General features: G+C 50.8%; 1 protein-coding gene and 2 long non-coding RNA genes across 12 annotated transcripts; all 3 read left to right on the top strand.

Annotated features, from left to right (window-relative positions):
• Nucleotides 1-34262: 34262 nt before the first annotated feature.
• Nucleotides 34263-45243, top strand: LOC125336806. The gene is made up of 2 exons (XR_007207854.1): nucleotides 34263-34530; nucleotides 41745-45243. It is a non-coding gene; the product is annotated as an uncharacterized LOC125336806 (long non-coding RNA).
• Nucleotides 45244-59956: 14713 nt separating this feature from the next.
• LOC125336889 lies at nucleotides 59957-63497 on the top strand. Its single transcript, XR_007207874.1, has 2 exons — nucleotides 59957-60902; nucleotides 63283-63497. It is a non-coding gene; the product is annotated as an uncharacterized LOC125336889 (long non-coding RNA).
• A 17639-nt stretch (nucleotides 63498-81136) lies between these two features.
• On the top strand, nucleotides 81137-141089 carry MVB12B (multivesicular body subunit 12B). 10 transcript variants are annotated; one of them, XM_048325204.1, is made up of 11 exons: nucleotides 81137-81176; nucleotides 86023-86108; nucleotides 87148-87270; nucleotides 92614-92721; nucleotides 95737-95833; nucleotides 98656-98785; nucleotides 99080-99202; nucleotides 111197-111294; nucleotides 130608-130663; nucleotides 131994-132053; nucleotides 136340-141089. In XM_048325204.1, the coding sequence occupies exons 3-11, from the start codon at nucleotides 87157-87159 to the stop codon at nucleotides 136529-136531; spliced, it is 978 nt and encodes a 325-aa protein (XP_048181161.1). In that variant the 5' UTR covers nucleotides 81137-81176; nucleotides 86023-86108; nucleotides 87148-87156; the 3' UTR covers nucleotides 136532-141089. The 10 variants fall into 10 exon arrangements, with proteins under 10 accessions (XP_048181161.1, XP_048181164.1, XP_048181159.1 ...); XM_048325202.1 differs by having other exon boundaries at nucleotides 81159-81176; nucleotides 85991-86108; XM_048325203.1 differs by lacking the exon at nucleotides 81137-81176 and adding an exon at nucleotides 81467-81549.
• Nucleotides 141090-141921: the final 832 nt, after the last annotated feature.

Below are 141921 nucleotides of genomic sequence, written 5' to 3'. Positions count from 1 at the left end.
CCGAAAGGCTCCGCTATCATGTGAGGTGGTCACAGGTCCTCCACCATTAATTATAACATCATCTCTGGGGGAAAGCCTTCCTGGGTCTGGGCTCCCTGTTTTGAATCCCAGTGTCCAGGATTAAGATGATGGATGAGAGGATTTGCTAAGTTCACAGCAACCAGGGCAAGATTCTCTTGAGGAGAGCAGATGAATTGGGATCTTCTGGAGCTCTGACACACCAGGCTTGGCCTTTTCAGGGCTCTGTGGGGCTCCCCACCACGGTGTGCCCTGGCCAGTCCCATGGAGCTCCCCATCAGCCCCAGTGGCTGTGTCCACTGCTCCCCCACAGCTGCACTGAGAGGCATCAGTGGGACACCAGGGCAGATCTCATCCTCAGAAGAGAGGTTAAAACATGTGAATTAATGTAAAACCTTTGAGGATTCAATGCTCAGATGCCTGGAGGAGGGATTCAGTCCTTCACAAACGGAATTCTTTTATATATTTATAACAAAAATTAAGAGTTTGCATTTTTTTCTGGTACTGGCACCATCTGTGCCCCAAAAGCCTTTGATTTTGCTCTTTCCCCTCTGCACTAGAGCCTTCTGTGAGGTTTCCTCTTGGAGAAGAGCTCTTGGGATATAGCTGGGAGAGACTGGGGTTGGATTCAGCTGCAACTGTAGAGGATGACATTCAGGAATGGCTATTTCTATTTCTATTTCTATTTCTATTTCTATTTCTATTGACAGGATTTATTGGAATTAATATTAATTATTGGTCTGCAGTGGTGCCTGTCAGCAGTCAATCACACATTTCTTCACAAACGTTCTACAACTTGCTGCAGCAAGAAAAGGCACGAGGTGATCACAGGCAAAGCTGCCTCCAGGGTTTGGGGACTCTTCTTTCCTCGGGCTGGTCCTGTCCCACATCTCCTAACCCCAAACACACTCATGCTGATGTCCAGGCAAGAGGAGCCACGAGGGCACAGCAGGCAGCTGGGCTTTGCATCGGGCGTTTCAGAGGAGCCCTGGAGAAATGAGCTTGAGCTGAGAAACACACAGTGTACGCATACGGCTGATCCGCCCCGTGGAGCTGGCATGCAGTCTTTTCCTGCTGTCTCATTGACTTCTTGCCAAAAAAGGTTAAAATGCTGGAGTTTTCTCTGGAATTCTGAAGTTGGAACTTAAAAATACTTCAAACGCTTGGTTTAATAGACCTTCACATCAGCGTATTCCCAGTTCCACACAGCTCCCTAGTGACACGGGACCTTTTGTCAAGCACATATGAAATTAAGTGAAATAAAAATCATATTAAAAATTATTACCATCTAACAGCCATTAGTCTGCACATTGCTGTCACGTCTTGATGGATTTCTCACTTAGTTCAATGAATGTTCTAACGACAGTGATAAAATCACTCAGAAAAAAATATAATAAACTGTTAACCCTTCACGTGGCTGCTTGTTTTTCAAATCCCTTTAAGAACTGCTCAGCAGTGAGTTGTTCCCCAGGGTACTCGCCTGTAGATGAAAACCTGCCTCTGCCTGACTTGAGCACAATGAAGAGGGTGGAAATCCTGTCCCAACGCTCCCCAGTGAGGGACATGGCATGGCTGGGGACCGTCCTGGCAGCACAGGTAACTGCCTGGGCCACTGCTGGAGTGACACAGCCCTTTGTCCTTTCAGAGTGAGCCCAGGAATCCCTGGGCTCCAGTTCCCTTTAGGAACACTAAACAGTCTCTACGACAATGATTCTACGGTGCCCAGCACCTCATAGTGCAGGAAACAAATCGCTCTGTTCCCCGACAGACCCAAGGGTGCCAGAGGCTCAGCCCTTGGCTTAGGGAGCACCACAGGGCTCCTAAGGCATGTGTGAGAGAGGAGAGGTGGTGACTTGGGTCCCAAGGCACATGTGAAAACAGGGAGATGGTGACTTCGGGTGCTCGAGCTTGACGGAGCAGCTGTGGAAGTACAGCATGGCTCCCCGAGACTGGCATCTGCAGTGGGCTATTAACATAGAGCTACTTAACGGGCAATCAGCACGGCCTCGTTAATAAAATACATCCATTTGAATGCCATGAATTACTCTGTGTGCTGCTGGAGTTCTCTGGCTAATAGCAGCCTCGGCAGCCTGGCATCGCTGGGTTTGTTGTGTCCTGCAAATTTAATGCATGCTTACTGCTACGGAGAATAGCGGGTAAGATGTAAATGACAGACTGCAGGAGCAGACGTGGCAATATAATAAACTCGGTTGGCACTTCTCCTGAGTTGTATTTAGCCTACCACGTTCCGTGGAAGCCTGGCAGTGGGCCAGCATGTGCAAGTGCTCGTGCATGGGACATGCCCAGCATGCGCACGAGTGGCAGCAGGACCCTCACGCTCTTGCAGGTGACGTTGGCTATTGTCACATCTTCTCTCCGCCAGTGCTGCCTGTCAGGATCCATTCGACACAGAACAGAGGCCAGTGTTTAACTCCCCCAGTGTTAAACCTTTGCTCTGGGAGCAGGAGGGTCCCGAGCCCTGAGGGCATTTCTGGCTGCTGGAGCCGGAGGGAAGTGAACACCTTTTTGTGACTGTTGTCACTCAGCAAATTGTTCTGCAAGACACCTGATTGTGGTATTAGAAAGACAGATTGATGTTCTCAGGAAGATCAATGAACTTGCCAGGCTCTGTGATGACACACAGCTCGCCTCCCTCTCGGTGTAGTGACAGCCCAGCATTCTACCGAGGGGACACCGAGGCCGGTACCTCCTGACACTCACACCCCTGGGACCAGCTTCCCCGGCACCGAGGCACTGCAGGACCTTGCTGATGGTGGGAGGAAGCTCGCAAAGACCAGCAAAAATTAGCAGTATTTGGAGGGAACCAGAGACAGAGACAGATGAGGTTTTGGGCACACTGCATTAGGAAGAAAGCAAGCTCTGGGACAGGGGAGCCACCAGCCTGGTAACGGCTGTAAGCACGGCAAGGGGTGGCGAGCGTGGAGCCCCTCCTGAAGCTATCGAGAGAGAAAATGCCTGGCACACTGGAGAAGAGGGATGGTGATTTCTTCTTGGTGCCTCAGGGGAGGTGGTGAAGAGGCCATGCAGAGGCTGGGCTGGCAGAGCCCACACAGCCGGCCCAGCCCCGGTGTGGCCCCGCAGCCCCTCGCCCTCCCCGCGGAGCCGCCGGGGCTGCGGTAGCGCAGAGACTGCGGCAGCACGGCCAGGCCAGAGCTGTGCGCTCGGGAGGAGCTCGGCAATGGGAGAGCCAGGTGCTAAATGGGAAATCTGATTGTTCATCCTTTGTTTTCCTCCTTCCATGCCGAGAGTGAATTAAGTCAGAGCCAATTCTGAGGAAAAGCAGATCTCTTCTACCATCCATCATGGACGAGAGCACGGCTGGGCAGATCTACAGGCCTCTGAAGGCCTGTATGGATATGTTGTCCCAAATCTCATCTCCATGGCTCATGGTGATTGATCTTGGCTATTCAGACCTGTGGAGCTCAATGATTTCTCTCTCCTAACCTCTACCTGGTTCCTGCTGTATTTTATATGGAGAAGATTCTTGTAGAAGTGTTATGTTTTGAAAATAAACGTAATCAGGTCTGAAACAATGGGCCTGAATCCTTCTGCTGCTCTAGCTCCAGTGTGGATGTCAGAGTTGCCCATGGTTATCCTGTGCTCCCTGGCTGAGCTGCTGGGCTGAACGGCCTCTGCTTCCTGCATCCTCCCATTTGTAGGACGCGAAGGAGCTGTCTTCCTGAGCTGGGGCATTCATTAGTTCATTAGCATTTTTATGCAAAGAATTACGGACATGGAGGCATGGAACAGACCTCACCTAATCTGTCTCTCTGCAGTGAGGCAAGATCACAGACTCCTTGCAGATGTTTCTCTACCCAGTGAATAAAACCCTCCAGTGGCCTTCCCCAGCCTGTATTTCCTCTAGAGTATAACCTGCTTATGGTTTGGGAGTTGCTGCCTTATCCCACCTAGGTTTTCCTTCCTCCAAGGTCAGCACAATATTTCTGTACTTTACATTATTCAAGAAAAAAGGACAACCATCCTTTTTGTCTCAAACTTTTGTGTCCTCAAGAACTTTAATGGCCAGAGCTCCTCTGCTCCACACTAATTCCAGCCCCACCAGCTTCCATGATCATGCACTGCATTTTCTGAACCTGCTGAGTTTCTGTTGCCTCTGGATTCTTTTGCATTTTCTGTTTTCCTTAAAAGGGAAAGCTGAGCATGTCCCTGGAATGACCAAAGTTGAATTTTCTCTCAGGCTACAAATGTGGGATATGTTTTCCCTGCATCCTATCAGAGCATCACATTCCTGACAGATGCCGTGGTTATTGCAGACCCTGGATCCTCCCCAGCTTCTGCTGACTCAAGCAGTAATCTCTACTCTGCATTTCTGTGTGTTTTTTTCTCTCCCACGTAGAACTGTTCTGTGCTTGTCTTTACTGAATTGCACCTCATTGATTTCAGACTGTGGCCAGTGACATGAGAATGAATTTAAACTCTGAAATGCTCACAAATCTCTTTGCTTGGTCACCTGCAGGATGTGGCTCAGACGAAAGGCTGGAGGCCTGGGCAGCCACATGGGCTTCTCCTGAGGGCTCCTCAGGCTGATGCCAGGCAGGTGACACCTATTCCTTGAGCATGGGCCTGTGGATTGTAGACACTGCCCGCACAGTGGGTGCCTGCTGTGCTGTGGGAGTGGCAGGGGTGCAAGGGATGCTGCATCTCCTGCCATAGGAAGGAGTTCATGGGGACAGCCTGGGCAGGAAAAGCCAGAGGAAAGGGAAAGAACGGTTTCCAAGTGTATTGCCAGTGTAAATTATCTCAGCCTGTTACTGCTGCCTATAAAGAGGTCTGTGTAACTGCAAGTGCACCACTCCAGAGACAACTGCAGGGAGCTTTATCACTGCAAACCAAAGAGGATGCCCTGCTTAGTGTAAGAGGTTCCAGAGGACAGGTTACAGCAACAAACAGGTTACAGGGCAATGAAAGCCAAAGGACACAGGAACAAGGCACTTTAAGGCCTTGCTCCCTGTGTGGGTCTGTGAAGAGCAGAATCTGGCATCATTAGCTATGCCCAAATTCGGCTGAATGACCTGCAAGCAGTGCCTTCCCCTTCCTCTTCATGCCTGAACACATCTTATTTGTCAGTGGAAAAGTTTCCTCCTAATGAATTTGCCACAAAAAGGAGAAAAATGGCCATGGCCTCAACATGGAGAAAATGGCAAATCTGATGGTGGCAATTAAGCAGAAAATGAGACAGGGATCTGCAGGCGGCCTGGAGAGAAGGGGTTAAATTGCCATGGAAACAACCATGCATTATTTACATGGCCTAATGAATAAAACATTTAAGTAGTAGGCTAATAAATTTCAGAACACAAAGCAAAGTAAGCTATGATTTAAATATATGCCTCTGATGAATATAACTTGAGTTATAGAGCTGAAGCAGTGGGAGACCCAGCTCAGTTTTACACCCTCATCTCACTAACATGAAGGTATATCTTCTTTTTAATAAATGATTTTTCCAACGAGCACACAAATTGGCATGAAATTCTCTCCTGTCAGGCATCCTGAAGCCTTTTCTAATAGCTTTTCTTGTGAATTTCTGTTGAGGTAGGAATGCTTTTGTTTTGGTTTTTTCCCCTCCTGCACATTCTGCCAGATTTCCGAGCAGGATAACATTAGCAATCAATTTGTTAAACTGTTAGCAGAACATATGTCGGAAGGTTTCAAACAGACCCAGACTGAAAGATGTGTTGTTTATTGTGTATCAGATATACATGTGATCCATATGGCTCCAAGTGCAGGATCCCTTTGTTTTCCACCCACTGCAGATTTCCACCCGTGCTCTCCACGTGGAGCAGGAGTCGGGGTGGGGAAAGCCGATCAGTCAGGGAGACCATAACAGTCGGGGAGACCACGGCCCCTGACAGCAGCCTGTCCCAGGAGCACTGGTGCTTCCAGGGGCACAGGGGGTGGCTCAGGTGGGAAGGGTGTCTGGCAGCCTGGGAGGGCTCCCTGTGTGCTGCTGGGACATTGTGCTGAGCATCAGGAACGCAGCAACATGGCCTGTTCAGAGCAGGCCTGGGTTTCTCTGACGTGGGCTGTGCCAGCTGCTGAACAGCCCATCCACTCTGGGAGAGGAGTGGGTAACGTGCCACAGGCCAGGGACAGCAGGTCCCCAGACCACTCTTGGGAGCATCCCTCTCACATTTCCCTCTGCTTAAATGGTTGTGAGAAGCCAGGCTGGTGCACGTGCCAGGGAACAATGCACAAGCCCAACACTGACAGCTTTCCAACCTCTGGAGCCATTTCCACCTCTGCTTTCTGCTGCAGAACATCCCTGATATGTGCGGCCACACACGGTGATGGCAGGGCTGGGCAGCTCCAGGCGGCTGCAGGGCAGAGGGCAGGAGCTGGGCAGTTCTGCATCAGCCAAGTGTTCCAATGAACTGCAGCAAATCAGGGGGCCCTGAGGCTCCTCTCCCAGTGGGGTGACGGGGTGGTTGTGCTCAGGGTGCTGAGGCTTGGCCGCCTGCCTGGCAGCCAGGTGGGACACTTCTATTTCCTGCACCATTTTCCTTCCATGGGCAGGCTGAAATCTGCTGCTGCTATTTTTAGAAGGATGGTATCTATCAATCCATGGAGCAGATTGCTGGCCACAAAGATAGATGAAACAACAGCTGGTGCTTCGGAGAGGGAGCAGGACAGTGGAAAAGCTGCTGCATGCTGAGCCCACATACTCAGCTGTCAGCGGCCAATTTGAATGGGGGAGCTCAGCGAGCCCAGAGGCCTCGGGGTGTTGGCTCTTCTGGGGACCCCCGGTCACACCAGCTGCCATGGGAGCAGGCTGGGGTGTCCTCTCCCTCCCTCCCTCCCTTCCTTCCTTCCTCCCTTCCTTCCTTCCTCCCTCCCTCCCTCCCTCTCTCCCTTCCTTCCTTCCTTCCTTCCTTCCTTCCTTCCTTCCTTCCTTCCTTCCTTCCTTCCGAATTCCTTCCGAATTCCTTCCGAATTCCTTCCGAATTCCTTCCTTCCGAATTCCTTCCTTCCTTCCGAATTCCTTCCGAATTCCTTCCGAATTCCTTCCTTCCTTCCTTCCGAATTCCTTCCTTCCGAATTCCTTCCCACTTCTTTTCCCTCAAAAATAATATTTTAAGCTTAAATAACAATGTATTTATGGAAATTAAATTTTGAATGGTGTATGTCATTGCAAAAATGTCATTTTTAGTCCTAAAAATTGAAGCCTGAAGGGAGAGGTCTAAAGGACCAAGCAGTGTTGCTGACAAAGCTTCAGAGGCACAGGCTGCTCATTGGGTCAGGATGTGCCCAAAAGGAAGTTCACCTTTAACAACTAGTCAGCTAGTAAATAAAAGAGAGTTTAGCCTTTGTCTTGATCATCAGGACCATGACAGTTTTGGTTCAGAGAGAATGATTTTCTGGAGAAATACTGGAGTTAAAAAAAAAAGAATGAAGGATCACATTGCTGACTGGTAGACAGGAGATGTGGTGGGGGAAGAAACCAGATGAATTGTGTTGTCTAAACAATTTGTTATGAATTATCCAGTCAACTGTAATGAAAACATATGGACAAAAATCACAAGAAACTCCTCCAATGTTTGAAAATGTGAGTGATGCTGATATTGACTGGGGGCCTGTTACACAGCTCTGTGTATTGGGGTTGCAAAAGAGGACACTGAAAAGAACTGGGGAAGCCCAATTTCCAAAAGAAAAGTGGAAGAGTTTCAGCATTCCAGCAAAAGCAAAGCACTGCTCTCATTATATGGGGAGGTTTAGAAATGTTTTGTTTTGTTCTGACTTTGAGAAAAAAATGGGAGCCATCACAATTTCCCTCCAAAAGGAGGAATCCGAGCCCTGCCAACAGGCAGCATCTCTTCAGTGGGCTTTGCCCTGACTGGTCAGGGATGGGTGGGGCCCTGCAGCCCCCCCGCTGCACCGAGGGCCCCAGTGCTGAGCCCCCTCCTCTCCCTGGTCCCTCCTCGGTGCTGAGACGCCTTTCTGCTGCCATGGAGGAGCGGGGACAGAGCAGCTATGCCAGCACTTCTCCCAGCCTGCTCTCCTGTCTCCCCATTAATACCACCACAAATGAAATGACAGCCATGCAGATGCGGACGGTGTGGGGAATGCTGCTGCCTGCATAATGGCCGTCACCGCCGCCTGCATCCCGTCACTCTCCTCCAGGTAATTAATTGCCCTGTAAAGTGCTGTGAGATACACTGTATGAAAAATGCTGTATAAAAGGGACTGATACAATAGAGCTGTTGGTACTTAAACTGGTAAAAGCCGAGATAGGATGACTGAGGCAAATACATTTTTAGTGAAATTACAAAGGTCCATCAATGGAAACTTGGGCAATTCATTGCCCTCACTGCTGCCATGCTGGGTTTAAGGTACACACATATACAGGACAGATCACAATCTCCATATGAAACAGTTATTTATAACTACTGACAGGAGGAATTATGTGAAATAAACATAATTTATAGATATTCCAGGAAAAGCCATCAAAATGAAAACTAATAAGGATTTCTTTCAGCTAAAAAGGTGTCAATTTGTTAGAAACCAATGGCCAATGTTAGTGCAGATGACAGAATTATCAATATATTTCCAAACAATGTACATGTTTTTTACACAGTCCACTTCTCTGGGCTGGGGATGCAGTGGAGAACCCAAGGGCTGGATTCATTCAGCCACTTTTTTCTTCTCTAAATTTGCAACTCCCATTTTTTACAGCACCCACTAAAAGCAACCCCAAAGTCATGACCGACATGAATCGCCAGACAGGGGCTGGAACAAAGGCGGCAAGAGGGGCGGCACCAGGAAGCTGAGAGCTGTCAGACCCTCCTCAGCAGCAGGAACGTGGGAGCTCAGGGTGACTCATTCCCTTTTCTCCTCAGTGGCTCCCCAGAATGCTGCAGGCATGCAGTGACATCCTCTGCATTGCTGCTCAGAACATGCCTGCAAAGGCTCCCTAGAGCATTTCACTCGCTGCTTTTGCAGTTTGAGGGCTCCCACCCGTGTTTCATATTATTTTGTGTTGACACAAAATTGGAGAGACCAATTGCAAATTCAGAAGACAAATGAGCAAAGAGAGATTCCTGATCAGCACCATATTTCTATCTGTAACCCAGGAATGGCCAAGCTATGGAGAAGCAGAGGCACCCGTGGCGGAGGGAAGTTCCTGCTGGCAGTAATGGGCTGGCCGCACTCCGGGGCTCTTCTGGACATGCTCCCTCTGCGACTCCCGAAGCTGGAAGTTCAGCAGTGCTCCCTGGTCATGGTGCCCCCTGGGAGCAGCAGGGGAGATCCCCATGCCCACAGCAGTTGGGCCACCTGGGCAGAGGGGCTCTGGCTTCTGGTGCTGGGACTGCTGCTGGTGCAACCCACACCAGGCTCCCTTTCTGCAGCCTGGCAATGCTGGCTGAGTGGGAAGCAGCCAAGCCCAGCTGGGACAGCCTGGTCCAACAAGATAGACCCCAAGAGACTCATATTTTAGCCCTGATTTAGGATCTGTTCTCACACTGTTCGGTCTTTGTCACTTGATGCTGCTGCTCAAGGTATCCCGTTGGATCCTCACATGAGCAGCTTGCTTGGCTTATCTGATGCTGCTCTCAGTCGGTTCAAATCTTATTTATCAAATAGACAGCATTTTGTTTCGATGGGTGATTTTTCATCTTCCATTAGTGAAGTTGTTTCCAAGGTTCCCCAGGGCTCTATATTGGGCCCGTTGTTATTTTGTGTTTATATGCTGCCACTGGGTTATATTATTCATCAGCATGGAGTAGCTTTCCATTTCTATGCAGATGATTCTCAAATTTATTTGTCTGCTAACCCTCGTGCTGTCTCAGCTGTCTCTGCACTATCAGCCTGTCTCTCTGACATCACAAGATAGATGTGGCAAAACTTTTTGCTGTTAAATTCAGACAGAAGAGGTGAGGCCTGCCTCGATGCCAGCATTTTATTTCCTGGATGACATTTCCAATACGATCACTTCCAAGATCTCATCACCGTGTTGCCCCTCGTGCGCTCCTGCTTTACCTCTCTGCTCCCTCCGTGATTTGTTACCCTGGCTCAGCACTCACCTCTGTCTGCAGCAGGATTTGTGGCTGCTCTTGGCATTGCTGTTGTGATGCAGATCAAGGCAGTGGGCTGGGGACCAACCTCCCCACCTCTCACTTGCTGGCAGCCCCACAAAGACCTTTGTTTGTTCATGAGTGCTGGCAGAAGGGACATGCCATCCCATGGAGCCATGTGGGCACTCGGCACACTGATGTCAGCAAAGTGGAGTGGTTTACAAATGTTTCTCAGAATGTTTCTAAGTTTTTTGCTTATGATTCTGTGGGATTTAAAAAACATACCTGCAGATACAAGCCCCCCATAGCACCATGCATGTTCTTCCTGCTTGGAGTGTTTCTTTGGTAAAAGACAACGGATGCTCCTGAAGTGCTGCTGAGGAGTGGGGCCAGACCCCTCCGTGGTGACCCAGCGTCTCCTCTGGGGCCCTGTCTGGGTTTTTTCCTCTCCGTGGCAGCGTGGTGGTACTGCATGGCAGAGCTCTGCCAGCATCCAGGGCCCCTGAGCTCATCCTTCTCCGAGTGATCCTCCCAAGCAGCCCAGGCTGCCCTCCCCAGTGTGCTGCCCGCAACTTTAAAATCCTTCAAAAATAGTCAATTTGTTCCTATAAGGATGAACCAACTAGTACTCAAAGGGACATCAAATAAATCTACTTCATACATTATTTGTTAACTTCATCAAATAAAGTACAATTTTATGGCTTAAATGTCAATCTCCACAGCTCATTGAGTTCTTTAAAACAGCAGAGACTTGTCTGTTTACAGAAGCAAAAATTAGGCAGGCGGCTTTCAGCTGGTGCAGGGATCCTGTTGGCTCATGTACAAGGAAGAATCATAAAATACATTTGATGTGGAGAACGTGCAATTTGACAAAGACAATTTGATTTGTCCATGACTTCTAAAATATTCATCCCACTTTGATGGACTATAGTTTTATAAATATGGATTACCATTAACTGGCACAGGAGGTCACTGCCTACAGAGTGTTCCATGAAGTTTGTTGGGAATGAAGGCCTCCAATAAAAAAAATCATTATCTCTGCCTAAAAACGCTAATCAGTAACATTTGGTTCATTTGCAGCTCAGAGGTCAGTAACTCACTTTAACTGCTTCTGTGTTTGAAATGTTTGGGAGGAAAAAGAGTTCCCAGTTTTACTGCTCAGATGTAGAAAGGGCTGCTGGAGCTGGGGCAGTGCTGCCAAAGGGGAACTGCCGAGGCAGGTCAAGAGGACATGCTGCAAAATTTAACTGCTGCTTCTGCCAGACAACTAAATTGCTTTTTTTTTCTTTAGACAAGGAAAAAATAAGAAGTTCATAATAAAAGAAATAAAAAATAAAGTTGAAATCCAGGGAAAACAATTATAAGATTTGATAAGGCTTTTGCTGGCTTCAGTTCCAAACCGAAGTCTGAGAGTACAAGGAGCACATTATGTGCTACTTCAGACCAATAACAAGCTTGTTCTTGGAGCAGAGTACTTTGTCTGTAGTATGTCCACATAGCCAAGCACCCATAGCAGAGGTGGTGAGTCTGCTGTGCAGCCCGGGACCTGAGCCAGCAAAAAGCTTTGAGTTTCTAACAGTAATTCAACAGTAATTCAACTTGTGAAGTAGATTCAGCTTCCAGCCCAAAAGTTTATTCAAGTTAAGAAAACACATCCTCAGATTAAAAAGAGTATTGCACCACTGTCAATTTTCAGACGTTGCCATCAGGAAAAAAAAATTACATTTCAGGCTGACGAGCGACTAATCAAGGCAAGTGAAACGGTGCTGCAATAAATTACTCCGCAGCGAAATAAACCACACAAACAGACCGATGATAATAAATGTAAATTATTTCTCTGAAGAAATTTTCTTGGTATATGAGTAATACGAACCATCAGGAAGGAGTCTTCCTTAACATTAATTACAGAAAATGACAAGTGAGCTGATGACTGCGAAGGCTCATTATCTGAGAACATATTCACAACTTTGCAATTTGCGCGAGATGTACTCGGGCTAAATTAATCTCCCTTCTTTGCATGAGCCTCTTCTAATTTTCATGTTATTAACAGGTTTGCAGTATCACTCAGTGCTTGTCACTCTAATCAGGTTTCGGCATGTTCGCAAAAGCGAAGTGTCATTTATAAGGATAAGCCCTCATAATGGCGCTCTCTTTCATGTGGAGAATTCTACAAGGTTGCTTTTAATAAGGTCCTTTAATCATCTCCCTTTGCTCAACTTTTGGCCCCTCTGTTTTTTCATGAAGAGTCATTAAAAGACTTTGAAGTTCATCAAGGATGAAAAATTCATGACATTGTGGCAGGAAAAAGGCCAAGGGATGGAGGGACATGCTGGGCAGGGGATGGTACAGGTGGGGATGGGGATGGGCGTTCCCAGGCTCTGCTGGCTATCCCTCCGGTGGAGCTGGTGCTGAGCCTGCCCAGTCTCTCTCGGGTTCTGTCCTCTTCCAAAACTGCTGAGTTCAGAGCTGGAAGGGGGTGAGGGGTGGCCTTCACCGGCAGTCGCAGCTGCTCCTCCCTGCAGTTGCCAGCAGCTCAGGCAGCAGCATCCTCCCTCCATTCCTCGGCCAAGGCACGGCACAGGATCCCTGCCAGCGGTGCCACCGAGGTGGCTGATGGCTGTTGGTGACCGTCCCCTTCCGCCTGCCTCAGCCCTTGGTATCAGCTCGGCACTCGTGGCACTGTGGCTGTGACGCTTCGGCTCCACCGTGGTGGCACCCCGGGATGCCACTACAGGGACAGGGCAGGAGGGCTGGTCCCAGAGCAGATCGATTTCCCTGCCAGCAGCACCACTGGCAGCAGCCGAGGAGACACGTGGAGTTTTAGAGAAGAGTGTTAATCAGAGGTGACATTTCTCGAGGTCTGCGGTGTGGCTGGGCTGTTTGAGGTTAACCTTATTCTTCTTCTGTGATTTGATAACACTGGACTGGTGTTTATGCTGGAGCTTTTGAACACAATGGAAGGAGGGGGAGAACTTTATTAAATTTTTGAAATTCATTTAAGCGGGGCCAGCATAATGAATTGCCAGATCTGGTGTGCACATTGTCCCCGGAAGCAACAATAATTTAGGTGGACATAAACCAATATGTAGATTAAAAATGTTTAAGCCAAGTGTCGTAAAATATATAAAAACATAAGGCAGAATTAACATATCAAAGTTTAGCATTATAAGTAATGACGGGTCAGATATAAGGTTATGTCTGTAAAATTGCATTTCAATATAATAAATCCATTCAAACTCTGTCCAGAGACACAAATTGAATCTATAGACAAAGCAAGTGCAATCCATTGAATGCTATGAAGTATTCAAGTGAAAACAATGCATTTAGGAAAGGAAATTGAGTGTATTTTAAATATACAGGTGCTTGGAACTTCCATATCGCTTTATGCTCCTGCAGATTTGTATACACTGCATACACAGCCTACTTTTGACAAAGTCCTCAAAATGATGAATTTCTGATGGAAGACTTGATATTGCAGCAGATCTGTTATGCACCGCTTATCCTGTAACACAAACCATTAATAACAATCACGCTCCCGCCGCACTGAGCTCTCTTGTTAAGGTTTCAAAGCTTCTGCAACTCTGCATGCCCCGGAAGGATGTGGCTGCGGCCGGGCGAGGGCTGGCCCAGCCCAGGACACCCCCGCTCTGTCCCTGGCAGCTGCTTGGCTCTGCAGGCAGCCAGGGGCTCCCAGCCCTGCACCCCAGGGACTCCATCCTCCGCCTCTGCCCCAGTCCTGCTGAGTGGCATTTTCCCCCCACACCTTTCTGCAGCCAAACTTTCCCACGTGCCGGAGGCTCGGTGCCCCCATCCTGCCACCCGCGGTGCCAGGGCTGGGGTGAAAGTGCTGATGAGGGCAGCAATCGCTGGTGCTTTATCAATATTTGATAGGGCACAGCCCTTCCTGGGCAGCACTGACCTGCACTGGCACTAATGCCGTGCCGCGAGAGGTGAGCGTGGGCAGCAGGACAGAGATGGAACGTTCCTGCCCCAGCTCCTGCTCGCTCTGCGCCTGTGGGCAGGGGAAAGGCTGCCCACAGCCTCCACACCAGCCCTGCCTGGACACCTGCCCATGACTGGGGTAAACACAGGCGACGGGTTTGCCTGAATCCTGGTCCCTGTGGAAGTGTGGTGAGGGAGAGGCCTGCTGGTCTCTCTTCACGCTTGCGGGGATGCTGCCAGAGCCAAGAGGGGACCTATGGCTTTGTGTCCCAGGATGCCCGTGCTTGCAGGTGGCAGACAGGGAGCCCTCCACGTGGCTCAGGGGCTGGAGCAGCAGTGACTGGTACCCCCTGCCCGGGCATGGGCAGGCTCTGGCAGCAGGCCTTGGGAGCAGAGATAAAAGGTGCTTTTGGGACCTGGTGTGATGGGGAACACAGGCTTTAATAGACATGTTCATCTTTCAGCAGTGTGTTTTGCATGTAATAATGTCAGCACACTTCTCACTCTGGCAGAAATTCCACAGATAATTGGAAAGAAGTAAAAATGAAAACATTAGAATTTGCCATGTCATATGTTAACTTTTTATTATTGTATGATGCCAATGGTCCACTGACAGATGCTGTGTTATTAACATTTGATTAAAAATCACTTCAGGTCTAAAGCAGCCTGTTCAGAAGAGAACATCTTGACAAGCCTGGTGGTTTGTGATTGACAATTAATAACATTCTGTGTGTCACAACACAGATAGTGTGACTTATTGGTGCTGGTGTAATGCAACACTTTTCATCTGAGCTCTTCAAATTGGTACATAGAAATAGGAGAGAAAGAGTCTAATTCAGCTGACTTTGATTACAAACACACCAGCCAGAGCAGAGCTCTCCATCCCAGAGCAAACCAACAGTGCTTGACAAGACAGACCCTCATCCCAGACCTCCACTGCGTGGGAAAGGACTTCACATCCCATTTCACCACCAAACTTCTGTGCAGGAGCTCAGTGTTCAGTATTCAGCTACATGGTTACAACAGTTACTTGCAGAAGAAAACTACAAATCTGCTTATTTCACCAAAAATTAGAAGGAAAACGTTCATTTACTTAGATATTAAAATAATTTGTTACTGGAAAGATGAATGGTCAGTCCTTCAAACTTTGGTCAGGAACTCTTAATTGCACATTACTGCCAGTGAGGTCTGAAGTCCATGTGTTAATAGGAAAATTCATTAAAAACATGCAAATTATGTTCTTTGGATGAGAGTTGGAGTGTACCATTTCAATTGTCTTTGCTCTAGCAAAGGGGAAGTTCTGGCAAACTTTCCTCATGCTCTTCCTGCTTTGAAATAAAGGCTTCAGGAGCCCTGGGCACATTTCTACCCAGAAAAAATGCTAAAAATGCTGCTGTGGATTCACACACTGCACCATGGCCACCAGAAATCTGGGCAGCCCTACATGTGAGCAGGCTGAACCTCTGCAAATCCAGCCAACCCCAGCCAAATGGGTCCTTGCCATCTTCAATTTAGGATTTATTGGAAACCCTTTTCCTGGCTCTCCTGGTCGCGAAGTGCCGCGATGTCTGCCCGCTCCTGCCGACCCTCCCGCCGCAGGCTCCGCTCCTGCCCGGTCCCGCACGTGGCTGCCACCCGCATCGTGTCCCCTCGGCCACCGCTCGCCCCGCTCGAGGACCCCGCTGCCAGCGCCGCCTCTCCAGGCCGGGGCTGGCGCTGCCGCACCCGTGCGCAAACAGTTCCACGCTGCAGCAGTGCAAACACTTCCCAGCCCTAATGCAGTAAGCAGGGGAAATAATTACAGATTTCCAAGGTTCAACAGGGAATACTTCTGAGAAATGCGTCCTCCACTGGGAGTTTCATAACCATTTAATCTAATTTTTCTTGATGTTTTGATCTTCCTTTTAAACAAGGCATTTGTCATTAGCTTTCAAGGAGACAAGTTGCTAATACATTACACTCTTAAAAGGCCCACAGTTAGTGTCAATGTCTTCTGATGGCTGTTCACTAACAGTACATGAAAGAATTGCCAGTGTCAGTTCCTTTCCACTTGGCTTCAACAGTGATGGCAGGACGGTCCTGTCCCAGCAGTGCTGGCAAGCACTAGGCTGGGGGGCACAGGGTCTGAACTCAGCCTTCTCCCCTCCACCTTCCTGTCCAGGGCACTTATTGTGGTGTTTTTGGTGATTTTGCCACTTTTTTACGCTCAGATGATTCTGAGTTTCTCCTGATATTTCTAGGTGGACATAAAGCAAAGATGCGCTAGGAAAAGGAAACACATGAACCTCACCACAGCCATTCCTGTCCCCAGCATGTTCTCTTGCTGCCAGTACAGGAGCACTTGGAAAACCCATGGCACATGCTGTGCCCTCCCACCAGAGAGCTGGAGAAAGCCCAGACTGCCTGGACCCGCCTGGAGTCTCTGCTCCTTCTGCTCTTCCAAGAGTGTGAACAAAGCAGGTGGAAAAAACTTTTTTTAACTTCTTGGATGACATAACTTGTATATTAAATAATAATGAACCAATAAATTACAAGAATCTAAACAACCAGAAGAATATGTATGTGGAGTTTGGAGTATTTATAAACGAATAAATCATTCATGATGTATAAACACTGTATAGCTAAATGCATCATTTACTGAATTTCATCACCTTTCACAACATCCCCACCTCTAACTGGCTGGTTTTGGAGCAGCTGTGAATCTCTGCAGAGAGTTTGGTGATCAGTGGATTACAGAGGTTGGCAGGACTCAGACATGGAAGCATCACTAGCAGGAGGAGCGCATCCAAACAGGGCATTTTGGGTTTTAACGTCTCTGTAAAACCCCGTGGGGCAGCACGTCCTGGTTTTCCAGGCAGTTGCTGAGAGGGTCAGGTCCAGGGAGCTGTAACTGGTGCCTGCAGAGCTGCAGGAGCAGTGCTCTGGGAACTCAGACAGCTCCCAACCTCCTTGCTCGTTCCTCTTCTCGCAGCTCAGGCTCCCTGTTAACACCCCAACACATTTCTGCGGAATCTGGGGAATGGGAAGCATCTCTGAACACCAGATTCTTATGGAAGTCATCAAGATGAGTTTAAAAGTCTGATTTTAGGCTTCTCTGCCAAAGTCCCTGAGCTGTGCTGCCCCCAAAGAGGCTGGGCAGAGGCTGCTGGCAGGCAGGTGCCCCCGCGGCGAGGCTGCCCTTCATCGTGTGCCACGCACTCCTGACACCGTGTCACTGCTCCTTGCCTGGATGACTTCTCTTCTAAACAAGGTAATGGTGAATAATGCATAGCAGGTACAAGTTTTTTGACAAAGAGTCATTCCATGGAAATGTTTTTTACTTGGGAGGCGCTGCAAACTCTTCCAGCAGCTGCTGGAATTCCTAATGGTGGGGCTGGCGGTAGCAGAAAAAGCTACTTCGTTAACACACCTGGCTTCTCTTTCCATACCTCGTGTTGACTTCTCAGTGCAGAAGTGTGAGAGATTCCTGCCATCCCCTCCGGCTCCGCACACGGACAGTCCGTGCCGCTCCGGCTGCGCTCGGATGCGCCGTCCGGGAGCAGCGGGAGGGTTTGTTCTGCAGGGGAGCTGCATCGCTGCTGCTCTGCGCACAGCCACTCCTTGGACACAGACGGAAGCCTCCTCACCCTGGGGTCCCGTCTCCCGACGGCCCCGGTCCCGCCAGGCTCCCAGGTCGGGGCCCCGGGACGCCGAGCTGCGTTCGCCCAGCCCGGTGGCATTAATCCCGGAGGAGCCCGGTGGCCGGAGCGATGTGCTGGGCGCCTGCACCTGTCACACGGTAATTAATGGGTGGGGGATTGCTTTTGACAGGAATTCAATGGCCTGGAACAGACTTTGTGCCAGTCTTTTGTGCCTCAGGCAAAGTGCTTACTAAGTAATTTTATGGATACCAAGCTCAAACATTTCTCAATTAGCACTTTGTTTGCATTAGTTGGTGAGAAGGAGGGCTTTACTGCGGCCCTGCCCTCATGGCTGACAAGCTGCAGCCCCAGAAAAGTTGTCTTTCCCCAAAAACGGTGCTCCGGGGTATTAACCTGAGCAGCAGAAATTGCTGCAGATACTGCAGGGTGGCAAACAGCCCCGAAGCAGGGAGGAGCCCGAGGATGCCGTGGAGCCGTGCGCTCCTAAACCACCCGCAGAGGCCCCAGGGCAGCCGAGGGGGCAACAGGCAGCTTCCCACTTTGGGTCTGCAGATGTTTTCCATGAGCCCAGGTGGAATTACGCCCCATCCTGCCAGCAGCCAGACACGGTGCCCACCCCACTGCGGAGGTGGCATCGTATGGAGACAGTCCCCAGCCCCCAGGAGCAGAACTGTCCACCCTGCTGACCCTGCTGCAGGCCACCCCCACAGCGGGTGCTGCTGACCCCTGGGAATGACTGGCAAGCGCAGGGTGTGTTCAGCTGAGAGATATCTTACTGTAAACAGAATACTGTTTTATATGAAACCATTAAAAAGGTCCCTGAGGGCAGCCCTAAGTATATATTTTATTTTACTCTGAATCCCTGTTTTGACTTGACTTTACAACAAAAACGTGTTTTCCGTATTTAAGCAGATGCAGTAAAGGAAAGGTCGTGACTGGTGCTGACATGGAAATCTCATTTGGCTCATGGGTCCCCTTAGGGCCTTTATGCTCTGTGGTACTTCAAACATATTTCAAAGTACAACACTAAATGTCACTCTTTAATAGACAGAGGCATTCCAAGTGTTTCTTGAATTTCCTTGGAAAGTGCTTCCCCGAAGCCAAAGGCTCAGAACCAGTTTGGTTCACGCCCAGCACAGCAGGGACAGCTCCATCGCAGCCGAGGAGTGGCACCGATGGTGGCACTGGGAGGGCCTGGGGGGGATGGATCCTGGCAGCTGCTCATTGCAATAGCCAAGAATCAGGAAGAACTGCAGAAAAGAAAAAAAGAAAATAACCCAAATCCCCTTTTTAATATACACATATACCTTTTTGAATTAATTTCCATTTTTCCCTTTCCTCATCCAATTCTTCACACTCACTCAGCAGCTCTTTTTGGATCTGAAAGTTATTTTGACTTTTTTTTAAGTGTTTCACATCTTATGCAATCTTCACAAGTCACTACAGCCCAATCTCCACTTCTGAAGATTCTTGAAAGCAGTTGGATCTTTTCCTGCTGCCAGGATCAGGCTGTAGCGAGGATGAGTAGCCAGCCAGATGGCCTGAAAATTTATTTAGCTAATTCCTTCAACAAATAAGGAATTTACCGATGAGTCAGAGGGATTGACATTGGTCAGGAAGACCTGAACTTACTGAATAATTTCTGCTTTAAAATGTAGCTAAAGCACTGAAAAAGTTTAATTTCCTTTTTAACGGTTAAATTGGACTTAGTTTGGAAATGGACATTTTCATTTGCAGTTTATTCTACGCAAGGGAGAGACAAACACTCTACAGATCCTCAGAGACCCAATGGCTCCTGCTTAGCCAGGCTGATCCCAAAGCAAGGGTCTGTTTCCCATTTTTCCTTATTTCCAGTTTGGGCAAGGAAAACCAGGAGAAACCCGGTGGCTCCAGCTTTGGCTCAAGTCAAGAGCCATCAGCTCCAGCACCTCTGCCAACAGTCTGAAGGGGGAAATCAGCAGCTTCTTGCTGGGGCTCTCCGCAGGGCCAGGATTTACAGTCAGTTTATGCCATGTGTACTGTATGCAAGCTTATTTTTCTCTTAGCTGCTATAAAAATTAAAGATTCAGCTATATACTGCACAAGGTACTTCCAATTTTACGTAGTAGCATTTCTCTCCTATGATCAGGGCATAAATACAGCTTTTTCATCGCGTCTATAAATTACTCCATATCAACAGGGCAGCTGCAGGTCACCTCAGCGAGGTCAGATAAACCTGTGGAACTTCTGGCTGGGATGCTAACATTGAATTTCTCACACACTTTGGGACAACTTTGTGTCTGTTCTCACTATCAAATGCAGCTGTTGGAAAGGGCTCTTCTAACAGCAATTTCTTACTGCTGAATATTTACCAAAGGCTGCTCAGGGCAGTGGTGGAGTCACTGTCCCAGGAGTGATTTAAAAAACATGCAGATGTGGCACTTGGGGACATGGGTCAGTGGTGGCCTTGGCAGCGCTGGGTTAGTGGTTGGACTTGATCCTCTCAGAGGGCTTTTCCAACCTAAACAATTCTGTGATTCTACGCTTATCCTGTCTGTTCTCACAAATCTCATTTACTGTCATCATTGTGAAAAATAAAATTTTGTAGTGTAAATGGAAGCAAATATTTGATGTCACATGGAGCTTTCTTTGCATTAATTAGCAATTTACTGAATAAATATCGCTGTGCAAACCAACAATCAGTATCTTATAATTAAAAGCTTGTTCATGTTTATCTGCAATCTTTCCCCAAAGATAAAACCCTGTGAAAACCACAGGCTACAGATGTTTCCAAAATGAGAGAAGTGTCAGTGTAAAGAAACTCACTCAAATCAAAGTGCTGTCATCTGTGTGGAGCACCAGAGCCGGCCGGCTGAGCTGACGCTCGTGGTTTGCAGGCTGCTGTCTGCCCCGGGATGCAGCCGGGCACTGCTGCGGGCACGGTGGGGCCTCCGCGGGTTCATCCCTCCCCTGCCCCGAGCAGGGCCAGCCTGCCGGGGAGGACTCGGCTCTGGGCTTGGTCCCTGTTGAAAGGGAAGGTTGCTCCAGCTTAGTGCTTGTGCAGTTAGAGACATACCTGCCCCGAAACCATTCCACGTCATTTCCAACACAGGAGCTCCGTCCCTGCACTGTTATCCACAGCACGCTGTTCCCCCACCACTTTCCTTCTTGGGTACTCACGTTCTACCAGTCAGTGTTCTGCAGAGTCAAATCACTAAATCCTCACATTCTGCAGAAGTCATACATCAATAAAAATAAACACTTGAGTCCAGACCCGTTTGTGTCTGACCCAGTGCCTGTTGCCAACATCCACAAAGATCTTTAGCCTCTAGATTTCCCATGGTCAAACAAAATAAGGTCTGAGTGGCATTAAATATCACTTTTGCATTACACACATTTTTCTCTCACATGGAGTGTCATAAGTGGATAAAGAACCTGATATTGTGGGTACCTAAAGCCCAACACAGCTTCTGCTGAGGGACCTTCAGGGATAAGGGGCCAGCGCGCTGTTAAAGATTAAAACCCAGCCGTCTGCTTTTATGCTTGAGAGTCCTTCGCGACTCCCCGGTGACATCACATTCATCTCACTGTATTTGAGAAATGCATTTAAATGTCAAAACTAAAGTACCCAAACAAGGGCTCCTTAGCACACTAACTGTTAACACATTGCTGAGCCAAATGCCTTCCCCAAGACATATGGGGCCGGCTCTATCCATAAAATATACCACAAGAAACACACAAAGTCCCAGAGGAAATAAATACTCTCCGCTTTAGTCTGACCTGGTTTTTCCTCCCAAAACACACTTGAAGACATGTTTCACTGCAGGAGAGGACATCAATTTCAAATACTTTCCTACAGCACTGCACCTCCTCATGGCTGAGGAGATGCTCCAGGCCACGGCCGTGGGGCTGCGTCCAGAGGGAGGGTCCATGGGGATGGGGCTCCTGCCAAGGCCTCTCACTGGGTATGCTTCACCTCAATTGAAATAAAACTGTTCAGACCAATGAGCTCAGTAATTTACTTCAGACAGACCTAATCAGTGCAAGGTAAAAGAGAGGCAACTTTGCAAAATGTAAATGAACCCGACGCCAGAGACACAAGTAATGGGAATTCAATGGCAGCTGGTGCCAGAGTAGCAGAACCATGAGCTGTCCCTGATTCCAGCTGCTTGGAATACAGAAAAGATGGAAGAGGAATAAGCTCCTTCCTCTTGCCCTGCAAAACTGTGCAGGGGCAGCAGGATGCTCAGCCTGGGAGTGAGAAGCAGCTCTGCCCTGCCCTGGGGGGCTCAGTGATGCTCCAAACACCCCAGAACACCGGGGTAACCAACCTGCTGGGATTTCCCTCCTCCCTGTACAAGTCCCAGTGCCTTTGAAAGTGCAGAAGGAAACTGGCCAAGGCCATCCGAGCCCCAGGCAGGAAAGAGAAACTGCCCACAGCCAGTGGCTATGAGAGAGCCAGGATCAGTGGGAAGGGCAGAGGCAGGAGGACCCCATGGGCCCAGACGATCAAGCTCGGCCCCATGTGCTGTGAGCCCCATTTTCCTGCTGGAGCAGAGCCAGCTCCTGGCCAGCCCCAGGGTTGGGGGGCTGCAGGGAGCAGCCGTGGGAAGGAACAAAATGCCCGTCTGCTCAGGGAAGCCCAGTTTTCCTTGGGCAATGTGGGAATGAAGCCAGGGCACGCAGTGCTCATATCACAGTGCTGGCACCACTGAGGGAGCAGCAGCTTTTTCAGAGAAGAGCAGTTAGGTCTTCATAATGGACTGCAACTTTCTAGAATAATTTAATTTTTTCCTACTGTTACGATGCCAGAATTTCAATCAGACAAAACTGTATAATGGATTTCTTTTGCTGGGCATGTTACATAAATTGCATATTCAAGTACTATAAAATATTTGTAACAGACAGGTACTTTTCTAAATTGGGTCTGACAGTAAGCGATGGTGACTGGAATATTTATGTGATGGCACCCTTGCAACGAGGCAAAATGCAGGGTGTGGGACTGGGAACACGGCAGCAGGGATCCCACACAGGGTTTCCAGCTTTTCTGCTCTGCTGCACCGAGCTCCCCAGCCAGCGGAGTCTGTGCTCGGTGCCATCGGGGAGCAGTGGCAGATCCATCATGCAGAGCACCCTACAGCAGAGATTTGGACAGATTCTCCCTTCCTCCCTCGTCCCAAGTTCTTTGCTGCTCAGGAAGCACAGAAGGCTGGACCCTGCGAGGGAGAGGGACCAGGCTGCCCTGCCCAAGGGTGCAAGAGGGGGTCTGGAAGGATGCTCCTTGTCCAGGGCAGCTGCCCCCAGCTCTTGCCCAAGTGTTGCTCTGTTGCCAGAGCCTCCCCAAGACTGACCACTCATTTTGGTAACTGAGCACTCATTTTGGCAACATTTCCTTGACAATCGCAGTTGGCAGGACCATACTTTGCTATTTACAATTAAAATATTGTATTGATACAAATAGGCTTTGGCAGGCACTTCAAGAGGTTTTTAATTGAATGATTATTGTATTAAATAACTGTTTTTAATGGAGCATGAACTTGCTTAAATGATGACTGTAGAGCTACTGAAGGTCCAGCAAATTTCCCAGGTATTTCCAGCTTTTCACAAATAAATATGTCTGGCCAGCAAAATAATTTCCTGGCTGATCATGGAGGGTGGCAAGGTAGAAACTGCCAGTCCTGGGCTAAGCTCTGGAGCTGTGGCTGGCAGTTTCTCAGGCTGTGCCAGGCAGCCCACCACAGCAATGCCCACAGTACACGTGCTGCTCTTGGCTGGGCAGGAGGATGAAGGGGAAGGAAGGCTGGGCTTCGTTCACCCTGATCACAGGTCAGCTGCAGCACCAGCACCTCGAACCATGCACCCTGAACACACCCCGACCCCCTGCCTTGTGGGGGTTTGGCTCCTGCCAGGGCATTTCTAGTAATTCCAGGCTCTCGTTAGAAACCTCTGTGGCACAGACACTTCGTCTGCCTCCCCTCAACAATAGCTCACGTCAGTTTGCATTACTCACGAATAGCAGAAGCAAACATGAAGATGAGCCCTCTGAAAAAGGCTTGCACAGCTCTTCAGCACGGGCAGGATTAATCACAAATAATAATTACCATACCAAGAGATAATACTGCAGCCTCGCCTCTCAGCTCCTGGGCAAGTGGGACCAACCCAGACGGGGGGAAGCAGCAGTCATGGTGCATCCTAGCATGAACCCCCCCTCCCCCCGCCCCATTTATTAAATCATCACTCACAATAGTTCTGGATTTCATGATTTATCAGATCAGAAAAACAGCACCAAGCCAGCAAACTCCAGCCTTGAGCAGTGCTCAGCACCCCTTTAACCTTCTGCTCCTACTCACAGCACCATCTTTGCTGCCTCAAGGCAAAATGCTCCATGACCCTGGGGTCACCACGGAGATGGCCACCACCAGCCTTCTTTTTCGTGCCAGGGAGGCTTCCACCTGATGCAGCCACATGACAGCAATGGGCACTATTAGTTTATTGCCTCCATTAAGGCTCCGATAACTTAACGACAGATCAATAAAGCATTATTACCCTCCAGCCTTGAAAACTCAGTCACCCCAAACCCACCCAGCTCTGACAAGCTCACAGTTTCTCATCATGAGGAGCCAAGACAGCTTGTTTACAGAGTCTGGCTGCCCAAACACTCCTTCTGCAGGAAGGGGCTCCCCCCCACTTCTCCCAAAAAGAGATCAGGTATCCCAGAGGGCAGGGGCTGGTGGCAGGTAAAGGTGTTCCCGACATGCCCTCCATGGGGGATGAGTGCCAAGGACGCACTGGGGGCTTCCCTCTGCAAAACCCCGTGCCCACAGGACGCCCCTTCCATCGGGGCACCAGGGCTCCCCCACCACTGACGCGCAGCTGGGTCCTGACCGGGTCATGGCAGTGTCCCCCCAGATCACACACCCCACTTCGGCCACAGGAGCCCAACAGCCTCCCCGATCACTGTAACGTAAAAATCAATATTGCTACTTCAGCTCTGAAACACCTGTATGGCTCTCACTGTAAGAGAGGATTTGCAATTTGAAGTGCTAATGATTTACTTTGTTAAAAAATTAATTCAGCAATTTTCTATGAATTATATGCAGCTCAATAATAAAAAATATTTCTACATTTGGAAGCTTTCCATTACTGGTCCTGCTCCTCTGCACAATGAAATCACTTTTCAGAGACAGAACTATCTGAAAGTATTTTCTGAGAAGTGATATTGAATTGATACATTAGAGGAGAAAGTTGGGCTCCTTTTGTAAGAATCATACATTTCACAATAGTCTGAACAAAGGAAGTTGTCTCTGAATGCCGTAATTTAGTCCTGAAAAAGTGACAAACAAATAATTCCAACTAAACTAGAGAAAGAAAAGTGGTGACTTTTAATTATATAATCTTTTTTGATGAATTTGTTTCTGACAGTTTTATAGGCTGACAAGAGAAAGTGTTTTATATGCAAAAAACATTATTCACTCTCAGCTGTTAAAGCATAAAAATTGTCAAATGATTTTAATACAGTTTTAAGTTTAATGTTTATTGTCAGAAAAAAAGTCCACAGCAATTACTGAGTCACATGGCCCTTAATTCTTTGTTTCTGACAGCAAAAACAATAAAATATGGTTTTGCCCAAAACTTTTACTGTACAGATTTATGAGGTTTAAAAGACAGCTGCTTTTCTTAGTTCTTTGCATTTAAGGAACTAAACTTCCAGGCATTTTCCAGTGTGAATGATCCTCCTAAACCTGAGCAGGTTCTTACAGAGGGGGTTACACCTGCCTGTGCCCACACCTGTACGGTCAAACACCTGCCCCTCCATCCATGCTGGCATTTGGGAAGTCCCTTGGAGAAAGCAAAGCTGCTGCAAGGAATCCCACTTATTTTCCCCAAACCTCTGTCCTTAATAGAATAAGGAAATTTAACTCTGTCCCCAGTCCATTGAAAATTAAAATATTTTTCAAGGAGATGGAGGACAACATTAAAATCTAGCACCTCTCCTTTGCCAGGGGTGAGATGCTCTGGCATTGAACGGGCTTTGAGGTGCTCTCTGCAGCTCGCTGCCTCCAGACCCGGAATGCAGAGGAGAGGCAGAAATAGGCACAGTAATCTGTGGGACTTTAGCAGCAGCTCCATTTTTCTTCATTGTGAGCATTGTCAGTCACATCGATGTGTCACACCCCTGGGGTGCAGCCAGAGGTGCTGGAGAGAGCAGACCCTGTGGCCAAGGTGCCACCAGGTGCTTTCCCACACCCCGCTGTCCCTGAGGCTCTGGCATCCTGCCTGCAGGAGAGCTGGTGCCCAAAAGGGCACGTCACGGCCTGAGAGGGCTGGGAAATGCTACATAACTGATGATTTTTAATATCAGAATAATGAAACCAAGCTGAGCAATATTAATCTTTTTAAAAATGTAAAGAACCAGGGCTCTGTTTCCATGGCAAACCACATCCTGCACATTACCTATCACCTGGGGATTACGGTGGCATGGTAAATAGAGGGGTAAATACAGGCGAGAGGCGCTGCTCTGCTCTCGGCAGATACAAGCCGTGCTGCCAGTATAAAAGCATAATGGCATTTGCTAGATCAGCCTCCTCAAAGCAGCCACGTTTCCATGCTTTTTCCTGCATTTTCCACGCAGGTTTCCCCTGCCCATTGGCTCTGCCTCCAGCCCCAAGGCACCCCAAATCCCCAGGTCAGCTCCAGACCCAGCGTCCCTCAGCAGCAAGCACGCTGGTCCACCACAGGGACTGGTTTGTGTCAGCAGCACAGGCTGTTTATACCAGTTTTTCATGTCCTCATACTCTCCCTATCCAAGCAGAAAGCAAAAATCCTACCCAAACCCCTCCCAACTTCCAGGAGTTTGCAAACCCCTGCTATAAATAGACCTCTAATAGGAGGCTGTAATAGGATACAATTTATTTCCAGATCTGATGGGCTGACCTTCATCATCACTCGAGGCTCTACTTGTCATGAATTATGGGCAATTCACTCACTAGTGGAAATAAATTGTATTACCAGTGCTCAGTATCATGTCCTCCGCACACAGCACAGGGGGGTGCAGCTCCTCCCCGGCTGCTGGGACCAGCCTCCCCCAGAGCCCCTCTTCGGGGAGCCCCTGGCTCATGGGGCTGAGCAGGAGCTGCCACAGCTGGGGGTCATTTTGGGAGCTGCTGTGCGAGGGTCCCGAGCAGGGGCTGCTGTCCATGTCACCAGGCAGGAACAAGCCCGAGCATCACTGCCCTGCACAGTCACCATCCACCCCATGTGCTGTTCCTGACTTTATCCATCTCCAGCATGGATCCGTTGTTCAGAGGGTAATGTAGGGCATGGTGGGGACTGGTGGAGCAAGCTGGGCCCTTCTCCTGCTGGCTCTGGTCCTCATGCTGATCAGAGGAGTATGACTGCCACCAGAGCAGCAGCAGCTGCAGGTTCCTACCCTGCTCACCCCACCTCTGGTAATGAGATCAGGAATCATGAGAAAAGGGGTCAGAGCATTAATCAAGTGCAGTTAAGATCAATATAAACAAAAGCAGTAAATACCAAATAGAGCCATATAAGTGCTATAGGCTGAGGCTCTGCTGCCACTGGGGAGCACAGGCCCTGTGCCAGCCCATCCCTCCCAGCCACCCCCTTGCACTCCAGCATCTGTTCATTCTGCCAGACCCTGGGTAGTGGAGGAAACAGATGTGCAGAGCTATTCAACGAGCACCAAATGCTGAACCAAAAACAGGTCTGTTTTCCTCACAGGGGTGTGGAGAGCCCTCATGAGCTGCCCAGTGCCCAGGACCATGCCTCAGGGCGAGGGGTACCCCTGAGGTGGGAGCTGCCCCCACCCTGTGCTGAGTTACAGCCCAGGCCTGTGTTGGTGAGGTGCTTGCCCACATGTGCACAATAATGGACTTCTTGAGCTGGGCACTGATGAGCTCCTGCATAGCTCACATCAGAGATGAACTCGTGGTTAGTGTCAAACAAGGAACACATCAGGCAGGAATTCATTATTTCGTAGCGGAAAATGCGTACCTAGGATTCTCCTTAAAACACATGATAAAGCAGCTCAGACTTGCTGAAAGCACCAATCCCATTCTTCCCCACTCCCTTTTTCTCCAGCACATCCTCATCCCTGCCTACATCACAAAAATTCACTAAAGGCAGCAGTCTGCATCAGACTTTATCAAAAATTTGTCAAGGCCCAGTCCAACAAGTGGTCAAACACAAGATAACAAGATGATAACCCATGGCGTTAAAGAATAAGCCATCCATTAGCACACAGGCCCCTGTGGCCCTGACGGGGTGTGGAGACACAGCAGAGCTCCCTCCCCACGGCAGCTCAGGCTCCTCTGTGTGCACATTTCTGTTTGTCTGCTGGCAACTGGGACCCCGAGAAGGTCGGCACTCTGCAGCCACCCCAGCTTGCCAGGGAAAAGCCAAGTGCCAGAAGCATCTTCTGCTTCTCCAGACACAGACACAGAAAGTCTTTGTAGTCAGTGATTCGGAGCTCCATACCCAAGTCAGGAGGGATATCAGGGCTCCTCTGCCCCACAAGCCAGACCAGCTTCTACTCAGACGATGATCTGCTCCAGCTACTAAAGCTGAGGCAGTAAATCAAGAATTAGCCTACACAAAGACTAAAAGGGAAAGGATTTATTAAAAGACAAGCAGCAGGAGATCATAAGCTTTGTTTTACAGTTTGGTCTCCACACACTGCAAGGAGGAGCAGGACCTTGGAGGGTTCAGAGACTGAACTCTGTCCTTATAGATATAAGAAAACAGTTTTTTCTTCCTTAAATTGAGGAAGTTTTATTTGTTTTGAAAGTTGTTCCAAACATGCAATCTACAGTCATCTTTTAGAGTAACATGCCTGTACAACCTAGTTCAAGCTCATACAAGAGCCAAATTCCAGGTAAGACCAACCTGCTGTTTCTTCAGGAGATTAATTGAGATTTTTCCACGCAGTACAGAGAGCAGCAACAAAAAAATGCCACAGTAAATACCACAGGGCAGCTGTAACACTGAGTCTCCTCCCAGCTCAGGCCCACCCGGGCAGTGATCCCTTGAGCCTGCAGCTCCCCTCTGTACTCTGAGCAGTCAAGCCATGCCCTGAGAGCAACGGGGGGAGCCCTTTGTGGGGATTCTGCTGGTTTCTCATCAAAGACAATGAGGGGTCTCTGAGCCCTTTCCTGGGGTTCTGCAGGGTGCACCAGGCTCTGTGGCACACAGGTGATTTTCTAGGAAAAAGATATTGATATGGGGGCTGCAGAGCTAAGCAACAGACTCTGAGGATCTCCTGGGCACCCATGTTGCAGTCAGGGGGGACACAAAGGACACTGCAGGCAGATTAATTTCAGAATGTGCCATGTTCTCCTAGGAGCCGTGCTGGGTGATAGTGCCCCTGTTCCCACGCCAAACTGGCGAGACCCCCAGGTCTTTGTTGCAAAAATCTCCCTTTGTTTGGAATGATTTAAACAGAGTAAAAAGAACAGTTTGTTTTTAATAATAGATTATTATTGTTCATGAATCAAAAATGTATCACAATTATTTTTGCATAAAGCTCCTTACCCAATATGTGTTTTTCAAGCAGGAAGATACTACCAGGATATTTCTCCTATTTCTCCTGTTTTCCCAGCTGCAGATGCACAGTGAATCCTAATTAAAACCTTTAAGTCTTATTCCATTTACAAGAAGGAGTGTATCATTTTTCTTTTAGCTTTTTTTAATACAGGGTCTCAATGCCCATTACAAAAATTCCAATGCATCGTTGAAGTTAGCAGCTAATTATATTTCTCCAAGTTATATATCTGGAATTCTAGATGGGGAAAAGGCAATTACTTTTTCTCTCATTTAGCATAACAATCTCTGAAGCTTTACTGGCGCTCCAGTGAGTCATGCTATAGATCAGCGCCCGGGCTGGAGAGAGGAGGAATTTGGGGGGAAGGCAGGATGCTTGCTCAGCTCTTCCGGGCTCTTTCCCTTGTTAGTATGCTGTCCCCACCAGGACACTCGCTAATTGTTTGTCGAATGACCGCGGTGCTTTTTGCCTCGACAACTTTGCCGGGGAGGTCATTCAGCACATTCATTACGGGGCACCTGCTCGCGCTGCTGGAGCAAAGGGTCTGTCAGCATTTTCCAGGAGTTTATAACTTGGCTGCAAATGTTTGTGCGGAGCTGAAAATTGTTGCATGATTTCTCCCAGGCAGAAACCGGCTGGTTCTGCCCGTTTGTTCCCCTGTCACTTTTCCCAGGTGCTGTTGGCAGCGCTGCTGGCACTGTGAGCCCCTGCCCACCGGGCTGCGGGGACGCTGCGATGGGGATTGCTCTGGGCTCTGCAAGGAGAAACTCCCCCCCGGCTCTGTCCAGACCGGCAGAGCAGGGAGGACGGGTCTGTGCAGCACGGGGACACAGGGCTCTGGGAGCCCCCAGGGGAGTGGCAGCGGCACGGGGCAGCCCGGGTGTAGGGACGGCTGGTGGACTGCTGGCCATGGGAGCCTTGGCCTTTGTTAGCTGAACTGCTATGAGCTTCATTTTAACACTCCTCTGCCACCTATTTTGAAAGATCTATTACGCTTGGAGCATCTTGCCTCTTTCTCAAAACTGAACTTCAAAACGCTTCCAGAAATGGGTCTGGAATTTGTGCATCAGCCCAGAGATGTGCGTTTGGCCAAGCTGTAGTACCCTCATTGTCCCTGCATGACAAGGAGTTTTGTAGATTTCCTGCTCATCGAGGCTGCACTTGTGATAATGTGAGGAAAACAAACCAAAACAAAACACCAAAACCAAAACAAACAAAAAACCCCGAGGAAAAGAAATTCCCTTGCACATGCTGGAACAGGGAGAGAGACCAAAGCTGCTTCCCAGCTGGTTTCCAGCTCAGTGCCATATTTCTACCCCAGGACGGGAACACCACACTGATCCACATCAGCAGACAGCGCGCTCACTCTCCCTGCTGATTTATTCCTTCTGCTTCTGGATGTGTTTTGTTGCTGGGTAGTCCCAGACCACTGACTGTTTTTCCAGACTTGTCTGTGACACTGACACCAGAAGTGCTTTTGGAAGCAAAAGGATGGAAAAGGATTCAAATGAAAGGAGCCCAGAATTGGCGCAGTTAGCTCTGTAGGCATCGGGATGGCTTTGATTTCCTGCAAACTCTCACCATCTTTTCAAGCTGGAGAAATGCTGGTGGCCTCAGGACCAAGACACTGGTTTTCCCTACCACAGGGCCCACAGCTCCCTGGCTCAGCCCGGTGGCTGCCCTGGAGGGACCTGTGGTGCCGAAGCCCCTCTTGGCTGTGGTGGGCGCAGGGTTCTCCCTGCCCTCGGACGCTCTGGGCTGTGATCGCTCCCAGAGCCCGGCTGTCCCGCCCTGCCCCGTGCCAGCCCAGCTGTGGCTGCGCCGTGACAGGGAAATGTCCCCCCCAGCACCTGAGCCAGGCAGAGCCAGCCCTGCTCTAGTCAACGAGAACAGGGCAGCCCCTTCCCCACGGGCATCCCCCGCCCCAGAACGGGCACCCACTGGCCCCAGGGCCAGGCAGCGGCTGTGGCTGCCGGGGCCGTGACACTGAGACACTGCTGCTGGGGAACCTGTGCGAAATTAAATTCTCCACTTGGCTGGTCCGGGTGGCTTGGCTTTGCTCTGCTGACTTGTTCCTTCATTATTTTTTTGGCCGATAACTGACTGCAAGCTTGTCTTGTCTGTTTAATACCAGCACAGCAGCTCCAGGAGAGGCTCAAGCTTGTCAGTCTCGGCGAGCGCACACTGTATTGCTCTCCCCACTTCATTTACTTCATGGACAGGAGGGGAAAAGCCTCGAGGCGCTGCAGAGCTTGGCAGCGGGGATAGGGGATTTCTCTGCAGGGTGGGTGCAGCCCCCCAGAGCAGCCCTGGGCAGGGCAGGCTGGGGCACAGGGAGACCTGCACATTTCCAGGGGAGACCAAAACTTGGATGGGGCCAGGCAAGCTAAGGACAGTAATTATTGAGATTAATCTCTCCCTCACACCTTGGAGCATGCTCAGGAAATCTCCAGGCACCTTTGCAGGCAGGTTTGCAATGGACTTGGCTGTTCTTGCTCTCGAGCACCTGGCGCAGCAGCACCTGTGGCTGTAGTGGGAGGTGGGTGCAGGGCTGGCATTTCCTCTCTGGACAGAAGAGATGTTATTTCTGAAGTACCTTCTCCCCGTGCCTGACTGTCCTGTGTGGACTAATGCACTTAGGGGAGCACAAGGGTCCCAAGCCACATGCCCAGGCAGATCCAGCCGTACCTGTCCTGGTGTTTTTGCAGCAGGGACAGAGGCAGGATCAGCCCGGTCCCCTGAGTGGGTCTTTGTCTGGAGGACAGGCCGCCTGCACTCAGCCGCAGAGCCCGGGCAGCCGGGTCCTTGGAGTAAGGCTTAGCAAACACAGTTGGTTTTTGTTTAATTAAGAGCAAGCAGAGAATTTAAAGACTGGGTTTTCTCCAACCTGTGATAAATTAACCTCCTCCTTGCTCAGGAGGACAGGAACGCTCCAGATCAATGATCTTACTGATGCCTGGCTTCTCCTCCTTTGGAGGGAGAAAGGGACAGAGAGCATCAGCCCCTGCCCCTGCCGCTGCCTTTGGGGCAGCAAGTGGAGTGACTGTGGGTAATGATGATGAATGGCATGATTAAAGCTGGAACTCAGACCTACAGCTGGAATTTTAGACCCTATTCACAGAATAATCCAGCTCCTGCTGTGCAATTTGGGGGCACTTAGAGTGCAGCTGCAGGCAGTGGGGTGCTCCAGGCAAAGCCCCCGACAGACAGACACCCCTGACTCACGCTGTGTTCAAGGGACCAGAGGGCTCCTGTTCCCATGTCAGGTTTGGTGCAGAGCTACTCCCAGTGTGGCTGTGGCCATGCCAGCGGGTGCCAGCATCCTGTGACAGCCACCAGAGGATATGTGGGCACCCATGGGTGAGATGTGCCTGAATAGGGACCACTGGATTGTGGCTTTTGTCCCTCTGGGTCCTGGGCAGAAAATAAGTCACCGAATTTTTTAAGATTTTTGTGCATTTAATAAAAACTGGTGGATTTATAAATGTCTCAGAAATCACACAGACACAATATCTGCAGCTCTGCCTGGGCAATGCTGGGCCTTGCCTGCAGTTTTTGCTTTTCTAAACTCCTTCTTTAAATGTATTTTTATACAGCAGTGTTGACCTTTTCTGCCAGCCCCTGTGGAGCGAGGTTGTATCTTGTGTAAAAGTCATATCAAATGGGCCACAAAAAATCACTCTTGCCTGATTAAAATGAATAGTCTAGACAACGTGTGCATTTTCCTTCTGTGTCGTTAGCTTTGTGTGAGAGCTTGCAGCAATCAGGGCTTTTATGGGAGAAACACAGCTACAGGTACCGCGAGCTGCCTTAGCGGATACTAATTACAATCCCTGTAAGGATTGATTTGCGAAGAAAATTTCTATTGCCTCAAGGACAAACGTTTGTGCAAATCATATTATTGTGTATGAGAAATTGGTAACACTTTATGAAATGGTTCGTTTATAAATACTTTACTATTTATTAAATTAAATGGTTTTATAACAATCCTTTTGCTAAGTTAAAATATCTTAAGTGTTCTGGTTTTACATTATTTCTGTGCTATAAAGCTGGCTGTTAGGGCTTGGTTGGCGTCACCTGTTAAGACTATTGTTGCTGCAGTTTGTAACACACTGTGTCTGACACTGTGGTGCCCACACACAGTGCTGGTGTCAGAGCAGCAGCTCCCCTGAGCACCTCCTCTCCCCTACTTCATTCGGACCTGAAGTTCTGGAACAGCATAATTTTGAAGTTGCCTGTTTCCTTGAGCGTGGGGTTTGACTGTGGCAAATAACACAGACTTTGTCTGTGTTGCATGTTTGGCTCATGGCACAAGAAGTGGGTGCCCAGCCCTCACCTGTGGCACCAGCAGATCCCTGATCCACCCAGTAGGAGATCCAGCTGTTGCATAGAGAAGGATGAGACTGTTCCTGTACCTCGTACATCCCCGGATCTGGACCTTTCCAGAGAGGAGCTGGAAGACACCTGCAAGTGGGAAGCATTTTGTGTTGCCTCCAAACCATTAGGCCCATTCAGACATTGTTCTTGTGGACAAGCCAAGTGTATCCCACGGTGTGGGGGCTGCACTTTGCTCCTGGTTTAGATCTTCAAGACCCAGTGGGTCAGGAGCTGCTTTCTTATTTTCCTATGGGAGCACTCTTTGCAATCTCACGGTGACTGGTGCTGTATCCAGGCTGCCCACTGTCCACTTGACCACACTTCCAACATGGCAATTTTTCCAGTCCTGTTATGCATTTTACCTGGAGGAATTAGAAGAGGAAGAAGCGTTGCCTTGCATGGGAGGCGTGTGAGGCGACAGTGCTCACCCTGGGTGGCGCACACAGCCAGGAAGATGGACAGGAGCAGTGGTCACACCTGTCAGTCATCAGATACCTGTTGGTCCTGCACGTTACTGGTGCTGTGCCAGCACTCCCAGGCTGACCAGGTTCATTCCTACTTTGAGAAGTTGCCCCTGCCTTCCAAAATTCTTGTCTGCTCTGGAAAACAAGCGGATAAGACATCTTTACTGAGCTAGAAATTTCTCTTGAATGTCCTCTCTCTAATTTATGTTCCCTCTCACTTCACTGCCTGCAGCAAAGCCCATTAATGGTGGCAGTTTGTGACACAACTGAAGGCTCCTCTAAGGGGCAGCTCTCCCGCGATTCCACCGTGCACTGACTTTGGAGGCGTTTGCTGGCGTGGTGAGGCTCAGCTTCCCCCTCTGTTTCCCAGGCTCCAGAGACTAATCCTTCCTTTGGCTGCCTCTGCTGCTGCTATGGCAATATTTTCTCCCCCATCGTGGTAATCACGCAATGGTCTCTGAGAACAGCAGGAGAAGCTGTGCCTGGTAGATGCATAAAAGGTAAGATGAACTACATGTCATAAAACTTTTAAAAGTTCCTTTTTTGTGTTTGTGCGGGGGTTATTTTATATGGCTTTTGATATGAAGCTAAAATTGCACATCAAAAAGGATAATGCATCTTTAAGCTGTTACAATGACTTCTAAATTTTTCATTTAATGTCAGTGAGGAAAAAACCCCTCAGTTGGCTGAGTTACGTTGGTGAGATGGCTGTTTCATTCCATAAAGTGTCTGCAGTGGATTTGAACAGTAGGAAATCCAAGGGTGATAAATAGCTATTTCTAAGTAAATTTCATGCAATTGCCCTTTGGTTAAAGTCTTTCCTCTCAGCACTTTCCTGTGCACATAGCCCAACTAATAATATTCAGGAGCAAGTGCTTTCCAGTGTGACAACTGATTGCACTTTGAAGCAGTAAATGGCTGATTTCATAATTGGTATAATTTTTCACAAGTACCTGAATGTCATATACAGAAAGAATAAGCAACCTGGACTTAATACGGGAGCTTTTTCAATTCTCCTAAAAATCAATAATGTATTAAACCCCTCTAACTGATTAAAATAATGTGAACCCTGAGTAGGTTTTGTGAGGAAGGCAGGTTTCTTCAAGGGTGGCAGATTTATGGCAAAAGGGTTAATACATGGGGAGAACAGGGATATGTTACAGATGGAGTCCGTTTTCCTAATTAAACTTTTATCAAGATTTTCCCGGTTTGAATTGTTTCACTTAGCATGATGGGAAGGAGCATTTCCTTTGGTGTTCAGGGCAGCTACTGCCATTTGTGCAACACCAGGATCTCTGACCTCACGGAAGGGGTGAGGATTGTGAGGAGAAGAAAAAGGAATCCATTCTGAAAACAGCACGCTGGCTCTGGAGGGTCCTGCTGCCCTGTGGCAGGAGAGGGTGCAGGGCGGATTTCGGGGGAGAGCTGCACTGGTGTCAGTGCTGGCTGTGTCAGGACCCGAGCCTGGGGCACACGACAGGTCCAGCCTGGGGACAAGGCTGCTGTGGGGGCTGTCCTGGGGTGTGGGGGGCACCTCCATGCCCAGGGGCCTCTTTGCATGGAAAAGTTCAAGTAGCATCACAGAGAGGTGAATGTGACTGCAGAGTTACAGAAGACAGAGCCTCTCACCAGGAGGCAAACAGGAGGGGTTTTTTTCCCCACGATTTTATGATTTCTCAAAAATCCTTTCATACTATTGTGGAAAGATGTCTGAGGATCTATTGAGAGAATATTTATAAAGCTAAAGCAAAGGTGCAGCCTGAAGGCAGGGAAATGCAGGTGGCCTGGGCACGGGTGGGGACAAGGGTGGGGAGGGGAGGGGAGCGGGCACCTGGCACCTGGGTGGGTGTCTGGGGTGCAGCAAGAGCCACCCCCCTTGTTGGCAGCACCACGTGTGGCCGGTGCCGGGGGTCAGAGCAGTGGGATGTGCATGAATGCCTCGAGGGAAGATTAAGAAACAAGAGCACTCATGTTAAAGCCTGGGCAAGCTGCAGGAGCCCACGGAATCATGTCTGTCCCCAGCACGCTGGGCACCGAGGCCCCTCTGCCTGGGGAAGCCACGTCCCCACTTGCTCCCACACGGGGCAGTGGGGGTGGGAGTGCATGTCACTGCCAGACCTGACTTGCATTTCCCCCAGGAAGAGTGCACTCCTTCCCAGGGGACCACAGGCAGGTGGATTGAGGAATCTATTTAAACTTCTCAAGATCATGATCAGACATCTTAAGCTCTGCATTATTCACGTTTGTCTGTTGTTTCTAACTCATTTCCTATTTTCCAGCTGAGGGACTCTGCCAGAAGCACTCTTTGCCAGAGATTAAAACAATTTAGGAAGCAGACACCCAATTCCTTTCTTTGGATAGTAGGCAAATTGGATATCTGTGAGAAGCAAGCAAATTTTATTATCAACAGATAGTTTGCTACTTAACTATCCTTAAGAATCCCCCAGTATTTGCAGGTGTTTGTTGGTTGTCCTGAGCCAAAAGGCACACGTGGCACATGCCCAGCCATGGTGGCTGGCCCAGCCTGTGCCCAGCCTGTGCCCAGCCTGTGCCCAGTGCCCCCGAGGGACACTGGCACTCAGGAGGGCAGCGTGGGGAGCAGGTACTTAATGGCAGCAAAGGTGCTGGAAAACAAATGTGCCTGGTGCAGGAGGAAGAGCCCGACCCAACGAGCTCCTTGGGAGCTCTGGCTCCATGGACTGTGCTCTGCCCATCTCCAGTGTTTATACTGAGGCCAAGGGACACAGGGAATGACATTTATGTCATTAGCCGTGGCTGTCCTTGGTTTGTATCAAAATAGCTGTTTTAAATGTAATTATCACTAACTTGGGAAAATGCACCATTAGATATGTAAATTTATTGGCTAATGGATGCGCACGGCAGATCACAGTGGATGGGATTCGGATAACCAAATTGGAACAATTTCTCAGCTTGTTAAGCAGGTTCCCAGGGGTGGGTTTTGGTATCTGGAGGTCTCCCAGGTACCTTCCCTATAGCTCACCTGGGACCTGGCGCTTCCTCTCAGGGAAGGTGCACATCCTGCATTTCCAGTGTGTTTAGGGTGGTGCAGGAAGTTCTGCAGGAGTCCAGGAAGACAAAGGGGATGGCTCTTAAAATTGTACAAGGATCCAAAAAAAAATCATGGAGTCATTCATCAGGATTGCTGTAGTTCTTGACCACATAGTCAATGATTTATTTAATCTTAATATATTCCACAAAGAGTCCCCATATTTCCATAAATATGTCATATCTACCTAATACATAGTAATGAACCTGCTCCAAGGGTAAATAAATAAGATCTAAGCTCAGAAAGCCAATGTTCATCAAAGGCAGATATACAGATATTGAGTCCTTTAAAGTACCATTCTTCACAGCAATCACAACCAAGTTTGGCAATTCATAACGTGTCAAGTCAATTAGAAATCCCGGGGGGCTCGGCGCGAGCCCCAGCCGGGGGCCCGGCGCTGTGCACACACGAGGGGCACACACGAGGGGCACACGCGAGGGGCACACGCGAGGGGCACACACGAGGGGCACACGCGAGGGGCACACGCGAGGGGCACACGCGAGGGGCACACGCTGGCCAGGGCGTGGGCGCGAGACGTGTCAGACCCTGCAGGGAGCCCCGCCAGCACTGCCCCTCCACGGGCATCATGGGCTGTCAGTGATTCTAAGAGACTGATCCATACAAAGTCGTGGAATCAATGAGGCTGGAGAAACCCTCTAAGACCAAGTCCAACCCCTGTCCCCAAGTGCCACATCTGCACATCTTTTAAATCCCTCCGCGGAAGGTGACTTCACCACTGCCCTGGGCAGCCTCTGCCAACACCTGACCACTCTTTCCCTAAAGAAATTGTTCCAAATATCCAATCTAAACCTCCCCAGCACAATTTGAGGCTGTTTCCTCTTGTCCTGTCCCTTGTTCCCAGGGAGCAGAGCCCAATCCCTCACCTGTCAGGGAGTTGTGGAGAGCCCGAAGGTCCCCCCTGAGCCTCCTTTCCTCCAGGCTGAGCGCCCCACAACTCCCTCAGCCACTCCTCAGCCCCAGACCCTTCCCCAGCTCCACTGCCTAACTCTGGACACGCAGAGTGTTGTTTACAGCTGCTGCTCTCAGGTAGGGATTTCATGAGAGGGACTTTTAGATTTCACACACAGAAGAATTTGCTGAATTTTGTTTTGAGAATTGTCTATTATGAAAAAAAATTGAAATAATTTTAAACAGAAAATTTGACTTGGACTGTTTTAATTTATCTTATTCCATTTTTCCATGAAGTTACATACAGCGGTGCATAACATGATGTAATATGCTAATGTAAATATTTTCATACAAATACATTGAAAATGCCTAAAAATGTGGCTGCAAAGGGAAATAACTAATTTTTTATAGGTTGCACCTTCTTAATCTTATTTTCTACAGCAAAGTATTTAATGTTTTTTTATAATTAGTTTGATGAAGTCAATAATAATAGAATATTCTGATTATGTCAATATGACATGTAATATTATGCACTTCTCTACTATTATGCATATTATGACATGACTTGACATGATATGACAGGTCACATTATGCACTAGTACTGATGTCATAAAATAATGTAAAAGTAATGAAAACATATTTTGAAGTGAAAAATTTTAAAAGGAATTGATGACTTTTCCTAAGAGAAATTCCAAAGCAAATCTTTTTCCTTTCCATTTTCAAGTTTGTTGCACTGGGTTACTCCACTCTTCTCCCAAGTAAAACCTTCCATTCCCCAGCCTCAGCTTTGCTGCCTGCTTGTTGCTTTGTTCACCCACAGCAATTGGGCTTGGTGTTGGCTTTTAAAGCCTCCCAGGAGGAGTGTGTCAGGAGCACAGAAACCTGGAGCTCGGGGATGTGTCCTGGCACATGAGATGACGTGGGTGACAATGACACTGGCTGACACCAGACTGGCACGTGCTCCACTCGTGAGCTCTCGGGTGAAGTGCACAGCATGCCGATCCTGATTTGTATTCGTTTTTACAGGGATGCAATGATAATTCCCACCTCCCGGAAATACTAAACAATTCAGAAAACATTTATAGCAGGTTGTTGGTGAGCTGGGTGCTTGTGAGCCTGAGCCTGCCCTGTGCCTGTGGCTGATGCGACTGCAAAGGTGCAGATACCCTATGCAAATCATTAAGAAAACGTGGAAATATTGGCAGGCAGGTGGGAGTTACAGTGGCCTGGAGACTGAAGCAGGAATCCAACATGGGCACTAGGCACTGCAGGCTGTGCTCGATATTCTCCCACAACGGCTGGGATTCGGATTCATTTTTAATGAAACACTTTTTGCTACAATCCTACAGCAGCCCCAAATGGTGGCAGACAAGAGGACGCCAGGTGGAAGATCTGCTCCCTCCTCGCCTGCTTCCCGAGTCCCTCTGTGAGGGAAACCCCCTCGACGGCCGTGGGGACCAGCGGGGACAGAGTGGCTGCGGGACAGCGGGCGGGGGCGAGGGCTGGCGGCCGCGGGGCAGCGGTGCCAGCGCTGGCAGGCGGCGTGAGGCGGATGAAGGGGGAGGATGAGTCTGAGCTGGGGCAGGGCAACTCCGGTCTCTCAACCTCTGCCCGTGTCCGTCCCACAGCCAGGCTGCTGCCCGGGGGGCAGGCACAGGCTGAGGGGGTGCTGGTGGCACTGCCTCAAAAACCGGGCACCCCCGCCCCGGGTTTGGCTGCCGAGCTCCGGCGGAGCCATGCAGGACCTACTGGTGGGTGCCAGCCCTGTCTGGCCGCACTGGGGGCATTGGGGGAGGCAGTGTCCCCTCCCTATCACCACCTGCCTTGCCGCGGCCTCTGCCCGCGGTGCCCGGGATGGGCAATGCTGCGGACAACTGGCACCGGAGACCCCGGTGACACGAGCAAGGTCACCCAGGGACCGCAACAGTGTCATCCTCAAACGGAAATGTCATTTTTTATTATTCAGAGCTGACAGAGGGCTCAGAATGAAGGCAGCTGATGGCTGAGGGAGCTTCAGCTCGGGCAGCCCGGCCCCGGCTCCCAGCCCTCTCCCGCACGGGGTGGGCTCGGAGCCCCGCGGAGCCTCCATCCTCCTCCTCGATGGCTGCGGCCGCCGACGGGGGCTGCCGGTCCTGGGAGACCCCGAGCAGTGGCGGAGCGGGCGGCTGGGTGGGAGCCCCAGTTCCGAGGGGTCCGGGAGGGTGCGGCTGGGTGGGAGCCCGAGTGCCGGGAGCTGGGCGAGTGCTGCTCCTCGCCAGCCCCTCCACCTGCCCTGGGCTGCAGGGGAGCCTGCAGGAGGGAGAGGGCCTGGAGGGACCCCCCAGCCGGGGAACAAGGACCGGGGCTCGGCTCTCTTTCCCCCCCGGCCCCTCACCGTCGCTGCCCGGCCCCTCCACGCCCGCTCCGGCCACGGCAGCGCAGCCCCAGGGCGGAGGTCACTGGTGTTCCGTGAATGCAAATGAACGGGGTTCGATCCAAATTGCATTTCCTCTCCTAGCACGGTGTATGACGGCACATTAAAGTCTATAATATTCCGCTGCTGCTCTTTTGCATGATTTTTTAATTAAAAAACTATGGAGTAAACAAACATTCTGCTCTGGAGTAGCCCTGCAGAGACCCATCCAGAGGCACATTCACAGCCCTCCACTTTTTCAAGAAAGTTTATATCTTAACAAAAAAAACCCCAATAATAATATCACCCACCCTAACAGTTAGTATTGGGTAAAAGTTTGAAGTGAAAGGCAGCTGGCAACCTTCTCCAGCCCGTGAAATGATATTAACATTTTATTATTCTAAGGTGAGCTTTTTGAAACGGAATTTTAAATGTTACCCTGCTGTTCCAGAACACAAAAACCTTTAATTTTATGCAAATGAACAGCGAGGAGCTGAGCGCTTAATGTAAACGAACACTTTCTTTGTAGGAGAGGTTGGAAGGGAAAAAAAAATTCCCAGGGATTCTTTAATTGCTGTCTGAAATTATGTAAATCCCAGCGCTAGGCAGAACGCAATTATCCCGTGCCCCTCTCTGCCAGCATTGCTAATGTCTAACAAAATATCGGTGGGTGACATTTAGTCGAGGTAATGCAAATGAGAATTAATTTTTTTTCCAAGACAAAGGGCAGCTAAAAGATCACCTCGTTCCTGCGCGGAGGGGGCAGAGCGGGGGGCGAGGGCAGCGGGAACTGGGGCGTGTGGTGCTGGGGGCAGCAGGACCCAGCCCACAGCCCAGCAGCACTGCTTTCGCTTTTATTTCTTAGCGGGATGAAGCCTGGGGAGCGGGGAGGGGTGGTGGGGGAAGAGGGGGGGAAGGTTGGTTGTTTGTTTTTCTTTTTAATTCATGGTCATCCCAGCCCGAGGGCAGGGTGGGAACCATGATTGAAACCCACTAATGGCTCTGGCTGGTGGTGGGCAAAGGCGGCAGTGATTTATCACCTCCCCGTGCTGATAACTAGCAATAATTCTATTAAATATTCAGAGTGAGGCTTTGCAACACAATTATCAAACGGGGTTTGTTAGTGCAGAAATGCTCCTCGAGCACAGAAAGGGGCTGCGGGTGCAGGGAAGGGGCTCCTCTGCAAAGGGCAAAACCTGCCCAACTGTGTCACCCCGGCCTGGGGGACAGCTTACCCAGCTCGGAGGCTGGGGGTGGCCCCAGTTTCTGCAGGAGAAATCAGGGAAGTCATAAGGGGATTTTCCTCCTTTTCTCTTTTTATTTTTCTTTTGGTTCTTGCATCTCAGATCTCCCTTTGCTTCAAAGGCCGTAAGAGATTGTGACTCCACCAACCTTTTAAATGGAAAAGGGAACCCCGGTGGAAGCTGTCGTGAGGCAGGGCGGGGCTGTGTGAAGAGGGATGAAGGACACGGATGCTCAGAAGGCTCCAGATCAGGGTAAGAAGTGCTTGTGGAATTATCCTTTGAAATGTACACTTTGCAGGAAGGCCCCAGGGATCATCAAACTGAGGAGCTGGGCTGAGTTGCACCATCTGCTCGGGATTTAGGACAGGCAGAGCTGTGAAAGTATGAATTAAAAGTACAGAGTAGCAGGAAATAGTTTCCCCTTGCCCCATCTTTTGGAAGCAAAGCTGGGTGGCTGGTGCCACCCTCATGCTGTGGCGCTCCCTGTGCCAGGGCTGGGTCACTGGGGCCCAGCTGGGACCCTGAAACCCCGGACCTGTACCGTGGGCCTTGCTGCCCGACCCGAGCGTGGCTGCTCTGGCAAAGCTCAGGCACATCCCAGTTTCTGTATTCAGTTCTTGCTGCATCAGCTCCCCGTGGTCCTGCTACAGCAGCAGGCGAGGGGCCGATGCCCACATGAAGCCCTGCACCTAGGGGCTCTCCTGGTCACCACCTGCCTGCTACTTGCTCTGCAGTCCTGATTATGAGTTTAGGAGCTCCAGGAATGGATATATCATCTGTTTCTCATTGCATTCCCTTTCCTCTGAGTTGCTGAAGCCAGTGCGCTGAGAAATGCATTCCCTGACATCACACCAGGAGCACCAGCCTGCCAGCCCCTCCTCAGACATGCCAGGCACCCAGAGGGGCTGCACACTGGGGCAGTCCTGCCATGCAGGTACATGCCAGGGGAGGAAGGTGAGGTGGTGCAGCTGCAGGCAGGAGCTGTCCGTCACCTGCAGGACCCTGCTGCCCTCCAGACAGAGGCTATCCTTGTCCTCTGGAAATTTATAATCTTTATAATCGAAGATTTAGACTCTTCAAAGCTTTATGCCTGTCTTTAACCTGTAGCATATGCATAGTCTCAATGGGATTTCTCATCTGCTAAGAGTTAAGCACGTACATAAATCTCTGCAGGCTGGGGCCCAAGGCATTCCCACGCACAGCATTCCTGTGCTCACGGGTCATGGAACAGCCCGTGAACCCACTGCCTGAGCGTGTGTCAGCACGGGGGGCACGCCGAGCCCCTGGCACTTGTGCCAGCCTCCTGAGCATTTCCCAAGCAGTTTGGATGCTGTGGGGGTGTTGAACTTCTGACACCACCTTTGGCAAATCCACTCTCTGAGCCAGCACCTCCAGGAAGCGGGCAGGGGGATAACAGCCGGAGGTGAGCCAAGCAGGGAGCAGCCGTGTGCAGCTGCAGACAGCATTTGAGTCAGAGTGGGAGCAGAACAGAGCTCAGGACAGCGCTGGCGTGCCAGGTACTTGGCATGGAAAGGGAAGCATGCTGAAGGCTCGCGGTGCAGCAAGGCTCTCCCTTGCCTCCCTCCCCATGGACTGCTTGCTCACAGATGTGGCCAGGGCAGCGTGCGAGGACCCGGAGCAACGTGTGCAGCTGCTCCACTCCAGCCCAGCTCATCTAGTGCAGCCTGCAGCCTCCTGTGCGCAGGCACTCTCATGTAGATTTGTCACCAGGTGCTATCGAATCAGCTTCATTTTCACCAATGCAAGCTGGTCCAGTGTGACCCAGATGTAAGAAAGCAGCAGATTTTTTGCAGACTGGTAGAACTGGTAAAGTGCATGCCAGCCGCAGTACATCCTCCTGACAGCCTGTGCTTATGGGGTGATTGTATGTAGCAGCACAGTTTTTTCAGGGCCTGGGCTATTAGATTCACTGCATCAATCTCCAGGCTTTTGTTTTCATGTTGTAATCTTTGCCATCAAATGACAAAAAAAGAGGAAATACACTTCACATTTAAAATCATCCCAGTGAAGCCCTTTTTTCCCCTTCATGTAATGTTGTTTTAAGTCAGGTGATGTGACCTTCCACTAAACTCTTTCCACTTCATATCCGGTGTTTTCAATGGGAACAGATTAGTCCTCTTTAATTTGGGGTTAGAAAATCCAGGCAAAGCCATCAAGTGAGAAGCAGCATTTAATAAATGCCTCGTGTTCTGCAGCATTCAGTTTTCTGAGGGCAAAATTGCGTTCATTTCCCTGAAGCCTCACCTGCCCAGGCAGGCAGCCGTGGCCGTCAGCAGCCCCCGCACCGCGGCTCGGCCGCGCTCGCCGTGCGCCCGCAGTGCTCGGGTCAGCTGCTGTTTGTCAAAGCAGCCGCGGCCGCGGCCCCAGGCAAAGCGCTGAGCGAACACGGCACCCTCTGAACTGACCCGGGCATTTAGCCTTTCTGAGAAATATTTATGGAAAGGTCAGCAAATGCTTTGTGACAGGACGCTGGCACATCCCTAACCCTCTCCTCTCCCGCTCCCTGCCTCGCCCACGTTCCAGGCGCGGAGCAAACCAGGGCTGGAGCTCCCGCGACGTTTCCTCCTCCAGGTCGCACAGATGCCACTGCGAGCCCCTGTGCTGGGGACGTGGTTCTGGCCCTGTCCCGTCTGTTTCCAGGATGTTCCTGCATCAACCAGATGATTTCCCTTGTGCTCCCACGCCATCAGGGTTGTGCTGTGGGAAGCAAAGCCCTTCTCGCCGTGCCCTTTCTGGACTGGCCACAGCCTCTGATCCACAGTCCTCATCTCTGCATCACCACCTTCCCTCGGAGCTGAGGTCTGGGAGCTGTGGTTGGACAGGAATGAGCAGAACCTGTTACTGCAGTGCTGGCGAGGAGGCAGCACTGTGTGGGGTGACAGCAGGATGGCTCCGTGCGCTGACTGTGGCAGCACCAGCTGCCTTTTCCTGATGGCACCAGGTACCTCAGGCTCCAGAGCCAACTGCAATTCCCCATCCTATCGCCAGTGGTTCCTGGATCAAACATGCTTTTGCTGTGCTTGCCGTGACAATGCCCAGGCAGCCCCAGCTCCCAGCACTGCTGCCCCATCTGCTGGCCCCGTCTTTGCCTCTCATCCCACTGTCAGCAGTGCCAACTGCCCAACCTGGCAGCTCCTACCTGTGAGGAAGCAGACAGACAGACAGACAGAGCAGCAACAGAAACCAATCACTCTAAACAGATTTACCAGCTAGAAAGTTTCTTGTGAGAAAATAGAGCAGTGAGGAGCACATGCTCCTGAGAAGGAAACAGGCTTACATCCCTGAGCTCTCCTGCCCTGGAATGGCCTGGGCTGCTAAGCAGATCAGAGCAAAACCCTCCTGTAGCTGGGTAATTCCGCCTCTTTCTGATAATCCGGTAACGCCATTAGTGGAGAGTCTGGCAGGAGGGAGCTGTGATGGGAAAGCACTGCACCTCCACACACATGGCAGATTAAAAAGGACTTAATCACAGAGCAGCCACAAAGTGCACTATGTGACATTATTCCTCTGAAATAAAATTTTACATACAGCCCATCTGAGAGCAGCACAAAATAAATACTTTTAAAATCTATGATTACTATAGGGTTGGTTTTTTTTTTTTTTATTTTATATTGGTGGCTGAGTTCTGCTCTTGCTCCAAGGGATTAGAGGGATAATTCCATTACAATTTAGTAACAAGATTAAAAGAGCCAGTTATCCATTTATGGGGGTCTATGGAAACGAGCAGTGGCTTCTGGAGGTCTCGGGCTCTGGGTAGGTGTATCACTCACATCACAGACACATCCAAATCAGGTTAAGGCACAGGCAGGACATACCCGAGGTGAAAAGGTCTCTGTGGCCACCTGTCCTGGCTTTACTGGGACAAGTGTTCAGGGGTTCGCAGGGTGAAAGGACACAAATGGGGAGATGTCCTAGTGTGAAAGGTCATGGAGCAAAGGAGAAAGGCAGGAAGAACAAAGAGTGCTCTAGAGACAGAACCCTTAGAGCAAGGTCTGGGACACCAGGGTTTTGGCATCTGTCCTATTGCCACAGCTGGGATAGGAATTTGAGACAGCTTCCATGGCAAATTTAGTTTCGTCCTTTTCAGAAGCAAATTCCAAAATTCTTGAACACTTTTTTCTCCAAATTCTCTGTGATTTTCTGTCTGAAAATGAGCATGGTAGAAGGTGCAAACATGGGAGATGTGGAGGAAGGAAGCTCTTTAGCTGTATTCATGAGTGCCTTTGGGAATGCCCTGGTAGTGGTGGTCCAGCTCTGCCCCACAGCTTGGAAATCCCAGTCTGAAACCCTCTCACAAGAAAATAACATTCCCGTCAAGCTGCATATGTGGGACTGGCATGAAACAACCCAGGGTTAGAAACTGGCCATCATAGTATTGTTGTGTGTATCCTCTGTACTGATTAACAGATTAATTGATATTTAATTGATAGCACTGTCAGAGCAGGACTTTAGCACATGCTGATTGTCCCACTGGCTGCTGCTAACAAGGCTGAAGAGCATTTAGTATAAATCCATAGGATTCATTCTTGCAAAAGATGCAGGAGCTGCTTTGGAGGCAGCAAAGACCTGAGTTCATGGAGTGCAATGACCAGTCACACTCAGCAAGGTCCTTCTCCTTGCTTTTAAAATAATTCTTGAGAGAAATTTATATTTAGCTGATAACTGGGGGTGTGTTCATTTGCCTGTCCCAGCATGGCACCGGACCCCGCACTCTTGGGCAGCTCCTCTGGAGCACTGTGCCATGTTTGCCGTGCCCTGGTTGTCCCCAGGACATGAATGACACAAGCACAGTATTGGGGCAGATGGAGGACCCGTCCTTGTTCCTATGTCCTGGGTGGAGGAGGCAGGTCTGGGGGAGCAGCCAGGGGGGCTCACAGGCTTCAGCCCCCGATGGGTGGGGGAGCCCCATCCCTGATGACAGTCCTGTGCCCACACAGTGCCAGTTTGCTGTTTATCAAGAGCTTCTTTATGGCCTCTCACTGTAGAGTTACAACCTGGGGCAATCTGTCCTTTTCTCCTCAGACCAACCATTTATGGGCTTGTTCTGGTGAAATTTATGGGTTCTTGGGTGAAACATTAGGAAACATTACAACAAAAATGTAGAACCAGGGTCCGTGGCAAGTGCCAGCTGCAGGGTCACGGCTCTGCCCATGCTGTTCTGCATGGACCAGGGCTCCCAAGGACTACGGCCAGTGCCCAGAGTCCCTCCACCGGGACGGGGCTTAGCCACTGGCGTGTCCCTCCAACCCGTGTCAGGGTGAGGGGCAGGTTATGCAATCGGAACTGTGAAGATGCAGAACACATCCTGGACCAGCCTGGGTTTTTTAAATACGCAGATTGAGCTGTCCTGGTGTTCCCCTGTGGCGCCAGGGAGCGGAGCCGCTGGAGGGGGGGATCACCGTGAGGAATTTGAAAGGATGTGGAGGTTTCCAGAAGAGCCACCAGACAGTCATAACCACGTTGTCTCTCTGGATTAGTTTAATGTCCACTTGAATCACCGACCTTACGGTCTGAAAAGGACCAAATCTGGGAACGGATGGTTTTTCCTATGCAACGTGACAGCAGGGGTCGGGCCTGCAGTGAAATACGGGTTTGGGTTCACTGATGGAAATGCGATTTTAGGATCACTTATCGAAATGCTTTGGAAAAGAAACGGATGGCTGGGCCCTGGGACGGGCAAAACCCAGGCGTTGCCAGGGGACGCAGCAGGAGCAAGGGGAACGGGAGCTGCGGGTGGTGCGGGCAAACGGGCAGAGGGGCGGAGAGGGACAACCGGCGGCACCCGGCGTGCCGGGGAGCGGGAGGAGCCGCGGTGCCGGGGGAGCGGGAGGAGCGGGGGGAGCGGGAGGAGCTGCGGTGCCGGGAGGAGCTGCGGTGCCGGGGGAGCGGGGGGAGCGGGAGGAGCTGCGGTGCCGGAGGAGCTGCGGTGCCGGGGGAGCGGGGGGAGCGGGAGGAGCGGGAGGAGCGGGAGGAGCGGGGGGAGCGGGGGGAGCGGGAGGAGCGGGAGGAGCGGGAGGAGCGGGAGGAGCGGGGGGAGCGGGAGGAGCTGCGGTGCCGGAGGAGCTGCGGTGCCGGGGGAGCGGGGGGAGCGGGAGGAGCGGGAGGAGCGGGGGGAGCGGGGGGAGCGGGGGGAGCGGGAGGAGCGGGAGGAGCGGGAGGAGCCGCGGTGCCGGGGGAGCGGGAGGAGCGGGGGCAGCGGGAGGAGCTGCCGTGCGGTGCCGGCGGAGCGGAGCGGGGCCGACGGGCCGATGCTACCCCCTGGTGACCGGCGCGGCGGCTCCGCGCGGCTCCGGGCCGGTCACGGGCGCCCCGGGGCCGGGGGAACCGTCGGGGCAGCGCCATCCGCGGTGCTCGGGCTTCCCATGGCGGCGGCAGAGACACCCCGTGAGCAGCGCCCGCTGGAAGGGCCGGGAAGGGGCGCGGGGCCAGGACGCCCTGCCCGTGCCGAGGCCGGGCGGTGGGCGCAGGCAGGGTACCCCACCCCCGGCTCCCCCACACCCGCCCCGGACTCTCGGTGGGAGCTGCGGGACTCGGCCGGGACAGCTCCGCAGCAGCCCCGCTCCCGCACGGCGCCGCCTTACACTGCTCACTCTGTGCATCTTGTTAATGAAAAGCATGGATGTAATTTCAATTAAAGATAATTACATATTTAAACTTAACATTAAATTCTGCACTAAAACAAAATTACATGAAATCTCAGTGTGCAGCCGTGCTGCACGGCAGCGGGCGAGGGAGAGAGGAAGGAAATGCTATTACGCAGAGGGAGCTGATCCTTTCCACAGGATCTGCTGCTGCACGGTGTTCCCCTGTCCTGCGAGTTAAATCCAGTCTGTTCCCACATGCCACCTTCGGAGGCAGCTGCTGTCTCCTGCTCGTGCCGGGCACATACATGTGCTCAGCCATAACCATCGCTGCCTGCACGATGCACAAATCCATCACGCATGCCACGGGTGAGCCCGTCCCTCGGCAGGGTTAGCACAGGGCAGGGGGTCCTGCTGTCCCAGCAGCAGGCACTGCCTCAGCCCAGCAGCCAGGCCTCAATGGGCTCTGACATCCGCGGGAGGCTGCTGGGAGGTGCTGCAGTTGGATAAAGTCTGGTGTTAATCCTGGCTCAGGGTCCTGAGTAAAGTTTGAAAAGAGTTTTGAATTAGTAATGAAAAACACAGTTACCAGACTACCGATTTTTTTTTCGTGAAATCCAAGAAACTTGTTGGCCTCAGACCAATTTTTGAAAATTGAAAACTTTTTGATTATTCTTTATAATTTCCCCCCAAAATCCCAAACATGACATTGCATTGTTCCAAAAGCAAAAGTTTTTATTTTCTGTCCCCAAACACACTGAAAATTACAGGTTTGAGATGGCATAAATTGCTTTTTAGTCTCCTCACTCTGTTCAACCAGCAAATTTAAAAACCCCAATTATTTGCCCAAGTGGCTGGGTCCAAGCACCAGGCTGGCACTGCAAGGGACTGAGTCAGGTCACCACTGGTCCACCCAGCTGAGATTTGTCCCCTGGCCCCTGCAGCCCACAGGGCTTGTGGCGGATTATGAGACCTTTAGTGAGGGGAAGATGCTGACATGTTGGTGGCTCAGCTTGGACGCCATGTAAGGGTATCTTTTCCCAGTCTTATAGAGTTCCTAAAAATAGATGGCCAGAGGATGAGTGATCTTAACCTGTGCTAATTAAGGCCAGTATAAAGCTGTGCTAATGAGACGTGGATTTCCCAGGCAGGGCTCAACCCCACTCCTGCTTTGTATGGAGCCTCTGGAATCCAGGCTTAACTGGAGGTGATGGCTCTGGCTGCTGGCATGGGGACAAACCCCCTTTTCCCACCTAAGCTCCCCAAACTGCCCTGCAGAACCCCCTGGAAGCAGCTGGGAGGGGAGGGAAAGGTCCATTTGACTCTGCCCAGGGGTCCCACAGCATCCCTGTGCCCATCCACAGTCTGTGCCAACCCCAAGTACGGTTGGATGTGGGCCAGCAGAGAGGGAAGCGAGGGCCCCCATCCCTCCAGAGTGGGCTTGTGCTTGAGTATGTCACGATGCCCTGCTATGGCAAACCAAAGACACTGTGGCACCAACAAACCTCTTCAGAGAGAGGCTTTTACTTAATAAAACATGAAAATTATTATTGGTGTGATTTAATTTGATCAGACATTCATGCTGCTCCTGTAATAATTATTACCATTATTGATTATTGCAATGTGGCTGAGAAGCCACAGCCAAAGGCCAGACGCCACTGTGCCTGTTCTGCTGGGCGGCAGCCCACCGCCTCACAAACACGTGTCTGACACTTCCTCACCTCGCTGGACACAGGGCTGGAATTGCACGTTTGTGCTGTGTAGTGGCTGGGGCTGCCAGCAGACCCAGAACTGCACCAGGCAGTGGCCTGAGGATGTGGAAACCAAACCTGAGCTTCAGTGGTGCCTGTGAAACGCTGAGCTGTGTCACACCGGTGGTGGTGTTGAGTTGCAATGCAAACGTCACCTGCAGAGCCCTTTGCTTCTCCCCTCAGGCTGCAGTTATTTTCCAGCCCTAGAAGATGCCTGTTCCTCAGTGCACAGCAGGAAGGGATGGTTTGCCACTGGGAGAGAGGGAGCTGGCAGGATTTGCTTGTTTCTGTGGGGACATGGCAAGCAGCAGTGCAGAGGGCAGCACGGCGGGCATGGTGGGCACCATGCATGGCACAGCCAAGCTCCGACACCAGTGCTGCTCCTCCTCTGTTAAATGGTTGCAGTTATCAAGCACTGACAAGTACTATTAAAATTTATTAGCCAGCATAAAGTTTTATTTAAGGGATGGCTGGAGATTTAGTGGGCTCTGCAAGTCCTCCCTCAGGCCGGCCGTGTCACCTTTAATAACTGCCTGCGGACTATGCAAGACAGGGGGGTGGCCCTGGGTGGCCCTACTCCTGCTCCCCCTCCCTGGGGCCCCCTCTGCAGCCCCCCATGGCACTCATGCTCCAGTGGCCCCACATCCCAGCACTGCTGGTCTGGCCTTCACAATCCTGCCAGGGACACCCAGTGTTGTCAAAGGAGCTCCTCTGGCAATGCTTCCATTAATCAGTTTGGCAATCGTGAAATACAGGACATGCATACTGGAGTTTAAATCCCAGCCTCACTAATGGTTTACTACCCACTAAATCCCCCTTCATGTTATTTAACTTTTAAACCCAAGGAATATTCCAAATCAAAGAGGCTCTGTGTCACGCTTAGTCCATCTCAAAGAGCCTGGAATTAACATCCCTTCATGGCTCGACAGTGCCTGCCACACAGAGCCACCACTTGCTCCTTATTAATATTTATGATGGAGAGAGAAAGTTGCATAAATCTTGGTTGATACTTAATTAAACCCCACTTCTTTTGACTTCTTCTCTCTCAGCTTCACTTAGTGCAGACTGTGCAGCCATTAGATGCTCATCCCACATGGCACAGCCTGGCATGCGTGGTGGAACCCACAGGCTAAGTGGGATTTAGTGCCTGTGGCTCCCCACTCAGTGTGTCAGTGCCAGCGGCTGCCTTTGCCACCCAGGCCTGGCCGGTGTGGCTACAGGACAGATTGCCAAGGCCCCACAGGGCTGTGTGAGGCTGGGCTGGCACAGCACAGAGCAGCACGGCACAGCTCGGCCCCAGCCCTTCTGCTTTGGCTTATCTGCATCTCGTGTCCGATCTGAGCACGATCCGTAAGAAAACAGTTAACACACGGCTGACATATCTGTGATACGGCCATCATAGCGAGGAAGCAGCTTGACCCCCAAAGGCTCCTGTGAACAGGCAGGATTGACACTTCACATTGACTTTGCTTCAGGCTTATCAACAAATCTCAGCCAGTTTTATTAAAGAGCTGCGTGTGGGACACGCCAGGCTCAGACAACTTCATTCGCCATGGCTCAGACACCAGCAAGTGCTCAGCTCACTGCTCCTGTTTATGCTCCACTGTTTATGTGTTCACTTTGCTGGTGAAATTAACTTTACAAAAGCCACTTGTGGTTTCAGTAAAAGCCCATAGAGTTTCCTGGCCCTTTCAAGAGGAGGAGAAGAGCAGGTCACGGCTGTGGCACCCAGGGACAGTGGTGAGTGCTGGCAGCGGGGCAGGGACATCCCGGCATTCCTGAGGGTCACAGCCCCACGAGCCCCAGCTGCTGGAAAATGCACTTTTGTCTCTGCAGATCTCTGAAACCTGTCCTGAATTACATCCCCAGGAAACACTGCATTCTAAAATCCCACTCAAAACCCAGCCAAAGCTGCTGGGGAAATGCTGACTGACAGCCAGACACTTTTCTAAACTGGTTTCCCTGTTCTAGGCTCTATTTTTTTAGCTCAGTTAAATGTGTGTGTGTCATATTTTTAGCAGGAGAAGAGGACTGGGGCAGGGTCCCCTGGATGACAATCAGGGCAGCAGGCAGCCAGCAGGATACACTGCTCTGAGGCATCATTTGGTAATTATGTCTCTTTTTACTCATGCAAATTTTATCAATATTATTTATATATTCAAAGCCATTTATAAATAATATATACATTTATGCTAAGGTAATTGCCTCAACTAGATTATTTGTCCCAGTTTTTATTGTCTATCCAGATGCTGAATATTAAAGGTGTGTTTTCTGGTCTGCACTGGTGGCTCAGTGCTGGCTGTCTTCCCATGGGAGCAGAACCTCTGCATCAGCAGGTCTGGTGGGAGGAAAAGGCAGAGGATGGTGTTGGGAGAGGGGGCAGAGAGAGGGGAAGGATGACAGGGAGCAGGAAGGGGAGCGGGGAGCTGGTGGCTGTCCCGACGTGCTGGTGCCAGCCCCTCTGCCCCCTCAGCGGGGTGGCAGCCCATGGGGGTGCTCCTGTCGGGAGAGACAGGGCTCCAGGAGGGGCTCAGGAAGCTGGTCCCAGTATTGTTCACATCCCATCCCACCTTCTACCTCTTCGCTTACCAAAACTTGACATTGCAATGAAAAAAGATTAGGAGCATTGACAGGCCTGCAAAGGTGACAGCTACAAAGAAATATGGAGCAATCACGTTGTCAGAGTGCCTATTAGGAACCCAAAAACCTCGTCTCTTCTGCATAAGCGCAAGTGATTTATTGCCCGGCACAGTTCATGAACTCATCAGTGGTTTTGCATGGAGAAGAGATGGATTTTCTTTCAGCTGTTTATGGTGTGAGTAGACTGTCCTGGAAGTTATTGTTTGATTTTATCAGCCAGCAGTGCTGGCTGGGTGAGCTGAGAGCAGAGCTGGCTCCCCAGCAGCAACCAGAACTCACCAGAGGCCTGAAGAAGTGCCACACTGGCACTTCCTGGGAATTCCCGGAGTGGCCTTGCTGAATGGAGCAGCGCTCACACTTGGCTGGGCTGCAGCCTATCCCAGACAAGGATCCTGTTCCTATATATTCCAGAAAGCCAACTTGTGCAGCATTTTCTGGCTGCTTCCAGACCCCGGTGCAGCCGTCCCAAGCACTTGTGTGGCACATGGCCAGCTGACCGACTGACCCACTGTCCCAGCCAGCACTGGCACCATGGAGCAGCAGCTCTGGAGGCAGCAGCACACCACTGCCTGGTGCTGGGTGCCACTTTTGACTGCCCTGGTGCAAGAAAGGGTTTGAAGGCGTAGATGCAGCCTCAACTTTCTGACAGCCCTGTGCTTGTGTTACACATTTAAATGGATCCTCTCCCGTGGGATTGCGGGGTTGTGCCTTGGATGCCCTGGGAACAGCTGTGCTTTATGTCGATTTTAAAGGTGAACTTTCATGCTCAGTGAAATTTTAAAAGCAGCTGATTTACACATGAATCCACTTCCAGCGAGTGTCTATGTAGCTGTTTCTCTTCCTTAATGGTTTGTGACTGAAGAGCTGGGCTGTAAACAAGTGGCTGCTGCTCAGAGCAGCGCTGCCTGCACGTGGCCAAGACCACCCCATGGCCAAGACCACTCCGTGGGCAGAGCCCCTGGGCAGGCCCCGCACCCATCTGCCCTGGCCAGAAACCACTGCCTGTTCCCACCTCGCTCCTGGGCCCTGGAGACCCAGATCCAGTAGGAGCCCGTGCTGGGGCTGCTGTAGCAGTGAGCGATGCCAGGTGAGCAGTGGTGGAGGCAGAGCTGCCCTCTGCCCGTGCCAGCATCCTGCTCATGCCATGCTGTGGGCTCACCCATCCACCACACCTGCAATCCCAGCCAAATCCCAGCCCGCACATGGGGCCCCGAGCCCTCTCCAGCCCTGACCCTTTAAAGACACTTGCTCTTTTTCCTTTAAAAACACAAACTTTAAATGGCTCTGAATAAAATAAAAGAGAGTAACTGAGCTGTGAAGGGTGATGATTGTATTTCTTTCACTTGTAAGAGAGACCTTTATAACTCTCTGGGGAGGAAAAAACAATAATGGTCCTTCATGGATGAAGTGTTCTAAATATGGTGTATATTTTTTAAAATACCAGTTCTACAGTTATTGAAACAAATTATTGTTAAATGCATTTGCAGCATAATAACTGCGCTAATTTGCTGATAAAAAGCATCCAGCGTTAAACCCCCCATACATTATTTTGTCATTAGCATTTGTTAGCTCCTCGTAGGTATTTTCAGACAGAAGGCTTTGTTCTGTATTTAGCACAAGGGCCCGCTTCCGCTCTCCCCTCCCGCTGGGAATTGCATGTGCGCAGAATTGCAGCTCTTTTTTAAAACTTCATGTTTAAAAATGGAAAATTTATTTCACTTCATTAATGGGTGAGGGAGGGAGAGAGAGGAGGAAGGAGGGTGCGTGATTTAGTGAGCGTCGTGTCACGTGTCATGTCAGCACCCGCAGCAGCCAGAGCCAGTGTGGGAGTGGGACACAGAGCCCGACAGCACCTGGCTGTGGCCTCCAGCGGGACTGGCACCACCTGGCCACGTGCCCGAGCCTCGTGCCATGTGGGACTGGTGGTCCTGGCCAGCTCCCGACAAAGTCAGGGGCCACCTGGGCACCCTGTGGGCACCCTGCAGGTGGTGGCTGCAGAGGGGGGACACAGCAAAGCCTGGACTTAGAGGAGTGGGAAAAGGGCCCGAGAATTGCTGTGCCCACAGGGCAGCTCCAGAGGCAGGTGGGAAGGGGCCAACACGAGGCTGCACTGAGGAATCTGTTCCATCCCACCATGGCTGTCTGGTACCCTGGGCACCCCTGGGAGGCAAGCAGGGCCTGGGGTGGTAGTAGCGGGCGGGGCAGTGGGGAAGGGCAGGGGGTGTGGGTGAGATGGGAGGTGCACAGGGGATGGAGCAGTGGGTGCAGCATGGGGCGGTGGGTGTGGGATGGGCTGGTGGGCCGGGGGCTGTGGCAGCGGGTGTGGGATGGTGGCGTGGGCAGGGATGGGTGGTGGGTGGGCACATCCTGGCTTGGGAGCAGCCACCAGCGGTCGGGGGGTTTCTAGAGCCACTGTTGCCATAGCAACCCTGCTCCGATCATATCATCGCCAGGAAAAAAGCAGCTTTATTATCAACACAGATCTTCCCAAATTAACCCTTGTGTGCCCACTTGGCTCCAGCCTGGTGCTGGCCCAGCTGGGTGCTGCCAGCCACCCATGCCTTGCTTGGCTGGTGTAGGCTGCAGTGGGGCTGCGCTGGGCTCCCTGTTCTGATGCACAGAATGTGCGCCCTCCCACCACCACGGGAGTGCTGGAGCATCCCAAGGGGCCTTTCCAATCACAAACATTTATTGTTGCCCATGAGAGTATCAAAACTTGAGGGCATCCATCTCAGCAGTGTCGATCCAGCGCTGGCGGTGTGGGAGCCGTCGCAGTGACAGATGGAGCAGGTGGAGGGAGGAGCGGGCAGCTCGGCTCCCAGCCCACTTACCCCACTGAGCTCTGCATAAAGCACGAGATACATATTTCTCCCCTGAAAAATTACTGCTAATTCTCCATACAAATGTTCCCTGACCCTTCCTGTGGCCTTCAGATGAAGCCATGAGAGATAAATAATGGTAACGAGCAGCAGGGAGGGGGTCGGAGTATGACACTGCAGGCACCACAGGAGGAATGTGATGGAGGTGTTTGGAAGGGGCCTGGAGCTGCCCCTCACCTCGTGGGGACCTCCCCGACTGCATACACAGCCCTGACCCTCCTGATCACCAATGGCTGCAGACAGAAAGCCTTGGATGAATCAATTAGATAGCTACTGTATATTGATTAATAATACCCATGGCTATAAAAATATAATTGATTGCCTGAAGAAGAGCAGAGGTAATGTAGAGACCAGACAGAAAACCTGTCTGAAGAGTGATCAATACTTGCATTCAGGAAACTCACCCAGGAGTATAATTGGACAAAGCAGAACTTGGGCCAAACCGAGCACCAGGAAAATGATTTCGCTAACAACCAGACACCAGGAAGCTTGCAGGATTGGCTGCATCACTCCTGGGAAAGCTATAGCCATGCCAGCTCCAGTAACATGTTCCATTTTCATGCCTTTTGGTGAAGGATGCAAAACTGCAAAACTTTGTTTTCTCAATCAGCCTGAATGCTGCAGCTGGACTGAGCCTCCTCCCGCTCGGGACAGCCCCAGGACTCCTCCAGAACACAACGATCCCAGGGACGTTTCCCAGCTGCTTCTGAGTCCTGGCAATGTTTCACTGCTAACACTGAGGTGCTCTGAGCTGGCCCTGCCCAGGCCAAGCTGGTTGCTTGTTGTGGGAATTGCTGTCCAGCCTGGTGCCAGGCACACCCCAGCCTCACAGAGGGCAGCGTGGTTAGCAAAGGCACACAGCCAGATTACAAAATGCAATTAAATACTTAAAAGCTGCCCTCCAGACTAAAGTAAATCAGACATGACTTTGACAAGGTGAAACCAAAGTGATGAAACCAATCCATTGTGCTTGGGGAATCGATCTCCCCGGCAGGGAGTAGAGAGGCCATCGATTCACAGCCTCAGCAGTCAGGAATGTCAAGCTGCCTGATCTAAATTTCTATATGCATCACTCCAGATTAAATGATGGAGGAACACGTGTGTAGGCATCCACTTGCCCAGCCTCACTTCACCAAGCAGCACCAGCACAGACCTGCCAGGGCCGGGCAGAAGCCTCTGGAGGTGACACGTGGCCACCTCTTGCCACTGCCTCACCTGGCAGCAGCAGGTACATGGCCGGCTCTTCTTGGACCTCCACGGTGCAGACCCCAAACAACACAGCGAGCCACAGGGGCTGCCTGTGAGGGAGCCCCCTCTGCAGTGGGGCCAGGTGGGTGCAAAGACCCCGACCGTCTGCACCTGCCCATGTGTGGGGAGGCTGCATTACAGTCTCGCAAGCCAGTGCAGTAATTAAGATTTCATTCTTAAAAATTAAATATTTATCTGCCAACATGGCCTCTGGCTGTGAGAAGCCTGGGCCTACATCAGCACGGGAGGTTGAGAGCTGTCCCCAGACCGGGACGGGGGTCCGGCCCGTCACGTGTGACACCGCCCTGGTGGGGCTGACGCCACTGGCCGCTTTGTCACTGTCAGACCCAGCGAGGCCATTAGTTTTGTCAGTGTGAGAATAAAAAGCTGTCTCTGGGGAGAGATGGAAAAACTCGATCCAGCTCCCAGCAGCCCTGAGGGGGTTGTGTTTTACCATTTCTTTATGACTTACCAGCTGGAACATGAGCAGGCTGAGCCGACGCGAGTGGCAGGACCATTTTCTGCTTCCAGCTCCCACCGGGAGCCTGTGACAGAACATCAGGGACCAGTGCGGGAAGCTGAGAAGCTGAGGAACAGATTGAGGGAGGGTGGAGGGAGGGAGGGAGTGAGGGAGGGAGGGAAGTTGGTGGTGTTCCATCGTGCCAAATCCAAAACACTTCTGGCACGTGCCTGGCCCATCCCACCCCCATCCCACCGGGTGGGGGCTCCTCCATGCCCCCGGCCCGGGCTGGGACAGGCTCTGCGGGAAAAGGGAGACTTGTGGAAAAGGTCCATCTGCTTGGGGTGCCCTGCAGCCATGTTTGGGTGACATCACCTCTCCAGGGTACTGGCTCTTGAGCTGGTCTTGGACCACTGCAGTAAGGGGTGGCAAACTGCTCCTGGTACCCAGCTGGGATGGCTGTGCTCATGTAATGCATGCAAATCTGTATGCAAATATGTCCTGCCTCTGGACTCAGAAAAACACCAGGACTCATCAGAATAAATATGGTTTGCCTCAACCTTTCTTTCACCCACCCAAGGAGTAAATTGCTATTTTGCAGCAGTTATGGCTCATGACGTATTTAACCCTTTCAGGAAAAGGACTCCACTGTATAGAAAGGATGAGCTGCAGCACAGCGTGGCTGGGATCCCTGTCCCTGATCCCCATGAACCTAGCTGCAGGCATCCCCAGACCTTCTCCATGTCACCAAACCTCCTTTCCTTTATTTCCATCATTTTGCCTGCTTTAACACACAGCTGCGACACAGCTCTCAGATCACCTGTGTATGTGATCTCTCCCACTGGCCACTCTCTCCCAGGATGGTGCCACCTGGTTCTGGGACACTCTGGAGATTTTTCCAGGGCTGAGCCAGGCATCGGGGGTCCTATTCCTGCCTGTGGGCTTAGCCTCTGGGAGGCTCTGCAGAAGTGGCCGGAGAGTTGTCTGCTGAGGAAATGTCCTTTTTGGGCCCTTTCTTACAAAAAGCCCGGGTGGAATAGAGTGGTCAGAAGCAGCAGGCATCTGCCTGAGGTGGGGCTATAAAGCCACTTATGGAATCTGAAACTCTTGAAGGGGAAACTGCGTGTGATGGACTGGGAAAGCAGGCTGATATCAGTCAAATAATCCCTCTCATTAGTCTTCTGTAAAGCAGGAGATAAGGCAGTGAAAGGGACATCTGCTCCCTCGCTGGGCGGTGGGTGGGGGTTTCCTGCAGCAGATCTGTCAGTGCCACAGGACTTTCCCACGGGAGGGGTCCCGCGGGCCCTGCTCTGCTGGCGGCCACGCTCCATCGCCCTGCCCGGGCAGAGGGGCTCTGCCGGGGGGCCCCAGCAGTGCCCAGAGCCCGGGGCTGTGTCCCACCGCTTGCCCCTTGGCTCCGGGGCACCGGACATGAAGAGCTGGCACAGGGCCCTGCCTGCCCCAGAGAGCCTGGGCTGCCCGGCGGGGCTGGGAGCTCCTGAGGCCTGAGGAACATGTTAAGCCAGTTCCACAAAAAAATCAAGGCTTGTATAAATAAAGAGTTCCCAGGTTGGTAAGAGCTTCTAAATTATTTGCTTCTTTTCAACCTCACAAAATCCATTTGCAGTTATTTGCAGCAATTTCAAACAAAACACAGACTCCCAACACCCTGGAAAAAGGAAATAATCCTGGCACATGGTAATTGTTTATGCAAAATAAACCATCACTGCCGATGATTGGCATCAGGATGCATCTTTGTCAACCTCATTTTAGCAATGTTCTGTTTTCTGTATGAATTACTATATTTGCAGTTATGAGAGAGCAAATACTACCCATCACCCATACCAACTCCAGCTTCCCACTCTCCCCATCACAAGCTTTTTGTACTACATGAAAGCTAGTTTCAAAATTTCATGTTCATAGTTACAGATTAAATAATATTAAACAGCATTACACTGGAAAGATTTGTTTCCAAGTAGCAAACAGATTCCCCATATTATTCTTTACTGTAAGTAGTTGTTGTTATATCTTATTCATCTGGAAAATAATTTCAAACAGCCATGAAAATAGCGGATTTCTCTCTGTTAAAATGATAGTCAGAGCCTGGGCCGCTGACATATAGTAACATGATTCACTTGGACAGTTACTGACTGCACATCCAATTCATTTCTTCTCTAGAGCACCAAGTTATTATCTGAAATGCACAAGGTGTCTGGGGGTAACATATGATCAGCCAGGGACGCTTTTGACGGCTTGAAGAGCAATCAATAAAAATTGTCTCCAGCAGTTTTGTAGAGTATGGAAGTTGGTGGTGAAATGAAGTGATGGAGATTAACTGGTGGAAGTCAATGCCCCGGTGCTGTGAACCCTGTTTTTTAATTAAAGATCCAAAGCTGCTTTTCACTCGAATGGGGTGTTTTCCCCCCGTGCCACATCCTGTGCTGAGGGATGACGTGCCCTCCCTCTGTGTGTGGATGAGTGCTCGTGCCGGGTGGTGGCTGGTGCCGGCCCCGGGCAGCGTGCCTGGCGGGGACAATGGCATCACTGGTGGCACTGGCCTGGCCCAGCCCTCGGTGGCCCCTTGCTGCTGTACTGGGCACTCACAGCTGCCCACTCTTTGGAAACACATTTTAAGGATAATCTTGACCATCACATTGACCAAATTAATATTCTCCATAACACAGCTACACTCTTCATTTGCAGCTGTTATTTCATCCCCAACAAAAAGGGGTCTCGTTTTTGGGGCCACCTGAGCTCTCATGGAGGCTGAAGTAAGTTTTTCAATTAACATTAATAGTGTGTAGCTGGACTCTGCTCTCACTGCAAGAAATGACTTCTGGGTTGTGAGGACATTAGTGCAAAGGCTGCTGGCTCCTTATTGCTTCTGCTTATGTGCAGTGAAGGGGGTTTGTATCACCAGAATGGAGGTCTGGTGATACAAATGTACAGGGGGCATCTGATAGTTCCAGGGGCAGCCCCAGCCCAGGCACCCTGGGAAATCCATTTGCATTTCTATGTGGAGTGGGTTTCAAAACACTCTGTTAATTTTCTTCCATTAAACACAGTACAAAGCTGTATGGTTTTGATGGTGCCATAATAATAAACACTCAAAGACTTGTTTACAAAGAAATAGTTATTGTCTGCTAAGTAGTTTTAATGGAAAGCTCCCTGCTGGGGTTTAGTGCAGGGCTGAGGATGCGAGGGGCAGGCCCTGAGCAGTGCTCCCTACTCCTCATGTACCCGTTGCTTAAGTGCAGAGAAGGGTTTTTGAGAGCTCTAGTGCACACAGATGAGATGATTGCACACTTTAGAGCAAATCTGCCCTCCTTTCTAGTCACACGCCTTTCCTACTAGTGCCATGTTTAATACTGGGATTTCTGTGGGTGGCATCTTTCGAGCAGGCCAGGTGAGGCTGCACTTCTACCAACAGCGTGTGTGCACATCAGCTGCCCAAACAGATGCTGCTGGAAGGATCTGGCCCTTCTGCCCTGTCCCTTCTGCCCTGTGTGCTGGCACAGTCTGCCTGGCGCAGGGCTGCCTGCTCCCGGTGCCAGCCCTCGTGCCTGCACTGTGCCATGGCACATAGTCCCAGGGAACTGCTGGGCTTCGGACTGTTTCAGAATCCCTTCCTGAGGGTCCATGTTTTGGCCCAGCAAAGATGTTGGCAGGCACTGTACAAGGTAAGTGACAGCAGAGAAAAGATGAATTATGGTTTGATTGTAGCAGCTCAAGGAGCAGGTCTACAAGCTGCCCTCTGGTGCCAATACACCAATGGACAGGAGGAGCAAATGGGGAAACCTGCAGAGGTGCAGGAGAGCAGGACCCCTTTGCCACTGTGAGCACACACTGCTGCGGGCAGAGCCGGTCACTGCTGCGGGCAGCACCGGTCACTGCTGTGGGCACAGCCGGTCACTGCTGCGGGCAGAGCTGGTCACTGCTGCGGGCAGAGCCGGTCACTGCTGCGGGCACAGCCGGTCACTGCTGCGGGCACAGCCGGTCACTGCTGCGGGCAGCACCGGTCACTGCTGTGGGCACAGCCGGTCACTGCTGCAGGCAGCACCGGTCACTGCTGCGGGCAGAGCCGGTCACTGCTGCAGGCAGAGCTGGTCACTGCTGCGGGTAGCACCGGTCACTGCTGTGGGCACAGCCGGTCACTGCTGCGGGCACAGCTGGTCACTGCTGCGGGCAGCACCGGTCACTGCTGTGGGCACAGCCGGTCACTGCTGCAGGCAGCACCGGTCACTGCTGTGGGCACAGCCGGTCACTGCTGTGGGCACAGCCGGTCACTGCTGCGGGCAGCACCGGTCACTGCTGTGGGCACAGCCGGTCACTGCTGCAGGCAGCACCGGTCACTGCTGCGGGCAGAGCCGGTCACTGCTGCGGGCACAGCCGGTCACTGCTGTGGGCAGCACCGGTCACTGCTGTGGGCACAGCCGGTCACTGCTGCGGGCACAGCTGGTCACTGCTGCGGGCACAGCCGGTCACTGCTGTGGGCAGCACCGGTCACTGCTGTGGGCACAGCCGGTCACTGCTGCGGGCAGCACCGGTCACTGCTGCGGGCAGCACCGGTCACTGCTGCGGGCACAGCCGGTCACTGCTGTGGGCAGAGCCGGTCACTGCTGCGGGTACAGCCGGTCACTGCTGCGGGCAGCACCGGTCACTGCTGCGGGCACAGCTGGTCACTGCTGCGGGCAGCACCGGTCACTGCTGTGGGCACAGCCGGTCACTGCTGTGGGCACAGCCGGTCACTGCTGCGGGCAGCACCGGTCACTGCTGCGGGCAGCACCGGTCACTGCTGTGGGCAGCACCGGTCACTGCTGCGGGCACAGCCGGTCACTGCTGTGGGCAGAGCCGGTCACTGCTGCGGGTACAGCCGGTCACTGCTGTGGGCAGCACCGGTCACTGCTGCGGGCACAGCCGGTCACTGCTGTGGGCAGCACCGGTCACTGCTGTGGGCAGCACCGGTCACTGCTGCGGGTACAGCCGGTCACTGCTGTGGGCAGCACCGGTCACTGCTGCGGGCACAGCCGGTCACTGCTGCGGGCACAGCCGGTCACTGCTGTGGGCAGCACCGGTCACTGCTGTGGGCAGCACCGGTCACTGCTGCGGGCACAGCCGGTCACTGCTGTGGGCACAGCCGGTCACTGCTGCGGGCAGCACCGGTCACTGCTGCGGGCAGCACCGGTCACTGCTGTGGGCAGCACCGGTCACTGCTGCGGGCACAGCCGGTCACTGCTGTGGGCAGAGCCGGTCACTGCTGCGGGTACAGCCGGTCACTGCTGTGGGCAGCACCGGTCACTGCTGCGGGCACAGCCGGTCACTGCTGTGGGCAGCACCGGTCACTGCTGTGGGCAGCACCGGTCACTGCTGCGGGCACAGCCGGTCACTGCTGTGGGCAGAGCCGGTCACTGCTGCGGGCACAGCCGGTCACTGCTGTGGGCAGCACCGGTCACTGGCAGAGGCTTTCCAGGCCCACGTGCCGGCAGCCAGCCCCACAGTGCTGGTGCCGGTGCTGCAGGCCAGTCCTGCGTTCCCCTCCAGCTCACACCACTGTGATATGGCAGCGAGGGCCGAGGGGCTGCATGGGCCTGAACTGCACCACTCGGCTTAATAAGAAATGTATAAAAATAATAAAAATGGAAACGCATGGATATTATTTGTCAAGTGTGTGCCTAGCAACTCCCTGTTATTTCACATATCGTTCTAGTGGGAACATAAGTAAAACACATTAGCAGTAATTTAAAGTTGCTATGTGCATTGATTATTTATACCCTTACATAAAACCCCAGCCTCTGTGTGCAGCACACCAGCCTTGATAAACTGTGTATGTTAAATCACAATCTCCGAATATGTGGACAGAATCTCCAGGCGAATATTGTAGGTTTTTTTAATATATATAGAGAGGGATAGATCCACTCTTTGGTAGTGACTTGCTTGGTTCAAGTGCATCTCTAAATCACACTATACATATAAATAATAAATAAGGGAGGCTCATATCCTTAATATTATTCTCATGTCTTATTAAACTAATATTTCAAAAAACTTTTATTTTTCCTTTAGTTGCAGGTCACTGTTAAAGTTTTAAAAAAATATTACAATCCAGCTCTGATGCTTCACGGGAAGAATGCGAGAGTCCCTGTAAAGCACAGGCATGAATGATTATTCTAATTGCCTGGAGATGCCTTCTGAGAGATGGAATAATTAAGCAGTGAGATGATTGAGACCTTCAGCACCTTTGTCTGTGCTCCCCTTCTGGACACCCCCCCCCCCCCCCCCCCCCCAGCAGCAAAAAAAAGGACCATTTTCTTAAACCATGTTTTATTTTTCACTTCATCACTATGAAGATTTTATTTGATTTCTTGCCCTGAAAAATCTTTCACTGCAGCCAGGCGATTCCTTACGTCCCTTTACGTGCAGCTTTCCTGGCGGAGAGGGAAGGCTGGGGGCTGGGGCCGAGCTGGGGCTCTGGGCAGGCAGGCGAGTGGTCAGTTCGCCAGCACGTCTGGGGAGGCCAGGCTGGCTGCAGGGCTGTGCCCGCCCGTGCCTGCCCATGCCCAGCCGTGCACCGGGGCTGCCCGCCGGCACTCACGGGGCCCTGCACCCGCTGTGGCTGTTTGCCCAGACCCGCTGCAAACCCGGCGTCTTCCCGGCACCCACCGATGGCTGCCAGGGCCCCCCTGCACGTGGCCGAGTGCTGCAGGTGCGAGGGCACGGCCGTGGGGCAGCGGGCGAGCCCCGGGGTGCTCGGGGCCACGGGTTAGTGATTGCTGGCTGCTTGCACAGCGCTGGGACTTGGCACTGACTGCGACACCGTGGAGGAGCTGACGGCATCACCGAGGAAGCTGAAATGGCTACTGTTGGCTCGGCGAGGCAGCGGGGAGGCACTGACAGTGCTCAGCTGCGGCGATGCAGAGGGAGGTGATGCAGGAGTGCGCCCGCAGGGATGGGCATGGCTCTGCCCGTCAGACCGGGAGTAAACACAATGCATCAAAATTTACTGGGAATTAACATCCCAAACATCTGCTGGAGCAGGTTTGACAGGTGACTGTCACAAGGAGCCTGTGGCAGAGGAGCCCAGCCTGGCTGTGGGTGAGTCGAGGCCCATGCTGGTGCCGCTGGGGCCCTGCCAGCGCAGCACTGGGAATGGGTTCTCAGACCCAGCACCAGTGGGGCGCTGGGCTCCACCTGCTCCTGGCTGGGCAGGGAAGGGTGAAACCTGCCAAGGGAATACGCTTGAACAAAATGTCCTGGATTTGGGGCACTGCTCTGGAGCAATGCAGGATGGCCAATGCTCTCCCTGCAGGAGCCCAGTGATGCTCTGGCATGTCCAAGCCCACAGAGCCACCACTGATGGGGATGTGACTGGCAATGGGTGACCCTCAGGGTGTTTCTGTGCTGCTCTGCAGGACAGAAACAAGATGGTTTGTGGCCTTTGACAAAAATTTGTTTTGAAAGAAAAATTGGGGTTGTGGGGCAAGTTTTCCTGATAAGGTCAGAGCATTCAGCCTCAACCTTTTCAGAGCAGAATGTTTCAATTTTCCACTTCAGTCTCATGTTTCATTTCAATTTTGTACTAAGAATGTAAATAAAATGAAAAATTGAAATTAAATGTTTAATTTTTCCTGAAGCAAGTAATTTCTATTGACCTGAAATTCAACTTTTCACACAAATTTGTTCCATAGAAGATTCTGGAATGGTCTCACCTCCTGTTCAGGCCATGTTCCTCTTCCAGCCTAGGCTTCACACATCTCCACAGTGAGGGCTGGCTTCTGCTTCTGCACTGGTTTGTTGCCTGGTGAAAGGGTCTTCTATTCCCCTGGGGTTTGCTATGTTTACTGTAATGTAAATAATAGCATTAATAATACCACACAATAACATTAGGAAGGGATGTAGGACCCCCAGGTGGAGCTGCTCTCAGTGACATCGGTAGGCACTTCTAGCAGAGCCGGCTGCAGACCTGGCTGGTGCTGCAGCCCCAGCTGCCCGCAGGCTGTCGGGGACCCATTTCTGTCATTTCTGAGCATTTACATCGAGGTCTGCTTGTGCCCGGCCCCTGCCATGACTGCACTCGATGCTCTCCCCCGAATGGAGCCGTTCACAGCTCTGCTGCCCCGGCTTCGCCCGTCTGAGGCGTCCGGTGCCGCTCCTTGCGGGCGGAGTCCCCGCCGCGCCCAGCCCCGGCTCCCCGCGCGTCCCCTCCCCAGCCTGGCGTAGGTAAATAACTTCCAAGCAAGCCACTTTAATTAATGCAGGCAGTTCTGAGGGCAAAAGCAAACAGGACTTGGCAGCAAGAACTTTTAATGAGAATGTCATTAAGAAATTCAGACGGTGAACGCAGAGTGATTCCCGGTGCACCCGCCTGACTTCTCTGCCTTCCCAGTTCTTCCTGTCCACTAAACATAAAAATGTCATTTGTTTTCATAACCCCAGATTCCAGGCTTTCTTTCTCCTTTTATTAACCAATTTATTAGCAGGACATCAGCAGCCAGCTGGAGTCGGAGGGTAGAGCCCTCTGATCCCTTTTCTTGCGATCGCCTAATTATTTATAGCTATCAGACATCGGAGTTTCTATAAATTAAACCTGCTCTTCCCTAAGTTGCCCTTGGGTTTAAATCAATACTGGGCATCTCACATAATATGTGATTATTAATAAGTGATGTTTGAGGCCATTCCACATGGAGCAGCCCAGCACATGAGTCTGGAGGGGCTCAGCTGGGGAGCCGAGATGGGGGCAGAGCACGCCCTGGCATGGGGCTGGGCCGGCCTCAGGAGCCACGTCAGCCCAAAGCCCACAGTGAATCCTGCGGTTTGGAATGGCCATATACCTGTGCTCCTGATCTGCGGGACACACCAGCAGACATTTGTTCACTCGATAGCACTGCGGCGCTGGGCAGTGGCGGGGGCTGCATTTTCCTCTACATTGGAACAAATCAATTTTTTTCCATACAGGAAAAAAACCAAATAAACTTTAATTTAGAAGCATCTGACCTGCCTTCTTGATAAGATCAAATTTTTTGTGTATAAAAATATATTATCAAATACAGCATAATATCTATTATAATGTGAAATATTTAGTATTACATGCAATTTAAGCAAAAGTAATTAAAGTAAGAACAGTGAATATATTTATTTTGAATATTTCACCTTATCAACCAAATATTAAAAGGAAAAAAATTATTTAATCTTTCTCCCATCAAAGGTGTCATCGAAGCTGACACCCGCCAGTGTTCCCATTCCATGCAAACGCTTCTCGCCATGAAAAACTGCTCTTGGAGGGGAAAAAAAAAAAAAAGAAAAAAGAAAAAAAGAGAGCTCTGCTGCTATGGCGCCGCGGGGCTCGGGGGCTGCGGGCTGCGGGCTGCGGGCTGCGGGCTGAGGGCTGAGGGCTGCGGGCTGCGGGCTCGGGGGCTGCGGGCTCGGGGGCTGCGGGCTGAGGTCTGAGGGCTGAGGGCTGCGGGCTGCGGGCTGAGAGCTGCGGGCTGCGGGCTGCGGGCTCGGGGGCTGCGGGCTGAGGGCTGAGGGCTGCGGGCTGCGGGCTCGGGGGCTGCGGGCTCGGGGGCTGAGGGCTCGGGGGCTGAGGGCTGCGGGCTGCGGGCTGCGGGCTGCGGGCTGAGGGCTGCGGGCTGCGGGCTGAGGGCTGCGGGCTGAGGGCTGCGGGCTGAGGGCTCGGGGGCTGAGGGCTGCGGGCTGCGGGCTGAGGGCTGCGGGCTGCGGGCTGAGGGCTGAGAGCTGAGGGCTGAGGGCTGCGGGCTGCGGGCTGCGGGCTGCGGGCTCGGGGGCTGAGGGCTGCGGGCTGCGGGCTGCGGGCTGCGGACTGCGGGCTGAGGGCTGCGGGCTGAGGGCTGAGGGCTGAGGGCTGAGGGCTGCGGGCTGCGGGCTGAGGGCTGCGGGCTCGGGGGCTGAGGGCTGCGGGCTGCGGGCTGCGGGCTCGGGGGCTGCGGGCTGCGGGCTGCGGGCTGCGGGCTGAGGGCTGCGGGCTGAGGGCTGAGGGCTGAGGGCTGAGGGCTGCGGGCTGCGGGCTGAGGGCTGCGGGCTCGGGGGCTGAGGGCTGCGGGCTGCGGGCTCGGGGGCTGAGGGCTGCGGGCTCGGGAGCTGAGGGCTGCGGGCTGAGGGCTGCGGGCTGCGGGCTGAGGGCTGCGGGCTGCGGGCTGAGGGCTGCGGGCTCCGCTCCCCGCCGGTGCCGCGCTTCCAGCCCGGACCCGTCCCGGGGCTCCGGGGGGCGGCGACGGCCTCCGACAGCGCCACCTGGTGGGCAACGAGCGCCACGCGCCGCGCGGAGACACGGGGAACACCGGGGGACACGGGGGAACACGGGGGGCACCGGGGGACACCGGGGAACACCGGGGAACACGGGGGACACCGGGGACACCGGGGACACCGGGGAATACCGGGGAACACCGGGGACACCGGGGAACACGGGGGGCACCGGGGGACACCGGGGAACACCGGGGAACACGGGGAACACGGGGGACACCGGAGAATACCGGGGACACCGGGGAACACGGGGGACACGGGGGACACCTGGGGACACTGGGGAACACGGGGGACACCGGGGAATACCGGGGAACACGGGGAACACGGGGAACACGGGGGACACCGGGGAATACCGGGGACACCGGAGAACACGGGGGACACGGGGGACACCTGGGGACACTGGGGAACACGGGGGACACCGGGGAATACCGGGGAACACGGGGGACACCGGAGGACGCTGGGGGACAGGGCGACAGCGGGGGACACCGGGGAACACCGGGGTACACAGGGGACACCGGAGGACACCGGGGGACGTGGCGGCAGCGGGGGACACGGGGGCAGTTGGGGACACGGAGGGACAGGGCAGCAGGGAGGCACCATGGAGACAAGGGGCGCCAGGGACACTCAGGGCATCGAGAGCCCCAAAAAGACGGGGGGAACACAGGGACACAGAAGGAAGACGGGAGACACTGGGGACATTGGGGGAACAGGCCCACACTCGGCTCGGGGGCACCAGGGACAGGACAGGCAGTGGGACCTCGGGGGAATTTGTGGCCCATGTACATAGGCCTGTGGGGCACAGGGACAGGCCACATGTGGGACAGAAAGAGGCCAAATCGTGAGACAAGGCTCACATGGAGGCGATGTGCTGCAGACTGGCACTTCCCTTTTACCCCTTTTTTTGCACCTCCCCTTCCCTGTTCCGCCGCACCTCCCACAGCTCCCTGCCCTCTCTCCAGGGTCACTATGAACAGTCACTCCCTCGGTGCCCAGCCTGCTCCATCCTGAACAATCCATGGCAGCCCAAGAGCGGGCAGCCAAGCACCACTTCGGGACCCATGAAGGTGCTGCCCCACGATGACAGCAGGGTCATCAAGGACATCCTCGGAGTTGCAAATATCAGCACAAATAAGACATGCAAATGGGGAAGGAGCCACCACAGCTCAGCACAGTGCGCCGCCAGATCACCGTTTGGGAACAGCCCCACATTCATAAAGCAGCCAAAAAACCCAACTTTTTCTTGTTGAAAATAATTATATCTCGTCAAGTTTGGTGGCATCTGCAAAATATCTGTTAATCTAAATTCTATTATACTTAAAGAGCGGGACTGGGAGCTGTGCTAATGGTGGTTTTTTCCTCAGAGTTTTAGAAAGGGAATTAATATGTTCACACAGTGGGTTCCCCCTTACCAAGGAGCTGCTGGAGCTGCCAGAACTGGAGGAACCAACCTATCCTGGAGGTTGACACCTGCCCCTCTCCCTGAGTGACACCCATCCAGCTCAAAGCATCACCTTAAAAAGAGTCATGTTCCTGCTGTGCAGATGGGGTTGGGGGATCCCTAGTTGTGGCCTTTGCAGAATGTCCCCCCAGCTGTCCCCCTGTCCCTCCAGCCCATACTACCTGCTTGGGGCTGTGCAGGAATCCTTGGCAGGCATGGCAACAAATCACCAGCCCCACGATCCCAAAGTGTCCCTGCTGTGGGCCCTGCCCAGGCTGTCAGGGCTGTATTGGATCATCCTCGGCAGACTCAGGAGGCAAAACACAAATTTTCTGGTTTTGCCAACCAAGTCACCATAGGCAATAGCTGAATGAATTCCTTCTCCTTTCTGCCAGGAAGTAAACGCTGTTCCCTGCCCAGGGGCACTGCCTGTGCATCTGCTGGGGAATGTCTAAATATTAAGGAGGGCTCCAGATATGAGAATCCTTTGGGGAGCCCTGGCTCTCTCCCCTTCTGCCTCTGCTGATTGGAGAGTCCCTGTACATGCAAAGTCAGGGTTCCTGAAAGAAAAGGCTATGGTGATAGTAGGGATGGATGAAAATACCTGGTGCTGCATCATGAGTCCTAATAAGCTTGTGCCCACGTGCCAGGGAAGCAGACTGGGAAGGGCCAGACAGGAATGTGGCGACAAGCAGATTAAAGGCACAAAGCTGGGCGAGCTGTGCTGTGCAGAGCAGCTCTGCTGCCCTGAGCAGGCTGTGTCCCAGGCTGCCTCCACTGCAGCACAATGAGCCCTGGCATGGCCACCAGCCTCCTGGCACCTTTGCGCTACAGCCCTATCTGCACTTGCATATCTGTGCCACCACTGCTGGTGCCAGCTGTGGGGAGAGCCAGCCCTGCATCGAGCAGCAGCCGCAGCCGCCGGCCTCCTGGGCTCCTGCGAGGCACAACGCTCTGCTTGGCAGCTGAGGCCAAGAGCTTTTGCTGGTCGGAGAGGGTGGGAGAGCTTTTGGAGTGCGGCATGCCCGGCTGTGCCCCTTCCCTGTGCTGTGGCACCCGTGAGGCCAGAGCCAGGGAGCAAGGTGGGCAGGTGGAGTGGGGCTCTGGCTCAGGTGCGCCGCTCATTACCAGAACCAGTGAGACATTTGTTCACTCGTTAGCACTGCGGTGCTGGGCAGTGGCGGGGGCTGGCGTGAGAGCACGGACCTGGGGCTGGGGCTGCTCTGACCCCCACGATCCGGCACTGGTGCCTGAAACTGAGCTGTCTTCCAGGCCCCACCAAGCCCAAACTGCAAATCCCAGCACCTGGCACCTGACCACCCTTGGCGAGAGGAATGACCACCAGCAACCCCCTCATCTGGGACAGCCGGGGCGGCGCAGGGCCCAAGGGAAGCACGAAGGAATGGACAGCAAAGGGCACCTGAGAAGGACATCGGGCAGCAAAGGGGATGGGATGTCCACGGGGTCGACAGGCAGTCCCAGCACCATGAAACACTCCTGTCAAGCAGAGCTGCCCAAGGGCATTACTGTCACCTGCACATGGCTGCCCAAGGTGAGGAGAAACAGGGCCCCAAGGAACAAGCACCAAGGTTTTGGCTTCAGCCATGGCCAGGCAGCACCAGCAGCAGTGCAGAGCGGGCTGAGCTCCACCCGGAGCCAGCGGCAGCGAGCAGCAGCTGCCTGAGCCCTGCTCGGCCGGCGAGGCGGCGGTGAGTGACAGCAAACACCAGCACAGCACCAGAGGCAGAGCGGGCTGTGACAAACACTCACTAGAAAATAATAAAGTGGCAAAATAATTCTGCATCGGACACACTTACCAGAGCATAAAGAGTCTGAAAAGGAGACAACATCTTGTATCATCTATCTTCCTTAAATACCCAAGCTGTGACAAAGTGGAAAGCAAAATTATGATGAATGATCGGACATATTTAGTCTGTACCTGTGCTCTTTAACTAGGCCTGGTGAAATGGGTGCTAATGAAAAGCAGAACACCTACCAAAAAGAGGAGATTTCATTGAAAACAAGTCTTTATTACAAATTGGCACTTCGTTTTCATAAAGTGCATAATGAAGGTGCATATTGTGACATAAATTAAAACAGGCAAGTGATGGGTCAGCACTGCAAAACATTACACAAAGACAAATCACCAGTGAGCCCTCGACAATGGCTGTATCTCATTTACAATTTTTCGAGTACATTTTCAGATTGTGAGGGAACATGGCGAGGTTTTGTTCATAAACGGCATGCCATCATTTATTTTACTGCCTCATTTGAATATGATGAATACTGTAGCCCTTTATTTGTTCACAACAACCAAATAATTGTAGATCCGTGGGTTTCTGGGCAATTAATCACATTTTTTTCCTCCAACAATCCACTATAAACATGACATTGAACAATAAAGTACATTAACCTCTGCTTTGCACAAAAACTTTGCTTATTTAAACACTGCAAGGGTACCAGCTCCTGTTCTCCTTCCAAATGGATCCTGACATGCTGCCGGACGCTCTACCCTGTGGCCCCAGGATGTAATGAAGGGACGAGCATCTCACCTGCACCAACTTCCTGAGGGGTGGCAGCCCCTGGGGCCAGGCTGTGTCACCCTGACAGCACTGTCAGAGCCATGCCCTGACATTTGTGTCACCTCCACGTGATGCTACAAAGGCGACGCTGCCCGGACTGAGTGGGCACTGTGCTGGGTGTGAGTAGGGCTGGCGTGGAGCCGGCAGCTCCTGGGGATGCACCAGGCCCCGGGTGGCTCCCGTGGGTACACAGAGCTGAGCTGGCAGCTGGGGCAGCGCATCACACACAGGAGCCACCTCCTCCCCGCTGCTGCTGGCCGGGCTGCCCCGTGCTCCTCCCTGGCAGTGGGCACGGATGGCCATGGCAAAGCTGCCCTTGGCACCTGCTGCCAGCTGGTATCCGTGTGCTCTTCTAGGAGCAGGACAGTGGCATGGTGGCCCTTTTGGGACAGAGGAGCTTGTGTGAGGCTCTTCAGCTTTGTGATGAAGGCTCTTCCTTTGGGTTGAACGAGTTATGGGCAGGATCATTTCAATGAATTTCAGCGAATTACCTGACTCCAAAAAAAACTGGCAAAGTGTTTGTCAGCGATTCAAGACTCCTCTTTTTACAAAAAAAAAATCCCAAATTTTCCTGAAAGGAGGAGGCTTTGGGGAACAGCTGAGCCAGGGTGAGCCTGAGCAGCCCTGCCTGTGGAGCCCATCTCACCCCAGGATGATCCACTGGGGCCGTTCTCACTGCAGCTGCTGCCTTGTCTGTACATCCAGGCATCCCTCAGTTCTTCTGGATTTTGGCCGACCCTCATCACACTCCAGCAGTGTCATGAGGGGCTCACAGTGAGGGGGGCTGCCTGACACCCATCCACTCCAACATGTTAAATCAAAACATATTTTTCTTCCACATGGCTCTTATTTTTAACATTTTGAAAAATCCTGTTTATGGTTTGTGTTTTTTCTATTTTTTTTAATCTACCACTGGGGATAGATCCTGCCTGAAAAAAAATGGGTGTGCAGCCACTGTTAAGCCATGAAAAGCAGCGACTGGACTGTTATCTAACACTGTTGTAAGGTTACTATTTATCTAGAGCAACTGAAGTTGGCACTCACATCTGGCGCCTGGTACTTAGTGCAATTATTTATGATTTCCACCAAGATTTAAAAGCTCATCGCCGGCCTTGTAATGCAGTAACTGATTGCACTGCTAATGTAATTAAGAAAAGATTATGATGTCCACGTGGCACACCAGATGGTGGCATTCATAGCAATCGGCACACACAACTGGCAGACAACTGCACAAGGGCAGTGAGGCACAGGCAGCTGGAGCTGCCATGCCCTCTATGAATCCAAGTTGTGCACATGGGCTGCCCCATTCACCCCCACAAACACCAGAGGCGTGAACGGGGCAGTCCACATGCAAGGAGATCCCTCTTGGTGGGTGGATGCATCCTCAAGCATCCTCGCTAAACCTGGGAACCCATTTGGTGGAAGTATCTTCAGTTTGCCACTCATTGTTTCCATCAAACAAAATTCTCTTGGGAATTGGTGACTTTTTCAGCTCACTGAGGTGTTGTGGGGAATGAACCAGATTTTTTCTCATGGGCAGGATCCTGGAGAAAAGGAGGCTCAGGGAAGACCTTCACTCTCTACAACTGTTTGAGAGGAGGTCGTAGCAAGGTGGGTGTCAGCCTCTTCTCCCAAGCAACCAGGGACATGACAAGATTACATGGCCTCAGACTATGCCAGAGGAGGTTCAGGTTGGACATCAGAAGGAATTTTGTCACAGAAAGGGGTTGTTAAGTGGTTGGACTTGATGATCATGGAGGTATTTTCCAACCTAAATGATTGTGATTCTGTGATCATACCTCTGGCTAGGTAACACTGCAGTAGGAAGTGAGTGAGCCTTGTCTCACAGCATGTGGAGGTTCATCCTTGCCATGGAGTTCTTAAAAAGAGTTAAGTCACTGTGGGGTGACAATCTGGCCTGGAAGTGTTCAAGGCCAGGTTGGATGGGGCTTGGAGCAACCTGGTCTAGTGGAAGGTGTCCCTGCTTATGGCAGGTGGTTGGAGTTGTATGGTCTTCAAGGTCCCGTCTAACGAAAACATCTCTAGGATCCAATGCATTGGAGGCATTTCTGCCTGTAGGAAGAGGTAGTTTGGTCTTGCAACTCCAGTGCACGGTCCTGTGCCAGCTGGGACTGGCCCAGCTCCAACTCACTGCAACAGATCTGGGTTGAATCCACTGTTTCTCCTGCCCAAATACTCAGTCAGCAGGAAGGGATCCACAGCCTTGGATCTAAGCAAGACGAGTTTGAAATTTGCTTCCCCATTTTGTCAGATGATTATGGGTTTAGGGAAAATTTTGCTTTCCCATAAATGGAAGGTTTCTGGCTCATCATGTGAGTCTGGTCACTGAGGGAGTTGTACCTCTGCACATTTTGGGGTGCAGGGAAAGAGCCCTGCTGCTCTGTGCATGGCTGCCTCAGCTTGCGAGACTCCAAACTGAGAGGCAACTGCAGGTGCTCTTCAAGAAGCAGGTTCAGAAACTGGCAGGGAGCAGTGTCCTGCAGGAGCCTTTCCTTCCACCCATCCTCCTGGGACAGGGGCTCTTCTCCCACCATGGAGCTGGATTTAACTCTTGCAAAGGACAGTTCTGCTGCATTGCTCCAAATGCTGCTGTGGCCAGGGCTCTCCTGCCTTCTCTGGAGTTCTGCATTCTCTGTCCTGTCCCTGACACCGCTGGATCTGTTATTCAGGATAATTGCCCGTTCGCTTGTTGCACCTTCTGTCGTGGAAGTGATGCTGCAGCCTTGACTGGCTTCCAGCAGGGCAATGGTGAGAGCAGAGTTAATGCTGTGCCAGAGCAGGGAGAGGTTTTTCCTGGAATCAGTAATGTATGCCAAGAGCTGGTGTCACCTAAAGCCCATTCAACACCCGGCTCCCCTCTTTGCCACTGCCTGTGAATTGAATAAAGTGGCTCTGACTCATCCGCTCGTGGTGCTGGAGCTGACACACGCCAATGTGCAGGATGTAACCTCACTGGAGGTTTTTATACCATCTGTATTTGCAACATGAATATTTCAGCAAATCTGACATTTTGGAGACTTGTGTCTTCCAGGTTTAGCGATGCCAGTATGTGGGTCAGGAGTGCTGCAGGTTCACCCGCAGCATCCTGTCAGTAATTTACTGCTCGAGCGCTAAGCAGCGCGGCCGCGGCGCCGCAGGGTTTGTTGGCTCATTGAGCCCACACGGCTCTGGAGCAACAGAAAAAACAGGTCTTGATCTCTTGCTGCTGGCCTCTGCCTAAAAAGCATAAAGCAGGAGGCAAACCCACAGCAGCTTTCCTGCCAGTGCCACTGTAATATGGATGGTGTTTACTGTCACTTGTAGGATGAAGAGAGCAATAGATGGGGCTGGATGGGACAAGGTGTTTCTCCCTCAATGAACTGTCACAGCAACGGCCTCTGTCCTGCTGAGAACAGGCACAGGCCATCACACCTGTGGGAGGTGCAGGGTTTCTGGGAAGCTCCAGCCAGGAAGGAGGGCAGTAATTGTCCTAATGGCCCTGACCAGCTCCATACACCCACCACCCACACCCCTTCTTCATGGGTCCAGGAGCTCATTTAAGCTCCTGGCATGGCTAAGGCACTGATTCCTTCCCTCCTAGGAGGGTGGGACCAACAGGAGACATGGAACAGCCCAGAAATTAAATACCAGATAAGTTAACAAATAAATTAATAAACTGTGTAATAAATTGCACAGCTACCAAGAGATGGAGGGAGTAGGGAATCCTACAATGAGATCTGTAGCAGCAAAAAAGAATCTCTGTGAGCAGACCTTCCTGCTCAACTCAGGTGAGATTTTTGTTCTCTCTCACAAATTGCCACCTTTGAAACATTTACATTGAAACTTTCCATACGAAAGCTGCACTTGGCACAAGTGTCCTTGGGGTAGTAAGGAGCTGGAAGAGCCCTTCTCTGGCTAATGTCAGCTCATTATGGGTTACTGGTGCACGCACACATCCTGAAAGCAAAGCTCTGCTGTGGGATTGTGCTGGCTGGTTCCTGCCCTCGCCCAAGAGTGTTGTGATGCCTTTGGGTCAGTGACCTTCTGTTTGGGGACAGCCAGGTGGGGAATGGGGAATGTCTTGCTGTTCCCGATGACCCTTCATTAAGGATGTTGGGATAGCAGCTTTTCTGGTCTCCCAGCGATACGGTAATTGTCCAGTTATGACCGACTTTGGCATCCTTATCCACACCGGGTCCTGTCAGATGGATGGGAAGCTCGCTGGGGTGCTAATATGCACAAGCTGCAGTAGCCAAGGAGCCAAGCAACAGTGTCTAAAGCTGCCAGCTGGCCTGGGAATTGTCATGGAGGGAGCCAGTGTGCTCTTGAAGGAGGGGATGGGGCCCCTGGCATTCCCTGGTGCTGCTGCACAGGGGGACAGCTTGCGGCTGGATAGGGGTGCAAAATCCCTGGCTGCTGCAGTTTAACCAGTGTGTGAATTACTTCTTTTGGTTTAAGAGGAACAAGGGGTGCTGTCTGTGGCCCTGCTTTCAGGAGCTGGAAGACCAGAGCTGTGTTTTTGGGGTCCTGCATGGCTAAATGGAGAAAGGGCTGCACCCAAAGTCTTGCAAAAGCAGTTGAACTGTGCCGACCTTCCCAGTACCACTGCCAAAAGGTCACCTATTAACTGACTCCCTGGCATTCCTTTGTGCAAGCACCTGGCATTGGAAGGCTGTCTGCTGCCAGCATGTTCCTGGGACAACAGCTTTGCAACCCTGATAGCCACATCCATGGGTTTCCCTGCGCATATCCACAGGGAAAGCCATGGCCTGGCAGTAAGCAGCAAGCTGCTCCATCTGGCTCCCTCGGCCCCACCGGCAGCAGTGGGTGGCCAGGCGCTGTGGGGACAGCACCCACCCTGAGTGAGGAAGCAAAGCAAGCAGTAGCATTTCATCAGAGCAGGCCTGCAAAGAAAACATTATTTCCTCAAATGTGTTCATCATTCAAAATTATTCAAGCAAAGGTTTCCATCGTGCTGTGGCCATTACTCATAATCTGAGGATGTGGATGCGTGGCTCTCCTTGGTAATTAGTCGCATGGCATTCTCTCTGCCCTCCATTTGGTGGAACAGCAGTTGTGCCTTAGTCCCAGGGTGTATCCACAGAACAACAGGGCTGGTCCTGGCTGTGGGGCCTTGAAAAAGGACTCACGAGCCCAGATTTCATCCCTATACCACTAAACAGTGCCAGTGCCTGTGCACCCTGGGCCAGAGGCTCCCTGTGACCCTGGCAGGTCATGGGATGCTTTGGGCCCTGTTTCCCTTGCTGTGGAGGCAGCTGGTGACAGTCCCACCTTCAGGTGAGGGATGCCCTGAACCTCTTTAGGGGCTGAAACCCTGTCCTTGCAAAAGCCACCATTGGGCGCTACATAAATCAGTTATCTCTGGTAGGATTGCTGTATATTGCTGTCCTGTACATCATAACTGAAGTACAAATGTGACAACTTATCTAGTGCTTAGTAACAACTATGGGATAGGAAAGTTAATGGGAAATAGATCAAGAAACTGCTTTTTCCAAACCACTTCACCTCTTTCAGAGTGGGTGCCTGGGTTAAAGGAGATTAGGACCTCCTTACTTTTTTTAGAATAATCAAGGTGTAAACTAGAAATATAGAGGGGAAATTCTACTGCAAAGAGGTATTTTGGTGCACCAAATTAGAGGCAGCAGGTTAAACCTACCTTCAAGAAACACTAAAACCAGGCAGCAGCTGAGCCATGACCTGCAGCAACTCCAGCATGAAATGAAACTCTGGGCTGATTTTCCTCCAAAGGCAAGCATGGAAAACACAGAATGTGCAGCAATATTGCACTACTGTGCTAAATGTGGCTATGGAGAGATGAATTCCTGCAGCACAAAGGATTTTAAAGGACTTTAGCTTACAGGCAGGATGAGGATGCAGGATCCTTTACAGGTTGTTTCCCCCTGCAAAAAGGGATCCCTTTTGGTGGTTAAGTCTGACCAGGGCTTGCTGGGAGTTCCTGCTGCCCATGGGAGTAGCATGTGCAGCAGCACTGGGCCAGTGTCCTTGTGGTAGCCGCAGGATTCTGTATTTTGTCTGCTCTCAGCTGAAAGTGTAGAAACCTGTGCACAGTTATTCTTCAGAGGTGGTATCTGGGAACAGACAGATTTTGCTATTACGAAATGCTTGAAATGCAAAGAGGGTGGTGGGGATCAACCACTGTCTCCTGTCTTGGTCCAGCCTTTGACGGAGGAGCAGATTTGGCTGCTCACCTGAGGTGCTCTGGGCTGGCGATGCCAGGACAGGGGCCCTGCCTCCTGCATGGCCAGCCACAGCCCCGTCCTCGCCGGCTTTCCCCATGGAGAGTACGAGCTGCAGTGTGGTGGGCAGGACCTTGCCACAGCCAGCACTGGCAGCAATGAGGTCTCTGGCCACAGCACTGGGCTTCCTCTGGAATGGCTGTGGGATGGGCTCCCCAGGCACCTTCCTCACCCCCACAAATGCAGCCAGCAAACCACTGTGAGGTGCAAAGCAGTGCTGTTGCCAGTATTAAGCCCTGAGGAGTGGCACCAGCAGTCGCCATCCTTCCAGCCACGCCGTGCTGTGGCAGTCACACGGAGCAGGGTGGCATGAACGGAGCACGTCCCACACAGCTGGCAAACCTGGCTTGCATGCACAATTCTTTGGAACAGTACGCTGAGGGATCTGAGTTCTGGCAGCCATCCACTCAGGGATAAGCAAGCCATGTTTGTTCAGCCACAGCCCCAGTATGAGAGCCAAGACTGACCGAAATTCCCCCTATTAGGTGTCCTGAAAAGACGACACTGGTATGAACTGGACAGCATGTACAGGACTGCAGTGTGAGAAAAGACATGCTCTGAATAAAGAGGAGTAAATAAATGCATCTTGAAAAATATGGATGTAAAATATTCACAGGAAAGCATTATACTTGCAAATATTTATGCTTTTGAGTAACTTTACACAGATTCACCAACTCCAGTGTAGCTATGATTCATGTCCCCAATACCCAGTATGTGCTGATTCAGAGCCCGTGCCCTGTGCCCTGTGCCCTGTGCCCTGTGGAAGAGCACAATGGGGCTTTTCCCAGCCTCCAAACCTGCCGAGGTTTAAAGGTGCCTGCGGGCAGAGGTGCCAGCACTTGCCCTGATCTGTGCTGCCGTCTGGCTGCAGTCACTCCGAGGGCAGCAGCTAAATCGTGCTGGGAGTGACTGTCTCTTTGGAAAACATGTGATTGCAGATCATGCCACAGACACATTGGGATATATGCTTGCAGTGAATCTTTGAATATTTTGTGGATACTAAGCAGCAATTAGAGTCTTCCTTTGGAATCAATTCATTTCCTACCACCGTGGTAGCAGGGAGTATCTTATTGAAACTCTCGGATTTTTAATATTATTACACTAAAGACTCTCTCAGTATCAGCATCTCCGTGGGGGAGCATTAGCACACTGTAATGGGTAACAACTTCTCCAGTTCAGGAAATCTTCTTGTATTTGTAATAGGACATTTGGGGCATATATTATGTATGGGACATATATTTCTCATTTCCACCAGGCATCATCTTTTCTTCTCTCTAAATTACTCTCCAAATCAAAAAAATGCATTGTATTCCTTATCGCTCAAAATATATATATTTTTTTTTAATCTTTGGATGCAGAAGCCACTAACAGTCATCAGGGTTGTACTCACTAGGAGCCAGAGAGCCTTGGTCAAACAGGGAGGGAATGGAGCTGCTGTTCCAAACACTCAGTTATTACCATGGTTCAACAAGCACCAGCCTGAAATGCTTTACTGGAGAGAAGCACCAGTCAGGACAGGAGAAAGGTTTGGTCCCAGCTCAGGGTTGTGTCCAGGATGAAGCAGGACACCAGTTTCAGTTGTTTGCTTTATGGACAGGAACACAAAACCACTAATGTGTATGTTGCCTTCCAGACAAACCTCTCAAACACTGACTAATCAAAGCTCATAGTGTTTTGCTTGGTAGTAAGTCTGACCACACCAGGATGAAGAGCAAGGAGCTGGAACAGCCCTGATGATCAAACCCGAGAGCTCCCCTGGTCCTCAGCTCTGCAGGCACATCAGCACCTGGCCAGCCGAGCTCCTGCCTACCCCAGAGACAGCCAGAGAGGTGCAAAACCAACCTGGAGACATCCACAAAAGGAAAGAGAAGGGCTGTTGGCTCAACCACTCCTGCTCGGCTCAGATTTGCTAAAGCAGTGTAGAGACAGTACAAATAGGACGGAAGACACAAACCATTATCCAGGTGAGAAAAGAACAAGCTGAACAGACCTCCTCAAAAGATGGCCAAATCAAGCAAAAAGACAATGGGAGAGGGCGAAAAAAAAGGGGAATTACTATTTTAGTTAAAGGCAGAATATCAGTCAAGGAAACATCCTGTGACCATAGAGATGGACCCTCTGACAAATGCACCACCCTGCCACGTGGTACCTGATTTTGTCAACGGGAGGAAATCTGGGTGTCTGAGTGAGATCCTTCTCTTCTAAATCACAAAGGCCAGGCTCCCCACACAAAGAAAACCCTGGCATCATGGAAAATAGAGTAAACCAGCTCTATAAAGGATCGGGGGAGACCATCAGCTCCAAGGGAATGAATAATGTCTGATAAGAGCTTTTGGGAGGGCTTTCGACTTGACCAGTAACAAAAATTCTCCAAGCTGTTCTTAACCCTTTGGTATTGTAGTTTTTCACCTTCACAGAATCTCTTGCTGCACTTCACACACATCACTTCTCAGCCTCTCACAAAGGGGAAGAGGTTTCTGCCCTTCTCTTTAATTCACATACACATCAACATGTTTCCTTCTCTCTCTTATTTCATTCTTCACCCCAGGATTTTATTATTCTGCTTTGGATTAGCAGCTCCAACTCTCTGTCTTGCACCAAAGGCTACTGATGTCAGCCCCTACACCCATCTTGCTGCTCTCCAGACGATTGTTGTTGACTTTGCTTCAGATAAGGTGCTCAAAATCCAGTGCAGGACAGCTTCAGGATCGGTTCATGTAATGATGGCTATGAACCATGCTCTTGTCCCACGATATGCTGCAATTCACATCATCTGCTAATTCAATGAGGGCATTGTCACTTTCAACCCTGGCATGTGATAAGGTTGAGCAGAACCAGACCTTTGCAGACCCTCCATTCGGGATGTCTTCCGTGCTGTGAGTGGACCCCAAGGCTGCTGGTCACCCAGCCAGGCAAACCCTGGCCACTTTGGACCATATCTGTTTAATGTGTTTTTCAGGCCATGGTGAGACAGAGCATCAAATATCTTAACGAATTCAAGGTAGCTCCTGAAACCGCTCATCCCCCCAACCCCAGGGACTTTGATAACCAGCTTGTTTGACACCATTTGCCCTTCCTCAGCCCACAGCAGCTGCTGCCCATCTTCTGGATGCAGCCTGTTTCAGAAGGAAGAAGGAGGTTACATTGACCAAATCACAACTATTCAGCCATTTCCACCTGGCACCTCCCGTCTGCTCTGGGGCCGGGGGGGCTGTTCGGAGCATGCTGGGGAGCTCGACCGGGCATCGCCCTGTTCCCGGGGAAGGGAGGTTTTCGCGAGGTGTCGCCCCCGGCCCTGCGGGGCCGTGACGGGGCCGAGCCCCGCTGCCCGGGGGCGCGGGCGGGGCCGGGCCGGGCCGGGCCGGGCGGAGCGGCAGGAGGCAGCGCTGCGCGGCAGCCGCGGTGAGTGTCCCGTGGGACGGGCCGGACCGCGGGGCTCGGGGCGGGGGTCGCGGGGCGGCGCAGGGGCCGGGCCGGGCGGGGCGGGATCTGGGCCCTGCGCGCCGCGGTCCGGCCGCGGTGCGCGCGGAGCGGCGGCGGTGGGAGCCCGAGCCCCGCCGTGAGCCCCGGGCCCGGGGCCGCCCCGAGGCCTGCCCGCCGTCCGCTCCGCTCCCCGCCGCTCCCCGCCCCGCGCCGCTCCGCCCGGGCCCGCAGGCCGCTCCCCCGCCGCCGCTCCTCCCGCCGGGCCGCGCCGCGCCGGCTCCGCCGGGCGATGAGGAGCTGCTTCTGCCTGCGCCGGGGGAGCCGCGACCCGCCGCCCGCCGCACGGGCAACAGTTAAGTGTCCCTGCACCCGCCGCGGCCCCGCTGCCGGCCCGGGCCCGGCGGGCTCTCGCGGCTCCTGCGATCGGCCCGGCGGGGCCGGCCCGGCGCGGCGCGGCGGGAGGAGCGGCGGCGGCGCTCACACGGCCGCGGCGCCGGGCGAGGCGGGCGGGCTGAGCCCCCGGGGCGGCGGCGGGAGCGCCGCGGGCCGGGGCCGCCGGGGCTGCCGGGGCCGCCGGGGCCGCCGGGGCCGGGCGTCGCGGGCTCCTCGCGGCTGGGCCCGGGTTGGAGTGCCCCGGTGGCCTCCGTGAGACCCGGCGGCTCCTCCGAGGCTGGGGTAGCTGCAGGAACGGCCCTCGGGGACCAGCCCCAGTGACCTTGACCTGCTCTGGAATTTACTGTAAATTCTTCTTGGTGTCGGTTAGAGAAAATAACAAAACTCCTTCTGTTTCGTGTGGTCTTTTGCTGCATTGGTAGCATGGGCCTACCTGACTGCCCGTTTTTCACCTGTGCTTAGTGCATGGCTGGAGGTGTGACACTGGCTGACTTCTTACAGCCGGGCCAGGGCAGCGACACAGAGTTGCCTGTGTCTTTAAGTATTCGCGCCTTGCATCACCGAGGCTTGCAAGCTTTCTCTGAGGTTTCTGGAGAGATTTTCAACGGTCCAAGAACACCAAACACCAAGCTTCGGTGTTCTCTGCACGTTCCTAGAGCTGGGGCATTCTCAGCTTGGTCGCAGTAACACTGAAACCAGACAGGCTGGGTGTCAGCAGGTGTGTAACTGCTCAGGCTAAAGCTTGGGTTTCTCCATTTTGTGTTTTATTTTAACTGAGTGAGAATGTGCTCATTTATCCTTTAGGGAGCCTGTGTGTTGTGTGGCAGGTTGGTAGTGTCATCCCTATAATTTTTAGCTGAGATAGCCTTCCCTACTAGACGAAGGCATATCTTGAGCTTCTGGAGGTGTGAAATAAAGCAGACAACATCTCGCTCTTGTAGCATGTGCTTCTCTGACAAAGCAAATCCCAGGCTCAAGGGTACTGGTAGCCCCCAGGGACCCGTTCATACCTCTGGCAAGATAGAAATAACTGAAGTGAATTTCATTTCAGTTTTGCTGCCCTGTTGCCAGGTCATCTGTGTTTGGAAACCTATTTTGGTTTGAAACCGGACACTCTTCAGAAACGTGTGTCCCTAGTTAGAAGTGCTGTGAAGCAATATAGGGTCTCAATTTTGCTCATTCTGTCGCTTAAGTTCCTGTTTCCATACCATTCAGTCACAAAGTGTGGATTCTGCAGCTGGTGCAGGGCAACGGTCTCCTATGGGAGCCTGTGTGCAGGGGTGATTCCAGACATGCCTTCGATGGGGGTGAAATGTGACACTGAAATTCTTCCTGTTTGTGATGGTGGCCTCCAAGGCCCTGATGCTGATTGCCACTGCAGGCTCCTGTTTTTCTGATTGAAACTATGTCCTATTCCATGAACAGAAATAGAAAGTTGGCTGGGGCCGTGTCCGGTTCCCGGACGCGGTGGGAGCGCAGGCGTGCGTAGGAGTGCAGCAGGGTGGCTCCGAAGCAGCACACATTGTGCCAGGAGTGCTGCCTGCCTTCGTAAAGGGATGGAGTGACAGGCTGAGCAGGCGGACGAGGCTTTGAGCAGCGTGTCTGCCTTGGTTTATGGGACTATTTCCCACAGACTGCAGGCACTCAGTGAGGTAGTTGATATTTTTTTTCCAGTTTTGCCTTAGCTCATACTTTTCTGCTTGTGGGAAGAGCAAACCAGTGTCAAAGTGCAGGGCTTGTAGCTGGAGGAAGAAACAATAAGACCATTCTCCCTCCACGTCCCTGGCTATTTAACTTCAGAGCTTGACCCGCTTTGCTGGCAGCATGATGTTTCTGTGGCAAATACATTGCAAGGCCTGATCTGGTCATGTATTCACCAGCTCTTGAACTTGTTGAAAAGGAGTACTGAGAGCAAAAAATGGTCTAGAAATTACAATAATGCATTCATTTCTGAAAGTGGGTTCTTCTGCTGTATATATGTCCCAGCCAGAGCCCAGCAGTGTGTGTGGTCAGTCACCTCAGTGGAGCCAGCAGAAAAGTATGCCTAGGATAAACTAATAAAGGCGGATGAGCTACAAAGGAAATGGGAGAGAACAAGCAAAAAGGATCTAAACAGACAAACTTGGGAGTGCGGGCAGAAGGGGAGGTGTGTGTGACTGTGGGCACGGGCTGTGGGAAGAAGGCCGTGCCAGAAACTGGTGGTCCCAGAGGACCTCTGCTGCAGCTGGGCATCAAGATCTCTGGGACACTGCGCCTCCTGCCTTGAGGCATGTCTGGTTTGAGGGTTGGGCAGCATTCGGGATAGAGCCAGCAGCATGGTGGCTGCTTGTCGGAGAGTGCATCCTGTCCATCTCGTCCTTCAACCATCCCACCCTGCTCTGCTGCTTGGGGCTGGTGCTGGCAGGATGCATGGGGACTTTTTCTGTTAGAGACACATTCTTTCCCCACTGGCTTTGTCTGAGCGGCCCCACAGTGTTCTGAAACTTCTTCCTGCCCCAGAGCTCACATCCGGCTTCCCTTGGCTGCTGGGGTGTGCTGGGGACTGGATGTGGCCCCACAGCTGAGAACGACTTCCAGGGAGCATGCTCCCAACTAATGGGAAAAATGTTCTTCTCATTGTTTGGCCTGTTCCCAGAATAACCCTGCAGTGAGTGGTTTGGCACAGGCAGCTTACTGCAGGATGCTGACAGGCCATATCCTGGGCTGAGTGCTCGGCCACTGTGATGGTAGGTGAGCGTGCAGGTCAAACTCACATTGCTAAAGAGAATTAAAATAACAAGCTACCTAATATGGCTATTTATAGAATCCTGCTCCTTAATTTAATCTCCTCTTTCACTGTTTGTTTTTTTCATTTTTAAGTTAAAAGGTGCAATGGAAAAGAAACCAAACTTTGTTGACACCCTTGGGAAGAAGTGCAGTGTAACTAATGGTCTGTGTGATTGCCGAGCCAGAGACTCCCCTCTCACCTGTGCGGAGTTCACAAAAACATTTATCCCAGTGTGCAAACAGACTGCTGCTGCTCCATGTCTGTTCTGGATGCATCCTCAGTGCCACTCGTACAGCAGGAAGCTGCCCAGCGTGACTGGCCTGGTGTGGCAGGGCCTGGCCATGCTGCAGTGGCCCCAGCAGGTTCACTCCCTGGGCAGGTGCTGTGCCTGCCATCCCTGTCGGCTGCAGGCACGGGGCAGGGGAAGGTACTAGGCTCGCTGGCACGGAGCTTGGTGGCCCTTGCTGCAGCAGGTGCTGCTTGGGGCCCTACGCCGGTGCTGTGCCGTGTTGCCCCGTGGCATCCACCACGGCGAGGCAGAAAGCCCCACGCCCAGTGCTGCTGCCATAGAGGGGCTTTGTGTGAGCCAGCACAAAGTGAGGATTGATGCCGTCCCCCTCCCGCTCCTGTGCCGAGCAGGGCTGCAAATGGCTCCCACAAAGGTGCCCTTCTTCCTTCGCTGAGGACGGGGTGCTGGTGGGCTGAGGGGGACTGCTCTGCGGCACCACGCTGTGGGTTGGAGCACCCACCTTCCCCCCGTCTGTGCTGGTGCCTGGGACCTCCTTGTCCTCAGCCTTTCCCAGGCTGACCTGGCAGCTGCTCCAGTTCCTGCCGGGGCAGCTGGCCCTCCCCGCAGCAGGCCCCAGCATGGTGAGACGGGACCTGGGCAGTGTTCAGCAGCAGGCACTTCACGAGGGCACATTTGGTGGAGGCTGCTGGCACCGTGTGAGCAGATCTGCTTCCCCACAGTGCAGCTGCAGCTGTGTTGGAACCTGCCATGTGGTGTTCTTAACACGCTGGGGAATACCATAATTTACCTGGATTTCAGTTCAGAATGGCCTAAGAGAAGCTTATGTCAGCATTCATTATCTTCCAGCTCCTCCCAATGGGTAGTAACAAGTCACCACACTGTTGAGAGTGACTTGAAAAAGTTTCAGAGAACGTTCGTGAAGAACAGATTGTAAGCTCTTTGTTAAATTCACATTATGTTTGTTCCATGCTGTATGTTTGGGGTTCTGCATTATTTGCGAGGCACCCGGGTGAGCTGTGGCGTGGCGCAGGCAGTGGCGCGGGGTCTGTCGTGGCTGTGCTGGTGCCTCCAGTGTTCCTGCAGCAGGGTCCCATGCTCTTCGCCCACTCTGAGGACGGGGAGCCTGCTGGGAGAGGAGGGCGAGCCCCTGTGGCTCAGGCTGTGCTTACCATCATGCTTTGAAGGTTTGAGCTGCTTTGGGAGTGAAGAGGGTTCACTTTGCTCTGTGTGTGCTGGATGCGTGTCCCGGTGCCAAAGCAGAGCTCTCTCCTCTGTTTGGTTCATCAGCAATGGTGTCTGCGCCATTACTGGTCACTAGCATCTGTTGTTTTGGACTCCTCAAGTGGTCTGGCTGTTCATGTGACATTATTATTATTTACATAGGGCCCAGACTTGCTCTCTTTTATTGCCTGCAGCACGATGTTTGTTCAGACTGGGCATTGTGAAGTGTAAACCCAGGTCCCACTGGCACCAGTACTCACCTCTGCCTTTTCTAGAAGCAGTAAGTAACCAGCCGTCTAAATGGCTTAGAAATGCTGGGGTTTGATTGCTCTGAGGAGGGAATTGAATTAGGCAGCTCTGGTTCACGGCTTGCCTGGCTGTGCAACAGTGATGCTTGTTTACACAAAGCACTTGCCCTTTTGTCTTGGGGTGTGTGGGGGGCGGTTTCCTGGGGCATTCCTGCCTGCTGAAAGCCAGAGAAGACTTGCTTTAACTGGCTGCCTCTGCAGGAGACCACATGCTGAGGCAGTGACACCTCTCCCCATCCTCCACCTCAGTTGTTTCAGCCCCTTTCTTGTCCTCTCCTCCTGCTTCCTGCAGCAGCATCCCTCCGAAATTAGTTGGTCTTACCTGCTTCTGTCCCTTTTGCCTATCTCCCTCCCCTGATGTTCTTGGTGATGTGTCTCTTCTGGAAGATGCTCGGGCCTCCTCAAGGCCTCTCTGCTTTGCACCAGCCCACCCTGTGCTTCCTCTGTGCTCCCTGGTGTTGAGGCTCCCTGCAGCCAGTGCGGTTCTGCATCCAGCGCCAGAGACATCTGTGCTGCTCCTTGAAAACGGTCTGGCTGAGGGGGGTGTGATGGGACTGAAGACTCATGGGGGAGCCCCAGCATGTCTTAACACCCACAGTGAATGGGGAACCTCCCTCTAAAGCCATTAGGAGCAGATTTCTTGCTGTTTAAAATGACAGAGCTGCTTCAACCAGCCTGACTTGGGGATGAAATTTGTTCTCTTTTTGGGAGGGAAGGGGTTGAGCTTTCGTTTTCCTGTCGTTGCTAGATGGAGACCAGCCCATGGAAGCAACAAAATAAGTCTCAGAGGCTGCCAGCCCAAATTCCAAACCTATTTGGCATTGCACAAGTTTACACTCTTATCAAAAGCAAATGAAAGTGCAGAAGGTGTGTCTGGCCTAATCCTGTGTTTACCTTGGCCGTCTGTGGTGTGTCAGCACAGGCACTGTGGCATGCATGTGTGCTCTTGGTTCTCTGGCTTCTGCTGGGGTGTGCTGCCCAGCAGCCTTTAATTCTGCTCCTTTCTTCCAGGATCACTCCATGATGCCTGAGGTGCGAGACCTCACCGATGCCTTGCCCGACCTGCCGATGGATCCCATCACAGGCGTTGGTGTGGTCGCATCCCGGAGCCGAGCACCGACTGGATATGATGTAGTAAGTAGAGCTGTTTGAGCTGCTGCTGCAGCTAATGCTTTGTTTCTGCACTAATGTGGCTTTATTTTGTTGGGAACAGCAAGTTCCAGAGAACTTGCCTTCAAACTGAGCTGTGAGAAGTCATTTGGTAGCCAGCTGCCCATCTTTCAGCCCACAGCACTTAGTGCTTTCCTTCAGCAGGGGGTTGTGGGTGCAAATGTGCCACTTCATCTTTGCCACTCCAGAGGAGCTTAATTTTCTGGAGGAGGGGTTTACAGAAATAGCTGACCACTGTGGCAAGCAAATTTAATAATCCTAGTAACATTCATCCTGAAGGAGTCCTAAGTATTGTACAAATTATATCTCTAAATAAATGGATCCCTCATCAGCTGTTTAATCCCACATACCAGCACTGCACAATGATGATGAGAAGCTCCAGAATGGGAATCAAAGAGTTTTGCAACAAGCTGAAATTGCAAGGATGATTTTGATGGGCAGAATGCAAACCTCTAAGGTTTGGCAGGAGACTGGCAGCAGGAAAAGGCAGCTGGATACAGCAGAGATGAATGTGTGTGTAGATAAAGGGAGGTCACTGTTCAACAGCTGCTTGTTCCTTGGATTAGTCATAGATTAGTGTCCCAAACTGTGAAATACAAAATACTGACCTTGCAGTGCTCTACAGAGAAAGATTTGGCCTGTAGTTCATCTGCTCCCTTTTCTGTGTGTCCTGCTCCAACTGTGGTACACCACAACATTGGGTTTCCAGAGCCACACAGCTTGTGTGGTGGGAGTGGAAGCCAGCTGACTTGAGGCTTTGCTCGCACCTCTTCAGCTCTGGATCATTGCATACCTTGTTTACAGTGAAGAAGTAAAATGGATCAGGCTGAAGTAAGGACACAAGGGGGGGGAATTGTGAAAAGGCTTCTTAAAGACCTGGGAGGTTTTTACATTTACTGTGTTTTTCCAAGTGCTCATTATCTGTGTGAGCCAGGCTGTGTAATTAGCTGCTTGCCCTGATAAAGAAGCACGGGACAGTGTGAGACTCGTGATAACAGAATTGCATTTTGCCTAAATGGCTGGGCAGAGAGAGCACTCACCCCAGATAGCCTGTCTGTGGCTTAATGGGGAGTTGCAGTGCTAGCGCAGTTTAAACTAAACGTGATAAAAGAGTCTTCCTGTGGCTTAATCCAATTATGGTGGTGGTGTAATGCTGGTGAATGTGGGTCGCTCTCTCCCAGGCACAGTGAGGAGCTGCCTTTGCTCTGGTTCTGCTGCCTCACTGTCTGTTCACAAGGAGCACTGTCTGCCCTTGGAGCAGCCGTGGGGCAGTGCCTGCTGTCTGCTGTCCTTCCCCGAGCACGGCTGCCACGCGCCAGCCACATCAGCCCTGCAGTGTGCCTGGGTGCTGCCAGCCGCCCTTGGTGTCCTGTCTCCTGTGCAGCACCCGCTATCAAGGGGCCGTGCTGGGTGCCACGCTGATGTGACAGGGGACAGTGGCAGGCAGGACTGTCCTGCTCTTGCCTGGGTGTTCGTGAGGGTGGCTTGTCTGTGAGTCAGTGCACTGGAGCAGTGTGTGGTATGCCAGGTTGCCACTTCCCCATGACTTCTCTGGAACCTGGTCTGGCCCAGCTGAAAGCGTGAAGCCGAATGCGTGCAAGTGCACTGCTGAGCACAGCAGAGAAACTGTGTTCTGAGACATGGGCAATGTGCAGACCTGGGTGGCCTTGGGATCTGTGTTTCTGCAGATATGCCGTTTCCTTAATGAGACACTGACAGCTGATTGCTGTAAAGCCTTGAGGAAGGCAGCTGTGACAGCTGCATCCCAGAAGCGTGCTCCTTGAAGCCCTCATAGTCAGAGGTGCACACTGCACCCTGGAGAGGAGAACCACTCTCATCTTTTGGGAAGCATTAACAGCAGTGTTTCTTGGGATGTTGTAGTCCCCTTAGGGTTCCAGTGGCTTTGTGTGTCACTACAGCTTCCTGCAGCATTCAGTTCTACAGGTGGATTCAGAGTTGCATGGGAAAGTATTTCCTCATGTAGTTTCACTGATGGTTTCAAGTTTTGCAGTGAAGTAACCAGCTCTTCCTGAGATACCAATGCTATTTATAGGCTTTACCAGTTCCCCTTCCATTTGTATCCTTCTCCAATGAACATCCTTTCCCCTTTCGTTCTCTTTAAAAGAAATCTCCAGGACCATAGGTGCTTCATCCCAGGTGTAAATCAAATGCCTAGAGATGTCCAGGTCCATTTCCCAGGTTCACATGGAGCCCCAGGGCTCAGCCTGCTGCCCATCTGGAGCTGGCAGGCAGCAGTGCCTAGGGGGTTGTCTTGGCAAATGGGCCAGAGCTCTTTTTTCCTCTGTAGTTCTTTAGTTAGTCCATAATCTCTATTGCCTTTGTGTCTCCTTAGAAAACAAATCCACTACTGGCACTTGTAATGACTGGCCAGGCCTTTCACAGCTGAAGCACCAAAGACTTGATTTTGCCAAAATATACAGAGTGTGTCTGAACTTAGATTCCTGAAAATCCAACCAAACTGGCAATACTGAGTGTCTGGGTGGGGAGGAGAAGTGGGAGGCAGGAGCCTGGGATAGGAGAGAGGTGTGGTTCCCGTGCAGCCATGTTCTTTGCTGCAGGCTGAACACCAGTTCTGTGGTGGGGTTTGCTCTGGGGCAGCGCCCGAGCGAGCTGCTCACCCAGCAGGAACAGCCCTGACTCTGCCAGAGGGGCAGATCACCCTGTGGGGCAGGAGGTTTAAAGGCCCTGCTTGCCAAAGAGCTGACTGTGGTAGCAGTAGCCCCATTCTGACTGCTGTGCAGCAGGTAGATCACCCTGTACTTACAGGGCTGTCACTTCCTTACTGCATGTCACTGTCAAGTCCGCTGTTTGTAGCACATGGGTGAGGAGTGTCTTCCCCTGGCTTCAGGAGGAGGACCATTTCTTGTGCCTGGGGTGCTGTGTGCTGAGTGCCAGGTGCCGTATCCTCTGTCTCGCACGTTCCTCGCCTCTCAGCCAAGGAAGGACTGGGCAAGCTGGGGCTGCAGAGTGCTTGTCCTGCTGGCCAGGTCTGCTGCAGCCTCTCCCACTTGGCTCCTGTCCTGAGGGCATGCAGATTAGGCATGGCTCTGCTTTGAGAGCTGCTGAGACTTCTCCTTTGCTTGCAGGAGCCCAGCAGGTGATGCAAGAAGTTTCCTGTTTATATTGCTCTGTTTTCTTTCCCCATGAGTTTTCTGACAAGTTCATTCATGCTTACATTCTCCAGGCTTGGAAAAAGTCTTCAGCAGGATGATGTGAAGGAAGAGCAGAGCACTCAGGGTGCGTTGCTGGGGATGTTGCCTGCAACTGTTGCAGTTTGGCAACTAGAATTAGATATTTAGAATTATATTATATTAGATTTAATTGGAATTATATTAGATATTAGAATGGCAGGGCTTTTCATAAAAAAGGGTCTGATTGGAGGTTTGGAGGCGTTTTCCTTGTTAGGTTGGACTGTGACAGTGCCAGGCCTCCCTCCAGAGGGGCAGCAGTGCCAGCGCGGGGGCCCTTCGGATGCCTCGGCTGTGATGCAGCTGTGCCCTGTCAGTGAGTGGTAGAGAAGATGATACCAACTGAAGTGATGTACCTCAACCTCAAAAATGCGGTATTTTTGTAAGTGAAGTTCCTTAAGCTTTCAGAGGTTAGATAAAAAGGGCATTTGATAGCAAGTTGTAGCACCAGTTTTGCAGTTGGATGTGTTGCTGCTTGTTGATTTTTGGGCATGTTAACATAGCTGGCTAGCACAAAACTTGAACCATGTCGATTAAGAAAGTGATGAAATCTTAGTCTTGTCTTTCTAACTGTTTCTCGCAAGGTCTGCAGTTCAAGCTGACCATCCCTATATGCCAGCAGTTTTCCCAAGCAGACTGTTTCCTGAGTATCTTTTCGCCAGGACTGACTTAGCAGCTGGGGAGGGAGATGCATGTGGATTTTACATATTCCTAAACTAGCAGTTCAGGAAGGATTTGAATGCAAGGAATTGAAATAAGCAAAAAAATTCAGCAAAATCCTATTCTAAAATGTGGCTGTTTAAAAATCAGGCATATCTCTTTGCAGAGGCCTGAGCACAAAAGCTGTGTGTGTTGTACAATGGTTCGAGCTGAGGTGGGGCTTGTGAACAGCAGTTGCCAAAATTCGGGGAGCAGTCGGTGCACTTTGCTGCTTTGATCAGACCATAAACACTTGTCTCCCTGCTGCACTCGGGATAATCGGAGGCCTTGTCAGCACACAGCTTTTGCTTCCTGCGCCCTGCACAGTCTCAGCTCAACTAAACACGGGTGCAAATAGTGACAAGTGTCAGCTCTTTGTTATCAGGCTGCTCTGGGGCCAAGGGCTCGCTCGGTGTGATTAGGCTCACAAGAGCTGCAGTGGAGCAGTTTGTCCCATCTGAGAGGCATTAGGCAGAAGTTCAGCTGTGCTGCTGTGGAGCTTCAGGCTGCGCTGGAGTCTCCTGTTGGAGATGTCAGTTGGGTGTTAGTCTGATGGGGTAATCTTGTTTCTGCTGCCCTTCTCCTTGTGTTTGCCTTCTTGCCTCCTCTCTTGCTCAACAACAAATGTTTTGGGGCCAGGGCTCTTACCAGCTTGCTCAGTGCATGGTGAGTGCTCAGCTGCTGAGAGAAGAGCCCTTCCCCAGTACATGGTGCTGCCTCCTGCCCACTCCTTGAATCAGCTTGAAGTGAGATTCTCTCCTGCACATCATGCTTAACATGCATGTGTTCTGGGGCGGGTCCAGGGTCTGTTTCCTTACCCACCACCATCGTGTGCCATCAATTCGGCTGGATGTGGGGTTGCATTGGAAAGGGACATTTTCAGGGTGTGTCCTTGCATGCAGCTCTGCTGCTAAAATCCACCGGTCACCAGGGATTTCCACACCTGCTGGAAGCAGCTTTTTGACCTGGGAGCCAGAATTCCTTGATGGCTTTCCATGAAAATAGTCCCAAGATGGGTCAGTTTCTGTGCTCTGTCTTCACGGACCCTCCCAGCATGCCCGGGGTGCCCTTGTGTGTAGGGTGGTAATGAATGCCTCGATGTGCTGACTTTTCCAAACTATTGTTTGGAGACTGTAACCGAAGTTGCAGTTTCCTCATTAGAGTAGCCTTTGTCAGAGCATCTTTAGTCAAGGGTCTCCTGAGAGACAGCATTTTTAGAACTTCTTTTTATACCTCCTCTTGAAAGTTCTTTGCATTGCACCTTGTGAAGAAACTAATGAGATGCTGTGAAAGTTTGGGCTGCTGTTAATTAGGAGAGGTCTGAGGAAGAAGTACTGCACATGTATTAACTTTATCTTGGCTCACATGTCTCCTCTCTCCCTCTGTCTCTTCTTTGCAGGTTGCACAAACAGCAGATGGCTTGGATGCTGACCTGTGGAAAGATGGCTTATTTAAATCCAAGGTCACACGGTACCTGTGCTTCACCAGATCATTTTCAAAAGAAAATGTAAGTCCGTTTGCTGAGTGTCTGCATGATTTGCATCTGTGCCTGGTATGCTCTTACCCATAAGATGATTCATTTTATGGAGCCAATTATAATTCAAGCAGGCGTTTTGCTGAGTTCGGGTGAGTAAGGAGGCAAACTGCAATGGCAGGATATTTGCCTGTCTGTGTTTCTCGTGGAAAGAAATTGCTGACAAAATCTTCTGCAATAAAAGCAGAAAAGGGAACGTTTGCATTTCAGCAGCCTCTCACACTTGTTTCCTGCTGCAGCAATGGGTGCTGCACACTCATGGTCCTGATTGATTTCTAACCCAAATTCCTCAAGAAACAAGCAATGCAGGTAGTGTTTGTGAAGGAAATACTGGTTTCTGAATCCAGGGGCATCACTGATATTTTATTGCAGGATTAGCTTGCTGTCTTTGTTGGCTTTGGTGCTGATTCTTGAAAATGTGCCCACATTGTGCATATGCTACCACATTCTTGTAATTTGGTCTGACTATTAAGTATAAGTTACTTCCTGATTAGCGGCAGTTTTCTGCCCACACTTTCTGTGGAGGAGAGGAGACTGTGCAGCAAGAGCTTCATGCATTCTGCTGTGGTTTTGGTTGAGGCTACTGTGAAAACTTTCTTTTTTCTGGAGGAACTGTTGACTTCTGCAATGAATGCACTCCATCTAGTGGGTAATCCTGCTTTTGGTCGCGCTTTGGATATTCACGGCGACTCAGTTGGCAGGGTCTGGAAGTACCATTTTGTACTTGTGCTTTCACCATGACGGGAACAGAAAAGTGATGGCAGCTTCAGGGGCTGCTCACGGGTCCTGGCAGGAGAGCTGGGGATTGCCAGTTCCCAGCATTTGACCTTTATTCTATCCGCTTCCCTGCCTGCCTCTATATTAAAGTAAAGCTCCAGAGCCATGGGAAATATCACTTCCTGGGGTGGATGGACAATAATTGTGCTTTTCATCCCAGAGTATGTGCAGTTGCAGGAATAGTAGCCCTGGAATAGGCAGGGAGGCTATTAAATAGGTTTGTGTGATTTGAACATTAGGTTTATCTGTGGCTACCTGAAATGTGAAGTTGTCAGAAATAATTACAGGACAGTAGCAGCTGCTGGCAGTGTAAATACCCTCAGCTGGTGCCTGTTGGACTTTTGGCAGGAACCCTGGGCTCAGCATGGTTTGGGACTACCTTCTTCATATTGATGAGGCATGAATTAAAGCAAAAGCTTCCCCTTCCCTCAGTCCTCTTGGCCACGTGGAATATATGATGCGCTTCCCTGTTGGGAGCATCTGAGGGCTGAGAGGCCTCAGTTCCCTCATCTGGGAGGAAGGGAGTGAGAGGCTCCTCTCTCTCCCCCGGATGCTGATGTGTTGCTGCACTTTGGTTGGGAGTTTTACCATTCAGGGGTTTCTTTTGTGTTTAGCAAAACACTGGGAACTCTCTTCTCCTGAAGAGCATGTTGTAGTTAGGAGAGTTAATGCACTTCGGATATCTGGGTTAGAGCAGAGTCAGTCTGCAGTGCCTGTTTAGCAGAATCATCATTCTCAACAGTTTACAGTATCTGACCATTATAAGGACGTTGCTGTGTCTGAGTGTGGGGAGGCCCTGGATGGTGGGTCTCACAAATGGGGGGGCTTTGTCCCCTGTTCCCCTGTGCACGTGGCAGAGCTGACTCCCAGGGTTCCAGCAGCTAACAAACTCATTGGAGGCACCTCTCCTACCTGTCTGCTGCTGATGGAGGAGTGATCAGTGGTTCAGCAGAAAGTTGCCACTGATGTAACACACAGACAGCTTAAATAAATAAAACATGAAAGATGAATCAGCAGCAACTACTTTGTCTGCTGTTTGCTGTGCCAGGACCATGTTAACTGACACATTCAGGCTTGGCAGCATCCAGCACTGCTTGCTACAAGATGCCCTGGACATGGGGGGTCAGAGGCGTGTGGGGGCTGCCCAGCTTCAACCTCTTCATGTGAGCAGAGAATGTGTGCCACATTTGTGTCTGGTGGGACAGGGCTGCAGGTGTGCTGACCCTGCTGGTGAGGAGCTGACCGTAAAATGCAGAACCTCCCAAAAATAAACTCAGACCTGACCTCCCCTTGTTTCAGAGCCTGCAAATGTAAATGTTTTGTAAGTAGTTCAGTGAAATAATCAGAGAGTACAGTTTTGTCTGAAAAACTCTTGCCAGATAAAAACGAAAGTAGGTGCTTAGCAACCAGTAACAGTAAAACTCACTGACATGGTTTGATGGCTTGGGATGAAATTTTAGTTGTTCTGTACTGTGTTTCTGTTTATAAAGGCTGTGCAGTACCTAAAATGTGAAAATCTTTCATATGTGAACCCAGATTATTGGCAGCAGTGCTGGTTTCATCGAAAACTGCAAAGAAAATCTGGTCTCTAAACCATTGTGGAGACTGTCACTCTGAATTGAGCTCTGAGCTCTTCAAGCCTTGATTAATAGGACAGGGCATGAGTTCAGAATTCCTATGGACTCCAAATGAAGTTCGTAATTCCAAATGGCCTGTGCTTCTGGAGTGCACTGCATTTGGAGCTAGAACCCTGTCTATTCAGTACTAATTAGCTAATGCATGTAATAACTTTGGCTATGTGTGCATAAGCCATCATCCTGTAATGCTTTCTGCTGTTGCTGTCATGGAAATGTCATGTTGCTGTGTAGATGTAGAGTGTGTAAGAACTGAGGGGACCTGCTCGGTGGATGAGTTGGTGAAGGTAGTACTTCTAACTGCTGTGCTTTCAGAGGGAAGAATGTGGTTGTGCTTCCAAGGATCTGGAAGTATGGCAGTGGATGAGGTGTTAGAATTTTGAGTGTTGAAAGTTGTCCGGTATCTCCTAGTCAGTCATTGTTTGGTTCCTGCAGAGAGGACTCTTGCAAGGGTTGGCTTGGTACGTTCTTCCCATTTCTGAAGTTGTGGTCAGATAAAATGACCCAGCAGGGGGAAGATCTGGGGTGTAATTTGGTGACATTGTCCTAATCAACTGTTTCTTTTCTCTCTCCAAAGAGTCATTTAGGCAATGTCTTGGTTGATATGAAGCTTATTGATATCAAGGACACTTTACCTGTAGGCTTCATCCCCATCCAGGAGACCATTGATACACGTAAGTTGACATCTATTCCTCAGTCCCACTCTGCCAGTGCCTGTGTGGTCAGGCAGAAAAGGGCTGTGTCCCAGGCAGAGGGTCACTCTTGGCACTGTTGCTCTCTGGGGTGGCATGTACACATGTAGGGGCTGCAATAAAACAGCCTTTGGTTTTCTTGTCCTCCTCAGGCTGTTTAATGGGGCTGCCTGTCTGTCTCCACTCACCTGCTAGAGTCCCATGGCTCCGGGGAAGGAAGAGAGAGTTTATTTTTTCATTTTGAAGGGTGGACTGGGCCTAGCAGGAGCAGAGCTGCTGTGCCAGGGGATGTTCACAAATGCACTGAAAGGAAGGGGTTGTGTTGCAGTATCCCCACTGACAGACACAGGGTTGTGCTCGTGGCGCCGGGTTTGTGCCCCCCCACCGTACATCTCCCACCGCGAATGAACGTAGGGCTGGGGGGGTCAGGTATGCTTGTGCTTGCTGAGACAAGGCCCAAGTGTGGTGTCCAGGGGGAATACCATCCTCGTTTCTGCAAGGTAGAATTGCTTCACTGCAGCATTTAAGCGAGCAGTTCCCAAACAGTGTGTTCAGCTCCCCTGGGACTCGTGCCAGCAGCAGCTGGAGCCACGTCTGGTGGCAGCCCTGTGCTGTGCAGCAGGCACAGAGGGCGTTGGGCTGCCAGGGGACAAACCCCATGGGAGTGGAGCGTGAGAGGATGGCAGGACTGGTGCTGGTGCTCGGTGTGCAGCTGCTGATCACAGAAGGCTGGTCCCAGTGCATGTCAGTGATGAAATCCAGCCTAGGAACGAGCAGAAAAGGGTTACATGAACCTGCTTTGCAGGGAGTCATTCATCTGGGGCTGCAGCACGTGAGGATGGGTTTTCAGTCACTGTGATCTGGTTCTGATTGGAACCTGTGGCCTGGAAGTGAAAGGCTCTGAAGACCATTCCCTCAGGTCACCCTCTGCTTCTAGAAAATTCTTGGGCATGTGTGGTATGAGGTAGAATAGTTGGCTTATCCTGCTCACCCTTGGTAGTGCTGGACCTTACTGTGTGCTGCTTCAATTCCTGTGACAGTCCTGGTGGAAAGGTGGAAGGGGGCTTTGTCATTAATTTGAAATGCATTGGGTTGTAACTGTGACAGCCTTAAAGCAGAGGCACTGCCTGCACTAAGGAAGTGGTGTGAAAGAGAACATAGACAAAAGCAAATAGTCAGCTTTGTACTTGCAGATAAAGTCAAATAGGAGGCACTGATTGTGTTCAGAGTTAGATTTGTGGTTACAGGTGTCTCTGTGCTCCTCTCTAAGTGGCAGCTGACTCGCAGTTAGTACATGTAATACAGTACTCCTTAGTACTTCCTGAGAAGATTTTCAGGAAGCCTTTAGGATTTAAATCCTAGACTCCTAAAATCAGTTTTAGGTGCTTCAAACAGAAGCCCTACTTTTTCAAAGCAGGAGAAGACTAGACTTCAGGGATGCAGGTATTTACCATCTCTAAAAACAGCACTGTAACTGCAAGCTGCATGCACAGCTGCTCTATTGGCACACCTCACACTGTCTGTAGGTTATTGGTGCTAGTGCAGCAGCACATTCCAGAGGCTGGGATGCATTGCTGTTTCCCAAGGTGCGGATTACGAAACAGGAGGAGCCTGTGGAGGCAGGGCTGCTTACCATCTGTTGAAGTGACAGCATCTTTTAAGTTGGAAGGTATTTATTCATATTAAGATGAAGGGTTTTTATTTTGCAGGCACTTGTTTGTAGTTGCTCGTTGTTTCTAGATTTTCATTCAGCATCTGCTCTTTAGATTTTCAGTATATCAGTAGACTTCTGTTCTGCTTTCCAAGTGCCTGCATGCAAACAGGAACCTCACCTGGCTCACCCTGAGCCTCCTTAGGATGAGATGGAGCATTGTTCTCCAAATCCGTGTCTGTGTGCCAGTGCCAGCTGTGGTCACAGACAGCACCAGAGCTGGCTGTGGATTGTGTCTGCATGCTGGTAAACAGCCTGAAGGTCTGTGAATTCTTTATATGGATAAGCCTTAACTCTGATGGGCTTGAGTTTTTTGTGATGGATAACATGGAAATAAGTGGAATTGCTCTGTGACACATAGCAGAAAGGGCTGTGCAGTGCGTTCATCCACCCAGAGCACAGGTCAGAGCAGCACAGCTGCCTTGTGGGAGGTCCTGGCAGTTACTGCCTTGTGAATCTGGTTTGTCCTTACAAAGAACCAGGGCAAACATGCTGGGAGTATAATTTCTGTGCCTGCTGACTTGATCAGGAGATGTCACTAACACTTGGGATGTGTGAGATTTGGACAGACAGCTCTTACACTCAACCTCTCTGCACGGCAGGCTCTGCCTGCTCCTCCTCACAGTGGGTTGGAAGTAGCTGGTTGGAAGCACGTAGCAGAATGAACTGACTGGTTGTATCAGAAGATTCCAGGTACATTCCTAGAGGCAGTGCTTGTGGGAGGAATGTTTAGATATGGCTGTCCAGGCCAGCAAGGCAAACATTACCTGGGAAAGAGCAAGGGAGTGCGAGAGGCATGCAGAACTGGCAGAGTCCCCTGCTGTTCTGTGCTGTGGGGCAGCACCGGGGCACACGTGGGAGCTGATCTCTGCAGCAGGCAGGAGGAGATCTGGTTATTGCAGTGCCAATAACACATCTCCTGACAGAACAATCCTCACTGAATGGCACTGCACTGACTGGTTTGTTGATATATGTCTGTTCTTTGGCACCAGTTCTGCCATAATTATCTGCCTAATATCTGGAGAGTCTATAAATAACATTTATACTCTAATCTTGCATAAAACCCACCCTGTATTCTGGGTTGTTTTTGCAGAAGAAATAGCTTTCAGAAAGAAGAGGCTGTGCATTAAATTCATCCCTCGAGATTCTACAGAGGCAGCGATCTGCGATATCCGAATCCTGGGGAGATCTAAGCAAGCCCCTCCTCAGTACACGTTCATAGGGTAAGTACCCCGCGCTCCGAAGCTGTTGGCACGAATGCAATTAGAGCAAAGCAAGGCACCCAATGCTCCTGTAATTACCAAGTAGTAGCTTGTAAGAGCTGAAGCTTATCATTAGAAAAGTCCAAGTAAGTACAAGTGTTACTGAGTTTCATGTGCGAATTAACTCACCCCCCCCTTTTTTTAATTACTCTTGTTCTCACTGACCAAGGTGTTTGTGAAACACATCAGTGCCCGCTGCTCGTGCATGTGTGCAGCATTTGTTTGTAGCACTGATGCTTTGTGTTGGTTCCCCAGGGAGCTGAACAGCATGGGTATTTGGTATCGGATGGGCAGAGTGCCCCGCAATCACGACTCCGCACAGCCCGCGGCTCCTCCCGCCCCAGCACCAGCTTCGACACCCGCTCCCAACCTGCCAAGGTAGGTTTTCTGCATTCCAGCTCTTTCTGCTTGATGCTGCATGTCTTGTGGTTACTAACCTTGCCTGGGAAACCAAGACCAGGGTGCTGCATCGGTGTGGAATGATTGTGTCACAATCTGATGAGGGAATGTGCTGTTTGTTGAAGTATTTGCCTGCTGGAAGTTCCTTTGCTTGTTGTTTTGTAAAGAAAAATGGGTGAAGCTGCCAGAAAAAAATAAAAAGCCTTCAGAGGAAGGGAAACAGCAAAGTGTACCTTTCCTTTGCTTCAAACTATGCAGGATGTTGTGGTTTCCAACACATACATGTGGGTCAGCTCAGGAGGGTGTGCCAGAGCTGCAGCCATGCTGATTGTTCTCCTTGACCAGAGGAAGGGAGAAGTGTCTCTACAAATTTTATAAGGGAAACAGGTTTTGCTCATCTCTGGGATCAGTCCATTCATGGTTTGAAGTACTGGTTCTTGGCTTTTTATTTTTTTGAACCCAATTGCTGAGCTCCAGTTATGAAGCTGACATGAGTGTGCACAGCAGCATGCTCATCTTGCAGTGACTGATGGGAGCAGCACTGCTGAGCAGTGGTGTCTGTCCAGGCTGTTCTCCCTGTATGACAGACAATATTTGTGTGTGTGTATAAACAGATGTGCTGGTGCATACAGTTTCATGTATCAGTAGTCCTGTACTGAGAGCTTACTTGCTGGATACTCTGGACAAAAAGTGTTGTTAAGCAACAGACCAGCCCAGACAGTGATTAAACTGAGCACTTTGCACCCCTGACGTCACTCTGAAAGCACAGCACCCAGTGTGAATTGTGCTCCTGCTGCAGAGGCTCATAGACTGGGCTGGGCCATTGCCAGGGGACAGCACGTTCTCCTCGGGTCACTTTGGGCTTTTGCTTATTTAAGGGTACGTGTATTTTTGCACTAGGCATATTCTACACTGCAGATACCTTTACACTATTACAGTAACTAGTGAGAACTAGAATTTCGAAGGAGACAGCAGAGAGGAATTCCAGGGTCCAGTTTGTGTACAAAGGTCATTGTATCACATGGGTGGAAATTGCTCACGTCCTTTAGATTCTTGATTTACAGGTCATTTCAGAGTTACGCTTTTAAACCGCTGCAATGTGTTCACCAGAAAGCTATCAGGTACCTCCTTAAGGCAGGTGTGTACATTTGAGCCTTCACCCATGACCCAGACTGAAATCCACTGTCCTGTGGTGGCTCTTTGAGCTCTGCAAAGCATTTGGGTGTTTCTTTCACTGAGACTTTTGCTTGGTCACTTGCCATGCCCTGGCACAGTGCTTGCTGTCCTGTACTGTCAGGTGTGCTGCAGGCAGAGATGCTGTCATGCTTCTCAGAGATGGAGGCAAAAGAGATGAAAAGCCAGCAGTTTTCTGGAGATTCCAGGCTGTCCCACTAGGACATGAGATGTTATTTTGAAGCTCTGCTGGACATAAGCTAGATGCCAGCCCAGGCCATGTGAGATCAGAGAGAAAGATGTCTTAATTTTAGAGCAGAGATCTTCATTTTCTTTCTGCAAGAAATTCTGTCTGGGCAGATTTCCACAGTAATAAAAAAAAAAAATTATCATAGAAAGAGAATGTCAATGGCAGTGCTTAATCACTGAATGTGGAAGGGTCACTTTATGGCTGACCAGGGAAGGCTGCAGAGCAGTGTCAAAGCTGCTGGGAACAGGGCCAAAATTAGAGCTCAAAGCATCAGTGACAGTCTGAAAAGAAGTGTTTACAAGGCTTATATATTTTATAACCTCTTGTTGTGCAGTTTATGGTTTACAATGGCTGCAAGGAAATTGGATCAGTTTTGTTTTACTTGCCAAATAAAGCAAATGTCAAAATAGTCAATATAAAATGTATTCTAATTTGGCTGAGTTAAACCAGCCAGTATGCAGTGGAATAATTGAATGTTACATTAATGCCTTGTAGTAAAACCCACCTGTCGGTAGCCAGCTCCACTCTCACACCCCATGTGTGATTTACAGGTAACTTTTACACTACCAGTCTGATCATTCAAAGCATCTTTCATGTCTTTTTTTTACTCTGGTTATTTATTATCCAATATATTTTTTAAGAAATAGAAATATATATAAAGGTGCATCCTGAAAATATTTAATTATTACAGGGAACACAAGACAATTTGAAGGCCTCTTCTAACACTATCAGCAGTGTGGTGAGTTACTCAACACAGTGTTTGTGGAAGATTGTGGTCACAAGTAATCTGTTATTTTCACGTCACCATAGAGAGAGGAGATTACAATGGCAGCCAGTTTGCTGTTTTATTCCATGTGGATATATCCTGACAGGAATAGCAGTGAGTTGTTCTGACGCTGCCTCAGTAGTGAGGGAGAATCGGTGAGCAGTGCTGCATGGAGCACTGCAGAGAGTCTGCTGTTGGGCTGGTCAGATATCTCAGCTGCTCTCTTCAGTTGCTGTCTGCATTACAGAATAATTCTGAATCAAGAGGGGGCTTTGGAACAATTGCTAACACTGGATATAAACCAAACCCTTCTGTACAACTAAGCCTTCTAAAGTAGAAGGACTGTTTACTGTGGGATATATTTACTTCTGCACTAGCCCCTCTGCTCTGTGGTGTAAGGTGCTGATGGCAGTGGATGGTGGCCCATCAGAGTTGTCATGTATCAGAGGTGTGACCTCCACAGATTGGTGCACATCAGCAGTGCTGTTTCTGCTGCTCGTGTCACAGGGTTATGGCTCACAGTCTGGGCTGCACAAGGAGAGGCTTTGTTTGGTAGTTGTGCTGGACTGCATATGGTATTTTTCAGCTATTTCTTCTCCTTTGTGTTTTCTACTGCAGGCATCTGGCTTAATGGCCTCTAGCAGCAGCCCTGGCACGTCCTGGTGAGGGTGGCATGCTGTGCCATGGAGCATGGCTGTGCCATTGTGCAGGTCATCAGGCTCCTTTACTGTCTTTTCTCTCTAACTCCTGCGACAGCTTCTTGGCACTAATGGCCATCTGAAGAAATGCTTTTTCAGGTTCCCATCCTGCTGCCTTCTGAAGGATGGCTTTTGTAGGCTCGAGTTCCATGAGGAGGGAGCTTGATGTCACTTCCCTCAGTACCTCTGCTCTGTGCACGAGGCTTGTGCTGCATGGCAGCCATCATTTTGGGGAGCAGGGAGGTACTTCTCCCCCAAGAGGCGGTGGTTACAGGTAACTCACCTGACCTTTGGCACACTCTTGCTTCACCCAGCCTGCGCATCCATGATTGCCAGTTCATGGGCTGGGGACTTGCAGAACAGCCCATGTCACGAGTGCTTGAGCAGTGTCTCAGGGCTCAGCTCTGCCATGCCTCAGACTCTGTTGGAGGAGGCTGGAGCAGGATTTGTGGGTGACGTTCTCCTGTTCGAGTCTGGTTCCAGCGTTTTGGGAGCAAGTCCTTGACTGCTGTGAGTCCGCGCAGAGTCAGCCGCGAGCCATTCTGCCTTGCAGCTGCCTGTGTGGTGGCTCCATCCCTCCTGTGGTGCTCTGTGAGCCTGGGTGGCTTCTGTGGCTTGGGAGCACGTTCTGCATCCCTTCCCAAGGTGCAGCAGGAGCCCGTGCCACTGTCACTCAAACAGCCCGCTCAGAGTTTGTCAGCTGCAAGCAAGATGTCAGTCAGTGCTGTTGAAGTGTGTTTTACAGTGACAGACATAATTGCACTTAACTTTTGCGTGGATGTTATCAATCTGTGATGGATACTTTGGGGAAAGGAGCACTCTGATTGCAGATGATGTGTCACAGGCATTTAATCTTCCTCTTGGAGAGACCAGGATTCAGTCACAACTTCCACTCGTTGATGTGAGGTTTTGGAAACGTAGATTCGCACTGACCCTGGGAATCGTTCAGTCATTTGGTTTGTGAGGCTGTCATCTGAAAGGTTAATGATTTACCCGGAGAGGGAAGATCTGGCTGCAATCCACTTGCATTCCTGTTGTGTGTTAGCACAGCAGTGGGTGTGCAGGTTCAGAAGGGCACAGCCCCTCTGGCTGCGTCCCGGGATGTCTGTGCAGCAGGTGCTCCGCACCGCCCTGGCTGGAGCCGTCCGGTTCCACAGCAGCTCCTGTGTGGCCACAAGGCCCCATGCTGGCCGGTCCCAGGGGAGGTGCTGGTCCCTCTGGACTGCCCCAGCTGGGGCACGATGGCCGGGACAGAGCAGCGTGTGCTCCCGTCCCTGGTCCTGCCGCACGCTGGGGCCCGGGCCCTGCAGAGCGGCTGTGCCACGCCCGGCCTGGGGCCAGCCCGTGGCTCCGGCATGACCCATGTGGCTGAAAACCTCAGCCCTGGCAGCTGTGGGTCCCTCCCTCCCTGCTCAGAGCAGGTCAGTGTGTGCTACCAAGTGCTCAGGGTCCAAGCGCTGTGCTGGCAGAGCACTACACCAGGGAAGTGCAGCTCTGGCTTTGATTCACAGAGAGCAACTGCTCTGCTTAAATGTCTGGAATAAGAGCAAGATGTGTGAATTTTCCTTCTGAGCTCCCTTTTTTCTCTGAACTCCTTCTGAGTTACCTTTTCACTAGTTAAGCTGGCCCCTCCTTAGGAAAAGGAAACAATTTGTTCCTGTTCTCTGCTCCCAGTGGAGCTTCATGTTGAGGAATGTAAGAATTTCTTTACTGGGCAGAGAAGTCTGATTTTTCAAATTGATTTATTAACGGTGTTTGAAATTGGTGGTGTAAGCTTGGGAAGGGATCACTCTGTGGCTTTCTGCTGCAGGCTGATGATGTGCAATCGAGGCAGGTCATAAAGCAACACCAACAAGCTGATGTGGAGACCCAAGCTGGGGCTGGGATGCACCAGCCTGACTCTGTGCAGTGTGGTAATGGAAGGGAAGCCTTCTGCCTTTCCTATTTTTTAAGTAGCTACCCTATTATTTAGAAATAGCTATAATAATTTTTTTCTTTAAGTTCTTTAAAATATATTTTTATGAAGCATCTGTAAGGGAAAAGGTTCCAGGGCTTCAGTGCTGTTCTGCTCTGGTGTAGAGAGAAGCCAAGCCCTGCCATTGCCCAGGGACAGCCACTGCTGGTGGTGTGAGGGCCAGGATGCTTCCACAGAGCAGTGGGGATCTGCCTTAAATCCCTCATCGGAACCTAAATGCTGCCAGATAAGGAGTACTTAGGGATAGATGTTTCTGGTGTGACTGGAAACTGCTCTGAGAAATGTTGCCAGTGGTATCCTTTCTGCAAAGTGCTGCTTTCTTGATGGAGTTGCATTTTTTAATCTGTTTCATCAGGAGAGCTCTAAAGTAAAACCACCTTCTGATTTGCAACTAAGTGTAGAATCTTTTGCACTGGAAAATACCTATAAGATCCATTAAAAAAAAGTAGTTATTAATTATTATATTTTGAAAATATTATGTGGCTTGAATGCTCAAATCACTTGAATCATGAAACACAGCACAGCATTCGTAGTTTTTAGATTAAATACTTACCAGAAGCCAAGGGTGTCATAAGGGCTGAGGTCACATCTCAGCAGCAATGGATTAAAAACACTGTGAGACTGAAACAGTAAGTTGAAGCCTCTGGAGGAAGTGTTTCCATGGATCCTCTCTGGTGAGGATGGTAAGAAACAAAATGTAAGGATGAAATGCCCATGATATGTATAGACTGTGCAGATCTGAACATGATGATTTGGGTGGCTGAGGGGGACTGGCACATGTTTCTCCAGAGTCTGGTTCCCATAAAGGATTTGTTATGAAACGGCACTGACCATGTGGCTTGCGTCCAGCTCAGCTGGATGAAGACGTGCAAAAATTGGTCACAGTCCAGTGTGTTTTAGTGGTAGAAAATGATGATTAGGAAAAAATGTTTAAACAATACAGTTGGTTTCCAGGCACAAGAGTCTGTTGCAGCAGCTAAGAAGGAAAGCCGTGAACTGTAATTAGAAGGAGCCTGATGGATTTGGCTGACTTTGAGGATGCACTGAAAAATTTGTGGAGTGCTCTGAGTGAAGAGGCTTCAATCTTCTTAGAGTCATTTTTCTTTGTAAAGAGCACTGTTCCTGCTATAGCAGTATTTCTGGAGGCATGTTTTCTTTGGGGCATAGCATAGGGTTGTTAAGTCCAAACCGGAGGTATCCATTTGGAGAAGCTGTGCTCTGGGTTGTTAAATAAGCCCTGCAGGGAAACTGAGCTTTTTTCCCTAAAACTTGTGTGTTGTCTGCTATTTAATATGATCTCTGCCACTGCTGATTTGTAATCTGTGCTTTCACCCTGAAGTGCATGTGGTTGTGTTCAGATATTTCCTTTAAATCAATCACTTTCACCATTTTCCAAAACACTTCTTGAGTTTATTGCTTTTAGTAAAGTGTTTGGACTGTCATTATTTATTACTGGCAAAGTGCTGACAATGTGCTCTTCCCAAATGAGTCTTTATGTGGAATATTTGTTTAACGGGTTTTGCAGGGGACGCGCCGATGTTCCCGGGGGCTGGGCTGTGCCTGCAGCACTCCAGGGCGGTGGGGTCTGCCTGGGCAGCAGCCCCCCACCATCCCCAGCAAGAGGATCATCTCTGAGAGGGGCTTTGAGTCTGGCCTGTGGGCCTGGGCTTCGTTGTGCTGATTAATTTGACAGAATTTAAAATCCTAACCAAGGAAGCTTACACCATGTGTAATTTATCTTTTTGGAGTATTTCTGCTGTTTGGCAATTTTTCCCTACTGCTTCATTATCTGAAAACTCCTGACTCTGGAGAGCAGCTTGTGAAGGATGTGAAAGCCGCATGCTTGCCGCCGCAGCCTCCCGAGACACGGCGCTGCTCAGCTGAGACAGCCACTTCATAAGCACTTCGTGCTTGCAGGGCGAGGTCTCCGTTCTTAGATGCAGCCTCTGCCTATGAGGATTTAATGGGCTGCAGCTCAGACTTCCAAGTGGCATAAATTAAACTTGTTGGGTTTTTTTCTGTTGTTTGGCAGCTGCTCTGTCCTAGTTACTCAAGTTCTCTGATCTGAATTAATCCCCATGTAGAGGAAGCTGCAGGAGCTTCATCCTGCATTAGGCCTTACATTTTGGGTAGCTGGTCTGCAGTAGATCGTGTGAGCATCGCCGCGGGTTGTGCGTTCGGCCGGTGACTGCTCTCGTCCGAGAGAGGCGCGCAGCATCACGTCCCCGTGGTGGGGCAGGGGGCTGGGGAGGGGGCTGGCGGAGGCACCCGCTGGGCTGTGTGTGGAGTGTGCACTGCCTTCCTCCTTTCCTACAGCTGGGAAAGTTAAATGGGGAGATCTGAATGTGGAAAGAATCGCTCACTCTCTTTTTCATTCTCTCCTGCATTTGGGCTTTTATAAAATCTGAATCTGGCACCCCCAGTTCTCATTGACTCTTAGGAAACAGGATATTTTAGTAGCTTGGAATGAGATGAAATGCTTGCAAAGTCCATATGTTGCTTGTTTTAGGGAAAGGGTCAGGAAGGTTTTAGAAAGTATTTAAATATTTGGTTTACACGATTAGAATAGATTGTCTGGAATGAAGTCCATTACCCGAGGTGATTCTTGCCTTGCAGTTTAGGTTTTCATTGCAGTTCTTTGGAGTATGAGGTAGGTGTTCTGGCATCTCAATGCCCCAACAGAGTCAAAGTTAAGGGCTGTGAATAAATACTGTAGCTGGGATCTAGCCACTGCTGGAACCACAGATGCCTGCTGTGGCAGTGGCTGCGAGCTGCAGCCTGGGAGATGCCTCCTGGTAGAGGGGGTGGTTGCCAAGTCCTCTGATGTCAGTTCATAGAACCCCAGCAGCTTCTTTCTTAGAAATGTGCCTTTTCCTGTCTCCATGAGCAAAGATTTCATGTTGGATTACATTTCTTGAGAGCTGCAGCCTGATATTAACTCACTTTAGGTGTGCTTTCAGCTTTCTACAGCTTGAAATTTAATTGTTCTGTTCTCAATTTTTCATGAGATGCGATCTTTGCATGATCACTGATTATGGGAAGTAAGGGGGGTTTTTTTGGTGGTTTTTTTTTTTTTGAAAGGTATTTCCATGAGACTGCAGGTTTTGCAGCAGTGTTCTGAAGGTCATTGTGAAAAAAATCAACCTTTTCTGCCTGACCGTTCAGATGCTGCTCTGGGTGTCACACTTGTACCACCCCAGACTACCACTGTTGAGTCCAAAGCCCGTCTTACCATTGGACTTTTGCTGTGCATTGTTGGTATTTTTATATGAATTATGGAGCATCCTTTGATATCTGGCACTTCCCCTTGTGATCCTCTGTTCCTTTTTATGAGTACTTGCCCCCTCACTTCAAAAGCAGTTCATCACCTTCCTGCAGACAGTTCTTAATAACAGGTTTGGAACTGTTGGGCATTCCTGGGCCTGTTTTATGTGAGTTTCTCTCCAAAAATGTTCAAAAAGTGGCCATAATGTGCACAGACCTCAAATCCCCTTCGTCTGCACGTGAAGGATCTCCTCATCACATGCTGACTTGTTCTGTGGATTTGCTGAATAAAAGAGCAACTGAAGTGAAGAGGGTGATTAAACTTGCTCTAAATTGTCTTGAAATTATCATACGCTGGAGAAAAATATGTTTGGTATTTGAGCAGTGTGGGTTTGACTCCAGTTGTGGAGGGAAAGCTGGAGCCCTGGGCCTGGCCGTGCCAGGACCGCCTGTCCTCCCGCTGCACCAAAGTGCCTCATTGCTTGTCTTTGGGAGGAGGAAAGCTGCTTCTGGTGACAGTTCAAAAGGGAGATAATTGGCACAGGGATAGTCTTTGTGAGTTGCCATTCCTCAACATCAGAGACTCACTAAAGTACTAATAATTACTGTTAATATCTTTCAGTGGAAACTTTCTGAGTAAACGAGTGCTGGTTGAGGCAGCATTTAACGGCCGCTGCTGGCATGATCGGAATGCAAATAAGTGTTATTAGCCTAATGATTTTGCTGTCACCACGGTGTGCAGCAGTAGTGTTGTGAATATGTCATGCAGTACCCGTGAATTTGGAAAGTGTGTCAAAACACAACTTCAATTAGTTTGCTCTAATTATGACTCTAGAGAGTTCATAAGTATATCACTCCTCATTAAAAGAGATTTTCTTATATGGATTAATACAGCACATAAAGGGGTGTTTGAGCGATTGGAGGCAGGGCTGTGCAGAGGGAGGATGCCTGTGGGGTGCTGGAGGTACAGCAGGTCTGGAGCAGTGCTGGGGTCCAGCCCCATTCTGTGAGCTCCTGGTGCAGGGCCAGGGCTGGGAAACCTCCCAGGCAGGAGCAAGTGGCTGTGCCAGGTCAGCTGTGGGCAGCAGGAGCCTCGTAGATGGTTCTGGACAGGCTCTTCAATTAAAAACAACCAAACCAACAACAAACCCCAAACCACAAAAGCTCTAGAAGGAACCACGCTTGATGCTAAAATAGAGATGTGACCCAAAAGCTTTACTCTGGTAAAGGTCAAGGAGCACAAGCAGACAGAAGCGCAAGCTGGTGCCAGCCTGGCCTCTCCAGAGCAGCCCTTTGGGATGCTGGGTGTCTGTTCCCCTTCCCCAGGATGTTTGTAGTGCGTTTTGCACTCTGTCTTGTCACATTGCCTGGTCATGTTCCAGCTTTGCAGAACAGGAAAAGATTGTTGTGCTCACAGGTGAGCAGCTGGGTAAGGGTTAAAGTAGTAATTGTTTAAATCTTTTAGGCTTTCCTCCCAGTTCTGTGATAATTTGATGAAGAACTTCACCCTAATTAAATATTCAAATTAGGAATAAGTGTCAATATGGCTTCCCGGTGCCTGGAATGATGATTAATTGTATTCAAAACTCTAGTGGCCGCTGTAATCTAAACCAAACCGTTGTTCTTGATTATTTGTGCAACACATTTACCATGTTTTTGTTTTAAAATTTAAACTAGTAATTGATTTGCCATATGCCACAGAACTGCACATACTTTCACGGTATGTGTTTAGGAACTTGGGGACTTTGTAATTGGGATTTTCTTGCTTTTCAATGGCAGCCTCTTTTTTTTGTCTTCTACAATGCAAAATGATTTGGCTCTCACAACACATAAGGAAAATGCATTATGCAATCAAGTTTGTAGGTATAAGCTGTATTGATCCTGGCCAAAGTTTACATTAATTTAAAATAAATTAGGCTTTGTTTCCCATTCCTCCCTACAATGTCATCTTTTATAAAAAGAAAGGGGGAAGGGGAGAGCTGATTTCCATCCAGCAGTCACTGCCCTGTCTTGTGGTATTGCAGCTAATGTTCTTGGAGACATCTCTCTGGCTGTCTGCATGCAGCTGGACTGATGGAATGCCCAGTTGTCCTACCTCAGGGACACCAAGTAGCCCCGGAGCAGGCATGCAGACCATCGTTTCCAGACGCCCTTGTTACAGCCACAGTCAAGACCCTGGTGTCAGACAGGGCTGGCGCTCCTCCCCAGCCCCACATGCAGTGCTGGGAGTGCTGCCCACTGAGGGTAGGTCTGCAGGTGTACACCTGAATGTCACCTTCGTCACCCCCCTGCCACAACGGGATTCCTTGTGGTGTCTTAGCGTCGCTTGTGTGAAAGGGAGAGCAGACGGGACTCCCCGTGGAGTGGGCCAGCAAGGGCTGGGCTGGTGTTGGTGTGTGTGGTCAGTCCCTCGGCGGGCGAGCGATTCGTTCTGTTGCCCACGTGGCACGTGCACCCCCTCCAGCACCCGGCACGCGCAGGAGCTGCCTCCTTGCCGGGGCTCAAGGGCCTCTGCAAGCACACGGCCTGAAGCCGTGCTGCAAGGCTGCTGCCTGCCTGCTGGAGCCGAGGGCTGCATCGTGGTACTCCGGCAGTGCCCACCTTGAGCCAGCTGTGGGCTGGCCCCATCAGTCCTCTGGCTGAGGGCATGTGTGTCATTCCCCTGGAGTGGCAGTGGGCTGTGCTTGAGGGCTGTCTGGAGGGCAGGGGTCAGCCTCTCCAAGTTGGTACAAACTCCTAAAAAATACTCTCCTTAGAAATGGGCCTTTTAAATAGACCTTTATTTACCTCCAGAACAATTTCCACTGTGAAGAAAGCAGTTCCCCATAGAGGGCAAAGAAATTCAGTCTTTCTGCTATCTGCCTTGGTGCCTTGAAAAATATTTTTGGATACTTCTATTAAAAATCAAATGAGAAGCGTGTCATGCCCAAAGACAGTGGTCTCCTGTTTAAAATGTGTTCATAACAAACCTGCCTCTGCTCCAGAGACTCTCATGTGGATTGTGTTTTAAACAGCAAACTGATAGCCAAATTCAAATATATTTTCACACCATCTTTTTTTTAGTTAAAAATAGCTTTGGAAAGCACAAGCAAGCTCAGACTGATGTTTGCTTTTTCTTATTTTATCTGTGCTGTTCACCATCATCTGCATCTAGGGCTAAAAATACATTGTTCTTCCCAAAATGTGTCCTGTTTTAGAGGCAGATAACTTCCAGGTGATTCATGTGGTAGATAAAACCTGCTGGCTGAGGACATGGGTTTGGTGCACTGCTCTCACACACAGGGCCCTGTCTCACACACAGGGCATCCAGGAGGACACAAAGGCTGCCTGGTTCTCCTGGCAGGAGGGCGATGCTCAGTGTCTGCCCATGTTCAGGAGCTCTCACTCAGGTGAGGTGGGAGCTGCTCCCTCTGCCTCAGGCTGCACTGAGCCCCTCTGTGAAGAGGATGCATCTTTATTATGTGTGGCAATGCGGTCCGGAAGATTAATGATAACATTTTATTAAAATTCACACAGACCTGGGATCTGCATTAGAGAAATACAGATTTGGATTACAGGGGCAAAGCCGTGCTGGCTGTTCGTGGGTGCTGCCTCGTGTGGAGCTGCTGTGCCTGGCCGGGGCTGAATGCCCTGCTGGGGATGGATGGCTGCTATTGCAGTCCTTGGTTGTTGGCCGAGCGCAGTGCTCAGAGGGGTGGAGGGCGCTGACACTGGGTGTAGACAGTTTTAGAAGCAATACTGAAATCAGCATTTGCTGCTTAACCTGCCTGGAGCCGTCAGGCTGGAGTGAGCTGACAGGAGCAGAATCTTCCGCTCTGTAGTAACACCTTTCCTCTCTGTCCCTCAGGCATATCTCGCTGACACTCCCAGCCAGCTTCCGGGGGAAGAGCCACAGCACCCGCCTGGACTTGGAGCACCAGCACTCCAACCTGTACGCCATCTCAGGTGAGCTGCCGTGTGCTTCTCTGCTCTTGTGTCATCAGTGGTGTAACCAGTACAGCAAACCTGCACGTGCAAACGGCCAGGTGTGTGGTACCCACGAAACAACATCCAGCTTTTTATCAGTGCCATTTAATAGTTGAGAGCAGCTGAGGTGCAGAGAGACCCCAGGAAATGCCCAGGGACACTTGTTCCCAGCAGCAAGTGTTCCTGATCCCCAGGGAGATCACAGCCACTAGGGAGAGATGCTGCTGCCTTCCGAGGTGCTGAGTGAGAGCTCTGATGGGAAGCAATGCTGACACATACTTTGCTCCTGATAATATTCATGGTCTTCACAAGTGAGTCATAAGAGACATCTTTGCCTGTTTCACAGGAGGCTTAATCTTGCCCAGCAGGGATGAGTTTCAAACACAGTGGTCTTTGCTACCCTCAACATACATATTGAAAACAGATGAGACCTTTACTCTCTCTCATTTCCATATTCCCTATATTGGCCATGCATATGTATTTGTTTCCCAATGTTAGGGAAAACTGGGAGTTAGACGCTAGAAAATGCGGGTTCTGCACTGATTTGTGAGAACCATGTGCTTACACATGCACACTTGGTCTCTCTAGCTGCAGCTTTCGCTCTGTTCATCATTCCAAGCCAGTATACAAGTGCTAGAGCCAGTAATAATTTCCGGATATTAACATGGAAAAAACCTGCCAATGAATATTTTAGCCAGTTTTTATTTTTAACTAGTACTAATCTGCAGGGAGTTGTTTACTGAAATAGAGTGGGGAAGATCAAGGCTGTTCCTTCCCCCATGCAGGTAGAGGTACCTGTTACTGTGCCTCAGGACTGCACAGTGGGTTGGGTTGGAGTTGGGGTTCCTGTGAGCTGTCCCTGGCAGCTCTGCTCTTTGGGAGGAGGTTCTGGCTCTGAGTGCTCACTTTCTTAAAGGAGGAGTGAGCTCAAAAGAAATGTAGCCAGGTTCTCTGGGCCCAAGAAGAACGGGCTCTGGAAGCAGGAGGCCAGGATGCTTTAGAGTTGTGCTTTGTGGGCCCTGTCACTCTGGGAGGTGCTCAGAGCTGTGTGGTCTGGGAGGTGTTCGTGGAGCACAGCAAAGGGAGTTTTGGTTCTGTGGAGTAAGAAGTGCTGGGCACAGCTCTGGTGCAGGAGTACATTTAACCCACCCCTTCTCCTGGGGTCCAGTTTGTGCTCTGTGCTCCAGCTCCGCAGTGCTGGGGTGCAACAGTTTTTCCAGTTTATTTTTTTTGTAGTACTATTACACCTGAACAAATATTGTCATAGGCACGGTAGAATCACACTTAGCACAAGTTCTGCTCTGTTACGTTGTTTTTGCAAGAGGAAAAAGACACTGGCTTTAAACCTGACTCTGTCAAAACTTAATGAACGTCTAGTCCCTTCATCTGGCTGAAGGACATTTTAGGACAGTTTGGAAATCCAGCAGTGGATTCAGTGGGCTGTGCAGTCGAAACTGCTTGTGCATAATCAGGGAAGAGAAGATGGCAAAAATGTACCATTCACAGGTTCTTCCTATTAATAGTGAGTGACACTTGTAACATGGGAACATGGCATTAATTCGTGCACCATAATCAAAGGGTTATTTAAAAGGTAATCTCTGCCTGGAACTGCAGCTTCAGGTTCCTACAGAGATAGAGTATAATAATTGCGTAATCCTTGTCAGTCCTCGTTTTTCTTGTTACTCTCCTACCCCAATACATTTGGAAATGAAAGGGAAGGTGTGTTCCTGTGTTCGCATGAGACAATTCTGTGTGGGGATGGGAAGCTGTGCTTTCTCTCCTGGGAAAGTGCCAAATGCACCAACTGCAGCAGCTCTGTGTGGGTGTTACTGGGACTGGCCTTTCTACAGGATGTGCTGGCCTCTGCACATGGTGCAGCCTGAGGAGGTGCCTGCTTTACAGAGAGCCTGAACGCTTTACCAGATCCTTACAGGCAAAGCACAAAACAAGGCCTGTGGAACTGGACAGGGCATTAGTTCTTCATGTTTGCTTGAGCACATTTTCAAGTATATAACTCTTATTTTTCCTCCAGTTGCACATTCTCCTCCAGAAACGCTGTTATATGAGTTGTGCGTGTGTTGTAATGGCTATTTCAGCTGTGAGCTCTTTCCAAAGAAAGGGTCTTGTTATATGACACATCCTGTGCATTGACAGGATTTTCATGCACAGCTCCTGACCACGGCTGCCTTGTCAGCAGCTGCAGTGAGGTGCCGTGACAATTCTCTTTGTGTGCTTAAACTCGCCGAGGTGGATTAGCCCCCAGACGCGCTCTGGAAGCCATTCCCAAGTTTCCTGTTCTGTCGGTGTCGTGTGCAGCCAGTCCGGACTGCCTGGAGTGCTCTCTGCAGTGCCATGGCAACAGGAGATTTAGGAACAGGCTGCCACTGCCGGCCTGAGCCACGCTGCCGGGCTCCCTTTGCCGGGTGGGTCCCCACCGCAGCTGTGGGTGCAGGGAGGATGTGCGGGCCACGGTGGCACGGGGCCAGCGTGCTGGGTGAGGGGAGCTGGGCCTCCAGCAGACACAGGGTCCCTCTCCATGTATGGACAGGCCTGTGGGCTCCCTCTCTTGGCTCCCACATCAGAAAAGGGGTTCTTGGGGCTGGTGAGGGCAACAAAAGCCATTATGAACAGTCTCTTCCAGTTTTGGTATGGCCTCAGTCTGTGCTTGGAGGGCTGTAATGGGGGTAGAGTGAAGAGCTGCAGCGTGGGCTCTCTTCGCTGTCTGTAGAGACCCAAGATCTTCTCAGTATTCGATGAAAACAATGCTTCCAGCTGCAGTTCAGCATGTTTGTGGGAGGTTAGATGCATTTTGGCTGTCAATCCTACTTTGTATCGCAAATATATTTTGGCAGAATGACCATATCCTCACTGGAACTGCCCATTACCCCTTGGGCACTGTAATGCAGTTGTTGTTTGCACAAAACTGGAGTCAAGGAAAAAATGGTCCTGTAAGCAGCAATTATAGTTTTTAATCAGTCTTTTGTCGTTGCCAGTCTTGGCCATGACACACTGGGTGACCAGAAAGTTAAGGAGACTTCTCTTGGCACAGTAAACTGGTGAGTGAGTCCCTGGCAGGGTGCAGATAGGGAAGCACTGCCCACAGCTCATGGCGGGAGCCTGTCACGTGCCGCAGCAGCGCAGCACTGGCACTGCGGGCATCATCCTTGTGCCCCACAGCCTCCCTGGTCCCACCCCATGCCATGCACCCCAGACCAAAAGGCAGAATTAGTTCTAAGTTGATGTGCACAATGTCTGTGGGTGCTGCTGGGAGCAGGGTGCCAAGGAGCTGACAGGTTTAATGTGCTTATTGGGGCAGGCAGCTGCTGGAAGAAGAATGCCTCACTCCAGACAGACCTGTTGACAGACATGGCTCAGTATTTCACAGCGCAGTCTTTCCTCATGGCCTTCAGTTTAATTAAGATGTTGTTGTGACTACATACTGCCTTCATTTCAGACTTGAGCATCTTCTGCCTGCATATTGCTTCAGCTTATCAGAGGCACAAGCACAGTGAGGGAGAGGCAGCCCTCACAGGCAGGAACAATATACAGGGAAATAGTAATATACAGGGAAAATTCTTCAATGAAGTGAAAAATTATTTATAATAATTTATAATAATGGTAGTCAAATAGAAGGGAAATAAGTCACTCTAAGAGTATATAAATTTTTATGATAGTGTATAAACAGCCATAGCTTGCCTTGTCTCCCATCTATTCCTGCAGAGAATGAGGGCAACATCTAGCATAAAGAAAAATACAATAAGAAAATGAAGAAATGAATGGGAAGAGCTGGAGGATTGATCACCCAGTGTATTTGTATATCCTGATGTAAAAGGTGCCGCTGACAGGTGGCCAGGTTTCTTCTGTATAAAACCATGTGTGTGCTGTCAGGGCAGTGTGAGCAGCCTTGTTTCGATTGATGAATTGCCTGCTTTCTTGATTAAACCTTCCGTCACTTACAAAACAAAAAGCCTGTGTTTCGATGGCAGAGTGGGACATGTCAAAAAAATCTGTCTGCTTTACCTTTGTGCAGATGTTGGGCACAGACTGTAACATGTATTATTAAAATGAATGTGGCATTTACTGTGCATTATTTCTTTCCTGGGAGAAGGGACCTGTAAATTATATGCTAATAATAATCTTTAACCCTTTCAGGAGGAACCAAGAGATGCAGGAGTGCAAATATTCTGCAGGCCTCACTAATTGGATGGGCTCTAACACCACTGCAGCACTCTTAAGTTGCTAAGCAGTGGGTTCCAGCCCTTGCTGCCAATGATCTGTGCATTCTGCTGAGCAGGGTTGTCTTTTTTTTCCCCCTGAAATTTTGCTGTAGCCATCTTCAGCGTTCTATTACAGATAGATGTGTTTTGGGGCAGCAGCAGATAAGCATATGTAATTTGACTCTAGAACAATCTCTTCCCTTCTCTTGGCTTGTTCTCAGATTAGGATAGAAATTGTGTTGTATGGAGTCTGTACAACCCCATCAGAATGTGTACACAAAGCAATTAAAGCCTCTGTGCACCAGTTTTGTGCAGGAGATGAGTGTATGAACTTCCAGATCCTGCTGCAGCTGGCAGTGTGTAGCCAGAAACCCAACTTCAGTCATATGAACCTTTCCAAGGATATTTATTCTGGCAGAAATTTGGAGATAGCAAGATGATCAGTTACCCTTGGGTAGGACCAAGGTTCATCTTTTGAACACTTAAATGTGGAAACTGTGCTGGGAAAGCAGTAGAACAAAAGCAGAACATACTTTGATATATGTTGTTGGTAGTCAGCCCCAAACAATTAAAGTATTTGTGCAAGTACCTTCAGAAGTGAATCGTGTTAGCTGGACATACTAACACGTCATCCATAAATTTGGGCATCCATCCTCATGTCATGTTAATCCATAGAAATAAAACAGGATCCAGAAGCACAGAATCTCTCACCACTTGGAGCATTCTCAGTTCAGTTCAAGACCTTGCTGAGCTGCAGGTGAAGGTTTTCCTTCTCTTTAAGGGGAGAAAAGCCATGTCCTCTGGGTTGGAGTTTAGATGTCAGATCCCAAAAAACATCACACACTTTATGTTCCAATAAAGCAACGTCCATGCTGGGACCGAGGCCGCAGCACCTGCTGTTCATTTTCCTGAGGAGCGATGGGTTTTTGAGCAGTCATTTGATGCTCAAAAATACATGCTTTGCATGTATTTCTTACCTGAAAGGTACTGTTTTGTAGTTGTCTTTAACCACTTTAGTCAATACATATCAGGTTATTTGCGTGAAGTATTTTTCTGTGAGAAGCTGGGCTGAGCATCAGGGAAGGGAAGTGCGGCCGGCTGCCAGCGCAGCGTTGGCTGGAGTGTGCGTGCCAGCATGCCTTGGAGGAGGAGGTTTCCGTGTGCAGCTCTTACAGGTGCCAGTTTCTCCACAGCTCTGGCTTGTTTATTTTGGAATCAAGCACCAATATTTATTACCTTAGGGAGGTAAATATTTACTTAAATGAGTTTATATTGTATTTATATATAAATAGTTTTTTATTATATTTAAATATTTATTGCCCTCTTTAAGACACTTCCTGTGAAAGGTCAAAGCAAACTGTGGTCTGAGAGGTTGGAGAGGGAAACACTGTGGGCAGAGGCTCTGGTCCAAATTCCACCTGCTGGGTCACACAGGTGAGCGTTCCCAGCAGGAAGCCCAGGGGCAGAGCCCCCTTGGGGAGGGGACACAGGGTCTCAGCCTGATGCAGCCCAGCCAGGGCGGGGTGAGCCGGGGTCTGGCCATGGCACGAGGTCGAGCTGAGCTGGGGTTCGTCTGCAGGAGCGTGGGCTGTTCCTGCAGGCACTGCAGCGACATTTGGCATTCGCTCCACGCAGGTTTCTAATCCAGCTCTCTGGAGGCAGCAGGGAGAGTGGAAACTGATGTTAATGATCTGGAAAAACATCAAAGCCAGTGGATTCCTGAGAAGGAAGCCGAGTTGCTTTTCCGTCCTGCAAGCTGCGGCTCTCGGCAGGGGGCAGGTGTCATCTGTCTGGGCAGTGGCGTGGGAAGCGTTTGCTTCACACACTGCTCCTAAGACAGCAGTTTGCTTCCTGGTTCCTCCTCCTGTTCAGGAGGGGCTAACTTGGGAATGCCTTGGGCTATCTATCCCCCCCCCCCCCCCCCCTTTTTTTTTTCCTTGGTAGTGACAAAAGAAGTCTCTTTCAGAGGTCTTTCTAGGTACAGATTTTGTTACATTTCAGTGCCCATATGTCAACTTCCTTCTTGTTGTAAAATGCCAGGTTATCTGGCCACGTGTGCCACTTCCTTAGTTGTCTCTTTCCTTTTAAAAGACACTGTCGCTCTCTTCTGTATGTAGGAGGACAGATGTTTTAATCAGAGGTTAATAAATTATTTTCACAAACTATTGTTTTGCTGCATCCTTTTTGTAGATAATTAAATTATGTACTTGGCACAGCATGTCTGCTTTACTAAAACAGGTAATTTTGAAAAAAAAGGGAGATTCTATTTTTTGGCTCAGTGCACAAAGGATTGCTTTTATCTTCATCTTCTAGCACAGTTCCTGGTGGTTCTGCAATCGCCTCCAATGTTCAAGGGGTTTGAGACCCCCAGTCTTGGAGGGGAAGGTCCTGTGCTGCATCTTACTGTTGGTTCCCATCCCTTCACTTACGTTCTTGGCACTTTTTAAGAGTAGAAGCGGAACTAAATTTATATTTTGTGACACTGAATTTTAATCAGGATGGTCCACAAGCCAGACAAGTTGTGACACAAGCTTTATTCTGCATTGAAACCTCTTTACTGAAGCTGAGATTAAAGTCAGCCTGTTCTTTACTCTATTGCAATTTCCAGTCTTTGGACTAAGAGACCTGGATAATCTTCCAGCTATGAAAGGCTCTATTAATATCCAACAGTTCAGGGAGGCTGGAGTCTCATGTAAAATGCTGCAGCTGCATATTTCAGAAAGGGATGTGTGTTACTTAATACTATACTTAATGAGATTCAAAAAGTATGTTTGTTATTAAATTAGCCCATCCGTGGTGTACAGACCCTTGGTGTGCTGTGTCAGCATGGCCCACATGTTATCTAGGCTGTGCTGGGGCAGCAGCCCCAAATGGGGATGATGGAACCATGAGTTCTCCCACAGGTGACATTTTTAAGACAGACAATTTTTTGATGAACCTGCTGTCACCTGAAGTGCCATTCGTTGTTTTCCTCTGCTCAGCGCCATGTGCTGGTGTGGGAGGTGGAGGCCCTGGCTGGGTGCTGCCCTGCCCTCGCATTGGTCCCAGCTCCCTTCGGCGCGGCAGGCGGGCAGGGGAGCCGTGTCCCCTCCTGCTCGTGTCCCTCAGCTCACACGTCACCTTCCAAGGAGGCTGCTCAGACTCTGCCGGGAGGATTATCTGGCTGTAACCCTGTAGCCTTGAATTATGTATGAGCAGGTGTACCGGGGACAGCCTGGGGGTACATGCGGGGGCTGCAGTGGGGATGATGGAGGGAAGGGCGATGGCGAGGTGACGTGGATGCCCCGGACAGGGGTGCCCTCGTTCTGCACGCCCCGCAGCAGCAGTGGGTGAGGGCCAGTGGCTGATGGAGGAGGATGAGCTTGCGGGACTGGCGCCGTTCCGTGGAGCACAACCTTGGGGTGGCCTGTGCTGTGTTTGTTTTGCTTTGCCGAGTGCCAGAGTTTAATTTTTTTTAAATGGGAAGCCGCTCAGAGGTTTGGATATTTAAACAGTTATTAACCAAATGACAATTAACAGATTGCAGAGACAGATTTTCTTTTCAAAACCTCCAAAATTGAGTACAGTTTGCAAAACTATCACAGCATAGTAATGACAATGAATTTTGATTTCCTGGAACTGATATTAGACTCCTTATTAAACTATGTGCATCTGCTTTTAATTTACTCCAAATAATTGGAAAATGCAATGAAGCTTTCCAATTAAAGCTTGGCTTTATGCTGTTTAATAATACCCCCCATAATATTATAGCTTATGAAGTGACAGGTGAGTTGGTGTATGAATAAAACATAAAGGCAGCAATAAGGGACAGAAAACCAGAGACAGTTGTTGGGGATTTTAAATGCTGGATGTAATTTGCATATATTAATCTCTTCTTTTCAGCCTTATCAGGCGTTCTTCAGTATTTGAAGTTAAAATAGCATTGACAGGCGGGAGTACGCTTAGTTTTTTCAAGGATTTATTACTTGTATAATTTCTGATCTTTAATAAGCAGATATGACTGATCCTCATAGTTCTATAGAAATCGGTTAATTGTTCCAGATGGCGCATACTGATTATGCAAAATTACTTTTCACACCATTTTTTTTTTTTTTTGATGGAGTTTGGAGTAAAATTAAATTTTTTATAGCCTTCTTATCATGCTGTTTTACAGTGGGTTTTGCACAGAAGTTGAATTTAATCTACTATATTACATTGACCAGCAGAGTTATTCTAATGTAGCATTCTGTGATTTGACAAAGAATAATAGAACACGTTGCTCATTGTGCATTTCTGTGCTGCTAATAAAAAGGAGTTGCAGTGCAGCAAACCAGGCTGTTATTTATGAAGAATGCTTAATTTGCACAGTTAAAAATGCAAAATTGTTACAATGAGATGTTCGCTCTTTTGGACAGAAGGCTTGGGCAGAATAAATGTAAATAGTCTTGTTGCTACGGATTCCGTCAAATAAAGCAGGAGTTTTTAAATGCCTGGTGTGGCTGGGTGGGATGGTACTGGGAGGAGCAGCCATCCAGGCAGCACGTTCCGGCTCCGAGCAGGAGATGTCACTGGTGTTTTCCCTGATTATCACCATCCGGATATCTCAATGGCATCATTTCATAATTGAAAACATTTGTAAAGGTTGTTGGGCTTCATTTATCTAATGAAAAGCTGTTTATACAAAATAAGCCACACATAAAACCCTCTTGCTAATAAGTTTATTGCAATTTGTTTTGGCAGTTATTTGAGGGAGGTGTCCCGTGGCCTTGCTGTCCTGGCTGTGCTGCACCAGGGCCCAGGGTGGGTGCCCATCCATGGGCATGCTGTGGGCAGGGGCTCCTGCCAGAGCAGGGGGACAGTGCCATGGGCACTGCTTTAGGTTTGTCCAGAAGTACTGTCAGGCCATGGGTAATTTCGGTAGGTCCCATCCCTCGCCGGGCCACGGGCAGCACGCAGAGCAAGGGTCCTCCTTGGCCTTGGGCTGGGGTCCACCCTGGGGGCTGCACTGCCACCATGCCTCAACCTCTGGAGGCCCCACAGGGGCCAAGCCCAGGGCATCTTACTGATCCTTGAAAACCAGAACAGCAAATGTTTAAAAAATGACCTTATGGTGAGTGGATAAGTGGGGGCACTGTAAATGGACTTTTATGAAGAGTGCATATTTTTAACTCAATAGAAAAAAAGACAAGTAATTAACTCAGCTATTAGAAAGCTCAGAATTTCTCGTATCTCCTTTTGAACTAGAAAATAGTTTTGTGTATACTTTTATATGTACATATAGATATGAATATATAATATATATGCAGACAACTAATGGCATAAATCAGAAATTATTAGAAAATATTTGTTCTAATGAAGTAATAATTTGGTGGTAATGTATTTCATCAGTGTAGCTTAAGGCTACATTAAGTGGACAGACTTTATATGGATTCTCTAATTTTAATCTTCAAAATGCTGTCTAATGTCTCATTAAGACTTTCATATAATGTATCTTAAGTACAGTCATTAAATATAGTTTAGGGAGATGTATGTTCAGATATTGCTTAAAGATGTTTTAATAGGCCCATTTACTCTGATGATATTAATGAGCTCTTAACACATATTAAGCTTCTAAAACTAGCGGTGTCCCCTTGCAGTGAGCAAATCAACATAGGAATTGTGGAGGAATTGGATGCTCCAACAAAGCCAGTTTTCCACGGAGTCTTCAGGGCCCGGCTCCATCCCTGTAGCTGTGTCAGCACAGGGCGGTGTCCCCACTCCTGGCGCGTGCCTCGGGCCTGCGGGGGCTTTGCGTGGGCGGCTGCTGTGCCATCGCATCCACGCTTCAGGGCTGCGGGCTGCGAGCTGGCTGAGCCCGTCTCAGTGTCTGTGGCATGCTGCACACATTTGGTTGCATATCTATTAAAATAAACAAATCACATGGTTTAAGGGAAGAGCCAAATACAGGCCCGTGTTTAGATAAATTCTGCTTTTTGATCGTCTAAAGTGAAGATGCAAGAGTCGTAATTAAAGATAATAAAAACTGCTCATTCTCTGTTGTCACTTCGGTTCCAACTCAGAAAGTTATTGCAAAGAAAATTCTCTGGTTTCATCACTCAGCTCTTCTTAACAAATCCTTCTGAGTTCAGAGACTTTTATAATTACTAAATTGGTTTGTTAGAGGGAGATAATGGCAAATTTCTTCTTTTCATAATTGGACATTTCTTCCCTGTAGGCTAATGCAGGCGCAGCACTCACATACACAATGAGCTGTGCTTTTGAAAAACCATAACTGGCTAATAAGTGCCGTGGTGTCATCGGAGAGTAATGGTGTGCTGATTAGCATAATTAATGACAAATGGTGGTGCAGAGTGGGTGGATTGGTTTAGCAGATGATGAATGCGCTGCGCCAAGGCCGAGCCCTGCCGTGGTGGCTTGGCAGGCTGGCAGCGCTGCCACTTGCACCTGCTGCCACTCCCCACCGGCCCAGGGCTTGGTGGCACGGCCACGTGCGGGGTGGCTCCGGGTGCTCCTCGGCCGGGCCGGGTGGCACGGCGTGTCCCTGGGTGGGGCTGGTGGCCGATCCCCACCGTGCTGGGGCAGGGAGCTCTGCAGTGCCGGCACCAACGGAGGGGAGCCGGGGGCTTCTGTGGGCCACCAGTGGCCCTCATCCTCCGAGGGCTGGAGGGCCACGCCAGGCACTGGCCGTGCTACAAGATGGGCACATTAATCTGTGATTTGATTAATCAGGGCTAATTTGCACTCACAAATGAGACTGGTAAAAATGAAGTTACCTTTTCACCTTTAGAAGGGAGGAGGGATTATTTCTAGGTTGTCTCTTTTGTAAGTGATAAGCAACTCTTTTACCAATAAGGATGAAAATACTTAATTTGCATTAGCAAAAGAAGCTAATTATTATATAGTTAATTAGCATCTGGAAATGAGGATTGTCTTAATTACAAAGCACAGTTTCCTTAATAGCTACAAAACTGTAAGTTTGATGTGTGTGGAGATTGGTGACTATTATTATGTAATTACTGATCATATTAATGGTGCAGTGTATTTAGATATCATTTGCATATGCAAATGAAATTTACCTGATAGAAATATGTAGTTCCAGTAATGATTTTGAGCACTTAAAAATTAAATCCCATTAGAAGATCTGGATCGCGAGTGGCGCAGTGGATCTCCTCGTGCAGAAGAGCTTTTGGCTCGGCAGGGCTGTGGCTCTGTGTCTGGCTGTTGGGAGGGGGAGGGCACCTCCCCTGCCCTTTCACCCCCAGCCCGCGGTGTCGGGGCCTTTCCCCTGCAGCCGGGTGGTGCTGTGTGCCCATGCCCTGTGCCATCCTCCCCAGCACATAAGGGCTTAGCTGTGGGCCTGTGCCCGGGCTCTTCTGGCAGGGTGGGTGTTCCACGGCATGGTGGAAGCATGTTCTGTGCATCAATGAGCTCCAGGGCAGAAGATGGGTATCCCCACATCCTTCCCAGCTGTGCTCGTGATGTGTTTCTTTCCACTAACATGCAGGCTTGCTTAGAGAATGGAGAGCACGGTGTTATCAGGGCAGCTGATCCAGCTTCTTTCTCCTGCTTTTATTGGAAACACAAAGCTGCTGTGTGTTAAAAATAACTTGAGTCCCTTAAACCAAAACCTTATAAAAAGAGGACGGTGCACTGTTGTCTCCCCTGGGAGTCCTGTGGGACAGATGTTGGTCACTCAATGCACTGCTGGAGGGTGTGGGGTGCTGCTGGGCAGGATCACAGCATCATTGCAAGTGTGAGCATCTGCCCCTGGCCAGTGACCTGGCTGCTGTCCAGAGAGTCTGGGAAGCCCAGGACTGTTGTGGTGGCAACAAATCCTATCTCACACCCACCATACGTGGCTCAGCAAAGGAAAAAGCTTCCGGGGCCAGACACTGTAACAATATGCAGCGTGTGGATTTAATACCCCCTGCTCCTACCCTGCAGCACTGCGAGCTTTGTGGATGTTTCTCTCATCAAGCAGCAGAAATTTACAGCTGCTGGCCAGGGAACACTGCAGCCATTGTGGGGCTGCCTGAGATGCTTTTTGCAACTGCTGCTCCAGCCTGTGCTGCCCGGCTGCCGTGGCAGACAGACATTACATGTTTAATGACTTCCAAGGAGTCTGTCATTACAGCCAGAGCTGAGGGGAATGGAAAAGTGTCTGGGTTTCTCTTCAGCATGCAGCCGTGAGCAGACGCTGGAGTGCCTGCCTTTGCCTTTGCCTTTGCCTTTGCCTTTGCCTTTGCCTTTGCCTTTGCCTTTGCCTTTGCCTTTGCCTTTGCCTTGTCTTTGCCTTTACCTCCCCATCACTGAGCTGGCCCTGTCCCGGCTCTGCCTCAGCTCCACGTGAGTGCCCTGGTTTGTATCTGCTCTGCTCTAATTAATTAAGGGTTGTGGCTTGGAAACACCACATGCTAAGGTGTGATCTTTGAAGTTTAGTGTAGTGCAGAGACTTCAAAGGGGACATTTTATTAAAAAATAATAAAATCAAGAGCTCCTAAACACTTGCAATTTGAAGAGCTTGTTTGAAGTCTCTCCATGTTCTCTGGTGCTGATGGAGTCACAGTGCTGAGGTGCTCCTTAGGCGTCACCATGCAGTACTTAACCTTCACTTTATTTAAAAAAGAAAATAATCAAATCCAGGGGTATTTTTTCAAGTGTTTTTGTGGCTTGATCTTAGCAGTAACTAATTGTGCCATGTCATGAGCTATGCAGGAAACAGAGAAAATCAAGGCTGACAATCAAATTAGCAAAAATGAAAATTTAGTCCAGGTCTGGTTTTTTAATCAAAGTCATTTCAAGACGAACAGGAAAGCTGTAAACCTTTCCCAGGGCAGAGATTCCTTCCCCAGCTCAGGAGGCCTCTGCTCTCCCACTCACTGCACCAGGCATTGGGTGGTTTGAGGCTGCTGCCATCCTGCTGCCTGGCCAGGCCCAGGCACAGGGCACAGGGCTGGGCATTCCCAGCTAGCTGTGCCCCTGCTGCCCCACGACAGCCCTGGTGCGAGCTCCTGCTGCCCGGGAGCCACAGGACCCGCAGTGCAGCTGCCCCCGGAGCCGCATGAGGTGCTCAGGGGCTCTCGCGAGCTTGGGCTTGTGCCATGGGCTAGTGGAGCTGAGCCCTGCACCCCTGCCTGTGCCCCTGCCTGCGCCTCCGTACTTTTTTGTATGACACTAAGAAGTTGTGTGCATGTTGGGGATGGTGTTTGCAGCTGGGGAACACAGCTGGGGCAGCTGCAGGTTCCCCGTTGCAGCCAGCTTGGCAGGAGCTGTCAGGAAAGGCTGCCTTTGTTTTGGCCCTGAGGTTTTGCCATCAGTGATTTGGTGTGGTTCCATCTGGGCCTTGGTGCACACTAGCACAGAGCACACACATTTACTGTTCAGGTTGCTGTTTAAATCTCTGTGTATAGAAATACAGGAGGAGGAGGCCTAGCATCGTGGGGAGCTGGTTTGGTTTGAAAAGCTCACACCCTTCTCTGGATGCATTGCAAACTATTTTAAAACATTTTCCCATACTTCTGAATGGTTTCCCCTGTGCTAAGGCGTGCCTGGTTTGTACAGCTGTCCTGTGCTACCTTCCATGCACGGGTGCAGAAGAAGCTCAGGAGTGCAGAGCTCATGCCGGGGCGTGTGGTGGGAAGCAGAGGGGCATGGGCAGGAGCCAGGGCTGTGTGCTTGGCAGGGGCTGCGAGAGGGCACCGAGGGTGGGTGGCCTGGCTCCAGCCTGCCCTGGCCAGCACCACGCTGTGCCACCAGCTCCCCGTGGCTGCTCAGCCCGCCCAGGTAACAGCATGTCCTGTCTGCTGGGAGTCACTGCAGCTGAGCCCCAGCCATACCCCAGGGCTCTGATGCTGATGGAGAGAGCAGTCACTTGTCCTCGCCAGGCTGGGCACAGACTGCACGTGGCTGTGCTATCCCGCTTCAGTGAGGTGGTGCTCAGAGCCTCCCGCGAGCTGGGGGCACCCCCCGCTGCTGGGCTGAGCGCTGGCGGTGGAAACTCTTCTGTGGGGGCACCGCTGCTGGCCACAGCAGACAGGGGCTTGCGTGTCCCTCCAGCCTGACCGTGGCTTCCCTCCAAGAGCTGCTGTGCCTGAGCTCTGTGCCAGCCCCTGGTTCTGAATCTGCTTTCAGATTCCTCTGGTGCCATTTAGCTGAAAATCAAGTTTTCTCTAAGCAGGGGAGCTCTACTGGTTTTATGGTGTTGATGTAGGCTGTTTTATGAGATACTCTTCTTGGTAAAAGATGAACACTCTGTTAGCATTCAGGTCTGAGGAAAATGGGAACAGTTCTGTAGCATTAGGGAAAGCCCTTTCTAAAACCTAAGATCATTTAAATGTTAAAGGTAGCAGTAATGCACTCAGTGTTGGGGTTTTTTGTTGGTTTGGATTAACAGTTCTTCATTTTCAGTCATGCAGGAAAATGTTTTGCAAGGCAATTATTTATTTATTTAAATATTTTTAATACCAGAAATTGAAAATTCAAGTGTAAAAGGCTATGCAAAAACAGCAATAAAGAAATCCAAAGCTATAAAAGCTTATGGTGAGACTTTAATGCAGAAACAGCTGTTATTTCCTTGGGAGTTAAGGTATATAAACTCTTCCGTGGCTGTGTATCCGCACAATCTCGGTGTGAGGAATTAGCGCTCACTGCAGTGTGCAAACGGAGCCCGCCAGGCTCTGAGGCAGCGATTCATCTGTACCCAGGAGTTAAATATGACAATGTTAGCATTTTTCATTTCCCTGACGTTACCATTAATAAAGCAATGATCCAAAAGAAGCTTTGCTGAGTCTGTTCTTTATGCTTCCATCACTCACAACTAGATAATTTCACACAGGATCGTTTTTAAATTAAATGACGATAAAAGCGCTCTGCTGTCCTGTGCTCACTAGTTCATAGAAGTCTATCAAGTCATTAATGTGTCATGACAAACTGTGAGTTGGATACAAGAGTAATTAATTATTTGCATAAATAACAGGTTGAACTTCGTGCTTTCAACCACAATGACACGTGTCACACCATGGACATCCTGGAACCTCTGGCAGAGGTCACAGGAGGGTGAAGGCTGAGCTGGCACACGGGTGATCCCATTCTCACACACTTCTAGCTTTGTGTTCCCAAGTTCTTCACTGATGGTTGCTTCAAGAGAGCATCTGATCTTTGGAGCTTTAGCGAACAATTATACAGATTTTCATAATCACCATTAATCACCACATATTTTTCAAGATAATTACAGCAACTATTATTTAGATTTCTCTTTTATGTGCACATTGTAGAAAAGAACAAGTGCTTATTACACTGGGTAGTGTAGAGAGCTACCGTCTGAAGTTCTTTGTCATCCAGAAACTCATTATGTTAGCTGATGCTGCTTGTGAAAGTTCGTCAGCGTGTTTAAATTAGGGTAGCATTGGCAGGTCTGATTATTTAAATCTGGTAGCTTGGCTAAAAATATAGTTATTCAAGAAAGATGAATTACTAATTTGACAACTGAGATTTAGTTGGAGTCTGCAGCACAGAAGGCAGCATCTCTCGAGTGCTTAGAGGAGGGTGACAATACTTTTACAGATTAAAGAGAGGATTTCTAAGTGAGCTAGCAAGTTGGATTTATAGAGCATGCTTTGGTGTCCTCCCTGTTAGAGCCTGAGAGCAAGTCTTGGTAAGTTACAGCGAAGAAGGAGCCTCCAGGTAGAAGCTGGTTGTGTGTTCCAGTGGTCCTGCACTGAGGAAGGGGCGCGTCCACTGTGCCTCACCGAGGCATCCATGCACTTCCTGGCTGCTGTCAGGGATTCGTGGGAACACTGTCCTTTGGGGCTGGGCTTTGGGAGGTTGGTTTTGGCTGCTGGCTCCTTTCAGCTCTTTTATCTAATTGCAGTGACTGAGTTAATTAGCTGTGACCCTCAGGAAGGAGCTGATCCTGGGAGGCAACAAACAGCCATTGGAAAGAGTTTTCCTGCTGAAATCCGATTTTACTTTGTTCCATTTTGAGGGAGAAGAGCACAGGCACCTCCCTGACCTGTTGCAGGTGCTGTGGATATAGTGGCATGGACAGAACCTGCTGCCTCCTGTGCTCAGCCCCTGGGTGCAGGGCCCTGACAGGCAGCTGTCCTTCTGGCAGCGAGGCTTTGAGGGGCAAGAGCAGCTTTGCCTACATGTGCAAGGAGGCTTTAATCTGCAAGGTGCAAACATTTTATAGGTCTTTAGAAATATTTTGAAGTCCCAGCCTTTAAAGAAGTTGAAGCCTGTGTGGGTCAGTGGGTGATAATATGAGTAATATTGTAAAATTGGGATTGTGATTTTTCTTTGAATTGGCATGGATACCTTTGGAAAGAACTGTGCTTCATCATTCACCAGAACCAGTTCCTTTATGCCCTGGTGTTACCGTCTGCTGGTCTCAAACGTGGCACAGGTTGAGAACATGGAGGAACCAGGTACAGCTTTTGGCCAGACTAAAACAGGAACTGCAGCTCAGGGCCAGGGCCTGGTCTGTGAATGTGACACTGCCCATGGAGGTGGTGACACAGGGCAGGATCTCAGCACAGCAGTCACTCTTCAGAGCCTGCCAGGAATGCTTTAAAGGCAAGAGGGGAAAAAAGAAAAAGGAAAAACTGAGAAATCAGAGGCTGCTGATAATGTTTATTTACAGAACAAAATCAAAACAAGGGACATGGAATTAAAATGCCCTCCTAGACTTCTGGTTTCATTTAATTTTATTATTAAATTAGCTGCTACTGTAAACAGCAGTCGTGTGCTGCCTCACAGTGTGCAGTGGGAGCAGTGGCCCCCATGCCCAGTCCCTGGTGCTGGACACCCCAGTGCTGGACAACTGGTCAGGCTCCTGCACAGCAATGGGAGCTCTTTCCTGCTGTTGCTGGAGTTGCCTGCGCCTGGAGATCATTACGAGTCTCCATGGGCTTCTGTGGGAGTAGGGTGCCTCACCCTTGAAGCCTCGTGAATGTGAAAAACCCGTCTTGGGCAGCAGCAGCTGTGGGTGAGCAGGGCAGCCCAAGGGTGAGGTGGGGGGCACAGAAGGGTCTTTCCGCCAGACCACTTATTTTGTCTGGGGCATTTGCTCAGGCTGGGAGCAGAGGCAAGGGAGGAGCACTGCTCCCCATGCATCTTGTCTTGGGAGTCCCCACTGCCTGCCTGCAGCCCCTTGGGTGGCCAAAGGGCTTCTGGAGCCTGGCCAAGCCACGGGGTGAAGGGGTGAGGGCTGCTGCCCTCCTGGCACTGGGGCAGGCAGTGGCAGTGGCTGCCCAGGGCTTCGTTTCTGTCAAGTTCCCAGAGTTGGTGGTATTTAAACCCTCGTGACACCGGTGCCTGGCTGTGAAAGGAGACGCTGAATGAGCACCTTGTTTTCTGCTTTCTGCCTTTAATGCATTTTAGCAGCAGGCTGGTGACGGGCCTGACACGCCGGCTCCGCACACGCTCCTGCGCTTGGGGAGTGCAGCATTAATAACACACTTCCATGCATCATGCCATTTTTAAGCACGATCGTTATGATAAAGGGCATATACTTAATTACAGGCCTGCTTAATTACAGCTCTGTTGAAGCTCGTTTGTTTAGGAGAGTGCTAATTGCGCTGCAGAGCCTTTGGCTCACCCTGCTTTTATCTGCTGCTTCGCTCTGTAGTTCTGAGCTCAGGGTGGGCTGGAGCGCGTGGCCGAGGGACGGGGGGGCTCTGGGGGCTGCGGGGACACGCACACTTGGCATAGCTCAGCCTTTAGATTACTTTACAAAAGCTAGCGTGTGGCTGATCAAAGTGGGTTTCTGTCGGATAACAAATGCAGATGGTCTTTCAGGTTTAAAACTTCCTGGATTTGGTGATGCTGCTTTTCATCTGTTTCCTTTTGTTTCCCTTTGTGCTGTGGCTGCCACACAGCACCTTTGATAACAAAATCACTCCTGTGGAGGGGGGTTTTTAAACTGAAAATAGACAAAGCAAATGTAAAATGCTGAGTATTCTTAAATGACCCTTGTTTAATCACTAACATGGTAATTCAGTGGTGCTGGTAGAAATTAGAAACAGCAAACGGAGGAGCCCTGGGTTTGTGGGTGCAGATGCTTTCTGAAAGAAAACCCTATTTGAGGATCACTGGAGGGCCTCTCAGGGCTTAAATTTACTCTAATTTGAAGTTTTCATTTCTTTCAGAATTGAAATTTAAAGACTTCAGATGTTAAAGGTGTAAGTGCAATGAAGGAGGTGTATCTGGGGTGCCTTAGAAATGTGCCCTTTTCTGTCTTGTGTGCAAATTGCTGAGATACGTGTTTTAAAAATAAGTGTGTCCCTTATACTACCACGTCTTGTGGGAGGCTTCCTGTGACACGGTGATAACAAGACACAAACACTGAACATCATTGCACTAGGATGAATATACAAAATGGCATAAAGGCAGACAGTGCTATGAGTACCAGTAAGGTTGTGCTACAGAGAAAGCTGGGCCCAGTGACATGAGGCTGTGCCGTGTGGGGTGTCATGTCTTCACGTCTGTCCTCATATTCCACTGGTTTGCATCCTCCAGACGTGGTTTGCAAGTGTTTGAGCTCCACTGCTCACTGTTGAGTTTGCACTGGCAACAGCCAGGCCAGGGAGGGTGCTTGGCCCCAGGTGTTTGTCATCATCCTGCCCAGGTGGTGGGAACTTACTGCCTGGTACGCAGGTGGTGGTGTTAACTGCTTTAGGGGCTACAAGTGCCCTGAACCAGCTGTTCCTTATTCTCTTGCTCAGACACCACCGAGTGTGCTGAACGGGTTTGGTGAGGAGGTGGTAAGTAGAAGTGCATCCTCCTTTCAGTTTCAAATACTATCCTGCTTTGTCAGCTGCACAAAATTGGAAAATGCAAAATTGAGGCCATGAAATTGTATCTGGATAGAGCAGGGAGAATTCATTGAACTCCTGGTTTGGTAGGGACTGACCCAGCAATGTCTTACATGGAAAGGAACCACTGGCAGTTTAGAGGGAGGAAAAGGCTGGCAATAACGTTTAGGAGCAATCAGTCATGTGTCAATGCTGTGAATACTTGGTCTGTCACTGGGAATGTGTGAAGTTGCATGTCAGAAGCCAGCTGGAAACGTCACATGTGATGTCTTGTCCCTTTCAGCAATGGATGGAGTGCCTTTTATGATTTCGGAGAAGTTTGCCTGTGCTCCTGAAGGGGTGAGTTGCCTTTGTTGTTCTCCCACTGTCTGAAATTCATTGTTTCATGGAGAGCGATCACAAAACATCAGGACAAATTACCTGCTTCTGGGAGCGGTTCTGTTGTGGGGCCAAATACATACCCAGTGCTTGAGATGGGCTGAGGTTGCATGTCACAATAGCTGCCCATTAGGTGGGAAAGGCTTCTGCCAGATTGCTTCTAAAACTGAATTTTCCTGGGATTTCAAGGTTTATTACCATCAAAAATAGGAATGGCACTGGGACTCCCTGGTGCTGAAAGCATTTCTAATTTCTTAGCATAGATTGTAAAGAAAGCTGCAGATGTGGAGTTCTCCTGGATTTACCTGTTGTGGGATGGCATAGTGCCATCAGCTTTACTACTTCCTGTTGGCACTCCAGCAGTTCAGGGCAGTGGTAATGGCACAGTGCCCTCCAGTGCCATCAGCTGCCACGAGGGTCCTGCCTGGCTGTGGGTGAACCAGAGAGGGCACTGGGTGGTGCCTGCCCCACACAGGGCACTGCAGGGCCACGCCAGCGGGGCACGTCTGCTTCACCCAAACAGAAGCACTGGTACTGGTTCAGGATGACCTCTGGGTGTCACTGGGCCAGTGCTTGTTAAAGCTGATGATGCAGAGCTCAAAGATTCAGCATCCCACTACCAGTTCCCAAATCCGTCTGATCCTAAAGCAGCATCTTTTTAAAAATCAATTTACAGGAAGCTGTTAAGGCAAACACTGGGCCATCAGCTGTGTCTGATTTTTCAGTAGTGCTCCAGCTTTGTGCTTTCTTCTTCCTGCTGACAGGAGTTTTTCACATCCCTTGCTTTCTGAGAGGGTTGTTTATGGGCCGTTATTCCCAGAAAGCTGAAGTCCCTGCTGTGAGGACAAATGCAGAGAGATTAGGTCGTGCTCATCCTCCCTGCAGATCCTTTAGACACCATTGCCACCATATGGTCAGTTTGGTCAGGGCTTCCCGCAGCTGGTGCCGCTCACACCTCCGTGCTGTGGCCACAGAATTCCAGCCGGTGCTCAGACTGCATCCTGCAGTGGGAAGGCGGTGGCAGGTCCACCTGAGCAGAGCGACACGGAGGTGAGTGTCAGCTGTGGCGCTAAGGGAGAACAGTGTTGAAGCTGGTAGCCCCGACCCACCGTCTGCTGCTTCACTCTCCTAGTGGAATGAGGAACAGGATCATGCCTGTGTTTACAGATGGTGCCTCTAAATCTCTGGTGATAGAGTGTTTGCTGACTCTAAACAGAACAAAACAACAAACAAACAAACAGACAACCCCTCCCCAACCGTGAATTTGACATTTTTGTTTCTTTCTTGCCAGATGCAGCCGGTTGATCTCTTGGGTATTACAATCAAAACCCTTGCAGAAATCGAAAAGGAGGTAAGTAGCCAGCCAGGCACTGAGCAAGTCACGAGGGCTGTTTTCACTTCTTTTTAAGAACCCTTCCTTTATGGAAAATACTTTTCTTATCTTTCACAAGTCACAGAGTATGGATAAAGTCAAGCAGTAAACCCAGGGTCAGGGATGCCCTCTGTAATCCATGATGAGTGAAGACACTTCAGGTGGTGAATATAATGGCAAAGTGTGGGGCCTTCTGTTTAATTCCAGATGTCTGTCTTGGTTAACCTTTCTTTCTCATGTATTAACAATACACAGTGCAGGCAGGACACTCTTAGGTGCCTCTTGCATGTCAGGAAGGCAAATGGACTTGACTCAGCAATGTCAGGTAAACACCTTCATCAGTTCTGATGAAAGATGCTGGGAAGTTGTTGCTGGGAGAACTGGGCTGCACTTCCGTGGATGTGAATGTTTGAGGAGCTCAGGCAGGAGGCAGCCACCAAACCGAGGGTGATTTTGAGGGACGGTTCTGGCACATGCATGGTGTACTAGGCATAGCGCCAAGGAGCTGCCTGCTCTGCAAAGGTTGCTTCACATCTAAAGGCTAAGACCAGGAAGAAACTTGTCTCAGCAGCACATGCTTCTTCAGGCACCATTAGTCACAAAGACCTCCTCCTATGCCATCTAGCTGGGTTCAAGGGAGAGAGTAGGAAGATGACATCACAAAGCTGCCAGATTCCTCAAGGCTTTTCCACTTTTTATTCCACTTGAGTCCAGTTGCCTAAATCTACCCTCTTCTGCCTGAAAATTTTGTCTGAGTACAAGAAGATGGTCAGGCCCAGTTGCCAGGGCTTTCACAGACACCTCATGGGACTGCAGTGGCCGCAGTAGTGGATCTGAAGGTGCTGCCTGACAGGGGCAGTGGCTGACAGATGGACCCATTGCCTCAGGCACTGCAGTCTGCCACATGGCCCTCACAGGCCTGTGGAATGTGGGGACACCCGCACTGGAATCATTTGCGTGGGCCAGGAAGGAGAGGCCGATACCCGCCGGCTCTCCCACAGCTCCTGCTCTGGAGCAGGCTGTGTGCGTTCCAGCGTAATGAAAAGTATGATTATGCAGCCCATATTCCTTGATGAAGCATCTTGTCTGCACATAGAGAGCTACACATATAAATATTGTGAATTTCGGCATGGCTTTATTTCCCTTGCAAGCAATAGCACCATTACAGCAAATCTTCTGGATATCCAAAGCAGCCAGAACATTCTCCCTGGAGCAAGATGCCTTGCAAAAAATACTCCAAAGAATTCCAAGAATTACTGTTCTCTGTCACCACATTTGGAGATGTATGCACCCATCCTCCAAGCTGCAGGCAGCTGAATTTCAGGACTCTACCCTGTCAGGAAAATGATGGAAATAGGTGCAAATCCTGAACTGCACCTGAACTGCTGTTGTTGCCCCAGGATGGCACAGCTGTGCCCGGGGGAGTACACAGAGAGCTGGGCTATGAGGAGGTGGTGAAGTGCAGGTGTAAGTGGCACATGCCGTCACTTCATGGCTAATTTGGTGGATGTAGGACAGAGAGGAGAGGAGAGAAGCAGAGCCCTGGCAGTGCTGCTGCCAGGTCTCCCAGCAGGGCTCTGGGGGTTCGTCCTTGCTACTCCCGCCTGTCCTGGGTAGGGTAGAGTCACTGGAGTGGGCACCTGGGCAGGCGCAGGTGATAGCACAGGTGCTGGCATGGTCACTGTTCACAGCTCTGTGGCGGATGCTGCAGCGCCTTTGGCTGCGGCAGCGAGGGCAGTGGTCTGGCTGCTGGCAGGGTGCACCCTGTCTTCGTTTGAGCTTGGCGTGGTGTAAAAAGTCTAGAGAGAGCCTAATTAGTAAAGGGAGCATCCAATATTCATCATTCCTTTTAAACTGATAAGGAATGCAGTTCATTTAACCACTAAATTGCTACAAGTTTTCATGGGCTGCTCTTTGCAAATATATTTAATGAAGAAGTTGTAAATCTAGAAGAGCTTAAAATTTTAATTTTACACAGAAATATTCTTCCTTGTTTGCATGTTTGTAGTCAATTCTCCTGAGTGCAGTCACATGAAATGTTCTTTAAATGAACATATTTGCTAACTGGCATGATTTCAGATTTTAAAACATTGGTTCCAGCAATTAGGAGTTTCCTCAGTTCCCCAATGACTGGAGAGATTCGTCTTGATTATAATTGCTCTTAGCCACGCATATCTAATTTGTGTCTTTTTAAGTGTTAATTAGTAAACAGTTTGAGCTGACATCTTTATGCGTTTGGGTGTTGAAAAATGAAGCCTATTGCGTGCCACCGGCTGCGGCATCGCGACAGGGAGGTGTGGCCGCGGGGGAGTAAAGGCCCGGTACAGCCCCCGGTGTACAGCCCTGGTGTACAGGCTCTGGTGCAGCCCCCGGTGTACAGCCCCCGGTGTACAGCCCCCGGTACAGCCCCCGGTGTACAGCCCCGGTGTACAGGCTCTGGTACAGCCCCCGGTGTACAGCCCCCCGTGTACAGCCCCCGGTGTACAGCCCCGGTGTACAGGCTCTGGTACAGCCCCCGGTGCAGCCCCGGTACAGCCCCCGGTGTCACAGCCCCCGGTGTACAGCCCCCAGTGTACAGCCCCCGGTGTACAGCCCCGGTGTACAGCCCCCGGTGTACAGCCCCGGTGTACAGGCTCTGGTACAGCCCCCGGTGCAGCCCCGGTACAGCCCCCGGTGTCACAGCCCCCGGTGTCACAGCCCCCGGTGTACAGCCCCCAGTGTACAGCCCCCGGTACAGCCCCCGGTGTACAGCCCCCGGTGTACAGCCCCCGGTGTCACAGCCCCCGGTGTACAGCCCCCGGTGTACAGCCCCGGTACAGCCCCGGTACAGCCCCGGTGCAGCCCCAGCGGCCCGGGGTGCCCCATTCCCGCCCGGCCCGGCCCGGCCCGGCCCGGCCCGGCCCGGCTCTGCCCGCCGCGAACCCGCGGCGCCCCCTGCCGGCCCCGCGCCGCCTCGCCAGGGCCGGGGCCGGGCTCACCGGGGATGGGGCTCACCGGGGATGGGGCTCACCGGGGCCGGGCTCACCGGGGCCGGGGCTCACCGGGGCCGGGCTCACCGGGGATGGGGCTCACCGGGGATGGGGCTCACCGGGGCCGGGCTCACCGGGGCCGGGCTCACCGGGGATGGGGCTCACCGGGGATGGGGCTCACCGGGGATGGGGCTCACCGGGGCCGGGGCTCACCGGGGCCGGGCTCACCGGGGCCGGGCTCACCGGGGATGGGGCTCACCGGGGATGGGGCTCACCGGGGCCGGGGCTCACCGGGGATGGGGCTCACCGGGGATGGGGCTCACCGGGGCCGGGCTCACCGGGGCCGGGCTCACCGGGGATGGGGCTCACCGGGGATGGGGCTCACCAGGGATGGGCTCACTGGGGATGGGGCTCACCGGGGCCGGCCCCCTTTGCTTGGCAGGAGCAGGGCTCCCGCAGCTCGGCGTCGCGCCGATGTCCTCCCGAGCCGGCACCAAAAGGAGGTCGGCGTTGGACGGAAGTGGCACAGCCCTGGTAAAACTGGCACAGCCCTGGCACAGCCCTGGGCCAGGCACCAGCATGGTGGGTGGTTGCCGGGACCGCCTCGCTGGCAGCATGTCCCGTGCCCCAGTCCGGCTGGCGAGGAGCGCGCAGGGGGATGTGTTTGTGACATTCCAAGAGCCACAAATGGGACACTGGGAGATGCATGGGAGGAGAGTCCGTGTACGGGGCCATTGCAGTGGATGTGCCAGGGTCGTGGGCAGCTCCTACCCCGGTAGCCCTAACATATGGCACGGCTTTGGCCGCTCACTTGCCACGGGAAAGCCACCGCTACGGCGCTCTCCTGGGGTGCCCTGGCAGGGACCAGGGTGGCCGTGGACCGGCGGGATGCGGCTCCCAGAGTGCCACGAGATGGCACTGCTACAGTGCACGCCAGGCTGCGAGGCATGTCCCTCAGCTGCAGGGGTGTCCCTTGCCTGCAGTGACATCGCGGGGGCACAGGATGTGTATATAGGGATTTTCACCCTCTTGCCAGCCAAAAATGTTAATTCTGATGGTAGCGGCTTGTGTAGACCTGGCAGGGGGAGTGTTTCTGAGTATCTGCTTTATGGGCAGGATGAGTGTGGTCATGTTTGTGTTGATGCTGGGTTTTGGGGGAGGGGGTGAACCCTACCTGGGGAGGCCACTGATGTGGTGCCAGCAGGTTCACCTGGCATTGCCCTACCTGGGCCAGCTGCTGCCTGCCACACCTGGTTTTTCTCTCATTTTTCTGCTTCTTATATTGCCCCACTCCAGGCACGGGCATTGTGGCTCTGTGGGTCTGTGCTCCACGGTTCCCTCTCTCTGCTTTGCCCCACAGTACGACTACAGCTTCCGGACGGAGCAGAGCGCGGCGGCCCGCCTGCCGCCCAGCCCCACCCGGTGCCCGCCGGTGCCGCCGTCCTGAGGGGCCGCGGTGCTGGAGCGTGTGTGCGTGCATACTACTGAGCAGGACACAGCGATGGAACCAGCCTGGCCCCCACGTGTCCGGCCACCGCCACCACCCTGCGCTGCACCAGCCCCTGCACACACCGCTCCACACATTGGGACCGCGCGACCCTTCGGCAGCTGCCCCCTACCCCCGCCCCCCTGCTGCTGCAGACCCCTCTCCACGTGAGTACAGGACTGGGAGCCTGACGCAGCCCCTTGCTCATCCCCACTTTGTAACCCTGCTGCAGGACAGTCAACAGAATCCAGAGCTGTAGCAGACCTCTGCAAACACAGCTGGGAGCTTGTGGAGCATTGAGAAATCTTAGCCCTAAAAGGAAAAAATAAAAGGCATGGCTGGGTACTGCCACACGAGCTGCCATGGAGCTGCCTGGCTCTCAACACCTTGCAGCAGGAGGGTCCTGTGGCACTCAGTCCAGTGCAGAACTGAGCTGCAGTGAATGCCAATCCCTCTGCCAAGGTCTGGGCACAGAAGTTCTGCTGTGGCTGGGATCAGTCACAGATCCACTGTGGTCACTGGATTTGCTGTAGGCTGAGGGAGCCAGGGCCCCTGGCTCTCCCTGGGCACTGGCAGGGCAGAGCAGGTAGAGTGCTCAAGGTGCACTGCAGGTCCCGAGATGAAGCACCTCTGCTTTGCACAGGTTGTCCATCTGTCTGTATGGATCCGTGGCAGCAAGCATCCCCTGTTTCTTTCTGGATGGATGCTGGCAGTGGCATCCTGGCAGGCCCTGGCAGTGCCCCACTGACCCCAGCCAAGCTGCCTGTGGAGGCGGGGCCCTGCTGACAACTGGGATGCCATCACCTGCCCGTCGTTGAGACAGTTCTCTTAACATGTTCCCCTCTAGCTGCTAAAACAAAAGAGATGTGCCTGTTTCCTGGGCATTCATGGGGAAGCACTGAACACTGACATGGCACAGGATGAGAGTGGGATGCATTAAACCCTGACCTCTGCCTTCCTGTGATTGCTGACTGGGCTTGCTCCCAAGCCAAACGCATGTCTTGAAGAAGTCCGTTGCTGTAATAAGTTATTTACAAGTGCCCATCTGACTGTGCTGCTCTTTCAAGTCTCTGCTGTAGAACAAAGATACATCATGGCAGCAAAATGGCAATTTTTGAGTAAGTTAAAACGTACAATTTTTTGTATTGTAAAATACTGGTTCCCTGACCCCACTGAAATGCAATTGCCATGGTAACAGTTGCAGTGTTGTTGCTCTCAGCCTGGGTCGTACATGTGCCCCGACCCACTTTGCACTCACTTGGATTGATCTGGCATTTGCTAGTGGCACAGAATGGTGACTAACAGCAGCTTTTGTACTGTCAGCTAATATTTTTTATTTGTACATAAGTAAAATAAGTCTTGTCCAAAGATTCATTTCTGGTTTTAAGGCACTGCACTGTACTGCTGGGATAAAGAGCACAAAATACCGTGACCTTTGGGACAAACTGAGTCCAGATCTTTGCTTCAGCTTCTTCCAATCAGGTAAATAATTTTCTGGAGCTGCCTCTGTAGAGCGGCCATGTGGTTGGAGAGCAGAGGCCAATTTGGTTGCATGTGTGTTGTTTTTGGGCAAAAGAGTTAAAGCTGTGCACCAGCTCTGGAGCCCTCGAGCGACCCCCTGGAAGTGCTCATTTACTTGGAGCTTGCACCACCATTTTTAGTTATTTATCCTGCAGTAAAGAAAAGCCAGATCTCACTGCCAGGCTTCACAAAGGCCAGATTGATGATGCCGACATCGACAAATGAACATACCATGGCAGCTTGGTCATTCGGCTCAGGTTCACTTCAAGTTCAAATCCACTCTATGCTGTAGTGCTGTGCCCATCTCATCCATCTTTTGTCTTTCTATTTTTCTGCTTGTAATTTGTTTTGTAGTTTTCTGTGACATCCATTTATAGCTTCTCCCGAGGCTCAGTGGTCACGGCAGGTAGGCAGGAGCCATCTGCAGCAGTGCGTTCCTCATAGCTTTGGGATGAGAGCTGACCTTCCCTGTTCATGGTGGAGGAACGAGGGCTGCAGACTAGCACAGGGCACAGCACAGCCAGCAGTCTGCAGAGCTCCACGGGCAGTGCCTGCCACTGGGAGATGGAGAGACAGCTGTCAGGAGCCCCTCCTCGAGCCACCTCTGCCTGTGTGAGGGCAGGGTTGCCTGCGCAGCGGCCGGGGGGCTCAGCAAGGAGCAGGTTCTGAGAGCCACCGAGTGCCACGTTCAGTGCCACACTCCCTGGCACTGGGAGTGCCTGTGTCTGAGAAAATGGGTGCAGAGCTTTGAGTCCCTTGTGTAAGAGAAAATCAATGCTTTAATATTTACACCAACGGCTAGGTTTGCTCAGCCTTCTTGGACATAACAAGCTCTGCTCTGCAACGACCTACAGGAAACACTGGATACTTGAAACACTGGCAGGACACGCAGCTGGGACAGGCATCTGCATCTTCAGGATGTATTTGTATACCTACTTCTCCCTCTTTAACACTGAGCCAGCAAAGCTGCTTCGGGACTCACCTGCAGAGAACCTTGAGAGGAGTTTGCTCTCCATAGTGTGGTCCTGCACCACGGCACTGCAGGGACAGCCTGTTCCAAATGCACACAGGACAGATGCAGTTCCTGTGGGGCAAACACAATCAAGGTGTTTTGAACAAAAAGCTGCAGCTGCTGAGAGCCAGCTGAGCTCTAAGCCCTGCTAACCACAGGCTGGAAAACCAGGCAGTTCCAAAAGGGAGAGGGCTCAGATCCAGTGCTTGGAAGCACAGCAAGACACAGTGCAGGGTGGTTGACTGTGTCAGCTTCTCAGTCCACTGATCAGAGGAAGCTTTTTTTATTGCACTGCTGAATTCCCGAGATCTGGAGTGTCAGGTCAGCATTTCCATGGGAAGGTTTTATTGGCTGTTCCATAACTTCTGTACTCACGGCAGCTTCATTGCAAGGCTGGTCCTTGCATCCTTATGGTGAGTCCTCCGTGCTGGCGTGTGCCATGGCCAGCATCAGCATCTCTCTGCATCTTCCTCCCTGGCCGAGAGGCGACTGTGGAAGAATTGGCCCAGGCAATAAATGTTCAGAGAGTCTGATGCGGATGTTGTCTGGCTGTGGAGAAGCCTTCTGGAGCATAAGGGGAGGGGAGGAGTCAGTGGAAAGCAACAGAAGTGGATTTGCAGAGCTTTACCAGATGTTCTTGGCTACCTTGCCTGAATTTGTAGAACAAAACTGGTCTCTGGGTAGTTTAAACTTGTGGCTGATGGAGAAGTTAGTTTGCCAAATTAATATACATCTGCAACAGAGACAGAAAAGCAGCAGTGAGGGGTTTGCTTACTGTAAAATACACCTTCTGATGTGAATTCATAGTGACACGCTGCCTCCTGGATTCCTCACGGCAAGAAGCTGGTCGTGTGCCGAGGTGACTCGTGGCCACCCCGGCCAGGCTGTGCTGTCTGCTGTGTTAATTATGGAAAGGCAAGAAGTTAGTTCAGAAAGTGATGTAGAGTGTGAACTTTGTGATAAAATTCAAGTGTGAATAGTTGTAGCAGGTGTCTTCCCTTATGGGAGCACCTCGTATCTGTAGTTCCATACGAGTAAACTGTGTCAGACTTTTCCTGTGACTGTCCCTGCGTGTCCCCATAGTGTTTGTTGGAGGTTTCCCGGGAGCCTCGTGTGCAGTGAGAGGTTGTTGGTAGTCTGTAGCATTGGGCTTGTTTGGTTTCACACCCAGCACTGCCCCCTCAGTGTCCTGAGCTCTCCAGACTGAACCCACATGCCACCAAGCCTGGAGAATTCCTGTCGTGGGCACTGCATGTGCCAGGTAGGTGCTAGTGGCAAGAGGATGCCTCCACAGGCCTTGGCGCCTCCTCTTCTGTGGGGCCTGAAATCTCCTGGGAGGAGGGAAAACGGGATAGAGCTGGCTGGTTCCGTGTTGGCCTTCACCTCCCTGCTGCTCCCCAGGTGACTTCGGGTCTGTCGCCCCAGATGTGCCCGCGGCCGCTCTCCCGTGGCAGCCCCAGGAGCCCTGAGAGCTGTTCCTGCTCCTCCCAAAGGGCAGGCACACCTCACTACATCCAAACGATTACCTCAGCCTTGGAGCCTTGACGAACAGCCGGGAATCCCTCCCAGCAGCAGCAAACCCCCTGCAGCAGGGCAGCCGAGCGGGCTGGTGTCAGCCATCCCGAGCCTTATCGCCCGGGCTGTGGTACAGAAAGGAGGAGGGAGAGGCTGCTCCTCTGCTCACAAACAAGCTCAGTGAGGTGCTGCTCGGTTCATTCACCACAGGGAAACCAAACACTTTGGATATTCTGGTCATTTGTTGTGAAATTGTTTCCTAACAGCAACAGATTTAAATGGTATCATGCAAATGGTAGAGAGAAACCTTTTATGCAGTTGCAAAGTGGTTTTCTAAGATGGTTGGGTTACTGAAAGTGATTTTACTGTGCATTAATCTTATGAATGTTACTATGTTTTATATTTATTTTAGATGACCCTCCTGTATTTTACAAAGGGAAGTTTCATTGTGTGATAACTCAGTCTGTATTCTTAATATAATTTGTTAAATGAAACTTGTTTTAATCAGATAATTCTGTGTGGTTTTGTGTTTTAATTTTCTGACTGAAACAACTACCTGGATTGAAAGGGTGAACTACAGAGGTGGCAACACGATCCCATGTAGGGAACACGCTTGTGTTTGTGGGGTTTCTTTGTTGAAAATTGGATATAAAAAGCCTTGGAAAGTGTGTCCAAAATGTCTTGCTCTACAGGTATGCTGCAAAGTCAAAACAAGCTCAAATTACGTGTTTTATGGGGAAGGATTGGGCGAAGCCTGGCAAAAGCAGTTCTCAGTGCAGGGATGGTGCTGGGAGCAGTGAGGGCAGCACACGCCACCTCAGCCCGTGGCACAGAGCTTGGGCTGCAGTGGCCCCAAGGGCAGCAGGACAGGCAGGTACCTGTGTGGCCAGGGGCAGCAAGCCCTGAGGGGAATGGGCTGCTCAGCCAGGGAGAGGCCAGTACTGCACTACACTGAAAATTGTTATTCTTTGTGCTAAATTATTTTTCTTCTGAACTTGACACAAGCTAGTGGTGCACAGTCTGACCTCTGGCATCTTCTCACCCCAGACAGTATTTCTGTCTCGCTTATTTTGAGTGCTCTTTGAATTAAGGGAGATTAATACCCAAGTTCCCGACATTCTCTTCAGGCATATGTTTTTATAACCTTTTGAAAGCAATACCACTTGTTCCACAAAAAACTAAGAAGCAGCATCTTGGGGCTGCCGTGGGAGCTGTCACCGGCACCTGACTGAATGTCCCAGCTGGGGAGGAGGTGGTGTGGGGAGGACATAAACCAGAGTGGGCCCATCCCATGCCAGCCCATGGCTTCCCAGGCAGCAGGCAGGCATGGAGCCACACAGAGTC

Source organism: Corvus hawaiiensis, chromosome 21 (genome assembly GCF_020740725.1).
Source record: "Corvus hawaiiensis isolate bCorHaw1 chromosome 21, bCorHaw1.pri.cur, whole genome shotgun sequence".
Lineage (NCBI taxonomy): Eukaryota > Metazoa > Chordata > Aves > Passeriformes > Corvidae > Corvus > Corvus hawaiiensis.
Note: the sequence above shows the minus strand (reverse complement) of the source record. Positions and strands in the feature narration are given on the sequence as shown.

What these genes read in the sequence shown, in the direction of transcription:
- MVB12B (XM_048325200.1), top strand. Translation starts at nt 81,487, where the DNA reads ATGAGGAGCTGCTTCTGCCTGCGCCGGGGGAGCCGCGACCCGCCGCCC. An exon ending in CCAGGAGACCATTGATACAC is followed by an intron (nt 95,834 to 98,655) that starts GTAAGTTGACAT and finishes TTGTTTTTGCAG; the next exon opens with AAGAAATAGCTTTCAGAAAG. An exon ending in CCTCAGTACACGTTCATAGG is followed by an intron (nt 98,786 to 99,079) that starts GTAAGTACCCCG and finishes TTGGTTCCCCAG; the next exon opens with GGAGCTGAACAGCATGGGTA.